We start from the raw sequence: 134,659 nt of genomic DNA, 5'->3' as shown, positions 1-134,659 counted from the left end.
ACAGGATAATTATTCACGAAATAGAGTCAGTTATGGTGTCAGTTTTTCAGAATGAAAATTGACATGGCTACTTTTTGCAGTCGCGTTCTAGATGAGGCGAGGCAGGTTGACATTTATCACCCTTAAATTATTGTCTTCAGATAGAGTAACACTTGTTTTTGCGATTGCAATTTTAAATCTATAGTTTTGGTATATCATGTAGGATTTGACCAGCTTAAAGCTGATCCCTCTGGTGGCATCTCATCAATGAATCCGTTGAGAATCGTTATTGTCAGGAATAGTGTATCTTCTTAAACTGCTTTATTTATAAGTCAAATTTATACTGCCAATGTTTTAAATAATATAGTCACCAAAAAATAACGAACTTATTCGATACTGATGTTTAAGGATGTTTTGCACAAAAACAAGGAAAAGAAAAACACTACTGTTTGGATCGCTGCCCAGAATTCAAGAAAATTTAATCATGTCACTACTTCAGACCAGAAAACTTTAACAGAGTAATCGCCCTGAATAATATTTTAGATATAGTTGCAAAATTCTTCCTCTCTGTGTCACAACTATCTGAGGTTTTGTTTGAAAAACATTTCAAGCAAAAATTATTTAAGTTAATTTTTCTCACCCTGACAATCTTATACCTAAGTTGCTTGTAAAATATGGACACACTCACCAATGATATGCAAACCATTTTATTTAATCCTCGTTGGAATTGTACCCGCTATTATGCAAATATAGCTATTTACCTTTTCTTCGTAATCAAAATACCTTAATTTACATTTCCAATTAAAATGTCATTACATTGATAATTCTTTATTAAGTATGCCAACACAAATCAAGTTAATTGGGTTGAGTTGATAAATAAAATACCCGCCCAATCATACAGCGAGGGGCATTTATACAAGACATTGGTTAATATATAGCCTTGCCTGTGTATTATCTTAGGCAACAATACAACACGGAGATACCACCAATTCATGTTTAACAGTTAAATTTGCGTGGGTTTGTTTACGTTCGTGTTGGGGAAGGTTTCTTTAGCTAGCTAGTCGAGGGAGTTTGGGAGATGAACTTGGATTCCCGTGCCTGGCTGGGAAAACAATAGATTTAAGATCGATCGTAGAAGGTTAAAGCTACATAGACGGCTCACAGACTACATCCATTCGGATTAATTATGTCATTTAACCCGCTTTACCGTGATTCACTTACAACATAATAAAACGTACCATGGTTTTAGGCGGGAATACTATACCATGCATTTTACGTTAGCAATAGAGAGGTTTAGCTGCACGTTGCGCGAGCAAAACCGTGAACGTCAAAAGAATGTGTAATTTCTAGGTGACGTCACAACTTTGGGCTTAAAATACGTATGACGTCTGCACGAACGTAACTGACGTTCACGGTCACGTATTTGCTCGCATAACGTGCAGCTAAACCTCCCTAATGTCGTGGCCTAAAAGGCGTAATCGGGTAAAAGGGTGTGTACGACATTCGTAAGATTGTTTATAAATAATGTTCACACTATTTTTTACATGACTTAAATGGTATATATAAAGATTGCCATGGTGGGAAACCTTTCTTGAAATAGTTTTGTTTAAAATGCCATAGTTGTTTGGAAATTTGGTAAAACAATTATTAGAGAGGTTTAGCTGCATGTTCCGCGTAAACGTGAGCGTCAACGTCAACAAAATCTCACTTTTTTTAGCATACATGAAGTTCCATTTGTTCACGTATGTACGTCGTGCGCGCAGACGTCATACGTTAGCATGCAATAAGCCCAAAGTGGCGACAACCCATTTTGGTTTCACGTTCGTTCACGGAGTTGCTCACGTAACGTGCAGCTGGACCTAGCTAATGTTCTTTACCGCACGCGTCTGGTCAAAACCCGATGTTTGAAACAGTGAAAACACTTTAACAGAGGTTTCACTGTTTCCTCATGATTCTGATGACTGATTGAACCTAAACTTTCACTAGTTTATTATTGCATGTATTAAATGTTAGGTCACATACATTGCAGATACTGGTCTCTAAACCATTACCAATGTAATGCATGCGTGCATTTATCGAAAAGAGAAGGGGTTCGCCCCGGTGTTCCTGTTTTGATTGGCAGCATATTGTGCCACAGCACCCCCAAGACAGTACACGGTGCCCTGTATAATTTAAAAAAAAAACGAAGTCCCATATACTCGAGTATTGATTAGGGGAAGCGTCTTGATCGCCACTGAGGGACGGATATGCGCGCTATAAGAAGCCTCTACAATATTAATAATACGTGAGCTATAGAAACCTATATTAAAGTCACCTGGAAGTGGTATTTTCTTTTTAAATAAAGCTTTTGTCACTAAAATATGTGTTTTTATGAGAGGAATGTGAATAAAAAGTTAACTAAGGTTTAAAAATATTAGTTTTGATTGTATTTACACATTTACGATTAGGCCCCGACCCGAGAGGGCGCTGTTCGTGACGTAATTCAAGGCGCGAGATTTGAAGAGAAAATTTGTAGTCAGGCCCCGTACATTACGTCTGGGAACATGGCACATCAAAACAAATTTAGACACGATTTTACACGCATACGTACATTGAAACTTGAACATGTTGAACGCCTAGTGGTTTGTGCAAAAGCTATTGCTGCTATTTTTATTTAACTATGCGACTTTTTAGTGACCAAATGGGTTGTAAGATGTGGGTCTGCCTACGTATTATTATAGAAATACGGCCACGGAGCAGACTGCACGCACGCACTACGGCTGCTGTATATAACGTGCGGACGGTCACATAGGACCTGCTCGCACGGTGAATCGCATGCGGTACCAATACCAAATCGTCCAAACTTACCCGAATTTTTTTCACGTTTAGCAAATGCTCCTCTGGGTTGGTCACGTCTTTCAGATACCTTCTTTGACTTCCCACTAGCTGGAAAAATTGTTGGGACGGCGTCGTGTTTAAGAATGGCTCTTCTCGTCATGTCAAATGAGTGGTGTATCCCGGATTCGAAGCACGACGGCGGCTCGAAATGTTCGCTGCATAGCGCTGAAAAAGACGTCGGACCGGACCACTTTGCTCTAGTTAATCTGACATTCGCAGCCCACAACCGCCTATACTTGGGATCTGCAGGAAACCGATGAAGACTGACCCCATCTTTAGTTGTTTTGCTGCATCCAGCAGCAATACACCTGGTCGGCATTGCCGGAAAAAATGCCAGAAAAAGAACCTTTTTCGCAGCGTACAAACTAACGTCTTAGAATTACATGTACTTTTGCACGTGTGTTTATCTACGCATCGAGGGGGGGTCTATGTTTGATCGAGGCAAAGTCTTCCTTTTCCTACGTCACAAAAGGGGTAGGCGGAGTCAACACCCCAAGCACTTAATTAATTTTTTTAACATATAAATCGTGACAAACAATTACTCAAAAAATTGTTTTATTATTAATAAACATATACTCTTATGTTTAAAAGAAAAAAAATCCTATTTTCACGTGCCTTTGTGTGCGTAGCTCCATTCAATTTTCAAACCACACCGTGGGTGTCAGGGACAATCAACCCATATCTCATTCATACAATGGGTGCGTTCATTTAGCTTCCCGGGGTCGACCCCGGTCTTCCCCGGTGCGTTCGAATAGCTTTGACGTCATTCTAGGGGCCCACCCGGGTCAGCCCCCAGTGCCCTGCTTGTGGAGTGGGTCAATTGGGGGCTGGCCCCCATGTGCATGACGTCACTACGAGGGCGGTGAGTGGTCGTTCGTTTAGCTCTTGTCGGGGGCTCACCGGAGTGAGCCCCGCATGGTAGACCCAGGGAAGCTATCTATGAAGGGCATGGGGACAATTATTGTAGACCAACTTTTTTTTTCTGTATCCAAGCAACAAATTGTTCATAAATATCGGCGCAGATGTTTAATATTTGCGTTTTGTTTGATGCTTTTAAAATCGTTTGTGTGCAACCTATGATTTTGATGAAAGAAAAACACTCTCAGACTTCCCATGTGATATTGTGTCCACGTTATCACAGCAAACCTCATACCTAGGAGATCATTGGCAAACAAACCTCGTCTGGTTTTAAAGTGGCATTTATTTCTAGACTCCACTCAAGTGTTTTGTCTGTCAACGGATCGTTTGCTACAACTACTCCGGAAATTAACACAATATCTGTGGTAATGTATGACAACATCTTTTACTTTTAATATTCAAAACAGTGGTTTTTGTTCCTTTTAGACTAAAATTTCAACAACAAAAAATAGTTAATGGCCTGACGTTTCAATCCTCCGCAGGTTCCTCTTGCCTATTTTCAATATCATACTATCCTTTCATGTTTTCCCGCATTGTGTTACCTTTTGCGTTTACCACTCTTATGGGACCAGCAATCCACCTATTCATATACTGACCATCCTTTGTCCTCACCACTTAACTCTTAGGCTATTAGTTCTTAACCACCCAATTGTTTATAAATCGGTAACTTTGATTGGCTATAATTTTCCCGCTTTTTCTGGATACCCTCCCTTAATCATTTGCTCCTTTTTTTCTATAAATGGATATGGGTAGTTTTTTCCGTACCTGCTTATTTCTTTGAAGAAGGTCCGGTTTGGATCGAAAGCTAAGGCAATTTCTAACCTATCTCATCTTATATAAAATAATAATTTGGTCATAATGAGCCACGTCTGTCAGAAAGACACTCCTGTCACATAAAAAACTCTGCTAATGACAATACTAAAAGCCAAGACTGACCATGTGAGTTTTTGGGTTCGATTTGAAGCTGGAGAGAGTGTCTACTTGTCTGAGGTTCAGTGGAAGAGCTTTCCAAAGAGATGGTTCAGCTTGTGAGAAAGAACGGTAGGCATATCCCCAAGTCTGTTTAGAACATGGGTTGTTGAAGAGCATCGTACTTAAAAAAAAACACTGGACACTATTGGTAATTGTCAAAGACCAGTCTTCTCACTTGGTGTATCTCAACATATGCATAAAATAACAAACCTGGGCAAATTTGAGATGAATTGGTCGTCGAAGATGCGAGATAACTATGAAAGAAAAAACACCCTTGTCACACGAAGTTGTGTGCTCTTAGATGGTTGATTTCGGGACCTCAAATTCTAAATCTGAGGTCTCGAATTCAAATTCGTGGAAATTATTCTTTCTCGAAAACTATATGTTACTTCAGAGGGAACCGTTTCTCACAATGTCCTATACTATCAACCTCTCCCATTACTCCACACCAAGTAAGGGTTTATGCTAATAATTATTTGGAGTATTTGCCAATAGTGTCCACTGCATTTAATATAAAGAAGAATAAAAAAAATTAATGTTCAGAACACGCTTAAATTTAAAATTAATCAGTATATTTTTTACAAAATTAAACAAAATCTTGATAATAACAGAAGGAGCAAAACGCCCTCAATATCAGCACAATCTTCTCACAGCACTCCACTGGTTATTATTTCAAATACGGCTAAACTAAAACAAGACCATCGTCTCAAATAAACATACACCGAGTAATGGAGCCAGTTTGGAGCCTCTGTCTGTCTACAACAAAACCCCTCTCACTGATTTATCGATGAGGTATACTCCATTTGTGTGTCATAATGGAGTAACAAATCGTTGGTAATGGTTGGGGATAACTGAGGGAGTGGGCAGGGACAGTCACTCCTGAGTTTGTTTCTGGTTAGAGGTTCCAATCTTTATTGGTGCACTCTAAAAGCTCCGGGCAGTATTGAACCAAATTATGTGTTCAGACCTTTATCACGGTGTGGCCATCTTGATTTTACTCCATTCCAACTCATTGTAACCAAACTGAGGCTGGACGAAATAATAGTATGGTGCCATATTTGCACAATGAATGTTAGCATGTATTACTGTTATTGCAAACAGGGAACATGACCAAGGTGGTGACAGCTTGAACCCTTTTACGAGTCAGGCTGACCTGGAAATTAAAATAAAAAGTTGAATTGAACTCGGATTTGGAGTCAGTTTGTAACGGTTTGTTGATAGACTGATTCGGTTTAATTCCTGAGTCATTTTTTGACACAGATTCCAGGGCCCAATTTCATAGAGCTGCTAAGCACAAAAATGTGCTTAGCATGAAATTTTTGTCTTGATAAAAACAACCAAATTTCCACGTGATTTCCAGAATAAGCAAACAACAGCTGAATACCAGTAACAAGCAATATGCAACAAATGGAAATTTGGTTGATCTTGTTTTTATCAAGGAATAATTTTTTGTTTCTCAGCAACTCTATGAAATTGGGCCCTGATCACACATAAATGAGCCCTGTCAGATGCAATTGTGTCCGCCGTGCAATACTGTCCGCTCCGGACACTTTTGCATATGCAATCGTGTCCGGGGATATGCAAAAACCGTCCGGTGGACATTTACATGACTGTACATGTATGTGCGCACGTAAGCGAGCGTGCATGCACTGAACCTACGTATATGCAGCATGAATATTCACGTATTTTATGATTGCAGCGAATACCCAACGGCCGATCATTTCCCATGTCATTCATGGCATGCACTTAGTTAGATTGTCAAAACTGCATGCGACACCGGCGTCACTTTGTAAACCCACTGTAAACCCACATGAAATGCTACATTTATAAATGGGTCTCAAAATTCATTACTTCGACCTATCTTTTTGAGAAAAAAATATGATTACAAGTATATTACGTGCTCTGTTTTATAAGACTTCGATGTTATTCTGATCCGTTTTTAAGAGTGTATCAAGAAATCTATCGACTAGTTTTCTCGTCAGAAACAGCTCGTCGTTCCAAAAAAAGTGCGTTCCTCACAGAAAGTACAGGGTTTTTCCAGCTGTTCGGTGTTTATTCTAAGCTTCAGGATGAACCATTAACATCCTCGGCTAAAAACGCATCCTTAGTAAATCTGTGATCTTTGTAGCATGATTGATGACGCAATTCCCTCTCTACAACACCCCGCCCCTCCAATCCGGGATTGGGGGGGGGGGTATTACCAGTTGTGGTCAAAATGCAGGTTTGCAGGAACATTCAAGGCAGTGGACACGTTTAGTAATATTGTCAAAGTACAGATTTGCACTTGGTATGTCCAAACATATTATTTTTGTATGCATAAAATAACAACTCCGTGAATATTTTCACTCAATTGGTCATCGAAGTTGCAAGGGAAGATTGAAAGACAAAAAATACCACTGTTGCACAATTTGGTGTGCTTTCAGATGGCAAAATCCTTAAACTGAAGTATTTTATTACTTGAGTGAGAAAATTACATCTCCTTAAAAACTACGTATACTTCAGAGGGAGCCGTTTCCCACAATATGTTATACTATCAAACAGCTCCCCATTACTCGTTATTATCAAGTAAGTTTGTTTGCTAACAATTATTTTGAGTAATAACCAACAGTGTCCAGTGACTTTAATAAAAATTAGATCGCCACAGTTCGAGACAGCAATCGATTTAGAAATGCAATAAGCTAAGAGCAACATTTATGCATTTGTTATTAAATACATGTGCATCACTCAGAAACTGATTGAATGTTTTTTTTTCTTTCTTCCCCCTCTCTGTTCCGGATTCTGACAACCTTGGTCTGGGGGTACTTAAAGGCACTGGACACTATTGGTAATTACTCAAAATAATTGTTAGCATAAAAAATTACCTGGTAAAAAGCATGGAGAGCTGTTGATAGTAACGTAGTTTTCGAGAAAGAAGTAATTTTCCACGAATTTGAGTTCAAGACCTCAGAATTAGATTTTGAGATCCCGAAATCAAGCATCTGAAAGCGCACACCTTCGTGTGACAAGGGTGATTTTTCTTCCATTATTATTTCGCAACTTCGACGACCAATTATTTTGTGCATATGTTGATAACACTGGTCTTTGAGAATTACCAAAAGTGTGTAGTGTCTTTAAGGGGGAGGGGAGAAGGGGGTGGAAGAAGGGGGGGGGGGGTCATCTTCCCAGTGACTCTGACTCAGACTCACTTAATAACAGCAGCTCAAATTCTCTAATCGATTTATTTTTCATCTTGATGTCTAGATAATGCTGTTTGGAATTTCAAATTTTGTTTTGATGGGTGGTCTTTCCTGGTTAAATGGTAACTGATACAACTCCAGAGCAAAATTACTGTTTGAGGTTTGAACACTTCGTGCAGTGAACTCACACTCGGTGATTTATTTTTTAGGAAACAATTGTTGGCCTATATAGATAATTATCACTGATGAGGAATTGATCCCGTTTGTCAAACAAAATTGCACTTTCAGATTAAAGGCACTGGACACTATTGGTAATTACTCAAAATAATTATTACCAGGCAAACTTACTTGAGAAAGAGATAGTTTCCCACTCAAATATTTGAATCCAATAAAAGACTTCGGGTCTGAAACCCCTTTTAGGCTGGGCATCTGAAAGAACATACAGTGTGCAACAATGGTGTTCTTTCTTTCATTGTTCCCTCGCAACTTTGATGACAAATTGAGTCCAATCGTTTTACAGATTTGCTATTTCATGCATTATGCTTGGATGCACCAAGTGAGAATACTCGTCTTTGACAATTACCAAAGGTGTCCGGTGCCTTTAAGAATACATGTCATATTGCCCCCTTTTAGGCCACCTTAAATACATAGCCTACACCGCAACCTTTAAGGGTCTATGTAACTTTTGTAGGACAAAAAACACAATGTCCACAGATATACACTAAACTTACACAGTTTGAAGATAACGGTAGTAGAAAGCTTCCCTGAAAATATTACGCGCTGAGGGGCTGTAGTTTTGGGGAAGTGAGTAAAACAATGTCATGAAAATAATTTTCGTCTCATGAGACGAAAACTATTTTAATCATTTACAAACGTATTTTCATGACATTGTTTTACTCATTTCTCAAAAACTACAGCACCTCAGTAAGTAATATTTGAAGGGAAGCTTTCCACTATCATTGTCTTCAAACCCTGTAAGTTTAATGTAAATCTATGGACATTTTGAAAAGGTACCCAAATCCTTTAAAGGAACACGTTGCCTTGGATCGGACAAGTTGCTCTATAAAAAGCGTCTGTAACCCTTTGTTATAAAATGCATATGATTGGAAAGATGTTTTAAAAGTAGAATAAATGGCCGATCGTGTATAGTCGACGAGGTAAAAGGAAAACCGTGCAATTTCGAGGCATATAGGTGTGGATAATTGTTTTCTACTTTTACATCTTGCTACCCATATGCATTTTATAACAAACGGTTACAAACGCTTTTCAAAGACCAACTCGACCGATCCAAGGCAACGTGTTCCTTAAAGTATATTCAATATTACAAGAAGGGTTCGCCAGACTTACGGACAAGATCCACTTACTTGTGTTGTATCAATATACATCCCCCAGCTTCTTACACTATTTCTAAAGTTCACTTTCATTTCCAGCTGTCTATATCAATTAATCATATAGAATGCCTTCAACATCGCACCTGTCTTCGGCAGCGTGTAACGCGCTTAAACTTGATGGGGGAAACACGCCCCGATCCCCCGGCTACGTCTTGACCGGAAAAGGAAGAATATTTTGGTCGCGTAAGAAAGCCGTTCTCTCGGGCATTATTTTGTGGCCACATCGGTCAGATTTTTGGTGTGGGAAGAAAGATGATCGTAAACTTGGGGGTGCTTAGAGAAGGGTGGATCGGGGTGAGAGTGGGGGCGTAGACAGGAACGGTTCATTGCGCCTCAATGTTTAATCCTCTTAAAATGACGTTTGGTTTACTGAACAATGACAAATTTCGTCTAAGGTCATAGGTGCTTGCAGTATGCTTTATTAAAAAAAGGTATGTTTTGGTTCTTTTTAATCATTCTAACAACAAAACATAGTTACACTGAATAAAGCGATTATTTTGTTTATTTGTAGCCCTCTTTGTATATATTTATTTAATTATTTGTTTTCTCTTGATTTATTTATCTATTTATTTGTTTATTTATAATTATTTTTCCCCAGGTTGTTTTCCCCCGACATAAGCTGAAAACAAGGTAAGCAGTTTGTTGTTTTACTCCCACACTATTTGGCTTTAAAAAGAAACTATAATGATAGGCCTCGTATCTAAAAAAAAAAAAAAAAAAATGTTCTCAATTTTTTTTTGAAAAGGAGCTTTTACGACTCTCTTAATTTCCATATCATTTTACCAAATTAATAGCTGGAATCTTGATTGAAATGTTGCGTTGAATACTCAATCATGATATTTTGAAGAACAAACCTTTTCTTTAAACTTCACCCAGTCCTTTCACTAATGAACAGACGGCTCACGTTCAAGGGCATGTGTTGATTAAATGCAGTAATAATGATGGCCGATTCCTGACCCGAACCGGGAAAAAGTATTAGATTAAAATAATGTAAAAAAAAAATAAACGCGAGTACAAATATATTCAATGGAATTAATTTCCTCTTGCTAAAAATATTCGTATAACACGTAGGCCTACCCGTATAAAATAAACAATCAAATCTAGATATCAAGCCGACAATTGTTATTCGTCATGCAAGCCTTAACGGACTATTTATACAAATCTCTCATTTCCAATCATATCAAATTCATCAGTTTGGACAGCTCTTCTTGTCTAACACACTTCATTTGACGTTCCAGAAAAGCCTTTAAAGCAATTATTTCTCCAAAGAGCCATCATAACCCGGAGCAGCTCCTTTGTTCCGGATGTAGTTTAAAATGTAATTGTCAAAGACTAGTCTTCTCAGTCTGTGTATCTCAACATATGCACACAAAACAGATCTGTGACAATAATATGAACTCAATTGGTCGTAATCACCCTTGTCACACGAAGTTGGTGTGCTTTCGGGACCTCAACATCGAATTCTGAAGTCTCAAATCGTATTTGTGGAAAATTGCTTCTTTCTAGAAAACTACGTTACTTCAGAGGGAGCTTTTTCTCACAATGTTTTATACTATCACCAGCTTTCCATTGCTCGTAATACCCATGGAGTTTTTTATTTTGAGAACTTACCAATAGTGTCCACTGCCTCTAAGGAGTTGGAAAGGGTGAGCGGCGGTACCAATCGGGTTCTTACTTAACTGCCATTGGAGGTGAGGAATGGACAACTATTACGTCACTGATGCGTAGCCATAACTACATTTTCAATAGATTTTGTTATAAAGTTTATGAAGTCTGCTATTATTAATCCCTCTGTGCGGTTTACTGTTTTAAATATAGAGTCCCGTTTTTCGGCGTTCAATTTTTTTCTTTCTTTTTTTCTTTTTAAGTACACATAAATTCTCCGTACGTGGACAATATAAATAATATGTATTGTATCGTATCGTACTGTTTTGTATTATTGCATTGTTTTGTACTATAGACTATTGGATTTTATCGTTATACAACGTTGGCGTGTTTTGTGATGTGTTGTAGTCAAGCGTCTTGTGCTGTAAACTATTTGTCTAGTAGGTAAGACACTGCTCTAGAAATGCAAAGGTCGTGGGTTCAAATCCCAACCGAGTAATATGCCTGTGATTTCTTTTTCAACAGAACTCGGGTATAAGTACTGAGTATACAGGGCATGTGTATATGGGTAAAAATAAAAAATTAATATAATTTGTATCAACTTCTGAAATTCTTGAGTGCAATTTATTCCGAAGCTGCGGCGATAGATAAGTAGAAATAATGCGGTACCGCTGCTTCATGGTAATTCAAGCTCTGGATCTAAGGATGCTCCACGGGCCGCTGCTCCCCATCCAATGGTTTGAAGATACAATCCATATCACCTCCTTAAGGATCAAAGCTCCCTGTTTGCAGATGGATGCAGATAAAACACCGCAACTGGATGAAACCTTAAAGGTACCGGATACTTTTTTTATGCAAGTCGCCAGACACACAAGGCCTGAAGGCCACTTCAAGGTGTGGGCTACATTTTGTCCAGAGGCAGTTGCCACCTACTCTTAGGGATAAAACAGGGTTACCCCTTTTACAGTCCAAACGGATGAGGCTTGGGTATCATCAGTCCGAAGCCTGGCCGGTAGAGCAGAAAGCACTACCTCCCCAATTTGGTCGAAGACCAGGGTTCTTACTTGGTGTATCCCATCTAATGCTTAAAATAACAAATCTGTGGAATTGTCGACTCAATTGGTCATCGAAGTTTCAGGAGAATAATGAAAGAAAAAAACACCCTTGTCGCACAAAAATGTGTGTGCTTTTAGATTCATCTTAATAAGTCTTTTAATATTTGAGTGAGAAATTACCTCTTTCTCAAAAAACTACGTTATTCACATCAGAGGGAGCCGTTTCTCACAATGTTGTATACTACCAATATCTCCCCACTGCTCGTTTCTCAGTAAGTTTTATGCTGAAATTTATTTTGAGTAATTATGTAAAGAGTCCAGTGTCTTTAAGGATCAAGCACCCTGTGTGTAGATGGATGCCGATAAAACACAACAACTGGACAAACTTTATAGACAGCGTGCGGGGATTTGTTACGTTGGACTAGTCCAAAGCTTATAGTCCCGAGTAATCGATGCTGCACCTCTTCGCTTTAAAGACATTATGACGAGTGTCAAACAAAATTCACTGAGAACTTTTAGCTAAGAAACCCGCACTGGTACGAAACCGTTATTAGGTTGTATATTGTTGTATTTTATTTTCAAATAAAGTTGAGCTTTACGAAAGTTTACTCATTAGTTATAAACATACACTATAATTTGATCCTTGGGGAAAAATAGTAAAACTTAATTGACTAAAAGGGCTGACCTAAACATGTCATATTGTGGATGCTTTAAAGACAGTCGACACTATTGGTGATTGTCAAAGCAAAGGCCACACTTGGTGTATCTCAACATATGCATACAAATAACAAACCTGTGAAAATTTGAGCTCACTTGGTCGTCAAAGTTGCGAGATAATAATGAGAGAAAAAACACCCTTATCACATAAAGTTGTGTGCTTTCAGATGCTTGATTTCGAGACCTCAATTTCTAAACGTGAGGTCTCGAAATCAAATTCGTGGAAAATTACTTCTTTCTCAAAAACTATGCCACTTCAGAGGGAGCTGTTTCACACAATGTTTTATACTATCAACTTCTCCCCATTACTCGTTACCAAATGAGGTTTTATGCCGATAATTATTATGATCGATTACCAATAGTGTCCATCACTGCCTTTAATAGAATTTTCAGGCTATTTTTTCCAGGGGATTTTCTTTTTTAAATCTTACTAAAGTAGGAGGAATATCGAGCTATGCAAAGTGTTAGACTAAGGGACATGACGGTTGTTTGATCCGTAGGACGTCTAGCTTATATTGCTCTTACATTGTAAAAGAGATATTGTAAACGAGACATCATAGTTTCCCAAAATCAGCACACTTCGCATCCTTTTTCAATTTGTCGTTGTAACCCTGGTTATGTGTAAACACCCACAGAGTAAAATGATCTTTAAGTTTCCTCAACTGCCTTGGGCAAGAGGGCGTCCCTCTAGAGATAAACGCGAAAAGGGCTCGGGTGATGTTTTATTGACCTAGTCAAAGGTACTCGAAGAGGTTCCGCGTTCGGGTAAAATATATCAATCCAATAATATGTAGAATATTTTGAAATTTTTGAAGGGTTTTGGTACATTTTGTAGTTCACGTTTTTGGCCATGAAATGAATCCTTACTAAACCGTGAAAGAAGATGTTTGTAATAATTAAAATTTACCTGTAGAAGTTTCAGCTTCAATAGTTGTCAAGTTTTTGAGAAACAAAAACTGAACATCACAAAGCAGCACCTCAGCAAGTAATATTTTCAGGCAAGCCTTTCCACAAACTGTGGAAATTTAATTTAAATCTGTGGACTTTTGTGTTTCACAAACACTTTCCAGAAATGCATTTCAAGGAGATCGAGGTGCATTTTATGGTTTTTAAAGTTTAGTGTTTGTTTTCAGAAAGATTCAGCTATGGTAAAAATAGATAGGCAATTACGACTCGTTTTACTTATACCACAAACTATTTTGGTCTGGTAACAAGCTTACAGAAGCTATTTATTGTATTCTTATTCCATTATCAAAGGCATTAAGACATCGGCTTCTCTGCACCGTTCCTTTATTCAAAATTTCTTGCAGCAGACTTTTCCTCTACTCTCCGTAATCTTCTGATCGGTTATAAATGTAATGACGGTTTCAATTTAAAAGGGACTGGGAGCGGGACATGTTTGAAGTGTTCTTGTGGTGAAATGTTGGTCTAAATGACAAATTCAAGTGTTACATACGGACTACTTTTCCCCCTCAAAAACATTAAAGGTAATATACAGGATTGGTTGAGTTGACAAAAAAGACAGTGTTCATGGTTTGTTTCGTTGTGCGAGTCAGAAGGGATAAAAGGTGAAAACAATGCACTATTTCCATCTTGTAAACACATTGTAAAAAAAACCAACGAAATTAGCTGTCTTGGGTTCTCGAAATACTTCATTAAAATGTAATGAAATTTTAAAACAAATAATTTGTTATCCACATCCTTGTCCTTTTCTAATAAAGGTAGAAGGGGGGAGTTCCACCTTGTATCCATGGCAACAAGAATCTACCAAATCTTGTAATATTTTTCTTGGAAGGTAATTTTCTTGCAATAACTTTCTGTACAGAATAAAGTTCAATTGTTATATACTTTTTTCACTCACTGTCTGTTTTGTCATTTCTAGAATAAATGTCACTCTGAATTGTCTTCGAGTATATTTTCTTAAGGATTTTACAAGAAAATGTCTCCAGAGAAATGATTGCAGATGGTTAACTTTTTTTCACAAAACAAATTGTAATCTTGAAAAGCTACACTTATACTAAATGATTTATAGATTCTAGCCGTTTCAACTTTAGGCCTTAACTGTCCAATTTCTTGAAAAATTCATCCCTCTTTATTCTATCAGTTTTAACTTCGGACATTTTGTCACAATATCTGAAAAATTTAACTGGTGAAGTTCCTCAAGGTGTTATAATGAGGCTGGTAGATAACTGAAACCATAGCTGGCTGGAACTATCAGGGCATTACTCCCAGAATCTGTTTGACGAACTCTGTTCTGTCTTTGTGTGTTTCTAGAGATGCCCACTCAGTGCAATGAACCTATCCAGAAAAGAAGAAAAAAAAACAGCAAAACAAAATGTCTGTGAATTCAATTCAATGTTTAGAATTTCCCCGAGGCTGAACTTAAAATGCCAATATCCTTCCCACATTATGAGAAAATTTGAATGTACAGATGTTCTTTTACACTTTCTTTGAAGAAAAAATAAAACCTTGCATTTTAAGGAGATTGCACTGTGCATTATTTCTTAACTTTTGTTGTATTTTGTGGGCAACTGCTAATGATTTTGCTTGCTTCTTGTCACCAGGCCTTTTTGTTGGTCAAGTGGTTAAGAATTCTGATCTAAAATGCAGGGTTCATGGTTTCGAATCCCACGCCCCAAGGACCCGGAAAAGCACTGACATATACTTGTATCCTTGGATACTTTTAAAGGCAGTGGACACTATTGGTAATTACTCAAAATAATTATTAGCATAAAACCTTTCTTGGTGATGAGAAATGGGGAGAGGTTGATGGTATAAAACATTGTGAGAAACGGCACCCTCTGAAGTGCCATAGTTTTCGAGAAATCAGTAATTTTCCACGAATTTGATTTCGAGACCTCAGATTTAGAACTTGAGGTCACGAAATCAACCATCTAAACGCACACACCTTCGTGTGACAAGAATGTTTTTTTCTTTCATTCATATCTCGCAAGTTCCATGACCGATTGAGCTCAAATTTTCACAGGTTTGTTATTTTATGCATATGTTGAGACCCACCAACTGTGAAGGCTAGTCTTGGACAATTACCAATAGTGTCCTCTGCCTTTAACTGTATTTTATGTGCAGTTTTTTCTCCTTTCTTCTCATAAACTGACATTTCAGGGAACAAGAAAATCTATGGGGGAATAAGAACAGAATTAGACTCCAACTCAAAGACAAATTCTGGAATCTGTGGGAATACATTCAAGGAGTAAGGTTGTCAAAGGCTACGTAAAAACTCTGATAGAAGTGTTGATTTCTGACAACTGGATTCGTAAACTGTGCTGATTACAATTTTTCTTACATCCCAAACATGCCTCAGGAAAAGAACACAGGAAGTATCAACTTTCCAATGAATTAAAGATTTCTTAAAAAGTGCACCTTTTAGATTGATTCAAGTCCAATGGATGAAAAACTGCCTGTTTAATCAGAGTTTGTTCTGATGCTCTCTTTTTTTACAGATGCATTGAGAAGTTCTCTTCAAATTTTTGTCCTCGTCATTCAGTTCCAAAGTACTCATTTTGCAGACAACTTTTAGGTAAGTTAGGATTTATTGGATTTGAGGCATTGCATGTAATGGTGAGGTATCAATGTATATGTATGTATATTATTTGGTTTGCGGTAACAACATGTCTGTATCTACTTGTTAGATTAGATTATGTTCTTTTTGAGAACATGACTTGCTTTATGCTCTGCCAACAGGGAGTCGATTTTTCAGAAATCGAGAGACTTCTCTACTACCGCAATGAAAGTTGTTGGGATTTTTCATAAGTATAATCGAAATGCAAAAGTTTGACATACAATCTCAGGGATGCGAGCAAAGATGGTTTTAAATGACCTTAACTTTGATTGGATAAGTTATTTGAACCTTGTTGATACAATAAATGGTCGCCCATTCTAGTACTGAACACAGACAATGGTGCTAAGAGGCACTGGACACCTTTGGTAATTGTCAAAGACCAGTATTCTCACTCGGTGTATCTTAACATATGCATAAGACAACAAATCTGTGAAAATTTGGACTCAAATGGTCATCGAAGTTGCAAGAGAATAATTAATGGAAAAACACACTTGTTGCACAATTTTGTGTGCTTTCAGATGCCTAAAAAGGCTTCAGGCCTGAAGTCTTTATATTTGAGTGAGAAATTACCTCTTTCTCAAAAACTTCATTACTTCAGAGGGAGCCGTTTCTCACAATGTTTTATACTATCAACAGCTCTCCGTTCCTCATTACCAAGTAAGTTTTTATGCCAACAATTATTTTGAGTAATTACCAATAGTGTCCAGTGCCCTTTAACTTAGCAACATTGCCTCTGTATTTCCCGAAGGGTAAACAGTATTTGATGTATCTAGATCGAACCAATACAAGTAGCATCCCAGGGCACAGCTAACTAGTTCACATCAAAGCTAAGATAATCCCACACAAAAAATTGCCCGTACAGTAGAGATATATTGTGTGCTATAACTATATAATGCACATCCCCTCTGGTCATGAAAATTATTTGATATTCATCTTGCCACCTCAAATTTTTTGTTTATGAGGTTTCTTCAAGCATATGAAGTTCACCATGAGTACTACCTGTTCATTAATAAATACTTGTTTAACATTTTCTACATGCTTGGAGGTTTTTCTCTTTCTCTGGAAAGGTTCAAACATCGAGCAGAACAAAACTCATGAATTTTAAGGGGTTGGACTTCAGGAAGTGTCATGGCCGAGCGGTTAGGAGCACCGAATTCAAACTCTGGTGTTTCTGATCAGCAGAGTGTGGGTTCGAATCCCCAGCCGTGGCACTTGTGTCCTTAAGCAAAACACTTAACCATTGCTCCGTCCTTCGGATGGGACGTAAAGCCGTTGGTCCCATGTGTTGTGTAACGCATGTAAAAGAACCCAGAGCACTTTTCGAAAAGAGAACGGTGTTCCTGGCTGTGGCTGCTGGATGCGCCGTAGCACCTTGTAAATCCTTATAAGGTGCAAAATAGTTGGGTCTCAGAATCCATCACTGCAATAACCTATCTTTCTGAAAGTTTGTATATACGCAGCGCCTTGAGTACCTTGTTTGGTAGATACATGCGCTATATAAGACTTTGATATTATATTATTATTATTATTATTATTATTGCTAGGAGCTTTAGGTGATTCGCTGGAAGGTAAGTAAACAATGTACACAAAATCTGATGATCTTTTTGGTGATTTTTTTGTTTGTTTTGATCAAAGGTTTCATACAATATGTGCAGCTGAATGTGTGGGGGTTTTACGATGATGTTCGGTGTTTAGCGGGATGACGTCATTACCATGTGAAAAGTGTAACCCAAGGCCTCCAGGTGTCGTTTCTTGATTATTTCTCTGCCGAGTGGTCGTTCTGGGAAGTTGGCACAATACTGTGCATGCCGAGTCAAGTCAATTGCTATCGTCTGCTCTTCTTGCTTCGTGGCTGTGATTAAAACATCTGGAAATGACAAGGAATTAAAAAGAAAAGTACTTTATAAGAGCCACATGAAAATGAACATCAATTCATTCAAAGAATTGTACAAAGAATGGGAGACTTTCTGGGACGATAGAGGGCAGCAGACTTACCGGGTAAATCCATTGTTCTCAGAATTATGCGCATGTTCAGAACTACGTAAACAATGGAAATTTACTCGGTATGTCTGCTGCCGCCTAGCGTTGGAAAGTCTCCTATTGTCTGCATCAAGATTACAAAATAATTCTAAGACATTTCAGGTTTACTCCTTTTGTGGTGCTTTGTTCTCAATATCAAATAAAAAATATTATTTTTCTCATGAAAATATTGTACCTCACAAACCTGATATCATTTTTTTAAGCCAAATGCAAATTATTGTTTTCCGTTGATCAAATAGTCATGGATAATTCAGTCAAGGTTTTCTGTACATCTCCTACTCTCTTTACCATTTGTGAAATTTAAAAGAAATATATTTATGAAACTAAGAAAAAGGTTTCGGTGCTATTATTAACCCTGAAACTTTTTACTTCTTCACTCCAACCCCCCACCCACTCGCTTACCTACTGTATATCCATGACCGACAGTTACATCGGTTGCCAGGCAACGTTGTGTATTCTGAGTCACATCTTTGAACACTTCTGCCAACGACACCTTCAATTTGCGGATCCCTTCAGCGTTTGCATCTTCACTCGCATGGTCGGCTGCTCCGAGTGGATGTGACAGATGTATGGGATGATCCCGATCACTAGGGGAATGTCCCCCGGGGGGTAGGAGCTCCGGTCTGTCCAGTTGGATCATGGTGCGGAGGAAGTGTAGATGGGAGGTGGCTTTACAATCAAAGATCAACAGGAGAGAGAAAGGGACAAAAATGAAACCAAAAAATTTTACCAAAAGAGTTCTTTTAATCAGGGTTGCATTGATCTAGTAAAAAAAGCTTTTAAAAAAGGGCTGACCCATTTTGTTTTAGACACAATATGTAATGTTGCTATTTTTAATTTGTTTTAAGGGGGTGGAGGGGTGGTTGAATCTCTATTGCTTGTGCTGTACAGTTGTGAGGGAGCAATTAGTCAGCCCTTGTGTATAATGCTGTACCTTATCTTGATTCAAAGACTGTGAGCATACCAGTGTACCTTACAACGTTACATATTGATTCAAAGCCAGTAAGCATGCAAGCTGCAGCAGCAGTAGTTTTCCCAACGTTAACAATGCTACTTAGTCTTGATTCAAAGCCAGTAAGCATGCGAGCAGCACCGTTTTCTAATACTAACAATGCTGTTAAATTTGTTTTGATTCAAAGCCAGTAAGCAAACACTTACAGTACACTGCTGTACCTTATATTGATTCAAAGCTAGTAAGTGTACGAGTGGTAACAGGCTTGCCAATGGTACCAAGACTGTACCTAATCTCCAGGGATACAATGCTTTCAGCAAGGAAGACGTTAACACCCGTATTCATTGCAAAAATTCTTGCTCAAGGATACCCTGAAGGGAATCGGATCTCGCTTGACAGAGTGCCTGATTCCCCTAAAACAGTGCAATATTCCACTAAGGGCAATTTAAGCATGGCTTTCAATGCATTTAGCTTTACCTCAGACTCGAGCTGCTTTTAAAATCTTCAAATCCGGTCTAGTATTCTAAATGCAAAGCTGTTTGCAATTGGACTTTCAAATGTCAAGCTAGTCCTATAAAAAGGAATTCCAGTTTGGTTAATTTGTATTTAAAGTCTATTTTACCTATTTAAATACACCATCGATTAATTACTAATGTCCTATCTTGTGAAAAACAGATCATCACAGCCGAGGTGTGAAACGTTTTCCTTCCAAAGCCATACATTTAAGTGTTTGGTTGAGGGTGTTTGATAGCCCTGGGTTATTTCCAATTTTCCAGTGAGCATGGCTTTCAATGCATACAAGACACGACCAAAATTATCATACAATTTATATTCATAGCTACATAAGCTTTAGGCTACATACGTGGTGAGAAAATTGCTTAAATTAGACTTGGTTTGTTTTCAGAATTGTAACAAACTAGACTTTGAGTTCAACTGGTGTTACATACAAGCTTCTCATAACAACAATTTGTAATTTTAAAGGCAGTGGACACTATTGGTAATTACTCAAAATAATTATTTGCATAAAACCTTACTTGGTAACGAGCAATGGGGAGCTGTTGATAGTATAAAACACTGTGAGAAACAGCTCCCTCTGAAGTAACGTAGTTTTTGAGAAAGAAGTCATTTTCCATGAATTTGATTTCGAGACCTCAGATTTAGAATTTGAGGTCTCGAAATCAAGCATATGAAAGCACACAACTTCGTGTGACAAGGGTATTTTTTCTTTCATTAATATCTCAAAACTTTGATGACCAGTTGAGCTCAAAAATTCACAGGGTAGCTATTTTATGTATATGTTGAGATACACAAAGTGAGAAGACTAGTCTTTGAAAAATTTACCAATAGTGTCCAGTGTCTTTAATGACATATTTATCAATGGTAATGTGAATGGTACATATTTGGCGCAATATCTCTTTGAAGGTGTACATTGTGATATACACGCCAAACTACAGAGACAATGGTGTCAATTGCCTCATTGCCCCCTGGTCACTGCCTTGGTGCCCCTTGAAATGTTCCAGTAGAAGTTGATATTTCCATTGGGAGGTGCCTTGCCCTTATACAAGAACCAAGTATCAAGAAATGGTTCAGGACATGCTTTGTTTTTGAAAGGCCAAAGGCACCAAGGCGTTTTCTTCGGTGTAAAGGGCACCTCAATACGGAAATGATCAATTTCTATTTCAACATTTCAAGGGGCACCAAGGCAATGAAAAGGGGCAACAGAGACAATTCTTTTTGTTCATGCTGTTGCATCCAGGAAATATCAGGCCTGAATAAGTAATACTTTAAGGCAGTGGACACTAATTGGTAATTACTCAAAATAATTATTAGCATAAAACCTTACTTGGTAACGAGTAATGGGGATAGGTCAATATAAAACATTGTGAGAAACAGCTCCCTCTGAAGTGCCATAATGTTCAAGCAAGAAGTAACTTTCCACGAATTTGATTTCGAAACCTCAGATTAAGTTGAGGTCTCGAAATCAAGCATCTGAAAGCACACAACTTCGTGTGACAAGGGTGTTTTTTCTTTCATAGTTATCTCGCAACCTTGAGGACTAATTGAGCTCAAAACTTTCACAGGTTTGTTATTTTATGCACATGTTGAGATACACCAAGTGAGAAGACTGGTCTTTGACAATTTTACCAACAGTGTCCACTGTCTTTAATTCTATGCAAATTTAGGAGTTTGATTTTTCTCTGCAAGTGTACAAATTCTCATTTTTTTTTATCCATAATTTGACTTGTTTTTTTCCCCTCTAAAATTCCATTTCAATCTCTATGCTGATGTATTCAGAATCCCATGAAACAGGGTCATTGCCAAAACAAATGGGTTTATTCATCGGTTGACTTCATCGATCAATACCATTTGCAATCTCCAATTCCAGTCATCCATATTTTTTAGCCAGTGTTTTCTTTTATTCAGTTTGAAGTCATCTAGAGTATGTCAGACGTATCCAAGGCCCACCCATCGCTTGCATTTAATGTAGGTCAATTGTTTATGAATGGAGTGGTTCGACACACAGTGACCCTGATCCCTTTTAATATCTGTATATTTGTAGAATTCATGTTTTATTGTGTTCTTATTTTGTATGGAATTTTATTGATAATTAATAAGCAGTTCTATCCCTCCATTTCTGGCGCTTGGGCTGTGAATGTGGTATGAAATATAGGCTATATCAATATGAATTTAAACTTACAATATTTTCATAATTGACTACATGTAAATAAATGTAGAAAAACAAAATTCAGGACTCCTTGAATCTGCAGGTGAACCTTTTGCCAGTGACATGTATCTCAGCGCATGTAGTGTCATGTAAAACATTTGGTGTAGGGACAAAACTGACATCCATTTAAAAACTCATTATTAATTCATACTTTGAGTTGTAAGTCTCCCAACTTCAGGTTATTTCCTTTAACACTGTTTAAGATTCAAAACATGTACTTAATTGAACAGGGTTCTTTTGTCAGTCTGCAAGGCATTATGTGGGGACAACGTACACTGTACGAGTAAGAAAATCTTTTGGGAGTTTTAAAGGCTTATTCTTGTTTAAAGGCAGTGGACACTATTCGTAATTACTCACAATAATTATTGGAATAAAACCTTATTTGGTTTGGTAACGAGCAATGGGGAGCTGTTGATAGTATAAAACATTGTGAGAAACAGCTCCCTCTGAAGTAACGTAGTTTTTGAGAAAGAAGTAATTTTCCATGAATTTGATTTCAAGACCTCAGATTAAAAATTTGAGGTCTCAAAATCAAGCATCTGAAAGCACACAACTTCGTGTGACAAGGATTATTTTTCTTTCATTATTATCTCGAAACTTTGATGACCGATTGAGCTCAAATTTTCACAGGTTTGTTATTTTTATGCATCTACACAAACTGTGAAGGCTAGTCTTTGACAATTACCAATAGTGTCCACTGCCTTTAATTCAGCGAGTTATGAATAATACATTATTTCCAATACACTGAATAAACACCTTCACTTCAAGTACTGTTATTTGTATAAAATAAACTACCAAAACAGTTTAGATTAACATTTTAAAAACCTATTTTTGTTGATTCAGGAAAGTTAAAAGTTTTTATTTTATTTTAAAAAGTACTGTGGGAAAAAATGGCCCAAAGGTAGGTGGTCGTAAATGAATTTAAAAATATATCGCAGTCCCCACATTATCTCATGTCCATTAACCATGTAAAAACAATGTGTACATATTTGTCATTGTTTGTAGGATACAGACATTTTGGGGTATGACTTCATTTTGAAAATGTTTTTTTATTTTGAAACATTTGATCAACGTGCGGCTCCCTTATTTTTATTTTTCCATTCTACTCAATGTCAACTAAGCAAAGAGTGGGCACAATTTCATAGAGCTGCTTTAAGAAGCATAAAAAGTACTCAGCATAACAAAATTATGCTTACCAGAATAATGTTACCAGCCAAACTACCATGTCACAAGAGCAATTTGTGACTGGTAACCTGCTGATTTCTGCTTAGCAGAAAAAAAAGGTGACCAATATTCTCTGCTTTAAAAGCAGCTGAACTGAGATATATGAAATTGGGCCCTTGAGGGAAAAAATATTCTGGTCCCATTTTGTCACTATGAGAATCAATACTGGTTTTATGTTACTGAACACAGGGAGCAAGAAAAGATGGTTGCAGTAAGAGGGATAAATACAAACCTTCCCCGGACTCAAAAGATCGTCTGCTGAGGGCTCTCGTCACCAGACTAGGAGGGAAAGATCCACACTGAGCCAGCAGTTCCGTCAATCTCACCAACTGTCTGTAGACAACACCAAGATCATCACGCTGGCTCTCCTCAAGCTCGCACTCCGCCGCATCCTCTACGAGATCAAAAACACCAATGTCCGTTGGAGTATGATGAAACTTTGCAAAGGGGGTGACCAGTTTGATAAGGGTACCAAACTTCACCCCTTCAAGAGACCTCTCACAAACTGATGTCGCAAGTTTGTTGAGGAGATTCTTGTGAAGGAACCTTTGGACGGAGTAGGAGGCAAGGATTTTTGAGAGGTCGTTGAAACTCCACTCATTGATGCTGTCCGCTATCAGATCCCCGGCTTTCTCCAGGAGGCGTGGACTGTAACACTGCCAGCTTGGCAGAGAGTCTAGTACTCGCCTCAGCATGTCCGGGGGTAGGTGCTCAATATACGCAGTGAGAATCTCACACGCCTCCCTCAGAAATTCTGGATTGTGGTATCCTATGGATTCCAATGCGAACATTGTATTGGTGGTGTCTCTGACGACTGCTTGTGGGTCTGTTTCTGCTTTAGCTTTCAAAATGGCGATGCTACGAATGGCCATCTGGGAGAGTGTGCGTTTATCGAGGTGTTGGCCGGTGGTGTAAAGGAGGGTGTTCAACGATGTGACATTGGCGCAGGTATCGATGCGTGTGGGTACCAGCAGAGCGATGGCCTGCAGCAATGCAGTCACACGCTGGTCATTTTGTTGCATTTTGTTCAGCTTGCTCGCTAACATCGCCAATTCATCGCAGTTCAAGGAGTTCAGTCGATGTTCTGCGTTCACCAGAAGAGTCTGGATCATCATACTACTCTGAGGTATCCCGAGATCCACCACAGCTTTCAAGACATTCACAAGAGAGTTTGAATCCAACGCCCTGGCATGCCGCAGAGTCAACTGGCACAACTTCACAAATTCCTTGTCTCGATGAACACTAAGTCGATTCTCTTCGGTCACTTTTACAAGTTGCGTAGAGTTTCCTTGATCGTCCTCCATGCTGGTCGCCATCTGATTTTGAATCTGAGATAGCTTGATGATAGCCTGAGCTGCATGAACTTCAGTTAAATCTCCACCAAGTTCTCTAACAGCCTGGAAGACGGCAGATGTAGAGAAGGCATCGTGTAACTCCTCAAGCACTCTCAAGCTTCTCCCGTCGACGATCTTTTCAATCGGAACAATCTCAGACGATCTGGGTTGTGCTTTTACCGTTCTTGGTGTGTGTGCTTTTCCTACCGGATGATGCCATGCTTGTGAGCCATAAGAACGCTCCAAAGTTTCAAATGAAATACCAGGGAATTCATTGGTACCAGAAGGTTTTGCTCTGCTGATTGCGAATGATGATGTCTCCCATTTCTTCAGCATGTGTCTTGCAGTGCGTGTGAGCATGATGCTGTTTTTGGTTGCAAACATGATTAGTTGAATGTAGTTTAAAAGTACCTTCTTTGATGACTAAATATCAGGTTCAATTCAAGTATAGGCCTTCTTGAAAATATCTGTAATAAAAAACAAATGTTTTTAAACTTTGTACTCCATCAAAACATGTCAAACGCTTTCTTCTGCACCCCCAGATTGGGCCAGAGCTGAAAGAAAGCAGAAGAGACAATTTAATTAAGTAAAAATACTGTGACAACCTGACCCAGTGATTATTGGTACTACAAACTAGAGTAGTGTGCGTCAAGTTGTGGATGTGTGCACATGTCTAGTTTATAATAAAGGCAAACTAAATTGATTTGTATAGTTCAATTGGGATAAAACCACTTTTTTTAAAATGTCCATAGGGGCCTACTGGCACAATCATTTGAAAACATCCTCAGGACAGGTGCCAAAAAAAAAAAAACGGCCGGAATTTGGGGGTTGTTCTAAAACCCCCTCGACCCACGACCCCCTCGACCACTCGACTTTATTGCGATTTGTTTTTTTTGTACACCGAAATTGCTACAGTTCACAACCTCAGCCAATCACGCACACATTTGTATGCTGACGTAGACTACACCATGCCTCGCACAACACAGCGTACGAGACAAACCATACACACGTTGTATGCACGAAGCAAACTGCGCGTGACTGGCTGCTGAGATCGGTCCTGTGGCAATTGTGATGTACAGAAAAAAAAACGCGGCATTTCCACGCGTATCTCTTTAATAAATCTAAAGTGTATTAAAAAAAAAATTATACAGAAAAACAATATAAACTAAAAGCAATCTCATTCAATACATTCAATCACAAACAATAATAAATGTTTAACCTGGTCGCAAAACAATGACTAAATGAATCAATAATTACTTGCGTTCATATTAATTAGTGTCCGCCATCTACAGGAAAAGCATGTGGGAGGATGTCTCAAGAAACAACACACACATGGGCGCCGCCATGTTGATTGTGATCTGTGATCGTTCTCAGCGCTAAGCAAGCGTACTCGCGTACTCTAACGAAATGTGGATACACGAGGTTGAAATTTATGTCTAGACTGGTACCGGTGAGTGATATCAATGGACAGGTGGCGATGACTAATCGATCACCGCACATTTTGACTACTGGGTCCCAGACAATTAGAAGAGTTTCAGTTTTGTCGCACGAAAAACCGGAAAATTCTAACAACCCGTCGACCATTCTTCACGCCGTCCTGCTTTCTTTATACCTTGCCAAAGTAAATATTCACTTTCAAAATGGCCCCACCTCCTAAAGATCGGTGTATAGCTGTCATGGGGTTCAGATCTGTTGGTAAGTTTTAAGTTTCTTTTTGTTTTTATAGAGAACTTGAAAAATTTGCTCGGTCTTCAGTTTTTGAGATCGATCAGCTCCCCCATGCATCCACGTCGTAAACATCGGAATTCACCCATTGTGACTGGTGAGGACTAGTTTACAACTCGACCTATTCATAACTAATTCATTCCAAATTTGACTATGAATCTGAATTAAAGCAAAGTTATATGGTCAGCAAAGCATCTTATTCTTATACAAATAGTGAACCATCTTTTTATTTAAATTAATACAAATTTTACAATGAAATTTTTAATGGATGAAGACAATAATTTAGTTAATAAAACTTATTACTTAAGTCTTGATTAAGTCAAAAAGTAAATAAACAAAATCAGGCCTACCAGTACACGTTTTCACTTTCAATGTATTTGAAAGTTTCATTCAGAAATTGAAAAATAAATAGGCCAAATATTTGCTAATTAAAAATAAATTAGGTATGTAGAAATCTGTAATGGTTTGACTTTAGTTTTAAAGCTTCATGTTTTATTACGACAAACAACTTCTGAAAAGTCAAATGTCTAAATTTTGTAAACATGTAATTGTAAACATGTAAAAGTTCAAAACAAATGTCAGTCATCTTGCCCCCGGCAAAGTTGCCCCAAACAAAGTCGGCCCCTGCAAAGTCGCCCCGGCAAGCTAGCCCCTCCAGGTACAAGAACTTTCTAACATAGGCATACAGTCTGGAATAAAAATGAAATTTTGTTTTATTAAAATGTCTTTATCTTGTCTCTTTCTTCAGGCAAATCATCGCTGACAATTCAATTTGTTGAGAACCAGTTTGTGGATGCCTACGACCCTACCATTGAAAACAGTAAGTGACTAAGTAATAATAGCTCACATTCCAGCCCTCATGTAATCCCATCATCAACAGCGATTTCAGGCCTGGAATGCGCCGTATTTTTCGCCGCGTGAGGGCGCACTAAAGAGTATGTTTATCACTTCCGGGGTAAACGCGATTTGTCCTGCACAGATAGTTTTAAGTTGCTTTAGAGGTGGATTATAACGGCTCCTTGAAATGTCTTATTAATAATAAGACATTTGTAAAGCGCCTAATGCAAAAGCCTCTAAGCGCATTAAAGAAACAATAAAATAAACAATTAGAGAAAGATACAAGATACAAATAGGCAAATTACAAAAAAGAAGCTTTAAACAAATGAGTTTTCAACAAGGACTTAAAACATTGTAAAGTATTAGCTTGGCGAATATGCACAGGAAGACGATTCTAAATAAACGGTGCGGCGTAAGAAAAAGATCTGTGGCCATAAAAAATGGAAGAAGCTCTAGTAGCAGAAAGCAATGACTGTTGAGATGATCGTAAAGTCCGAGTAGGGGAATAATGATGAACAAGTTCAGATAAATAAGCAGGAGATTGACTTGTTTGAGCCTTGAAAGTTAACAGAAGAATTTTGTAAACTGTTCGAAACTTAACTGGGAGCCAATGCAATTGCATTAGTACAGGTGTAATATGGTGAGAACGAGGCAGACAAGAAACGAGGCAAGCAGCAGTGTTCTGTACACGTTGAATTTTAGCAAGATCTTTATCTGGGAGTCCATACAGAAGTGAATTGCAGGAATCAAGTCTAGTAGTGACGAAGGCATGAACAAGACGAAGAGTAGTTGCTTCATCCAGGTAGCGGCGAATTTGTGATATTTTCCTAATAGCCATGAGAGCTCCTTTGCAAACATTATCACAATGTCTACTCATGCACAATGATGAATCCATAATAACACCGAGGTTACGGGCAAATCAGATGGTTCAATGACAGACTGGGCAATTTGTATTGTTGGCGGCGAAATATTTGTGTCCGTGATTGATTAGATGTCTGTGTTGTATGTGTTCCACTTCCAGTCTGTAATAACTGTTTTGGGTATGAATTAATATACCCCCGGAAGTGATTGAGAGCGCCCTCACGCGGTCAAAAATATGGCCCACCACGCAGGTCAGGAAAGCCATATAGCCTTTGTTGCCCCTGGTCTTGGCCTTGGTGCCCCTTCAAAAAGTCTCCCAATGACTTTTAGATTTCCCAATGGAAGTGCCCTACGTGTAGTTGCAAAATGAAAGCGGCCTTGCCCTTTCCAAGATGAACCTCCAGGCCTGCAATTTGATTGAGTGCTAACAGAATGTTATGGTCAATGGTGGCACAACTGTGAACAGAACCATCCTATTTACATATGTGTAACCATGGTAACTATGTAATGCATATCATAATATTTATAACACATTACACTGGCATACATTGTGTAATTGTAAATTGTGTATCATTCAAAACAACAATGGATGATATTGAATGGTCAGACAGTAAGAGAGTTGACTTTGAACTATGTAATCACCAAATGATATCTTATTGCAGGCTGGCATAGTGCATCTATCATATAAAACCACAGTTGATAAAATTGAATGGTCAGACAGTAGGAGGGTTGACTTTAAACTGTGTACATGCCTTCACATTGTACAACATTGCAGGCTGGTATAGATTATCTAATTTGTCAATAAAAACCACAGTGCATGACATGTAGTGGTCATAAATTGGGATGGATTGACTTTAAACTGTGTATACATTCACCACATGATACCTATTGCATGCTGGCATAGTTTATCTACTTATGTCATTTCAACCACAGTGGATGTTGATAATGATATGGAATGGTCATGAAGATTAACGGCTTTGTTTTGTTGTTTGTTTTTCCTAAAGCATTTGAAAAGATGTTAAGACTTGGAAATCAAGAGTTCAAGCTGAAGATAGTAGACACGGCTGGTCACGATGAGTATTCCATCTTCCCACAATCCCTCACTGTCACGATACATGGATATGTCCTGGTCTACACTGTGACGTCACAGAAAAGGTAATCGTTGAAGGAAAAGATGAAGCAAGGTCTGAATAAAAGGGTTTTGTAGATACATCTTTTTGGCCACACCCGAGGGCTTCTCAAAGCGCTTCCAACATTATAACCCTGATCACTGGGCCTTTTCATTCCTTAGACCATCTCAGCTCCCTGGGGAGTATACAGCCTGTGCTGCCAAATATGTAGCACACTAAGCTAAATCAATCACAAGAACCCAGCCCTGATACTTCGGCTTTTAAGGGGCACGGCAGTTTTGCCTTGACTTTTTGTAAAAATTTAGGGCACCAAGGCAATTTTCAAAAATTTGGAAGGGCATCACGGCAATCATAAAAAGTTGCGAAGGGCACGACGGCAGTTTGAAAAAAAACCTCCGAGAATGCCTGTAAAAAATAGTTCTTCCAATTGTTCCATTTTCTAACTGTTACCCAATGAAAAAAGAAAGCATTCATCTAATTCAACAAAATAAAGAACTACAACTACTTACAATACACAATAAATAATTTTTGTTCATACGTAATCCTACTATTGGTCATGCATGTTGTGTAGTTTTTCGTAGAGACGCTAAAATTCCCACGTAACTGCTCCATTTTGACACGATGTTGACAGAATAAATGCATGCGGTGCGCGACGCCTATGCTGTACATGATGGTACATCAATGTACCAAGCATGGGGAAAACCACTATCCCAGCATGCAAAGACACGTCGAGTCTTTTTATCAAGGCGTTTAGCGTTGGTTCGCGAATTTTACCACTAGAGGGCGTTTAATCTCACGCTATCGCTCTGTTCCGAAATGCCTCTAGCGTTCGATGTTTCAAGTATTTTTTTGTCGCACGCAAAGAACAACGACTAACGGGCCTGAAATCTGCTGTTGTGCCTTACGTGCGTGAAATTGGGGTCTATTTCGTTGCGTGAAACTTACACAGACAGCGGGACTTTTTGGCTTATTTTCGAACTTTGACAACGTTGAATATAATTTGTTTTCGGGAGGAAGGGTACGGCGGCAATGATGAGAAAAGGGCACGGCAATCATTGCCGTGAAAAATTGGGTTTTAGAAGGGCATTGCGGCAATCGGTAGGGGCAACGCCGTCTTTGCCGTCGTGAAGTATCAGGGCTGAGAACCATCTCTGCCCTCACCGGTACCCATTTACCTATAGATGGGTGGAGAGAAGCAATTATAGTTAAGTGTCTTGCTCAGGGACACAAGTGTCACGACCGGGATTCAAACCCACACTCTGTTGAACAGAAGCACCAGAGCTTGAGTTCGGTACTTATATCCACTCGGCCACGACACCCTACAATGATGAACAATAACAATATAGAAGTTCTGATAGCATTCATATTAACACAACATGGAGTTAAAAATTAAAAGTAAAGAGAAAAGTCCACACGGAAGATGAAGAAATATGGAGAGAGGATTTTCTATTTTAACTTAATGCTGAAAGATGTTATCGATACAAAAAGTATTTTCCTTTTTTTGAGTATTGAGTACAACATTAATGAACTTATTTTAAATAACTTTTTTCTTTTTTGCCCTAACAGTTTTGATGTTGTAAAAATCATATATGAGAAGTTACTCGACACAACCGGAAATGTAAAGTAAGTGAAGCTCCATATGTTGCCATGGATACATGTACACCCATTTTCATTGGTCGCCATCAGTGAAGTCAAACAATTGAATATTTTTAAATAATAATAAAAATATATTGTTACAGCGTTTAATACTTTGTTTCTAAGCGCATGGTGCTGGTGTCCTTGAAGACTATAGTAAACCAGGGCAACGTCACCAAAACACAAGGATACAAATGCGCACCTTGTGTACGCACCACGCACAAATCTATAAAAAAACAACAAGAAAACACTTGGGCAAACCCCTTCACCTTCTTGGCCATGCCACACTGGTGATATTGACAAATAAATAAACAAGGTTGTCACAGCAAGTACAGAAATGGGCCTTCCGTGTTTGAATGGTCAGGGATAATTAATCACACTGAAGAGGTTTTAGGTCTGGAAAGATCCCACGTGAAAGTGTATCCATAAAGTTCAATTACTAGATTGGTACGAGTGTCCTTTCGCACATGACGTCTTCTGAGTCGGGTGCTTTTGCCTGGAAGGTCAAAAGACAGTTTATTATTCATTGGCCAATCCTGTGCGATGCACGTACACTCATCAGTGCGTTTGCATTATTTCGTCATCGGTTTACCTCTAAGAAGGCGGCTTGTTGACGTCAAGGCAAAGTCGTTTAAAAGATATCATCATGGGTTGACATTTTGTTTTGAATAATTTGTCATTTTCTTCTCCACAGTGTTCCAGTGGTTCTAGTCGGAAACAAGAAAGATCTACATATGGAGAGGTTCGTTCTACTGATTTATTTATTTATTTATTTTTACAAAGATTTCTTTTAAAAAAAAAAGGGCAAGGAGGAGCCACTTTAGACACCCGCAATTCTCAAGAGATTTTGTTTATTTTTTTAAGGAAAAGTACTCTATCATCTATGATCTATCATCATTAATTTGGGCCGCATCCATCATCTAGGCGTCTAGTCACCCAGTCCCCCCTTAGCCACCCAGTCCAGACGATCAACACTTAGTCTCTTAGTTTGATGAAAATGTGTGTGGGTGTGGTTTCTTAGAGCTGGCCCATTAAGAAAATGACGTCTTTATTCCTGATTCACTAGTTTCGATTTCAACTATTGGTTTTAATAATACATGGGATTTGAGGCATTGCATGATGAGGTATCAATGTATAATGTTGCCGGTAACACCATGTGTGTATCTACCTGCTGGGTAGATTATGTTCTTTTGAGAACTTGTCTTGCTAAATATTCTACCACCGCAGAAAACATTTACGAAGAACAGAAAGAAGCCACAATTGTTGTTATTTCAATGATGTCAATTTTGGCTCTGCTATACTTCAAAGCCTTACTCAGTAATCAATTTTAAATTAGTCAGGTTCCCATCTTCAAAAGCGATAACGAATACTGATTGTCAAAACGCCAAAAAGGATCAGACTGTGTTCCTACCGACCTAGGTTGATCCAATTGTACTAGCTGGCTTAACTCTAAACCATGCTGCTGTCAAATGACATCTACAAATCTAGTCAAATGATGCGAGGTCAAACATGATTATGTACATGGGATAATAGCAGATCTCTGTAATTCACTAGCCTCAAAGTGTGATGTCAGATGTTTAGGCTCATTCGACTGCAGTCACCCACCAGAACTTGCTGGCCAGTGAAAAGAGTGCCCTCGCTTGACTTTTACAATGAAAAAAAGAAACAGATGAAAAATGAAGGAACAAAATTGTGATTTGCCTATTGATTTATAAGGACTGTAGGAGTCGGGGTAGGTGATTTGTACACTGACTTGTTGCACATCGGTGAAAGGGTAAAACACTAAATTTGTATAAATTACCCCCTGCTGTGATCAATTAATGTTGTATTTTGTTATTATTTTTTTCAGAGTTATTTCAACAGCGGAAGGGAAGGAGCTTGCACAGTCTTGGAACGCAGACTTTATAGAATCATCAGCTAAACAAAACGAGGTGAGACTCCGCAATGTTAGTGAAGTCAAGGCCTGATACTTCAAGGAGGCGACGAAGGGCGATTGCCTCCATGCCACCAGGTCATTGCCTTGGTGCCCTTGTTGTGTTCCAGTAGAAATTTACAATTTCCTCATAGGGTGCCCTTTACCAAGGAGAACATACCTTGGTGCCCTTGCCCATTCAAAAACGAAGGCTACAGGCCTGCGCTACAGTTCAAACTTGGTATCGGACACCAGGGATTTGTTTGTGTTTTCACCCATCCTGACAGAAAGAAGGCTGTCCTTATTGTTGTCAGTGCAAAAACGTATAATCTACATAAAATAATTCTTGGATTCCCTTTTGAGGCATTGTTTTTAACCAGTTAAAGGGTGTATGTACTTTTTTCAAAAAAAAAAACCACAATGTCCACAGATTGACATTAAACTTACACAATTTGAAGATAATGATAGTAGACTGCTTCCCTTAAAGGAACGTTACAGAATTGATAAGAAAACAAATTGTCAAGATCACAGATTTACTTCGGACTTGCACGGTCTAAGAATGATGATAGTAGAAAACATCCCTTGAAATATTTATGACTGAAATGTCATATTTGGTGAGAAATAAATAATCTAATTACGCGTTTGGGGTATATCGCTCAGTGAGCGTTTTTTTTTTTTTTTTTTTTTTTCGTCCATCGATTTCATGCAAAGTGTGTAATCGGTTTTTCACTATTTTCCCGTGACCCAGATGGCCGATCGATCTCAAACTTCTACAGGTTTGTCAGTTTTTGTATGTAATGGATTACATAGAGTGCTTACACTGCCAGCAACTGTTTTGTTAGCAAAACCAATTCTGTAAATCCTTTAAAATATTACTTACTGAGGTGCTGTAGTTTTTGAGAAATGAGTAAAACCATGTCACAAAAATAATTTTTGTCTCAGTTTTAGCATGTAAAAACGTATTAAACTTGTTTAACTCATTTCTCAAAAACTCTTGCACCTCAGTTAGTAATAATTGAAGAGAAGATTTCTACTATCATTATCTTCAAACCCTGTTAGTTTATCGTTAATCTGTGGACATTTCGAAAAAGTGATCGAAATCTACATTACTACAGAGGGATACGTTTCTCACAATGTTTTAAGTCATCAACAGCTCTCCATTGCTTGTTACCAAGTATTTTTGTATGCTTACAATTATTTTGAGTAATTACCATCAGTGTCCACTGCCTTTAACATCATTTTGTCTGTCTGTTTTGTAATCCATTTCAGAGCGTAGTGGATATCTTCAAGACTGTTCTCCAAATTATTGAGAAGAACGAAAGGGGAACGCAAAAGAAAGACGATAACTGCGTTCTACTGTGATTCCAAGCCTGTCTACATCATGTGTCACAGCAATAAAAGGTGCGCCTTTGTATTTTTAAAGCTTTTTTGTTATCGTGTTTTTTTTTTTTGTTTTTTTTTTTGTTTTTTTTAAAGGGAGGGGTTTTAGGGCTAGTCTTTGTAACCAATTATGTTTATTTCTTACTCTTTAGCTATTGGCGTCCATGTCGGGCTAGAATAAAAAAAAATATACAGCAAACAAATTTTGAGAATTTGTCTTTTTGTTTGTTTTCGTTTTTAGTATTAATATTTTTCATGGATAGTAATTGTTGGTTTAAAAACCTTTAAAAATCAAAATGTATTGCCCTTCCCCCCCCCCTTTCTCCCTCCTGTTTCTACATTGAAATGTTTTGTCACTCTTTTTCCCCGTTTTTATTTCATATTGTTTTTCCATGGTATAAGTTTTACTCTATTCTTGTAAAAAAAAAAGTGGAGGAAGTGAATGAAATGACACTCTCTTAACCAAAGTTATACCGTATTAAAAAAGAAAAAAAACTAATAAATTTGACACAAACCCAAATCTTGAGATATATAGGGTGCGTTCGATTAGCTTCCCTGTGTCGACCCTGCAGTGCTCACACGGGTGAGCCCCTGACAAGGGTTAATTGAACGATCACTCACCCTCTCGTGGTGACGTCACGCACTTGAGCCAGCCCCAAGGTGACCTGTTCCACAAGCAAGGCACCTAGGGCTGACCCGGGTGAGCCCCTGGAATAACGTCAAAGCCATTTCAATGTACGGGGCAGATTGAGGTCGACCCGGGAAGCTAATCAAACGCACCGATTGTGTCAGTCTCAGGGAGATTTCTTTAAGCTCTTTTAACAATAAGATGGAAAGGTTTTGATTGATTGTGGGGGTGTCGTGGCCAAGCAGATAGGAGCATCAGACTCGAGTTCTGGTGGTTCATTGGGATGTGGGTTCGAATCCTGGTGGTGACACTTTTAATCTTTATCACAAACAAAGTTGGCACCTAATAAGTGTTTTTGTGTGGTATTTTTCTTGACAATTTGAATTTACTGTACTCATCTCGAAACTGATGTTGTACCATCTTAAATTTACTACACCAATATGATAAAATTAAGACCGTAGCTGTAATGTTTTTGTAAGGGTTCAGTTCCAGAAGTGTATGTGTGTGCGGTTTTTCGTTTCTTCTAAAAAATAAACATGTACTCCTTAACGAAATAGGTTTAAAGAAAAGTATTTCTCACCTGCTTTGTATCCAGTAATTTTGATATTTCTTGATTGAAACCAAACTTAACCATCAAAAATTGCAAAGTACATGTACATATTTGTATGTCCTTTTGTTCAACATGTGTAGGCAAGTAAGAATACGCACAACAATTGGGTTCTGTGGTCTTTATAAAAGACCCAACCGCCAAATAAGACACATTTAAGGTTATTCAAGTATACTTCCTTCTTGCTATTTAATTCATGTAACCAGAGAGTTAAGCTGTATACCAAACGAATGAACAATCAAAAGTTTTGGAAAACTTTCCCTAGAGATTAGAATTCCCTTGTATCTAAGAGTAATGGTGTATATTTGGAAATTGTTTAAAGACACTGGACACTATTGGTAATTGTCAAAGACCAGTCTTCTCACTTTGTGAATCTCAGCATATGCATAAAAAAACAAACCTGTGAAAATTTAAACTCAATTGGTCATCGAAGTTGTGAGATAATAATGGAAGAAAAAACACCCTTGTCACACGAAGTTGTGTGCTTTCAGATGCTTTATTTCGGGACCTCATAATCTAATTCTGAGGTCTCAAAATCGAATTTGTGAAAAACTACTTCCTCTTTCTTAAAAACTACCTTACTTCAGAGGGAGCCGTTTCTCACAATGTTTTGTTCTATCAACAGCTTTCCATTGCTTGTTACCAAGCAAGTTTTTATGCTAACAATTATTTTGAGCAATTACCAATACGGTCCAGTGCCTTTAACCTTATTTGTAAAAATAACCTTTTTGTTTCATCAGTTACCATGGTGATGAACGGGTAAACATGTGGATTTGTAATTGACGGCGTTGATTCACTATGCACTCATTCGATGGTGCTTTTTAATTTATATTAATCTGCCTTTTTTTTTTAGTTTAACAGAGTTTCTTGACTGGTACCCCTGTACATTTCTAGTTCATACTACTCACAGTAAGTGGTTACCAGTGATCCCTTGTATAGATCTAGTGTGTTGTTGTCGTCCTTGGCCCAAGTTATAGCACTACTTACTGCAAGAATCTGCGCTTACATTATCAACCCTTAGAATTCCACACTTTCCAGGGAGTGGTAAGTGCAGAATTCGGTGGTAAGCAGCACCCGGGGCCAATTGCTGAGCTACTTTTAATGCAGCTCTATGAAATGTGTGTGTTTTTAACCTTGTGTAGAACCTGTCCAATCGTTGCATTCTGGACAGTATTTGCTTTGAGGGAAAAAAAGGCACGCTGCTGTTTGAGCTGTGTGCCAAATTTCAGCTTTCCCATTGGCTAAACTGGTTTTTTTTTTTCATACATGCATGTCACATGGTATTGATACTCTATGTCCACAGCTGACATAGAGGGCGTACACACCAGACATGGACAACTAAGCTCAGTACTTTCTGTGTTGTAGGCCCATTCATTGGTTTGGACAATGAGCACATGGACCTACTCTGAGTGGCTTGGGGTTTAGCGCCCTCTATAGTTGCATGTCACATGGTATTGATACTCTATGTCCACAGCTGACATAGAGGGCGTACACACCAGACATGGACAACTAAGCTCAGTACTTTCTGTGTTGTAGGCCCATTCATTGGTTTGGACAATGAGCACATGGACCTACTCTGAGTGGCTTGGGGTCTAGCGCCCTCTATAGTTGCTTGTCTTGAGTTCTACTACTCTGGTAATAATTGTCTCGGCTGGGCTTTGTTGACTAAAAGCAGAATCAGCAGAACCATTGCTTCGGACTTCATTACTTGCCCTAACTCGAGATATGATTAATCCTAGCGTGTGTGTGAAATTGGCTGCTGGCACACAACAATGTACACTATTAACGAAACTTGTAATCTATACAATACTTTGGTATTCTTCTTAGAATATTAGTGTCTTTTCCCAGACTTCTTTCTGCTTTTTCAAAAACTAGTATGCTTTATTCCACTATAGCATGTACATTGTAATATTATTCTGTATAAATATTTAATCTTTGATGAGTAAAGAAGTAGATAACTCTTTTTAACGATCCGACAAATAAGGCAAAATGATGCCATCAGAACTTCTTCAAGTGAATTTCATTTTCCATTCTTTATTATTTTTTTGGAGGCTGCCTTTATTAGTCGTGTATAAAGTCATTCAAAGTGGAAGAATAATAAATAAATAAACTAATATTACCAAGAAATCTTGATTCTTCAGATTGTTTGTAGGGTTTGAAAGAGTACAATATCACAATCACTTGATATGCTCTATGGCCTGTGGGACTGTAGTCTTGGTTTCAAGACCTTCGCATGGATCAAGTTCCAAGTTATATCAATAGAGCCTACTGCATCATTTTAGAAGATAAAATCGCATCTTGAAAATTGACAAAAATTTGAACAAAATGCTGAACTTGCCCCTTATGATTTTTTCAACTTTTGCAAATTTTTCAACTATCAATGTTTTTCAAAATAAAGCTTAAGTTATAGGCCAAGTTGTATAAAAAGGCATCAGTAAAGCTTACCGCATCATTTTACAATATAAAATCGCATCTTGAAAATTGACCAAAATTTGGAAAAAAATGCTGGACTTACCCCTTATGATTTTTTTTTTATTTTGCGCATATTTTTCAACAATCAATATTTGTCAAAATGAAACTTGAATTCTAGGCCAAGTTATATAATAAGGCATCAGTAAAGCTTACCACATCATTTTAGAACATAACAATGCATCTTGAAAATTTACCAAAATTTGATAAAAATGCTGGACTTACCCCTTATGATTTTTTCAATTTTTACCTACTTTTCAACTATCAATTTTTCTCAAAATAAAGCTTAAATTCTAGGCCAAGTTATATCAGTAGAGCCTACTGCATCATTTGAGAACATAAAATCGCATCTTGAAAATTGACCAAAATTTGATAAAAATGCTGGACTTGCCCCTTATAATTTTTTCAATTTTTGCTAATTTTTCAACTATCAATATTTCTCAAAATAAAGCTTGAATTCTAGGTCAAGTTATATAAAAAGGCATCGGTAGAGCCTACTGCATCATTTTAGAACATAAAATCGCATCTTGAAAATTTACAAAAATTTGATGAAAATGCTTGACTTACCCCTTGGAACATTTTTTCATTTTTTACCTACTTTTCAACTATCAATATTTCTCAAAATAAAGCTTGAATTCTAGGCCAAGTTATATAAAAAGGCGTCGGTAGAGCCTACTGCATCTTTTTAGAACATGAAATCGCATCTTGAAAATTGACCAAAATTTTGATAAAAATGCTTGACTTGGCTTACCCCTTATGATTTTTACAATTTTTTTTTCTGAATTTAAAGATTTGTTTTTACGCACTAAAATTACTTCAGATTCTATTTACACCAATTCTAATCACACAACACTTGTCTTAAAGGAACAATTTGTGCAGATAATTGTAAATTTGTTTTTGATTCTCAACCAAAATTCTACGATTCTATATTATGCTTTAAAATTGGATGCAGGAGACACTACCGATGCCATGTTCATCACTTGACCTATGACACTTGACCTATGACACTTGACCTATGACACTTGACCTATAACACTTGAACTATGACACCATAAAACAAATCAAGAAATAATCACCATATAGTTTGATTTCTTGTTCATCGTGTATAATCCTTTATTAAGTTACATTCTTCACTTTGCTTTATGATATCAAGCATGCACCATTTCAACAGGAAAGAAAACACATTATATTTATTCCAAATGATTTTCCTTTTTTTATAATAATAATTTACAAAGTCATGCCCATCGTACTTTCATTCATGCTACAGTATTCAATGTTGGAAGTTTGGAAGAGAAGACGTACGATACTGGCAGTCAAAGACAATGCCGAAGACCATATGGTTTGGTGGGGTTGACCTTAGCTACAAACCTTAAAGGCAGTGTACACTATTGGTAATTGTCAAAGACGAGCCTTCACAGTTGGTGTTTCTCAACATATACATAAAATAACAAACCTGTGAAAATTTGAGCTCAATCGGTCATCGAACTTGCGAGATAAGAATGAAAGAAAAAATACCCTTGTCGCACGAAGTTGTGTGCTTTCAGATGCTTGATTTCGAGACCTCAAATTCTAACTATGAGGTCTCAAAATAAATTTCGTGGAAAATTACTTCTTTCTCAAAAACTATGTCACTTCAGAGGGAGCCGTTTCTAACAATGTTTTATACTATCAACCTCTCCCAATTACTCTTTACCAATTAAGATTTTAGGCTCATAATTATTTTGAGTAATTACCAATAATGTCCACAGCCTTTAAAACAGATGTTCTGACCAAATTCATCATTTTGCAATCATTCAATTAAAAAAAGCAAACAAGTACAATATTTGTATTTTTGGTTGCTGCATACAACTTATTAGAAACCCAATAAATGGAATGAACAAATCTTTCTCAATCCAATACTGATTGTAACTTTCTTCAAAGATTACAAATTGTTGGAAATTACAAATGTAAATTAAATGAATAGTTCTGAGAAAGTTATTCTTGAAACCTTTAACTTGACACCGTTTATTTCATCAACTGATTGAAGTAGTTCCAAACGGAGTTTGTTTTTGCAAAAACTTGTTGGATCTTTTGCGATTTCTAAAGTTTTGGGAAAAGGTTCAGCATGGAGACTGCGCATGATGCTTAACGCACACGCAATTTCTTGCATTCATGTATAATATACATTGTTTATGAACAATAAGGTCGTCAGCTCTCCACGTTCATTACTAGACACACTTTTGATAAAATATATAACTTTACAATTCCACGTTCAAAATATTATCTGACCATGGAATAATTCCTTCAACAAATTTGATCGTTTAGACTAGAGCATAATGCTATATATAACTAGGAATATCCATAGTCCATATAAAGACCAGTGCATTGGATTACTTGTATACAAAAACAAAAAATCATTGCATATCACATTTTGGTCAACTTTAAATGGTTTCCTTCGTCCACTTGGTGGCTTATTGAAGACAATATTTTTAAGGAATTACTAATTGGGAATATATTCCCACAATGGCCGACAACACACACAAATGATTAATATCACTGCAAATACAAAACACTGTAGTTGAAAAGTATCAAAATAAAACGCAATCCAAACATCACCTACTTTTTGAGAGCTCAGTCCTGCTTGGAGGGTAAAAACCTAAGAGGAGTATTTCATTATTGTCCATGATCAAATACTGGAAAAGCTAGTCAGAGACGTTTTATCGGGAAAAATTATTCTTAAAGGCAGTGGACACTATTGGTAATTACTCAAAAAAATTATTAGCATAAAACCTTTCTTGGTGACAAGTAATGGGGAGAGGTTGATGGTTTAAAACATTGTTAGAAACGACTCCCTCTGAAGTGCCATAGTTTTCGAGAAAGAAGTAATTTTCCACGAATTTGATTTTGAGACCTCAGATTTAGAACTTGAGGTCTCGAAATCAACCATCTAAACACACACAACTTCTTGTGACAAGGGTTATTTTTCTTTCATTATTATCTCGCAACTTCGATGCCCGATTGAGCTCAAATTGTCACAGGTTTGTTATTTTAAGCATATGTTGAGATACACCAACTGTGAAGGCTAGTCTTTGATAATTACCAACAGTGTCCACTGCCGTTAAAGGAAGAAGAATTGCCACTATTTGTATCTTGCAATCAGGGAGATTTTGTACAACACTCCGGGAGACATGTTTTTACATCAAACATAACATACTAGTAGGGACACAGTTTCCCTAATCAGGGAGATTTTCAAATTTGTTTACCAGAACATGGACAGATTGGTCTATTTTCAGGGAACTTCCTGCAGAATCAAGGAGAGTTGGGAGCGCTGATGGAGAGTAATTACAGATTACACTATACGGACACTATAATTTACCACACATTAGTTTAATAATGATTGAATACTTTCTGAATAAGTAACCCAAAATAAACCCTTAGTAAATACTCTTGGGTACGTAGATATGCATAGTGTAGAAGGAAAAACAATGTTGACCATGGTAAAATAACACAAAGACAGCTATCCCCAAGGCCTAAACCCATGATTTTTATCTAAGCTTTTGCGCAGACATATTTTTTAAACACGCACAAAATAAAGTTAACTTAGAAAAATCATCTCGCCTGCAATTAATGACCAGTAAGTGTTCCAAATTTCTTTTCTTTGCTGCAAATATTTCCTTCTGAAGCGGACAGACAAAAATGCACATGAAAATATTAAAGTAAGTCTATTGCACAATAACAAAAATAGCACTAATATAAAAGCAAACATTGCCAGAAATGTTCTTAATAGCGAGTGAAAAAAAAAACCAAAAAACATAAAAGTTGCAAAAAAGAAGTACTTGTAACTGCTCTTTTACAATTTTATTAATGCTGCTGTTTGAGTCAAGTTCCTTGTATGTTTGTTCTCATTATACTAAAATGGGACCAGACTATTTTGTCAATTTTTTGGGGGGGTTGGTGCCTTTCAAAAATAATAATTAGTCTTGTAAGAAATATCTCTAGTCCAGTAAAATTGCAAGAGAAGAGCATTGCTGAGCCGGAAGAGAAGACCCCTGGTCCATCGGAGGTTTCTTTGAAATTTAAGCCTCGACTCTATTTTCAAAGTGAGTTAAGTAGTCCGCAGTTATCTGAAGGACTTTGCAAGCACTCTTGAGTCTTCCTCTTACTGTGTCTTACCATTTATTTCGCTGACCTGTGGGGCGTTTGCGCTAGTTTAAACAGAACACCATTCCATATACTAATTATTATTAAAATATCTGGCTTGAAATAATGAGTGGAATTTTTGTTTTATAATGCACCCTGTTTTCAGCTTTTAAATGCTTTGCGAATGCTTGGCTTTACGTAAGTAATTCAATGTTTAAATTAATCTGCTACATGTATGGGACACTTTTAAAGACACTGGACACTATTGTGGAAATATGTTGTGTCTCAACATATGCATAAAATAACAAACCTGTGAAAATTTGAGCTCGATTGGTTGTCGGAGTTGCGAGATGAAAGAAAAAAAAAACACCCTTGTCACAAGAATTTGTGTGCTTTCAGATGCTTGATTTCGAGACCTCAAAATCTAATTCTGAGGTCTCAAAATCAAATTTGGAGGAAAATTACTTATTTCTCAAAAACTACGTTACTCCAGAGGGAGCCGATTCTCACAATGTTTTATACTACCAACCTCTCCCCATTACTTGTTACCAATTGAGGTTTTATGCTAATAATTATTTTGAGTAATTACCAATAGTGTCCACTGCCTTTAAAAGGGGACCAGAGCCAAGACCAAGGCAACAGAGGCAACGGACTCCGTAATATTCCAGGCCCGTTAAGGAGTAGTGTACACTGTTTGGGGCGTTTTGTAAAAATTTGATATTGTAGTCGCATCATATATTTCAGACAATTTACGAGTCATCAAGAAAGTTTCTGGGACTTTATAAACATCAGACAAAACAGAAATTATTGATAATACATGCACACAAGTGACCCTTTAAAAAACAGTTCCCATAGTTGCTGTTGAAAACGCCTTAGCATTATTAACTGAATTTAGCAAAAATCACTACTTGTTTGCTTTGCAAGAATTGTAACGAAAGATTGCATTTAACCTTCATGGGAGTCACCTTCAAATCTCTTATTTAAAATGTTGTGTACAATTTTGAGGGTTAGAGAACCGTTTCTCTTGCACTCTCTAAACTCTTGGCCAGACATCCCTGAAGCAAGGCCTCATGTTTGGTCCCACTAGTTCCGATAAGATCTGCATCTGGACAGCTATGCTCAAACTTCGTCTCTGAACTCGGTAAGACGCCCTCCTCCATCCCGCTTTCCTCCACAAGCCTCAGTTTCAAAAGGTCCTTGGGGTTCAGCAGCGGACTCGGCGTTTGAGGCGAGTCTTTGTTTTCCGGAAGCTCAGGATCTTGTTTGCGCGTTGACGTCTCGCGGCTGAGTTTCTCTGCAGAGTTTGCCTTCTCGATGTATCCATCGATGATATTATGGCTCTGAAGAGCCTCAGTGAGGTACTGCTCATCGGTGGTGATCACATTCTGAATGTCTTCCAAGACTGTCTTAATTGCCGGCGACAGCCCGCTGATGGATTGTTTCAAGAAACGCGACACGAGGACACTGGTGTCCTGACTGAGTTCCACCATGGACTTGGGTCTGGCTTTGGGTTTAGGCACTGATGACAAAGGGTCCTGGGCTGTTGTGGAAGGCGTGGGTGCACTGACTGAACTTTGTATCTCGGGAGGCAGGTCGTCCATCGGCATCGGAATCCTTAGAGGTGATTCTCTGGACTTTCTCAGCGAATCCATAGACTGTTGAGTGGGTTGTGTTTGCTCCGGCATGCTCTGCACACCGACAGAGGTATACGTTCTCCCAGTGTCTCTGTGAATCCACGGATCACTCTCATCTATAAAAGTAACCGCGGTGGGATGACTGCGCCGTGATTGGATGGCGGGATGAGATTGCCTCAGGCGGAGATTGAGAGAATTTGGTCGTTTCTGGCGCAGGTTTATTTGTTCTCCCGTATCGGCCCATGATGTAATAGTCATTGAAGATTCAGGTTCATTGGCAATAGGAGGAGCTTGAGCTACCGCCATTGGTACATAATTTCTTGTCTGAGGTTCTGAACTATTCGCTCTTCTGCTGCTTGCTGATGTAGTCTTTTCCGTGTTTGACCTTTGGTGTTTAGGTCGACCCCTGGATGGGGTGTTACTCGAAGATCCAGAGTTTTTCCTGTGTTTTTGTTCACGATGACCCCCTATACTTGATCCATGAGCATTAGTAGGGTCCATCATTTCATGTTTTATTGCTCCGTTGGCCATCCTGGCAATCATTCGCCTCGGTGGGGGTGGGTGCCGATGATCCTCATCGCTATCGCTGGAAGAACTTGTGGAAATAAATCGATTCCGACCCCGTCGCCCGCGTCCAAAACTCCCACTGGTGCTGGATCGCGAGCTGCTTTCCGTTGGAGATGTACTACACGTTGTCGATGAGGAAACTCGTCGTCGTTCGGCGGCGTGGCGACTGTTTCGCCGTCGCTGTCGGCGACCGATTGCAGAGTCCCGACTCGTGTGGCTACTACTAGTACCAGTTAGGCGTTCGTTACTGCTGCTTGATTTGGTGTTAGAAGGCACACTGGTGGTGGTGGGTCCTGACACACTGCCAGACGAGGAACTCGCTTTCCTGTCCATTAAACCTGATTTAGATTTGACGGATACCCTACTGGGTTCATTATTGTTGGCGGGGCGACTGTTATCACAGCCCGCTCCTCGGATTTGATTCACGGCCCTACACAAATTGGCAACACATTGAGATGACACGACGGTGGAAACATTTTGCCTGACGGAGCAAGGAATATTCGGGATGAATCTATCTCCTACATTAATACTCTCTGCATTAGTAGCTGAGTTCACATTGGTAGCATTATTATCAGTCCCCTCGAGAGATGTCTGTGAAGCGGTCGACACGCGATTCCCCCGTGACGGTCTACTCCGGTGATGTCGCATAATCACCACCGGTAGACAACCTCCACTGTTTGAACGTAGCCGTGGCTCGGGACCAACTCCATCATTTACAATTAGTAAACCGTTGCTACTCTCACCCTGCTGGGGTATGATCTGGCGAGGTAACCTCCCCTCCTGCCGCTGTTGGTCGGCCCGTGGGGAGCCTCCCGACGATGTTGAGCGTGGCCGGGATTTACTTTTCACATGCCGTCTATTGTTGTTAATGATTTGTACAGGCGCTGGGGCATTGGCAATGTTGCTGTGGCGATGATGGTGGTGGTGCTGGTGAGGTTCAATGGAACTACAACCAGACTGTTCCATTCTGGGCATGGGGGCGACTCGTGTTACATGATGACTGTCCCATCGGAGTGGAGGGGTGGGTATCTGTTCGGTGTTGTTTCTTTGGTAGATGGTGATGATGGCACGGCCAGGATTGTAGGAATTGCTGATGGCAGTCTGAGAACCAAGGCGACGAGGTTCGATATGACGTATCTGTAGTAAAAAAAAAAGCAGGATGAAAAATGGAAAATTAAATACATCTTCTTAAAAGGATTTCATTCACAAAGAGACAATATTTTCTCAGATTGTAATAACGTAGAAAATCCTTAAAAAATGGGCGGCTGTTTTCCAGGGATGAAATTTGAAGAATGTGAACATTCCTGTTGCACTGCTGGCTGGACTGGGTTTCCCTTTATATTCTAAATCAGATGTTACAATTCAGGAGGTTTGTAGACTCTATGCATCATCAGAAAAACAAAGTACATATTAAACACAATGTCCCTTTGAAAGCAAAAAAAAAATTGTAAGAAAAATTCCTGATATAAAAAAAACCCATGAAAAATCACATGTTTTTTTTCCGTTGGCTTGGAGAAGAACTCAAGTTGTTCCCAATGTTTTCTCTTTTAACTGTGATTAAACAGAAAGGTCAAGTGAACCCTGACCTAAATTTCAACTGGAACAGCAGTATAAATCATGGTCAATGAAAAATGGAAATAACTGCCACTTATTAATCTGGCACTAGTTCCAAGCAACTATAGAATGATTATCAGGTGATCAGGGTACCATACTGACCACCCTGCATTCTTTTTTTAAAATTATTATTTTAGAAATATCCAATAAATGGGAGACATCCCTAGGGAAAAACAAAGGGTCTGAATTAAACTAGTCAATTACATGAACACTGGGGATGAGGATGTCGTCATGAACAACCTCTATTCCAAAAGTACAATGTTATCAAATTAACTACTGCCAAAGTTTGCATTCCCTGAACCTCGGAGACACAACTGAATTATGTTCCCACAGCAGACAGTAGGAAAGCACTTTAACAATGAGTCAAATATTTGCTTTGCTTTAAAGGAACATGTTGCCTTGGATCGGTCGAGTTGGTCTTTGAAAAGCGTTTGTAACCGTTTGTTATAAAATTGATATGGTTAGAAAGATGTTGTAAAAGTAGAATACAATGATCGTGCCTCGAAATTGCGTGGTTTTCGTTTTACCTCGTAGACTAACACGGTCGGCCATTTATGGGAGTCAAAAAGTTGACTACCATAAATGGCCGACCGTGTTAATTCGCGACGTTAAATGAAAACCGTGCAATTTTGAGTGATACTTGTGTGGATCATTATATTCTACTTTTAAAACATCTTTCCAACCATATACATTTCATAATAAATGGTTTGAAACGCTTTTGTATAGACCAACTCGTCCGATCCAAGGCAACGTGTTCCTTTAATGTGTATTCTGATTATTTGAGCATGGCGGTCATTCTACATTTTAGGAGTAAATGAACTTTGGGCGATGGCTGATTAGCCTCCAGTGATCCACAGGGAAAACCTTGTTTTTAGGTAAGGTTCATTTATTTGCAACCACATACGGTTAGATTCATTATTTAAAAAGAAAATAGATCTATTCTTGCCGTCGTCACCTTAACCATCTTACTAGATGAACCATCTTATACTAGCTGATCCATCAAGCCTACCACCAAATGAAGTAGTGTTCAAAAACATCTTCTACTTGATGTTCAAAATATTAAAAAGAAAGTCACAGCAAGGGAACATTTGATGGGCGTGGCTAAATCAAGTGGGCTTGGCCAAAAAAAGTGGGTGTGGCTGGGTTTGCATTATGGTGCACCCGAGTCAGTCTCCCATATTTCCACTCTGAGGCGGGCAACTGGTTCCATTTATTAGGCGAGGGAACATTTTGATGACCACATCTAATGGGCTGGGCAACATCTAATGGGCGCGGCCACGCTGGCCTAAACAACAATGCATTGGTTCTCAGTTAAAAAACTCCAGGGTCTCAAAAAAAGGTTATAATAAAAAAAAAGACAAAACAACATTCGTGAAGTGCCACTACAAATCAAAATTGATTTTGTGAACATGACATTAACAAGAAGAGATCCAACTGAAATGAACTTTGTGTTTTAGAATAGCGCCCATTGAATTACTTTACCAGAGACCTCCTGGACAAGCTACACAAAAAACCCTCACATAAACCCATTCTGACATTTCTGATACAGCCTGCAACTTCTTCCAACCCTCTCTTAATAAAGCAAGCAGGGCATGTATGATAACCCGTTTTCATATTTCACTCTCTCTCTTTCTTTCTTCATTGTCTCTCTCTCTCTTTCTTTCTTCATTGTCTCCGTTGGCGTAGAGATCACGAGTTGTGATAAGCTCCAACCTCCTAACCATCGAGACAGTTATTGGATATTGACTTTGATGCAATAACAGTGTCTCGGCCACTGCACTTGTTAAAAGATTACCTTGTGTGGCTTTTAGGTACACTGTAGCCTCCAGCAGACATAATCATCCTGTTTTCCCGATTATGAAGTCCAACTAAAACCATCCAGAAAAAAATTGATTGCAGATTTGTCTGCCTCTACGTACCAACATTTCAAGAGGGAAGCAGTCGGAATGAATACTCGGTATGGTTTTGGGAAGCTGGTAAGCCATTCCTGTTTAAAGTGAAAACGTTTCCGTGTTAAGCGGATTTGTATGCATGAGATTTGTATACTATAATGCCAAAATGATTTCAAGATAAGTTTCAGACTGCTTCATTTGGAGCTGCCATTTTGGTTAACTCCCATTCAAATCAACAACAGTAGTTCTGATTGCAAAATTTCTCTAGAGGATCAGTACTTGTGTAATTAAGTAACAATCATTGAGCTTTCAGATTCAAACTCCTCTTTTTTTTCAGCTACTTAGAAATCCCATACTGTGTCGTTAAAACTCCTGAATAAAACCTCACAGAAGAACAATTCTCTTGGATGTAACAGCGACCTTCATATAATCACCTCTAAATAAACCCAAACAAACCAGACAAAAAAAGGAACAGGCGATGCCCTATTGAGGTACCTGTTCTATTTGATCCTTTTCCGTTCTGCAACAACAGTTTGTTATTCTGCGCTCCCAGACAGTTCCAAAATGCCCCACAACAGTATACCCCGTTTGACAGGCCTTCATCTGGCACTGTGTTTACTCAAAACAATCTTTTTGAAAAAAAAAGCTCACAACATGAGGGCGACATTGGTTAACCTTGTGCGTATACAGCTATTGTGTCTGAAGAACGCGTATTGTACGGTCCTGGATGGGTGCTTTTGTATGCAAACAATGCACAAAGTACTGGACAAGGAAGTGTACACAAAACTGTTCAGAATACAAGATGAATATGCCATAAATTGAATTATTTTAATAGATGTTCATTTTGCATCAGGGATAACAAAAGATATTTGTTTTCCCCATATATACACTGATATCTTTTCAGCAATGTCTACTCAGTACTTTCCTGAGTTCTGTGAAAATATCTTAGTGTTCATCAAAAAAAAATGTGTGGAGAAAGAAAGGCTCTTTTCTGAGTTACCAACACAAGATATTCCCATTACATGAAGATACCAAAAACTCTGCAGATTGTCAGGAAGATCAGTGAACAATCCAAAACCATGACAAATCCCGAGACTGATAACCAAACTTCAACCATCTACACCTCAACATCTCAACTAATTACATTTATATTCCAGGGATGAGAGTAATTTCTCACAAAAAGGTCTGAAACTATGTAGGGATACAAATTCTGCTGATGTATGTTGAAATTATTGCTTTTCTACCTCTACAGTAACCCCTGGAGTTATAGATTCCACCAAGCGTTTAGGAACAGTGTTCTCAGCATTAGAGAAGTAGATCAAAGAGCAGGTTATATTATGGACAAAGTAACGGCTGATTTTCTTCACCAGGCTGACTTAAAAAGTCTGAATTCAGATCAAAGTCTGACAAATCTCATCCCTGATATTCATCCCCTCCATCAAAACCCATTTGGTTTTTCAGTCTCTGCATTCTAAGGTGGCATTATAACCCCATAATATGATGAAAATTGCTTGAAGGTGAAATAAATTTCGAACTTCCTCTCAGGAGCTCTATAGCCAACACGGTTACAAATGAAACTACTTACATTAGGGGGAAGGTCTATGCCAAGTTAAAGCCCTCAGCCACGTTCGTTGTTGTTAACATCAAACCAGGATTTGGAAGGTAGTTCTCCCTTGTCATGACAGCACAATTCCAACCATAATCACTCACTCCCCAAGTACACAATAATAAAATCTGGTCCCATCGACAGTAATGTAGAGTCGGCCACTGCTAACCTCAAAGCTATATTCCCCTGGAGCTGACAATGAACTGCTCACTCTCCGAGACTGACATTACAGGCACATTGTACGAAGAACAAGCACATTGTACGACGACCACGTTTGCTCAATCAAAATGTTCGGGTTTAATCATTAATATCATGAACATGGCGAACAAAGAGAGCAAGAAAAAAAACGTGAGAAAAAAATAGCCAGAGTTTATTATGAAGCCATCATGTTCTCAGCTTGGCACATAGCCAAATAGGCCAAATGAGTAATAATCGCCCAATCACAACTTAACAATGGTTGGTGCGAGGGCCCCAAGCACTTAAATTCCCAGCTTTAATCACCGACTTGCTTTGAACATTACCCGCTGGTGTCAAGGAGAGTTATTAAAAATGCTGGTAATGGTCTTGCACTGAGGTGGCACTTCTTATTTATTGTAAGGGTCAATTATCTGAGAATGATGACGGCCATTAGAGTCTGGAGGATGCGTCAAGTTTTTTTTTTTTAGACCAGCCTTATTAACAGACCGCCTACCAGGATATGATACTCCAGGGACAATTGACCCACCATCTTTATAGTCAGAATCCCCGTCTCCAATAACAATAATGAAACTACCTCTCATTAAATAAATAAGGGGACAGACTAATTTTCCTTCCAGCCTCAGTTTGGTTACATTGATTTGAATCGGAGAAAAGAAGAAAGAGAAAAAAAATGGCTGCTCAATGATGACGGTCTACACCATTCACAATCAAGACTCAGCTAATTAAAGAAACAGACATGTGTTTTTTGTTTGTTTTTTTGCAGCGTTACAGATTATCAGAATCAAGCAACAAAACATTATTGAATTTGGGGTCAAAAACAAACCACAGAGCAGGAATAAAACTGACCACTGAAAACTTTCTGAGAAAAACATTGTTAAATTACATGTACATGTACGCCAGCAGCATAGGGAATATCTTGACAAGAAAAAAGTTTCTTGACTATAAGGCGATTTTAAACCTGTGACATCCCTGGCACCTCCATATTTTTGGCAATATCTTTGTTCAGAGTGCCAGTAAGAAACCAATGGGAGACTTTCTGGGACGATAGAGGGCAGCAGACTTACCGGGTAAATCCATTGTTCTCAGAATTATGCGCATGTTCAGAACTACGTAAACAATGGAAATTTACCCGGTATGTCTGCTGCCACCTAGCGTTGGAAAGTCTCCTATTAGCCAGTTTTTTTTTTTCTTCTTGACAAGATTTTTTTTTATTTTTAACAAGAATTTTTTTCTCTCAAGAGTGGTTTAAAACTTCAGTTCTCACTCCCACGAGGAGTTCTACAAAAAGGAAGTCATGAAGAATAAAAGCCAAAAGGTAGAGTAGAGGATATAAATGGTGTAATGTTACAAGGTACATAAATTACAAGGTATGAAGTACATTGCCAAGGTACAAGAAATACAGACAATATGTACTATGTGACACTGTAAAGATGACACTGTAAACATGACTGCTTTTTAGTCAGAAAATTTGTCAGTGAACTGCAGATTTTAGATTAAAAACACAAATTTAGATAATTGTTAAAATTGTTAAACACTATTGGTAAATGTCAAAGACTAGCCTTCACAGTTGGTGTATCTTAACATATGCATAAAACAACTAACCTGTGAAAATTTGAGCTCAATCGGTCATCGAACTTGCGAGATATGAATGAAAGAAAAAAACACCCTTGTCACACGAAGGTGTGTGCGTTTAGATGGTTGATTTCGGGACCTCAAGTTCTAAATCTGAGGTCTTGAAATCAAATTTGAGGCAAATTACTTCTTTCTCGAAAACTACTCCACTTCAGAGGGAGCTGTTTCCCACAATGTTTTAAACCATCAACCTCTCCCCATTACTCGTAACCAAGTAAGGTTTTATGCTAATAATTATTTTGACTAATTACCAATTAGTGTCCACTGCCTTTAAAGTTAATCACAACATTAACATCAAACCTTCAACCACCAGAAGTATCACTATCAACACAGTTCCCAAAATGGCAATAACTATTTCAACACAAAAACAGTCTCAAATTTTATGGTTCATTCTTCTTACCTACAATACCTTTTAAAAGAGTGAAGATTTTACAAGCAGGAAACTTCCAACACTTCCATATCAAACAATTTCTGTCAAGTAGTCCAAATAAATTCCACGCTCATCTTCAAGTTACAAAGTCCAGTCTGCTGGTGAACACTTGTCAAAATCAAAGGCATGACTGGAAAAGAAAGTCACTTGTTGTGTGGAGTTGGGGTCCTTACTTTATGAAACCACCACGTGTGTGAGAGAGAATTTCACTACAGCAGAGCTTTAGGACCCAACACGGCTAATGTTTAAAAGAGGTCAACCATATCAAGTCACAATGTCAAAATCCTCAGAACGGGAATAACTGAAATACCTTTGTTGAATCCACCGTGTTTTACTTTCACAATGAACGAGACACCTATACCCATAAACCCACATCCTGTTTAAAAGAATTCCCTAATCCCTCCGTCAATAAATCATATCTATTCATCATTAATATATCATGATTGCTTTTGTTAAACAAACATTCACGGTACTTTGCAGTCAAATGGTCCCACTTCAAGCAGAAGACTAAGCAGTGATCATTGAAAGGCCAGCAGACAGAAGAGAAATGTTAACCTTCTGTAATGTCTCGTCGAGGCAATGGATACACCTGTATGACCATGAAGTATACTTTATTACAAAGGTTAGGCTTTGATTGTAAACGATAACCCTGTACTAAGCTGGGAGTAACTATTTTGGATACGCAATGAACATGTCAGGGAATTTGGACTTGCTGCCAATAATTTTCCGAAAAGCATGGCAATCTTTTTTATTTTATTTATATATGTTATTTAAACACTTAAAAAATGGCTTTCTCAGCAATTTTGAATACACTTTCAAACCAAGACTTCAAACAAGCGGACAGTCCCTGTAGAGCCAAAGCGTTAGCCATGAGCCTCAATAAACATCTCAGTCAGAGCCACAATAATCCTCTGGCTAACAATAACACTTAGACAAGTTGTTTTACGGCTCTCATGCGACTATACCCTCACCAAACTGCTGCTGATACAAGACTTTTGCTTTCCTTGCTACGACGCCAGGAGCCAGCAGTCTCGCAAGAACAGTTTAGTCGCATGAGAGTCGTTACCACAACAAACATTTCACGATTTGTCCACAAGTCTACCTAACACTGTGCATATGTAAATGTGCAGAATTTGTATGCCGGAAGACATAGCTTAACGGCTCTCACGCGACTATACACTCATTTTCTTGGAAGCCAAAGCCATATCTATAGCCACAGCCATATTTGTTTTGAAACACCCCCCTAAACACTTTACTTATCTCTGGGATCAAGCCCGCTCAATGATGCTATTTACATACATTCTGTCTACTGTTTATTATTGGACAAAGTTCCACATAGCTCCGAGGCCTTCCTCTTTGATACTCTGCTCTTATTGCACAATGCAAATAAAAACTGACCAAATGAAAAGCTATATTGTGGGTTGAGTTGATCAGTATCAGTAATACCTACAGCATGCTTTAGGGCGTAAAGCACCACCAAGTTCGGATACGTAAGACCAACGACCCTTATTCAATACATTGGATAAGAAAGAATCGAAATAATACTGGAGGTTTCTGCTGCGGTCAGAAATAAATTACTTTTGATGGGAATTCAATTGAAGTCCAGGCTAAAGATTGAAGCAAATATCCTACAAAAATGGGGCGTTTTGATTAGATTGAACGGAATGTTTGCCAATTCAGTCAGTTACAATGTAGCATGAAAAGGACTTCAACAGTAACAAATGGAACTTCCAAATACACAAATACTATAGTGTAAAGGAACCTTCCACTTATTCTAAGAAATTAGTTAATATTTCACAGCACCTCAGAGTAAGTTGTATAAATAAATAAAAACCTTTTGGGCGCCATATAAACACTAGCCTTTGTTGAATATTGGATGCACCCACGCCGTATTTTCAAGTATACCACTTCCTTTCTTGTAGAGTACCAGTCATTTATTTAGTTCATGTCCTAATAGACCGATCCAGTAGGCTCCGCCCACGACGCACGTGTGTAAAGAACACGTGGGGCTCTCCAATGCCTTTCTGCACAACTCTGCCGCGCGCGCCAAGCATACGCGCACGCATGTCGGACCTTAGTGTCGGACCTTCTTTGCGTTGGGATTGGTCAATACGCAATGGGCCGAGCTTAATAGATCGGTCTATTAGCAGCTTCAACTACGACCATCGACTAAGTCATCGTCATCAGGCATTGCAGTAAAGTGTCTTTAGCAACTCCTTTAGAAACAGTCAGTAGCCATAGCTGCAGTCACCAAGTTGGACATGGCCTTAATTATTCCATTTTCCAGAACAACAGATGGCTGTATAATCCCCAGGGAGCTGAGATGTTTAAGGAATGATTTAAGGCCCAGTGACCAGGGGTAATACCCAAATATGACTTTTGTTTCATTAATAAGACCTTTTCAATTTGAAACCGAAAAAATCCTGTCAGTGTTTATTTTGAAATAGCTGTTCAAAGTAATTCTTCTTAGTGGAATTTGGCTGTACCGTGATGACGACACATTTCATGAGTCAATTTCCGCATGGATACCATTCTGAAATCTCAAGTTGCATTTTGTATGGAGCCGATCAGTAGGGAGATGAAAGCGATATTAAAATAGAATTGGATTAAATAATTATAATGAAATGGCTGGGTAGTCAATGTCTTATGTCCTGACTGCAATGGCTTGCCATGAATAACTAAGTGTCTGATTCCCCTGCCCTTTCAAACGTAAAGTGGCGCCGAAAAACGCTGATTAGAAGCTAAATACACTTACTGGAAACTATTTTGTTTTATTGCATTGGGGGAAATCTTCCAAAACAACATCAAATTTTTGAGTTTGTCAGTGGGAAAAACTGTATTCATTTCTTTCGTCTATCCAATTTTTCAGAATTCAAACTATGCTATGACACACTATCACAGACCTGAAATGTCACGGAGGTCCATAAAAACTATTGGCTTGATGGTCCTTTTTCCCCAAAGAATTATCTTATTTTTCTTTTGAAGAACCCTTTTCCATTTTTCCAAAGAAGCTTTGCCCCTTCATCAATAAAATCACAGGTCTTGGACCCTTTGGCTTCATTATTTAATGACACAACTTACTGTAGACTTAAGTATGCCATGCTTTCAAAGTAATCAAAAACAAGCTGAAAAATATTCATTGAACTCTCAAGGAATGTTGCCCAAAACCACATCACAAAATGGTACCAAAAAACAAGCACTACAACAATTTTTAAAAAGTACTCAAAAGAAAAACAAAGTAACGTCTCCAATAACTAAATGGAAGACTTTGAACTAACATTCTAGCTGTCACTATGGATTCAAACTAAGAATTGACAAATCAGATGCAAGATCTGCGCCTCTAGGGTCGAGTACACCTAGGTGATGAACTACACAAATACACACAAGCCGACTTTAATGAAAAACAAACTAACGAACACGAAAACAACTTGACGTATTTTCACCGTAGATGCACACAGGCATTGGTAAAGCCCATACCGATGGAACCTGAAGTTATATTAACCGAGTAGACCGCACAAGTATTACAATTCTATGCCTCCAAACGATTCAGTTCTCATGGCGATGAATTTAAGAAACTCTTTTTCAATCGTGGCAACATTACTGTAGACATCCATACATATACCACAGGGCTCAACTTCATGGCTCTGCTAACCGTAAGCAAAGACTTTGTGTCTGCAGAAGCAGGGAATTCTGTGCTTATGTCAATTGTATTTCATAGGTTAGCGAGGAATTTTGGCTTGTGCGTGTGGGTATTCCACGTTACTAGGCATTCTACGCTTACACAGCTAGTGCAGAAATGTGGCGTTGCCCTTTAAGCTAAGAATGGTGATCGTAGATTCGTAAGCGAAGTAGTCAGTGGTAAGCAGAGCCATGAAAGTGGGCCCTGAAGTGTTGGTTGTGTACGTATGCCATGAAACCATGCTCCGATTATGCCATTAATGGTTTAGGGTATCCTCATATCGACAAGAATCTATTACGCATTCATCCGTCGGTAAGGATTATAAGGTTACCTCCAGAAAATTATAGTTATTAAATCATTTATGATGGAACAGAGCTCAGCAAACCGTTAGGGTATGGGACCCATACAGGTCAAATTTTTAACAAGCTGAAAAATTGCTCACCGAGTTGGTTGAACCAGTCACACTTCGTGAAAACGTGTTTATTGTATTACACAGAATTTACACTGGTAACCTGTTTCTGTCTGCACAGTTGTTTGCTTAATAGAGCAGCTTTGAGAAATGTTGCCATGATTTGTTGAAGGAAATCACAAGGAATGTCCATCGATTCTGTCTTGGTTCTAGACGACATTATAATTATAGCTAGCAAAGTGAATGTTCAAATTGAGACCATAATAATAGCTAGCAAAGTGAATGTTCAAATTGAGACCTTTTAATTATAGCTAGCTACGTGAATGTTCAATTGAGACCTTTTAATTATAGCTAGCAAAGTGAGTGTTCAAATTGAGACCATATAATTATAGTTAGCAAAGTGAATGTTCAAATTGAGACCTTATAATTATAGTTGGCAAAGTGAATGTTCAAATTTAGACCTTTTAATTATAGATAGCAAAGTGAATGTTCAAATTGAGACTAATAGAGAGTGGCATATTAACGACCTGAAAAGCTCACACTTGGCTGATTTTGCAGATAGCTGTCTCTCTAATCTATGGATTATAATCATGTGCTTCGCTGGTCTCACAGACTTATTGTTTTTAAAGGGTATTTCAAACACAAACTGTCAAAAAAGGTGGTATGTTTGGTCGGAATTGAAGAAAAAAGAGACATCTTTGAATTGTTTAATCTTTGAGAAAGACTCTGCTGGGGTCAAAACACCAGGTCATTAACTATATTTTGCAACTTTGAAATGCAAAACAGAAGCTATAACCTCCCATACCGAAGTCCATACGCTCGTACCTGTTCAATATGCAGAGATGCCAAGTCCAGAGGCCAGCTATGCGTGAGATTTTTCAAAGCTCACCACCATGTGTTTACTATAATCCGTAATTCTCGTTGTCGAAATATGTTAATTGTTTTAATGTTTTCTCAAAAAGTAAAGCATTTCATGGAATAATATTTCAAGAGAAGTCTTTCACCGTTACCTTCTGTAAACCTTGTAAGTTATTTGTAAATCTGTGAACTTTAAAAAAAAATTTCTGTACCAAAAGTGTCCAATGGCTTTAAGGGTTTTTTTCTCAAGCAAAATTTATTTAAAAAAAATGACCTTGCTAAGCAGTATTGCAGGCAAATTTACTGTGGTGGGGACACAATAGTTACCAAAAAATAAAGTTTATTCTAAAATGTTAACCAATAATCTTCTTTCCTTATATTATTTTTTTGCAAATAGGTACCCACATATTTACCCACATAACTGCTTTTTTTAACATGCAAACGAAACAGAACCACATGTTTTAAAAAGATCCAACATTTCTAATAGACACAAAAAGAGTTGTCATTGAGTGAATAACGCCAGAGACCGGCCTAAAAAAATTGCAAAACCAGAGTGTAGTTTGACCTCTGACCTCGGTCATTTCACATATAGATACACAGTCAAATTCTATTGCGGACTTGAGAGCAGTGACTATTTTGGCATCTATGTCACTGCACGTATCAAATGATATCATTGTATCCAATGGGAATCACTGGATCCAGCAGCAGGGACCTGTCTTTATCCTTGCGGATAAAGACAGGGGCCCAATCTAAGTGATAATTATCTCTTTCTCAAAAACTACAAATGTTACTTCAGAGGGAGCCATTTCTCACAATGTTTTTTACTATCAAAAGCTCTCCATTGCTTGTTACCATAAGCAAGATGTTATGCTAACAACTTTTTTGAGTAATTACCAATAGTGTCCAGTGCCCTTAACATCACCACCTGCTACATGTTAATACATGCCTGTGGTTTCAGTCTGATGAATATACTTTGTCTAAAATTGCCTGGGTGAGTAAAACTATGTCAGGGTAAACTTTGGTCAGTCACAGGTTTCAACTTCGGCAACTTTTTGATAGTATAAATATTTGCGCAGACCTACCTTACATGTTTGTACTTGTGCGTATTGACTGAGTACACATTCCAGGTGATAACAGAGTACACAATCCAAGTTTAACTTTCCTTTTAGTCAACGATATATATCCCTCAAAAAGCTAATCCGTCTTTCCGGCTACTACAAGTACATACAGTACACAACATACGTACACAAGCTACATGTAACCTATAAAAGCTCAATTATTCTCCTTAAAGCCATTGGACATTATTATCATTATTATCCAAGGCACACACTTTGTGTATCACAACTTATATATAAAATAACAAACCTGTGAAAATTTAGGCTCAATCGGTCATCAGAGTCGGGAGAAAATAACGGGAAAACCCAACCTTGTTTCCACACGTTTCGCCGTGTCAATGACATGTGTTTAAAATAAATCCGTAAATCTTGATATCGAGAATTGATATTGTTTTAATGTTATCTCAAAAAGTAAAGCATTTCATGGAATAATATTTCAAGACAAGTCTTTCACCATTACCTTCTGTAAACCCTGTAAGTTATTTGTAAATCTGTGAAGTTTTTTTTTTCCTGTTCCATAAGTGTCAAAAGACAATCAGGGCATACTGATGGTGGAAGTGTTGAGTCGTTAACCACTGGGTCTTTTCAGAACCAACACTACTCAAACGAGACGGTATCACCGCAAACCTCTCTTGTTTAGTTATACTTCTACCAGACAAAGTTTCAAAATCAGCCCAAGAAAACCAACAAAGTTCTCTTTATAAAAAATTAAAAAAAAAAAAAAAAAAAAAAAAAAATCCCCAATAATTCTACGAATTCTCATTACTAAAGGTCGCATTGAAGACTTGAGCGTCACTCACCCACAACTCACCCACAATGTCAAACCCCAACAAAAAGGGAATTAAGACATTCTGTGAAGGTTCTCCTCTGCTAAACTTCCTGAATTAGTCAGACAGGTTTTTTTTATTCTCTTCTCAAAATAGGTGGAGGTCATTAGCCGCTGATCCTTTTAAAGAATTAAATCCCACTTTGAGTGAACGTTAATTGTTCTTTTGTTGTTAGTGTTACTCCAGTGATTTCAGTATCTCGAGGGCTGTGGTACACTCATATGGACTAACAGAAAATGGACGGCATTTTACCTCAAATGCTGATGTTATTGACCTTGTACGACTTGGAACACAGCATCGTACAAAGGGCGTCCATCGTTTTTGCCTTCTGGGAATGTGCTTTGACTCCCAAAATGGTAGACAAGATAGATACAAAGAGCACTACAAAGTGTAAAATGGGCCACTATATCTATGATTGAAACAAATGAATAGTTTAAAAAAAAGGTTCAAAGTGTAAACAAGTTGAAAATCCTGAAAACTGGGGGGTCTTCTCTCCTTGAAGATTTTCATCGACCCAACAACTTCAAAGATATTACATTTTTGAGGATTCACAGACTCTCTGTATCAACACAAATGGAAAGATGTGGAAAAACGTTTTTCTTTTCATAGAATGTATGTTCTTGACTTCTTGTCTTTCAAGGGAAGTGGAACAACATGGTAGACAAATATTGACAAACCACCTCCAATCAACAACCACTAAACATGAACAAATGATCCTTCAATTTATGGCCAAAATAAAGCTGTAGTAAAAGTTTAGATTATCCTTAATACAAAAATACTATTACAAATCAGATCCTACGTTTCAGATCCTACGTTTTCACAGTTCCTGCATTTCCGGCAGCTCAGGCAATGCTGGCTTTCACAAATTGCCTACTCAAGTATTCCAAATCATCCAGATGAACTATTTTGAGTAATAGAGGAAAATTTACAAATTCATCAAAACAGCAAAACAGGAATCTCCCGCATAGTTCCACTTATATTACACTGCATAGCTTGATCCAGTTTACACTAACCACAAACAAAAAATCTTTGTTGGAATTCACAGAAACCAAGTCACTGAAAATCACAGGATTAAAACATCGCTGTCAAAACACAGAATACAACAGTGCGACCTGTGTGAAAAGGCATTCATTATGAATGGGGTCCAGACACGGAATGAACAATAGGCTCTGTTTTGGAGGAGACACGTTTCCAAGGCTATTTATTAAGACATACTTAGACTCCTTCGGACAAAGGTAGGCAGTCAAGCAGACCACCTTTTGATATTTTACTCCCCAAATAAATAATGCAATTACAAATGGCTGAATATTTGAAGCAAAAAATCTTATTGATCGGGTGTTAGTGGTTTGCACCTTGCAGTGTAAACTACAGGTACTGATGAGGTCTAGTAGTGATTATTGTTATTTGATACAGAACAGACAACAAGTTTCCTTTAAGGTAGTGGATACTATTGGTAATTACTCAAAATAATTATCATCATAAAACCTTACTTGATTACGAGTAATGGGGAGAGGTTGATGGTCTCCCTCTGAAGTGACGAAGTTTTCGAGAAAGAAGTAATTTTCCACGAATTTGATTTCGAGACCTCAAGTTTAGAATTTGAGGTCTCGAAATCAAGCATCAGAAAGCACACAACTTCGTGACACAAGGTTTTTTTACTTCTTTCATTATTATCTCGCAAATTCGACGACCGATTGAGCTCAAATTTTCACAGGTTTGTTATTTTATGCACATGTTGAGATACACCAACTGTGAACACTAGTCTTTGACAATTACCAATAATGTCCACTGTCTTTAACTTACTGAGACACTCAGATAACTCTACAAATAGCCTTTGGGTCCAGGAAAAAGCCTTGCCAGAAATGATGTTGGTGGCAATTTCTTAAAAGATGTATTCAGTGAAAATGGTGCTTTAACAATGTTCTGCTCAGCAACAATTAGCAGGAACTACTACGCAGTATTTTGGCTGCAGGTAAACTGTTTCCGCTAAGCAGATGTCTTCTATGCTAAGCAGCTCTTTAATTATGAAATTGTGCTGAGGTTGTGGCCAGAATGTTAAAATGAAGTTATTTTAGTTTGCCCTTTTACCATACTGGAAAAGAGTGGCATGCAGAATCATTCACTAGAGAACATTTAAACTTGCCAATTCCGCCACACCCTAATTTTCTCCGATATCTCAGATGCCAAACTATTCCAGTTACAGAGTCACGACTTATAAAGTAACAATAAAGTTCACCATTTCTGAAGAATACCAGACCTCCAAACCGAAGTAATTCCAGTCTCTTCTTAGTTTTGGTTTCTACCAAAAACCCCAAGAGATTAGATGAACTATGACAATCCAAGCTGAAACTTTATAAGTAAAAGGTTTTTTTATGCGTTTTTCGTGTAAACATTGTAAAAATCCACCTCACCACTCACATAAAAGTGCATTCAAAACCACCAATTATAAAGCCACAAGTGTCTCGGAATAAAGTTGCGAAAGTCCCACTTGCGCAAATTCAGAGACCACTTGGTTTTGTGTGTCAATTGGTTGTGTTTCTGAATGTGTATGAACAGTAATGTTACCAGGGGTCGATTTCACAAAGAGTTAAGACTCGTCTTACCTTGAGTTAGACCGAGTAACATTTCCTAACTTAGGATTAATCTTGAGGTCTGCATGCTACAGTGCAGGGTTGGGACTCGTCCTAAGTCCTAAGATAAGTCTTAAGTTAGGAAGAGTTTTGTGAAATCGACGGCAGCAAATTTCTTTGCATCTCAATTACAGTACTATCTTATCTTCACTGCCTGCATGTTGGTGTAATCTTTCTGGTTGAATAGAAAACATTGACATAAAACAAAGACTCTCTTGTGAAGATGATCAAAGCAAGCTGATAAAAAAAAAGGGTTTGAATAGAGAGTTTTATTTACACAGTGTGACTTCTAAAGTGTTCTCACGCCACGGAAAGTTTCAACTCCAATGTTATTACTTTGCTTTAGTTTACATACCTACTGCATTAATACATGCATTGCATCATATGCATTGCATCATATATATATATAACATCAAATAATAAACCACAAGGGAAACTGACTGTGGGTCCTGTAGAGGGTAAAGTTACACCAATAGTCAAACTTGAGGGGAAAGGGGTCCAAGCAGACTTGGTCAAGTCTACCTTGAGTCTACCAACAACTGCACAGCCTGCCCCATATTAATGTCCAGACAAGAATAGTTCTCTGTGATCAATGGGAAACCAACCAGTCTCCAGACACAACACAACCCCCCCCCCCCCTACATATCAGTACTTCACCTCCCTCAGTGCCCAACATCCTAACATCAAGTTCCCTGTCCCAACTCAAGGTCACGCAGGGTCGCCGCCGAGGGCTGCACTTCTCAGACAATTAAGGCAAAAACACAAGGGAGTTGTTTGAGGATTGTGATTCAGTTCAAAGAGGGTTCCTGGTTTGATTGGCTGCATGTTGCGCCACAGCACCTTGTATCGAAGACCATTAGGGCTAGGGCCTACATGGTACTATATATTTTTTATTTTTTTTTATATTTTTATATAAGGAGCAAATGTGAACAATAGCCCAACAGACATTGACATGGTCAATGAACAGAATGAAATTTGAATCAGACTGAAGGATCTCAAAAGAAGAACTCTGAAGGGCTAATCAAATGGTTCACTGCAGCTCAGATTTACCAGAAAAGAATAACAGAAAAACAAAGATATATAGTACCAAGGTAACACTGAATTATGTAAGAAGGAGTAGGTCTCATACTTCAGGGAATGATTTCATCAAGCAATTTCGCAAACCAAAATCATTTCGACTAAACATGTTTTGTGCATACTCAATGCTAACATTGAGTAGCAAATTATGATTTTTTTTTAGTAGAAACTGACACATTTTGCATAGCATGTGGCTCTGCTATACAAGGGAAATCGTTCACTGTACTTCAAACGAAGTCCCACATACCTTGCAGGAAAATACTGAATGTGGAAGCGCCTTGCGCGACACTGAGTGATATAAGCGCATATAAGAAGCCATTATTATTATTAAAAGGGAAGACTGAATGAAAGCAATTGGTTCCAGGTGTTTTCAAACAGGGGTAGCTAGGAAACAGTAACTCAGCAATGGTCCTCTCATCAAGGGCTTTGTAAAGTTTTCAAATAGCAACGATAAATATAATTCTAAACTGACTAACTTTGTGTGGTGTTTTCAGGCAAAGTGCAACATTTTTGATGATACAAAGTTGGTATGATGGGGAAAAAGCACATTTAACAATCACTCAGCAAAATTGCATTTCAATTCAAGAAATCGGCTTTCTGCACGTCACAAGGCATTCTGGGAAGGTTAAATTCTGCATATGAATGGAAAAAACACATCAGTGAGGGGGCAATGAAATCAAAATGAAACAGTAATGAATTATTCTTTTGTCCAGAGCTCAAACGTAAGCACCATATACAAGTGTCAGACGCTCATTCTGTGACACCAAACAAATTCCTGAATAAGCCTTAGATTTACGTAACTTCAACACTTACCTTACTCCTTGAAAGCCAAGATATTTAGAAAAATAAATACAGCCATCCAGCAATCAATCACCAATCTCCCCATACAGAGTTACATTCTATAGGCCCAGTGGCGCTGCTTATTAGGCAAACATTAAATGCATACATAAAAACACCTGTCATTTGTTAACCCTTAGACAAGCACATTAAGTGATTGTTACCTCTTTGCAGGGTCACACATAGCCAAGCCAACATGTTTTGCCCATCTGGGCACCCCCCCCCCCTCCCACAGGGAGGTCACTACCCTAGAGAGATTATTAGCATTTATGTTCACATTTGCAACTCAATCAAGAGTCATAACATCAACCCTATTATGATTAGCCAGTTGGTTGAATGTTGCAATAACAAAAAGCCATTCTAACTCTTAACCAACAGAAACAACACCCTGAACAGTTTTCAGAATTTTAAAGGCACACACTATTGGTAATTACTCAAAATAATTGTTAACATAAACACTTACTTGGTAATGAGCAATGGAGAGCTTTTGATAACATAAAACATTGTGTAAAACAGCTCCCTCTGAAGTAACATAGTTTTTGAGAAAGAGGTAATTTCAAACTCAAATATTTGAATCTGACATTAGACTTCAGGCTGGAGGTCTTTCTCAGGCCTCTGATGAAAACACACAAATTTGCGCAACAAGGGTGTTTTTTCTTTCATTATTCTCTTGCAACTTTGATGACCAATTGAGTTCAAATTTTCACAAGTTTGTTATTTTATGCATATGTTGGGATACACCAAGTGCGAATACTGGGCTTTGACAAATACCAAAGGTATCCAGTGCCTTTTATTAAGAGTCAAATTGCAAAACTCCTGACAAGATTGTTACAATACAATTATCTTGAACGGTCAAATCAGAAGTCTTGGTTTTTCTTTACTGGAAACTGTCTATTCCAATGTAATTTCCACTAAATTTACTGCCAATACATTCTCTCTCTACATTGCTTTCCCAGGTGTTCTATTATTTCATTTTAGTCAATAATATGAACAATTTAATTTAATTTCCACTTACCACTGCTATGACTGGAAAAACAAGTTATAGATTTCAAAATCTAAAAGATTGACATTTCCAAAGTTGATATAGTGCACGAAAGCCGGAGAATAAACCCTCTTCCATGTTACTTAATAGTCTGATACTAATTTCATAGGGCTGCTTAACGGTTATCAAATTTCCATGCTAACTATAGCAGAAAAAAGTTGCTTAAAGACCTGGACATCTTTGGTAATTGTCAAAGACCAGTCTTCTCACTTGGTGTATCTCAACATATGCATAAAATGACAAACCTGTGAAAATTTTAGCTCAATCGGTCGTCGAATAATAAGGAAAGAAAAAAACACCCTTGTCACAAGAACTTGTGTGCTTTCACATGCTTGATTTCGAAATCAAAATCATGGAAAATTACTTCTTTCTCGAAACTACACTACTTCAGAGGGAGCCGTTTTTGTCATAATGTTTTATACTATCAATCTCTCCCCATTACTCGTTACCAAGAAAGGTGTTATGCTTATTTTGAGTAATTACCAATAGTGTCCACTGCCTTTAAGCGTAAAGAGTATTTCACAGGTTATATCAAGACAATTTCATGTTATCATAGTTCACATCCTCATTGTTGGGTACCTTGATTTTCCCGCTGTATTTTTTTGTTTCCTGGCTAAAAAAAATGAAATGAAATGCCTTATGCACCAACAGGAATCACAGGTACTGGTAGAAGACTTCAGATGGCGAACTCATAAACAAGGCCCCTGGAGGTAGCTTTTTTACCCTGGGTATAATGTGTTTGCCAGACTGACCAGAAAAGGCCCTGGTGAAGTTGAATGAATCCCTCTTGTTGTGGACACACTGAGAAGATCTTTCTTTCATCCATGGCTTTTCTCTCATTAGTTGGGTCCACACAGTAAACACAATTGCAGGGAGTGATCATTCATGGGGGCCATGAGAGATGACCCAGGCAGGGTGTGCTGGAAGTTAACTGAGGCATGGGACAGCCTAGTTGGAATGTAACAGTTCATTGGGGGCATGAGAGATTGGTGTCTCCCTTGCTACTTGACAGGGTGTGTTGTACACTAGTTATAATGAGAGATGACCCATGGTGTGTTGTAAGTTAACTGAGGCATGGGACAGCCTAGTTATAATGTAACAGTTAATTGGTGGTATGAGAGATTGGTGTCTCCCATAAGATGCTTCAGCACTTACAAGAATCTTGCTACTTGACAGGGTGTGCTGTACATGTAACATGGAGCAAAGTAAGTTGCATCCTCAACAACCTAGTTATAATGAGAGATGACCCATGGTGTGTTGTATGTTAACTGAGGCATGGGACAGCCTAGTTATAATGTAACCATTTCTTTCATGGGGCCATGAGAGATGGGTGTCTCCTGGCAGAGAGTATAGATGCTTCAACACTCGCAACAGTCCTGCTACTTGACTGGTTTTGTTGTACATGTACATACATTACATTATCAACAACACAATTATAACGAGAGATGACCCAGGGTGTGGTGTAAGTTAACTGAGGCATGGGACGACCCAGGCTAATTGGTGTAAGTTAACTGAGGTACCAGCAACCTGTAAGTGTATTGAACAGTTCTTTGGGCCATGAAAGACAATCCAGAGTTTGGGGTGCCCTTTCTTGAGTAACTTTTCATTGCCTTCTTCTACTTCTCAGCACAACAAATTCCAGACAGACAACATTGTGGCGTAGCTAACTGGTTAGTCACTGAAAAGGTTACTTTTTGTGTAAAAAAAAACTACACCACCTCAGCAAGTAATATTTTCAGGGAAGCATTCTACCATCGTTATTTTCAAACGGTGTAAGTTTAATGTAAATCTCTGTGGACATTGTGTTTTTTGTCCTACTGAATCCATCCAACCCTTTGATGGATTGTGAAATATTTTGGGATGGTTTTAAGGTTCTTATAAGAGCAAGACAGTGTCTTCTTATTTCCTTCCTTCATCAGGTACATACTTCCTCCTACCCATGCTTCCTTCAAGAACGTGTATTTATAGACTTGTGGACAAGTCGTTAATGGTCCCACGCGGTGAGATAGTCGAGTTGTCACTGCTCTCGCGCGAACTGCTGTTGCCGACTTCTACTCCCCATGGAGAGTAGAAGTCGGGCAGCGCGCAGTAGTCGCGCAACCAGCAGTTCGCGCAGAGGCTGAGCACCGCTGCAACTTGACTATCTCACCACGTGGGACCATAAACGACTTGTCCACAAGTCTAGTGTATTTACTGTCTGGGATCTATCTAATGAGGCATAAGATTGCTCCCTATAGACTAAGTCAAAACACCTCCATACAAAAAAATCACATTGATTATTCAACCTCCATGCATTGATCCAGCCTCAGGATTGACATGGATGAAGACAACAGCATAATTCAGACAGACAGGATTAGCTTCAGAAAAAAAAAAAAAAAAAAACTATCTGCAACCCTGAAGTTGTTCCACTGCTTTTTCAAATGCATTTTCTTTTTTTTCTTTTTTTTTTTCGTGCTGAACAGGCGTAAAATTTCACCTATGAGCAAGGCCATTTTCATTTTGGAAAGGATACTTCCATTGGAAAATCTTAAAGTCTATGGAAAACATTCAAAGGGGCACCAAGGTCAACACCTGAGGGCATGCATGGCCTGGTGTAATTCCAGCCCTGGCTGATGTAGAAAAGGTTAAAAAATGCAAATGTCTCTGCAGATTCTACACAATCAAGCCCAAATTTGAATTCAATTTAAAAACATTGAAACTAAAGTTTGACAGCATTAAAAAAACTGTCTCCAGCTTCTCTTTTTGTCTGATTCCACAACCACCTTAAGTCTTGTTCAACACAGATAGTCAGGACAACGACTACAAGGCAAGTCAAAATCAAACCATACCCGTAACTGTCACTTTACTCCAAGACGCGTCAACAGCAATCACATACAGCCACTTACAATAGCAAACATGGTGTCCCATGTTTGGTTGACGCAGCTCCAGTTACCCTAGTATTGAGCAAATACGAAGATTGTACCCTTTTTTTTTAGCCAGCGTGTTGTATGAGTGACAAGCCATAACCTCAAGGGAAGAACCTGACATAAAATCAAGGGAAGAACCTGACATAACCTCAAGGGAAGAACCTGACATAAGATTCCTTAGCAGTGTACACATGTGACCAGGATATGACAGCCTGATCCAGACTGCATCTATTTTCACCTAACCCCCTTGAATTTAAATCAACAATGAGGCAAAAAAAAACGTGTTTAGCCTCCCAACCTGCTTCCTTTTTAGAAGCCAGTACCCAACTCTTTTTTCTTCTTTTTTTTCTCTTTTTTTTTTGTGAAACAAAAATGAAATTAATAAACACAGTTTAACAAACTGAGAAGCCCAGCCGTGTGTCTTTAAAAAAATGTGTCCGCCAGCCATATGAAAAAAAAGATCCCTCCTCCTTTCTTTATTCAAAAAGACAGTACGCTAAACATGTTTTTTTCTTCATTTGGCCTATAACCAGCATCTGACTTGTGAAGCCAAACCCTCGAGGATATAAAGCTATTTAATTTGAAAATCACTGACTTCAGCTAAATTGATAAAAATGATAAAGTAGCTGATTCATTCCAAATGACAAAATAAGTTTTAGAAAAATGACTTCTTTGCTCTTTTCAAATTTGATTCCATGATATATTGTGTTAATTCTGAATGGTAAAACTGATTTTAGTTACAACAAACGATCTATTCAATACAGGCCTCAGGGCTAAATTGTTGAACAATATTCACAAACTTGTTGCCATGCTTGTTTAATTTTTACTCAACCGTTCTCTTCAACTCTGCATGGTATAGGCCTTGAATAGTTCATTCAATGGTTTATTGTGACAGTCGTGACATTTAAGTTTGCCCAACATCTAAGGGTCAATGCTGGGACAGATCTTATGCCAAATTCATTTATGAGTGATGCTAGTTCTCAAAAACTAAAGTTGGTCAGCAGAATCACTGGTTATCAATCACAGTTCCATTTAAAGGACATTCGATAATGGTAACTGGTTTCACGCTAAGTGTGGATGATAAACATCAAACCATTATCACACTGTGATAGTCTTGCTCCCTGTGTGTAATAGCCATTACTAAATATCAATTATAACATTCTCCTTGAAAGGTACCAGACTATTTTACCCCTCCAGCCTCGGTTTGGTTTACATGGTTTTGATTGGTAAGAAAAACAAGATGGCTGCTTAAGGTGCTCTCACCTCAGTCGCCCTATTATTTTGGGCCCTGGGATGTACTGTGTCTATACTTGGGATGAATTGAATGTCCCATTTACTACTGTACTGTAAATCCATGCATGCCAACACCGCCAAAAAAACTAGTTTCATAACACTCCAGTCCACACCAGACATAGTGGGCTTATATATCCTCAATACCTCAAAACAAATACTCAGCCAATCCGGATTAAAAACTTAACCTAACACGCTACAATGCATGAAGTGTAGCAGCATTTACAACAACAACAAAACAGACAGAAGGAGCAGACACTACAAACTCACCCTCTCATCAGCATTGCACGTATCCAGTCCTACGTATCCAACTGTACTACTATAACCACACACAGAACGAGTATGACAACCAATCCATCTGCACAAATTCCGTCATCCCGTCCAAATGGTTCCAGCTATTTTCCCTCGATCACCTCACAATTTCCCCAATGCTGTTCTGGCAATAACACAACTGAGGTAGCAAGTGCCCTGCGGCTAACACCAAAGTGGGTTTTGTTCAGCACTCCAGTTTATGAAGGGGTCTGACAAACACCCTGTGCTATTGTACTTACCCATGTACCGGTAAGCGTGATCCCTTAGCGTGTTGGGCAAAGAAAGCCCAGTGGGGGGAAAGTAGTTTTTTTATCAGGGGACTCGATTTCCCAACATCGGTGGCATTTAAAAACTGCTGAATGGCGACTGTGAAAACTTGTTAATAGATTTCTGCAGTTTCCTTGTGCCCGACTTGACAATGGCTGGGAAGGAAATAGTACCAGCTACTAATTATGTCTCCCACTCTGAGTCCTTGCCAATGAAGGAGAGTCTGAATAAAACCGATTGTGATCGCTGAAAATAGAATATCTGCGAAGTCTTAATGTAGACAGTTCCCATGTATATGGTTGAAGCTCCTGGACTAATGTGTGACAGGTTTGATAATTGGGTGGTCATTATATAAGGGATAGGTGGCTGAGGATGAGATAAAAATTATAATGGGTCCGAGGGGGCCTTGACTACGAGCTGATGGAGAGAGGAGAGAGACAAATCAAGATGTGGTCCAGTAAAAACTCAGTCATTAAAGGCACTGGACACCTTTTGTAATTTGTCAAAGACAAGTATTCTCACTTGGTGTATTCCACCATACTGTAAGCATAAAATAAAAAATCTGTGCAAATTTGAACTCATTTGTTTATCGAAGTTGTAAGAGGATAGTAAAAGAAAAAAACACCCTTGTTGCACAAATTTGTGTGCTTTGAGATGCCATAAAAAAAGTATTAAAAGACTTCAGGCCTTAAGCTTTGTAATACTACCGAGTGAGAAATTACCTCTTTCTCAAAAACCATGTAACCAGAGCATCAGAGAGAGCCATTTCTCGCAATGTTTTATACTACCACGGCTCTCCATTGCTCGTTACCAAGTAAGTTTTTATGCCTACAAATTATTTTGAGCAATTACCAATAGTGTTCAGTGGCTTTAAACGCCTCGTACTGCATTCATCACTGCGAGAAATTACTGTGTAAACACTACCCGATCAACGGGAGGGCAATGAGAATAGTATTTATGTCATTATACAAGCTGTAGTCTTGACTTCATTTGTTTTGGTTGCCACGACGGACGCAAACAGAAATATCCAATTACGAGAAATGAAAGGGTATGATTTTGTTTATTGAGATGACGTGAGAAAAGATATCTGTCTAAAGAGTGGAATTGTAAATGGCAGTTGGTCAAATGGAATATTTTTTAAGTTTTTGCAGGATTTGATCACTCCAAATATTATAATATGGTGTGAAAATACATAATCTCTATTTTTACTTTTCCTTAAAAATGGAAACTTGATAAGTATCAGATCAAAACATTCTAAAGTAAAAGAAACTTTTTTACCGCTTGTTTCTTTCATCCCAAATGTCTCCATCTTGCGACCATTTTTGGCTGATTTCAAAATCAAATGAAATATTTGATCTATTTATTGGCCTTAAATGTCCTTGACATTTCAAGAAAATTCCTACCACAAATTACTTAATAAAGTGAGCAACCATTAAACATCAGCTTTCTACCACATGTAGTTTCCGAACTTCACAAGAGCTGGCTTAGAATTTTATATTTGAGAGGGCAAGGCTATTTTCATAAGCACCAAGGCGATTGCCTCCGTGTAACTCTCCAGTGGAAATTTACAATTTCTTCATAGGGTGCCCTTTACCAAGGAGAAAATGCCTTGGTGCCCTTGCCCTTTCAAAAACGAAGCATATATGACTGGAGAGGCCAAGACCAGGGGCCATGGCCTTCATGTTATTCCAGGCCTACAAGAGTGATGTTCACAACAAATTCCTAGTCGAAATTTATTTTTTTTTTTTTTAAATCTTACCTCGCTTGGTTCGACTTGATACTCTTGAGCCACGGAACACTCGATCGTCGTCCCGCCAGGAGACAGGTCAAGGGTCGAGTACGGCGGCGGCATATCCATCGGACCAATCACAGGCGTCGGAGTGGACATGTCATCCATGAACTCATTGGACTCTACCAGCACCCTGTCGTTGGAGATTGCTGTGTACTCCGGTGGGGAGTAAGGAGGAGGGGGTGCGATGGGCGGGGTGAAGATGGAGTCAGTCGGCATGATGATGTCGCTGAAGAAGGAATCTCTCGCTAGGTTGCTGCACTGTGAACGACGGACGACCATCTGTAGGGAAATACAAGAAACATCTTCAATCATTGACTAAATTATTCAGGAGAGATAGGAATATATCATCCATGAAGGAAACCATGAATAAGTTAGCAGTGGATACCCAGATAGATACTTCAAATATGATCCTGTATCTTTACAAACCTTTATTAAAGTATACAAATCTTTGCCTATGAGCAAACAGCAATAATGAATACAGATTCAAATACATCGAATTGGGATCAGACTATTTGTTCCCTTCCAGTTCTGGCCTGTATGCTTTGTTTTTGAAAGGACGAGGGCACCAAGGCATTTTCTACTCGAATCCAGTAAGCAGTGGTTACTGCACACTATTAATATTATGGACTACTCTTGCATCTATCAGGGATAAAGAACAATGGCTTACGCAAAACAGTGGGGACAACTCAGGCTCAACAAGAAGACAAACAATTGGACAAAGAAAGCAACAAAAAAAGACTTTCTACCAGGCACTAAAATAGTATGTTTTATCTGTGTACAGTTTTGGGCAAATCAACCCACTGCCCTCCTTCAACCAAAACGTCTCCATGTGCCCCAAGAACAATAACTTGTTTTTACAATTTTACAGTAATTCCATTTCTCATCCCCAATGCAATTACTTCATCTATAGAACAGTTCACTGTACCTTACCTTTACAAATTCAACCAGCCGGAACTGAAGTTAAAGTTATCCCTATTTAATAATACTGCAACATCAATGATCAGCTCTCTAGTCTCAACAAAACTCTTCCACAAAGTGATTATAAATACAGCCCTCCAGGCAGCTCCGTCAGTGTTTAAACTCGGAGGGTTTTCATCACCACTGGCTAGATTACTAAATCAAGCATTGATGTATTGACAGAATACTTAGCGAACAACTCATAATGAGAGACTTAAGGACTTAATCGGAAACACAATCAGCAGAGGAGAGTCTTCCATTAAACTCTGCTGACCCCCAAGAAGGTGTGACCCTGTTACCTACATGGTAATCATCGCTTGAACATACAATGTCTTTAAGTTTGATTACGGTTTACATCATTAGTTTTTCAAAGAGTGAAATCAATTCAATAAGCACAATCTGCAACCAATCTGCTGATCCCAAGCTCCAAGAAGGTGTGACCCTGTTGTGTGGTTATCATCACCTTGAACATACATTGTCTTCAAGAAGGTTCTGATTGCACCATATTTTTTTTCTCCTAAGGGTGAAAACATTTCAGCAAGCACACCCTCAAACAATCTGAGAAAACTTCAGCAAACTATGTGGTCATGTTTTAGTAAAATCATAGAAAAACAGTTAAGTGATTTTGTATTTGTGTTTTACCCATTGACACAAATGTGTCAAAAGCACTGTTGCTTAGTACTTTTCCCAAATCCTGTAAACAAAACCCACAGGCATATTATTACTCCGATGGGATTCGAACCCACAATATTTACCATGCTAGAGCTAGAGTACAGTCCTTGTCACGCAACGGTGCATGGGCAAAACACAAATAGTATTCTTCAACCCTACTGCGAATTCAACAGGCGTACTCCTTGCAACAACTATCACCAGTAATGGTGATTTTGTAGAGGTGTTCAAATGTTATTCTTTCAAATTTGACAGACAATCAGAAGAATGTTTTTTATTGGAGGAATGCCACTGATATGAACTTTATTATCAGTAACCTTTTGGATTGTCTGATTATAGTGTTCCTTGGAAACTAAATGCCGGGAATAAATTTACTCTCTCCCCAAAAACTAATTAACACTTTAATGTAAAGAGCTTAACATAACATTTCCACCGGATTCAGGTGATGTAGGCTACAGGCATTAGGCATTATTAGTAACTTATAAATATCTGTGGGCACTGTACTTAACGAGTGCCATGTTTGCCAACGGGGTTTGGCCTGTCACTTTGTCACTTTGCTTGGAAGGATGACTAGATTAATTGATGATGGAACTGACCAGGGTGTGAAGCAAGGGAGCAAAGATTAAAACTGCATTTGCAGCGAATCACTCTCATCTTAAAACTTGTCCATGAAACAGAAAGCTTTGGGAAAAAATGATGACCATAATTTAATTGTTGCAAGGAATAGTTATTTTAAAGTGTGCCCTCAAAAAGGGGTTTAAAATAATTTATTAGGCATCGAAAACTGCAGCTTAAAGGCAGTGGACACTGGTAGTTACTCAAAATAATTTTATTAAGCTCTTGACATTAAAGTGTCGTTGTCGGTTTTAAGGACTTCTCTTGTGTACATTTTACCTTGTATATAAATATTGCTGGGCATAATTTTTAATCCATGCTAGATTCCTTTTTTTTTCTACCTGATATTCTTAATTAATTAATATTTTTATCGATCTGTTTGTTGTTAAATAATTTTAAGCGTTTTTGTCTGTACTGTTTGAATCATGGCCAGTTTAAATTTCCCCAGTGTGGGATAATAAAGTTCTTATCTAATTATTCTCATAAAACCTTTCTTGATACCGAGTAATGGGGAGACATTGATAGTATAAAACATTGTGATAAACAGCTCCCTTTAAAGTGACGTAGTTTTCGAGAAAGAAGTAATTTTCCACTCGATTGATCCAAGCCAACGTATTCCTTTAATACTGCACCAGGAAACAAAAAAAACAATTTGATGATTTTATTTTGGTCAGGGGTTTTGAGAAGATTTTTATGTTCAAATGTGCAAAACAGAAAAATATTTTGGTTATCCTTCTTTAAAGTTTATGCAAAGGGTATAAGGCAGCATGCCTCGCAACACTGCGAGGTTAATGACATCAAATTACAGAGCTCATTTGCAGGGTATCTGTTGCCGACAGCCAAAAGAAAAATGCGTTGTTTGCACTGATCAACATGTTTTTACATCTTCTTTAAAGACACTGGACACTATTGGTAATTGTCAAAGACCAGTCTTCTCACTTGCTGTATCTCTACATATACATTAAACAACCAACCTGTGAAAAAATTAGCTTAATTGATCGTCAAAGTTGCGAGATAATAATGAAAGAAAAAAAAAACCCTTGTCAAACGACGTTGTGTGCTTTTAGATGGTTGATTTTGAGACCTCAAATTTTTAATCTGAGGTCTCAAAATCAAATTCGTGGAAAAATACTTCTTTCTCGAAAACTTTGTCACTTCAGAGGGAGCCCTTTCTGACAATATTTTATACCATCAACCTCTCCCCATATTCGTCACCAAGTAAAGTTTTATGCTAATAATTATTTTGAGTAATTACCAATAGTGTCCATCTTCTTTAAGCTATTTTGTCTTCTGAGGCTCTGCATATAAAAATCATTCTTCATCTTCAATATTGCATCTCATAAGGCTGTTTTTTTTTTTCTTTTTTTTTTTTTTTTTTTCAGTATAAACCCTAGGGGCTTAAAAACAGAGGCATTGGTATCAAGTGTTCACACAGCTCAACAAATTTTCTTAGATGATTGAAAATGTTCCCCGTTAACTTTAAAAAGAAAAAAGAAAAAAAATATTGGAATACAAAATTTGAGTTATGAACTTATTAGTGTTTCTGTGGGGCCAGCTTGGATATGGTGCTGATAAGCAGGGATAAAACAAATAATTGCCATACAAAAAATAAAAAATAAAAACAGCAATCAAAGACGTAAAAGTAAAAAACATAAATATTCAGCGAAAATCCGTTTACATCAGACAACCCCTTTCACAGAAAAGATTATTTGTGATTGTTCAACGACAAATAAATGAGTCACAGGAAAAACAACAACTCAGTTGAGAAAGCTCAACAACCAAACTGCAAACAACATGTAACCGATCACACATGATCAGATTACCACACAATGACAGAACAGTCAGCAATGCATTAACACTGTGTCATTGAGCTACTATGTACACATGTTATAGAGAGGGTACATGTAAATTAATCCCTAACCAGTGACATACATCAGAACCTACTTGGCTGATGGCGACAGGCAACCATTATCAGTTGTAACGATTCAATCATTTTACAATTACACAGCAAACTGGTTTGTACAACGAGTAGGCAGGTATCCAAGCTTTCAAGAGGTGTACAGACTTCACATACTGTGTACATTCCCCGTTACAAACTTGTTACTCGCCTCCATGGTTGTGTACTCAACACTTAAAATAAATCCGTAATTCTCGATATCGGGAATTGATATTGTTTTAATGTTTCTCAAAAAGTAAAGCATTTCATGGAATAATATTTCAAGACAAGTCTTTCACCATTACCTTTTGTAAACCCTGTAAGTTGTTCGTAAATCTGTGAACTTTTATTTTTTTTTTCTGTTCCGAAAGTGTCTAATGGCTTTAAAAGGGACTCATCCTAAACTACACAGACCTAAAGAGCAAAACATGAAAAAGTACAAGTACACACAAACAAAGTACAATGAAAGTAAACTAGACTCAATCAACACATACACTCCTATGCATCTAAATTCCAAATTTAAATTAGATTGACATAAGACCCAAGACGATCAGAGCATACTGATCGAAACGTCGAGTTGAAACCACTGTTCTTTTCAGAACCACCCCAACTCTTTAGAGATAGTCATTACATGGTGTTACCGCAAACCTTTCCATATCAGATTTCCACCATCCAAAGTTTCAAATCCTAATTAGATTGACCTAAACAAAACACTTTCTAAACAAACTTACTGCAAGCATCTATGAACGAACTGAAGACAATTCTTCCTCTGTGATGCGATCAAACTCAAAGCTGTTTCTTCTCAAATCAATGAGGTGTTTATACTCTAGGTAGATCTTTAGTTGAAGTCTCTATATCCCATGATGTAAACAGTATATCTACAGACTGACATCTCCCAGCAGGTCAACCCTGGATAAACTAGGGCAATCTCTTCTTAATGAGCTAACCAGTGATAACTTGACCTTGTCCTTCTTCAACCCACCATCCCCCAGTCCTATACCCTCTAATTCCCTTCCGGATCAATTACATGTATCAAAAACATTACAATTACATTACAAAAACTGTCACAAATAACTGCCATTCGATCTGCAGCACACTCCTGTTACAGACAATGGACACTATTGGTAAATTGTCAAAGACCAGTCTTCTCACTGAGTGTATCTCAACATATGCATAAAATAACAACCTTGTGAAAATTTGGGCTCAATTGGTCGTCGGAGTTGCGAAATAACTATGAAAGAAAATACAACCTTGTCATATGAAGTTGTGTGCTTTCAGATGCTTGATTTCGAGACCTCAAATTCTAAACTTCAGGTCTCGAAATCAAATTCGTGATAAATTACTTCTTTCTCGAAAACTATGTCACTTCAGAGGGAGCCGTTTCTCACAATGTTTTATACTATCAACCTCTCCCTATTACTCGTTACCAAGTGAGGTTTTATGGTGATAATTATTTTGAGTAATTACCAATAGTGTCCACTGCCTTTAAGCTTCAAGTGATTCTAGTGCAGCTAGACTACTGCCATGGTGGATCTATTCCCCTCTCCTGTAGCTCCAACTTCAAGCGATTCTAACAATTACAAAACGGCCTTCGTTAAAAATTGTACACAATCATTTTAAATTAGTTGAGCCTTACCTCCATGGTCCAGCAAAATATTGGGTATAAATTCCTTGATATGGTAATGTTGCCTTTGCAAGCTGTAGAAAAAGTCTTGTCATGTAAATGTTAAACGAAAGAAGACTGCCTCATCCTAGGCGCTGCATTTGAGAACTGTTTGGTAGTCTTACGAAATTGTTCTGGGAGTATGTACATGTACCAAGATGGCCCACCCTCAGGCACATTATCAGACATTTGGAAACAGTATCCTCTAAATAAACAGTTCTATCAGACCCAAACATGGCCCATCAGTCAGGATCGTCCTCTTTGTTTATTGCTGAGAAATGATGACCATTTATGGTCATTTTTTTTTATAGAAATGCTTGATGTACTTGGATATTGGGGGGGGGGTGTAATTTCACACCCTTGTGAGTGGTTTATCAACCAAATCACTCCCTATGGTCACTAGCAGACTATCTTGTCTTACTTTGTTGTTGGTTTAAGTCTTACTTTTTCTTCCAATCCTTCACAGTGAATGTTCTCTCACAACAAACATTAACAATAAAATGACGATTTTGAGGAACCTTGAAAAGTCACATGTATTTTTATTTATTTAGGAATCTTCGGCGAGTGAGGAATTTTCCTTAATTTACTGAAGCTAAATTTACCCAAACCAACCATAAATGAGTGAGAACCCATAAGTTATGTTATTGTACAAAACAAATTAAACATCCCATGTGTTTCTTACATCAATCTTGAGGAAGAGGTTGCAGTTCCTTAGACATCTTCCTATTTCTTTAGCCTCAGCTGTGAAGCGACTTACATGTATACTCAGAAATCAAAACAGCAAGGTGAGATTATTAATCTCTCTAACAAATTATTGTAAGTGCAAAGAAATTAACAAAGAAGGTATTGAAAGTCGCCTCATTTCTCAAATCCAAATTGGAAACAATTTCATAAAAGAAAAACAAGCAGTTGAAGCGATCTCCAAAGGTCACTTTTTTTCTAGCGACAACAATTAGGGCAATCCTTTGGAATGACCTTATCTATTCAAGATGTTTTTTTTTTCTTTCGTTTTTTTTCTTCTGGAGAATAAATTACGAGATCTTCTCTCAGGGGAAATCTATTTATGAGTGTTGGGAGGTTTTATTTATTTCAAATATCTGGTATTATTTGTCAGCAGTTAATGGCATCTGCCTGGTTACCGAACAGCTGCTATTTTACTTCAAAAAAAGTTAAAACAGCCTGAAGACTTGGCGGGACTCAAAATAGGATGGAAACATTTTTGACATAATATAGTTACGGGGGAGGGTGCCTAGGGTTTATAAAGAAATGCTCAAGTTTTGAGGAGAATTTATTAACATTGTTAAGTTTTATCTAGACTTCAAAAAGTTCAAAATGCTGCTGCTAAGCTTGTCTGTTGGAAACCAAGATAGTTTGTGTAACTCTTCCTTTCTCAAACAGTTGATTGGATACTTCGTGTCGGTAAAATTATCAAGAACCAGGCCTCGTTGGGATTAAACCACTAGTTGAAAACCTCTTCACCACACATTGATTCCCTTATATTCAAGGACCTTCCATGACAAAGTACCATGCCTGTGATGTTTTGCATATTAAAGACCATTCCAACTTTTCTTTATATTCAAATCGTTTAACCCAAGATTTTAGAGAACTGGCAAACTTCTGCTTGAAGTGGCACCAATATTGTTAATGATATTTAAATATGATTTATTTTTTAAAACGGGATACCAGTAAAATAATTCTCTTACAAATACACAAATACTATTCGTCTTTTGTTTGTTTCTGTTACCATACCGAATATCCTCTCTTAAAAACCAGCAACTTTTTATTACCCCTTTACAAATATATTCCAATGGGCATCTGACAGATCAATGATTGGTTAAAAACTCCATCTGCAATCCTTACACAGATATATATCTGTCAGTGTACACCATAAATGTTACCAGTGGCACAGCAGGGGACCAGTGTCGCCCTCATTGACTGACATGAATGCAATTCATCTGTCAAGTGCTCTTCACATTTTGAAATGTCTTGAGCATTACGTCTTCATCAGAGGAAAGTGATCTCATTAATAGTGGAGGAGGCTTGAGAAGTACAAGATATCTTGTCTCAGAAAAACAGATGTTGCAAAATGCATTTAAAGGGTCTATGTAACTTTTGTAGGACAAAAAAACCCAATGTCCACAGATTTACACTAAACTTACACAGTTTGAAGATAATGATAGTAGAAAGCTTCCCCGAAAATATTACGTGTTGAGGTGCTGTAGTTTTTGGGAAATGAGTAAAACGATGTCATGAAAATAATTTTCGTCTCATGAGACGGAAATTATTTTAATCATTTACAAACGTATTTTCATGACATTGTTTTACTAATGTCTCAAAAACTACAGCACCTCAGTAAGTAATATTTGAAGGGAAGTTTTCCACTATCATTATCTTCAAACCCTGTAAGTTTAATGTAAATCTATGGACATTTTGAAAAAGTTAACCAAATCCTTTAAAGCCATTGGACACTTTCGGAACAGAAAAAAAATTAAATGTTCACAGATTTACAAATAACTTACAGGGTTTACAGAAGGTAATGTCGAAAGACTTCTCTTGAAATATTATTCCATGAAACACTTTACTTTTTGAAAAAACATTAAAATATCAATTCTCGATATCGAGAATTACGAATTTATTTTAAACACATGTCATGACATGGCGAAACGTGCGGAAACAAGGGTGGGTTTTCCCGTTATTTTCTCCTGACTCCGATGTCCGATTGAGCCTAAATTTTCACAGGTTTGTTATTTTATATATAAGTTGTGATACACAAAGTGTGGGCCTTGGACAATACTGTTTACCGAAAGTGTGTATGGCTTTAAAGGTATTATACAGGATTAAAAATAAGGATAGAAAATATAATTGTTTAATTTGGGACTGAAAGCTCACTGATTATGAAGTTCATACTAAAAACAAAACAAAAATCTTTTAAATATTCCCCTCTGAAATGATGTCATATTCTAATTTGGTTTTTCCAACTAAAATTAAGGACAATGTGTTTCAGGCATGGTTTTTCATCATTTTCTCCTGACTCACACAAAAGATTTAAAGGCAGCGGACACTATTGGTAATTACTCAAAACAATTATTACCATAAAACCTTACTTGGTAACGAGTAATGGGAAGCTATTGATAGTATAAAACATTTTGAGAAACGGCTCCCTCTGAAATTGACATAGTTTTCGAGAAAGAGGTTATTTTCCACGAATTTGATTTTCAGACCTCAGATTTAGAATTTGAGGTGACAAGGTGTTTTTTTTTTTTTTTTTTTCAATATTATCTTGCAACTCCTACGACCAATTGAGCTAAAAATACACAGGTTTTTTTATTTTATGCACGTTGAGATACAGCAAGTGAGAAGACTGGTCTTTGACAATTACCAATAGTGTCCAGTGCCTTAAATGTATGGTTGATCACACAGAAACATGAACATTATCTATTTCAGCTCTGCCAATCCCGGATAAAACCTTTCAAGGTGCTGAGTTTTAAAATTAATTTCATAGATCAAAGAAGTTCTTCCAGAGGATCCAGAGGAAAGGAGAATTCCAATCGAACTAATGACAACTTTAGATCCTGGCATGAAACAATAACCATGGCCTCACAAGAGGAAATTCCTTCACTCAGACCAAAGAGCTGTGCTCAGTCAGACGTAGTTCAGAAAATCTCCAACTTCTTGTTGATGCTTGGGTTTTTATTAAGGATTTTTTTTCCCCATTGATATGGCAGATCAAATTTATTTATTTTGATCTGCTCTTAAAAGATAACTAGCTTCTCACTCTACCGTGTTTACATAACGAAGAGGTTCACATGTGGCATAAGCGAACATTGACTTTAACATCAAAATGCCACGAGCAGATTAAAGGTATCAATTTGACGCAACAAATCGTGTAAGATGTAAGATTCAAAGGAAAGTTTTTTCACTACCCCAAACTCCTAAAACTTTAACCAAAAAAAATTGTCTTTGAAAATACAGAAAATATCCAGTGTACCCTACATGTAATATACATGTAGGCCTACACTTCACTGACCATAAAGTGAATATCTCACTTGAAAGGAACATGTTGCCTTGGATCGGACGAGTTGGTCTACAAAAAGCGTTTGAAACCGTTTGTTATAAAATGTATATGGTTAGAAAGATGTTTTAAAAGTAAAATATAATGATCCACACAAGTATCACTCAAAATTGCACGGTTTTCCTTTTACGTCGCGAACTAACACGGTCAGCCATTTATGGGAGTCAAAAATTTGACTCCCATAAATGGCCGACCGTGTTAGTCGACGAGGTAAAAAGAATACCACACAATTTCGAGGCATATTTGTGTAAATCATTGTATTCTACTTTTAAAACATCTTTCTACCCATATGCATTTTATAACAACAGGTTACAGAACGCTTTTCAAAGACCAACTCGTCCGATCCAAGGCAACGTGTTCCTTTAAAAACAATGTAATACCCAACTGTTCTAAAATTACTGTTCAACGTTTCTCTTTAACTTATAAAAAACAAGAACTGCCTCAATTCTATCCATGAAACATAGCTACATGTAATTTACCTTTGACACCATCACATGAAGTACATTCTGAAAACCTCAGAGTATTAAATTCACACTCCTGGATCCCCGTAAACACCAACTGCTTCAAACCTTTTAGGCAAAACTCTTGGAGTTATTTCCCCCGCCCGCTGTGTCAGGACAGATCTTACCTGTGCCTGGTCGACATCTGGCTCCAAATTTAGCATCAGTTTCCATCTACCTGGAGAGCCAACAACTATCGGATTTTGGCGTGTCTCTCTCTCTCTCAGGGAAGGTCTCACACTAAGAAGGTCTCTAGAACTTAAGGTCTTCTAGAAGTTCCGAAACTACATACTTAACTCTAACGCATCAGGCAGATTGACTCATAACACACCAAGGACTCATACAGATTGAGTAACCTTTACCATTTGATGGATGTTTTTCTTGACCCCTTCACCTTGGGGTTGGGTTTTGTGAAAAATATTCTACCCATATGAAATTACTCGAAATTATCAGGACCAGACATTTATTTTTTAATTAATTAGTATGATTTGATGATTGCTGTTCCTAGTTATAAATAATAAAACAAAAACAATAAAAAAGAGATTTTCTAGAACATTACATTATAAAAAATTATGAAAAGTACTTTTCTGGGGAGAGCAAGTCATTAAATATCTTTCCGTTGCCAAGAATTTCATCTTTGAGAGGGCAAGGCCACTTTCCTTAAGCAAAGGACACTTCAAATTAAATAAATAGATTAGCTGCTTTGTATCCAACAAATTCAACACTAATTTTGAATAGTTGTATGACATTGTTGCAATCTGTGGCCATCTGTGTTTTTTCATTTATGGCTTTCCATAGTTTTCCAATCTCAGTTGGCAAAAACTTGGGCTGGTACATTGTGATAGAAAGGTCTAAAGAGCAAGTGCCTACAGATGGTAAAATACAACTCCACCTAAGTTAACAAATCTCTCAGTCAAACCAAAAGTGGCCTGTTGCTTTAAATCTAAATTTAGCATGTTATGAGTCATCAGGCATGTAGTGTAAGAAGTTGTGAAACTATTGTTACAGGTCCCCTGCTAGTTCCAATGTTCAATCACGCACCCTGGGGTTTATTTGTGTTTCGAATCATCAACAAAGAATGCCATTATTCAATGAGCCAATTGGGGGAAAACTGAATCCTGTCAAACACAATTGAAATCCAAGATTTTACAAGTGAACAAATAAATGATAACAACTACCTAAACAATTTGAAACAAATAAATAACTTGTCCATGTTTTTTTTAAAACTCTCTGTTCGTAAAGAAATTTGGAAAAAGCTCCTTATATTTATAATCATATGCTAATCAGAAGCCCTTTCTGTCACTTACAGAAGGAAAAACAAAATGATGACATTCTTAACACAATCTTAAACGATACAGCCCTCAGTTTGGACACCAGGTAATTGCTTCTTGTACCTTACAACACGTACAGTCACAACAATACCCAAACAGGCAAACACACTCATAAGTAAACAAACAACTCAAAAGTAAACACCATATTACTTTATAATCATTGACCACAAACCCCAGACAGCTTCTGGGAAGAAAAAAACCCAGACAGGGAGCAGGAAGGTGTTACTGTCAGATTGACAGAACCATGCACCATTAAACTCGATCACGTAAAACTGAACAAATACAAAAACCTAGAGCTCCAAGCAGGGGTTCAGCACCTCTCCCACCAACCACAGATTTAGTTGCAAAATATCACATGAATAGCCGTCTGAATCAGAGGATTGTCTGAGAATTGTTGCAGGTAGAGAGGTTTTTTTTCTTCAGTATTATTGCTGGATAAAGAAAGATTTAATCATGCTTTGACGGGTCAGCATTGTTATCTTAAGTTGAAGAAAAGATCAAACACACACTTTTGAAAATAAGTTGCGTGAGGAGCAGACTGAATGAACTTTGGAATTGTTTTTGTTTTTTTAATCCAAAGGAACATCTCATTGTGGTTAAGTTACATATCTATACAGTGAACCATTTATTTTGGTAAAATAATGGCTATAATAATAATGACATTTTTTAAAGCGCTGGTATCCGCCACAAACGGCGCTCATGGTGCTGCTGTACAAAAAAACAACTAACAAGCAAATTAAAGTAGCATCACATAATGGAGTTAACAAGTTTTTAAACTGTTCTTGAATACGCCAAGTGAGTTTGAAAGCTAAAAAGTTGAAATTAATCCAGTCAAACTTAACACATCCCAGCACTAAAGGACTGGGGAAGAGCTGTTGAAAAAACTTTGCTTTGTGAAAACCAAAAAATTGTTCCAGATGCAAAGTGTTCCATCTGTTAATTTTGTTTTGCAGTACCTGCTGCTAATTACAGGATTCGAACCAGCAACCTGTCACTGAATACGCCCAGTGATCTAGCGGCTAAGATATCTGCTCTAAAATATTTGGGTCGTGGGTTCAAATCCTACCAAAGTAAAATGCTTCTGTTTCCGAAAGACTTGAACAGCACTGAGTGAAAGCCACACATCAATGGAAAACAAAAGTTTATTAATGCTTTAAAAAAAAACTCCTGTAATTACACAGTGTAGCAGCAGGTACATCAAACACTAGATTATACTAGGCAGCACTTTTAACTTGATAATATTGTTCATTTTTATAACCAATGTGTTTATTACCACTGTATACGTCAGTGAACTCCAGGCTTGATGGAAGGTTTTCAAGAAGACTTCAGAAAAGTTGAACTTTGCAGTGCTTGTAATGCATTATAAGTTTGGACTGGATGAAATACATCAAGAGAGGGCGGTATACAACAAACTGGTTTGGAACAACAGAAATGTTGAGTTGCCAGTATAAGAGGCTTCCTATCACTTTTAACATTTCCAAACCACAGCAGGGCCTGGTTTCTTAAGCAGAAATGTTTTCTGCTAAAGCAGAAGAAAAGTCTGCGTAGCAAATTTAAAGACAGTGGACACTATTGGTAATTGTCAAAGACCAGTCTTCTCTGTGTATCTCAACATTATGCAAAAATCAACAAACCTGTGAAAATTTGAGCTCAATTGGTCGTCGAAGTTGCGAGATAACAATGAAAGAAAAACACCCTTGTCACACAAAGTTGCGTGCTTTCATATGCATGATTTCAAGACCTCAAATTTAGAATTTGAGGTCTCAAAATCAAATTCGTTAAAAATTACTTCTTTCTCGAAAACTATTTCACTTCAGAGGGAGCCGTTTCTCACAATGTTTTGTACAATCAACCTCTCCCCATAACTCGTTACCAAGTAAGGTTTTATGCTAATTAATATTTCGAGTAATTACCAATAGTGTCCACTGCCTTTAAATGCTAAGCAAAACAATGTAAACTTTATGGACTTTTGGCTGGTAACCAGTTTCTGCTAAGCAATATCTTTCTGTGCCCAGCAAGTTTTTGTGCATACAGGCATCATAAAATTTGGCCCTGGGCATGATATTAAATGGTCAGACAGTAAGAGGGTTGACTGTGTACGCAGTAAATGTAGCAACTTCATTTTCATGTCACTGGCTGGTCTAAAAATGATCAGACGAGAGGGCACAAATTCATGGAGCTGCTTTTAAGCAGTAAATATTGCTTAGCAATTTTCTGCTTAGCAGAAGTGAGCAGGATACAGTCACAATTTGTACATACACTTCGGCTGGTCACTCTGTTCAGGTAAGCAAAATTATGTTGCACTTAGCTACTTGTTGTGCTTATGCAACTCTATAAAGTTGGGCCCAGGGTCAAAATCCACAAGCAAAAACAAACTACCAACTTCATTCAGGAAAACAACTCTTGATGAAATCTATCATCTTAAAGGCAGTGGACACTATTGGTAATTACTCAAAATAATGATTAGCTTAAAACCTTACTTGGTGACGAGTAATGGGTAGAGGTTGATAATGATAGTATAAAACATTGTGAAAAACGGCTCCCTCTGAAGTGCCATAGTTTTCGAGGAAGAAGTAATTTTCCAAGAATTTGATTTCAAGACCTCACGATTTAGAACTTGAGGTCTCGAAATCAACCAACTTTGTGTGACAAGGGTGTTTTCTTCTTTCATAATTATCTCGCAACTTTGATGACCGATTGAGCTCAAATTTTCACAGGTTAGTTATTCTATGCATATGTTGAGATACACCAACTGTGAAGGCTAGTCTTTGACAATTACCAACAGTGTCCACTGCCTTTAAAGAGGTGCTAAGAGTGGACTCTGTATTGTTCTAAAATAACATCTTCCAGAAACTATCCCCCATTTCATCTTGACCTCTCTGTCCAATTAAGACATTCTTGGTTAAGCCCTGAGAGGCTCATAAAAACTCTTCAGCTGATTTCTGGCGTCCCTCATAATTGACCAACTGAGAGAAAAGTCTAGAATTTTCACAGCTTAGGATTTTCTCTTGATGTGATGATGGAAGTTTTCAATGGTTGAAGCTACAACATTTCAAACCTATTTTGATGACCTCTCGTATTATATGATATCACAAGTCCACTGTAAACAGCACCCTCAACGGGGTCAAAGGAAGACAAATCAATTAGCTGAGAGTTGTATGCGTGTTGGACTCAACACCGTTATTATTTTGGTTTTTGTCTCACCAAAGTGCTATTCACACAACAGCAATTTAACTGGGGTTCCTTGCTTAATTTTAGCATGGTTGTCAAAAGTAGAAACGTTTGACAAGATTTTGACAAGAAAACTTGGACATTAGAAACAAATTGTTGTCCTTTCACACAAGGTACAATTTGTGAAATTTCACAACCATGAATTTAGCAAGGGACCCTTGCTAAAGTGCTCTCGTGTGAAAGGGGCTCAAGTCTCAGTCTCCAATGTTGGTCTCGGTCTGAAGACGTTCCTCCCACACATACAACCAGAACGGTTTGATTGATCGGTTAAATGACACGGTAATATCAAATTCGCCAAACCCCAGCTGTCTTCAGAATTACCTTTCGTAAATCCCCAACAACCTTTTACAAGTTGACGACCCATTCTCCACCCACGCGGGCTACAAATAACCACTGTTTGATACCGCAGTGTTGCAATCAACACTCCAACCCATGTACCAATCCGCTAATAATATCATTAACAAGAACATTATTAATTTGGGTTTTTTACCCATACACCGATGCGTGTTAGCACTGTATACTCAGTGCTTACCCGAGTCCTGTGAACAAAATCACAGGCATGTTACTCGGGTGGGAATCAAACCCATGACCCTTGCCACTCTTGAGCAGTGTCTTACCAACTAGACCACCGAGAGTGCCTGATGGCTAGAGGCAGTTCAAGTCCTGTGTTTTGTAAGTGAGGAATATACAGTGCTAACACACATCGGTGTATACGGGTAAAACCCAAATGAATACTCTTTGTCCCAATGCTAATTTAACATCTAATATTATCAAAAATGATAGATTCAAGCTTACCCGTCTCGTTGTATGCCTCTTGACGATGTATGCGCAGCCAATAATGGTTGACGCTATGCAGATTACACATGCAACTATATTAGTTACGCATACTGAGTACATGAGTTCCTTCAAGGTGGTAGTGATCATGGAGCAGTCATCCACACCCTCGAAAGATATCATGTCCTCCCATCTCATACACCCGGAATGAGACTCGCAGCAAAGGCACGACCTTGGGCGGCTACTCTCCTTGCAGTTGACCAGGGTCTGGAAGTCGGCACCACTGAGGCCGGAGAGCGCCGTAGCTACCAGGTGGAGGACCACGCAGACGGCCGATAGGAAAGTGAAGAAACTCAACTGAAGGAAACAAAACAGAATAACGAGAAAATAAGCCACACTTTCATTTATATAAGAGAATAAAAAACAAATACTTTACAGACCTGATACTCCGTGGAGGCAACAAAGGCGATTGCCTCCATGCCCCCTGGTCATTGCCTTGGTGCCCTTGAAATGCTCCAGTAGAAATTTCCTCACTATTACCAACTATATCTCCATTAGTTGCATATTGCATGTTCCTGGTATTCAGGTGTAGTTTGCTTATCCTGAAAATCACATGGAAATTTGGTTGGTTACCCTGTTTTTATCAAGGAAGAAATTTCATGCTAAGCAAATGTTTGTGCTTAGCAGCTCTATGAAATTGGGCCCTGGTCTTGACCTTGGTGTCCCTTCAAATGGAAGTGCCCTTTACAAAATGAAAATGGCCTTGCCCTCTCAATGATGAAACTCCGGGCCTGAAGGAGTAAAGACCTAAGCTATACTTCTGTGTACCCTAACAAGACATTAAACACAAATAGAAAAGTCTGTCCCAAACCAATATAGCTCATCAGGCCGGTGTTGATATCAGGTTAGCTTAGCATTAAACGACAGAATGTTTTGAAATCCCCTAGAAAGGATGCTAGTCTGTCACAGGTCACACCCCGGCGGCCGGTACCCAATGGTACTCCTGGGTGGAGAGAAGCAATTATGACTTCCTGACCAGGAAAAGAAAAGACCATTGCCTTAAAGCTTTAGTAGGGATCCCTCTGCAGTGTCACATTTACTTAATTATTTCTGGCAGTAGCTGCTGACTGTGCTGTAGCACTTTGTAAACCTCTACAAGGTGTTACATAAATGGGTCTCATAATTCAAAAAACTTCAATAACCTGTCTGGAAACAAATGATCATAAGTGCTTTGAGACACCGGTTGATTTAAGCCCTATATAAAAACTAGTAACTACACTATTATATTTATTATGCAACGAACATGTTGACACTGATCAACCGTGGCTTCAGCACTTTTCTGGAATTCCCTGAAGGATCAAGACGGAAATTGCACTTAATTAAAAATGTACCCCTTCAGCCACGAACACTGGAAATAAATTATTATCTTCATCAAGTGATCATTCTGTGTGAAAAAAGAGTCATTTACCTATAGCTTTCAAATATGTTTTTTTTTTTATCTAAAAACAGGTCGCTATCATTTGGACTTTCTGAGCACCAGTTGTTAAGCCCTGTCCGTACTTTCTGTGATTGAAAATGCTATAAAAATGTTCACGTCACAAATTTGCAACAAATAATTCGCAACAGTCGAACTGTGTTCAACTACAGTGAAACATTCGCTGCGAAAACAGCAGCCATGTGACGTCACATTTTGCTTTGCATTCGCAGGAAGTATGAACCCGGTATAACACGTCATCCACATTAGCATTGCATTGATGCCTACATAACATTTAGACATCTCTGAGATTTTCATTTTGCCGGGATGATTTGATGCGAAGGCGATACCCACGAAGGATTCATTACAACCACCCTGTCCGTCTCGGTCTACCAAGTCTTCCCTCTTCGCTATAAATCATCAAGGGGCGCCTCTCTCAAATGAAGCCCCCGAGAGCAATTTGATTTTTTTGCAATTACATGGTCCCGCTGATCATTGGCAGTGTATAGGTTGGTTATAAAAAATGGTGTCTGGGTTCCCTTTTAAATTAACCAGCACGCAATTAATAGGCCTAATTTGTGGATGTGGATAATGCACTTTACGTGGAGACAGGAGCAACCTCTATCAACCAGAACTCCAGTTAACACCAGACAAACAGTTTCTTTATAGTTATTATAAGAAAAGCAAACCAATACGTGTATATTTCTTAAAGGATTTTGATACCTTTTGTAGATCAAGTTATTGGCCGTGACATTAATCCCTACTTACGATGAATGAAGATAGAAATAATATAGATTACCTGTAAACATTTCAGCCTCATTAGATATAAATTTTTTTAGAAAAAAAAGTGAAAATCACAAACAATGATTTCAGGAGAGTCGCATAAATCCCCTGTACATGTTAAAATACTTTAAAATACTTTTTGTCTCACTGATACAAAAATGATTTGCATGAAATTGTTTTACTCGTTTCTCAAACACTACAGTACATTTTTTATTACAAATTGTTAAACAAAAATGTTTAACATTTCTTGTATAAATTCTCGTTTTAAACTCTACCAATTACACGTAACCAAAAGCATAAAACCCCTTTAATGCCTTTGATCAGTTAATCTAAAGTTGTCAGGGACAGTAACAATTTTATTAGTTATTTCAGAAACTACCACCTTGGGTACTACATAAAATCCTTAATAAAGTCTCCTCTTTAATTCATCACAAGATTGTAATATCCACACAGAGAAATCCTCCAGTGGTGCCAGTGGTTGCTTTCAATTAACAGGTAAGTGGCGACAATTAAACGGGCTCCACGCTTTATTAGTTCTCCTCCCCCTTTTAAGCTCTCTGTCACGTTCGCAACACGCCATATTTTTGTAACACATAGTTCAATCAAAAAGGAAGTAATTAACACAAGTCTTAGTATGTAGGGTGTGAAAAATGTTGGAGAAATGTGAATAGGAAATTGGCCAAGTGACTTTTTAGTATTCACAGCATTATGTGTATGGGGGAAAAAAAGTACAAAATAGAGCCTCTGCTAGAGTCAAAACGTCTGGCCATTTTTTTTTTTTTTTTTTAAATAGAAGAATTGCAGACAAAAAAATGTTCTTGTTATATTCTAATTGGTGTTGGGTGATCAGAATTGAACATAACAGAGATGTTAAATTTGCATCGGGGATAAAGAAAATGAATTTTGGTTTTTACCCATACACCGATGTGTGTTAGCACTGTATACTCAGTACTTTCACTAGTCCTGTGAAAACAAATATCACAGGCATGTTACTCGGGTGGGATTCGAACCCACGACCCTTGCAATTCTAGAGCAAATTGAACATAGCGATGCTCCAATCCAACCATGCTGAAACCAGGCCTTTCCTGCCAAAACCTTTAAAAATGTTTCTCAAAATGCATTTTGCTATCTCCAAAGCTGATGTACTTCTTACCACAAGTTTTTACTGCCATTAATTTTCAGAGTAATTACTAGACTTGATTCAAGTCTTAGATCGGGGTTATTCTTCTGCATCTCAGCCACGAAAACGCCCCCACATTATTAGCTATCACGCGCCCTAACTCGCAATATAAATGACCAAGAAAGATCGCAAGAGGGCGCTGTTTGCAGCGGCTATCCCGACGACTAAAAAGCCACGATTGATGACTTGGAACCAAGCGAGACCCTTCAAGTATGGGTCCCATCCACCCCCTACTGTTTTTACACATAAAAAAAAAATGATAATATAAACAGTAGGTAGACAGGCTTACTCCACCCCAAGACCTCATCCAAGAGACACGTATGCCCCAAGCAACCCTATCCACCAGTGGGGGTAGGTTTTATATGATTTATACGTCTGGTTTTTTAAGTTTCTGAATTGGATTTCAATAATTTAGCGCTCTAGTTTCAGAAGATAAAAGACTTGCTTTGTAGGCAATATATTACCAGGCAATATATTACCAGGCAATATATTACCAGGCAATATTTAATTGTCTGTGGTTGGTTTCATTGTCTCTGGTTGATTCCCTTGGCCCAAGTTTTAGAAAGCTGTTAAGCAGAAAATACTGAAATTTCTATGCTAAGCAAAAAATTTGAAAACTTCTCTGGAAACCAGTTTCTGCTAAGCAATATTTGTCCATGCTAAGCAAGTTTTTGTGCTAACAGGCTTCATGGAAATTGGGCCCAGTTCATACAGTCCCCAATTCCTGATCATAACACATTGAGGACTCAACAAAATCAAAAACACCAACAGAGGGCGCTATAACACCTCCCATTAAAATCCCCGTTGATTTATGACCAAATTGTCCGCATCACCTTGCTAGTCAACCTTCATCATGCAACGAAGGCCCTGGGGCATCTAGCTTCCATCTAGCATGGCATAACCCTGTATTTCTCTCAGATAGGAACTGGCAGGTGGAAATATACACTGGGAAAATATTGCGGGCAAACATAAAAGTGTGCCAGTAGTATTTCTTATACGCCAATCTATCCACTTTAATAATGGTGTACTTGGTTGACAGAGGCCAGCCAGGCCCGGGATAGCGATGGCAGTCTGCACACGAACATTGAGAGTTGTCAAGAGACATTATTATGTTCACTAATTAAACAAAGAGATGTGGTGGGTCCTCTTTCATTCTGCCACATACATGTATTCTTGTTCCCTGTTTTACCAACTATTTTGGCTTTCTAGCATGTATAGTGTTGGTTTTATTTCGTTGTTGACATTTATTTCAATGGGAAAAAAAAAAAAAAAAAAAAAATGAAATACAAAATTACAGGCTTACACACTAATGTATATGTTTCCATCTGAAATGCCATTAGAAAACTAAATGTTTGGACCTGAACTTCAAAGACACGAGGAATGTGTTAGTGTTTTATTTAGTTTTTCTGACTAGACGATTTGAAAAAGGTATAAAAAAGTGTTCAAAAGATTCTAATAAAGGCAAACAGTTTTATTATCGTATATTTCTTTGTTAATGACAGTTTGACAGTTTGAAGATATTTGATCCTACCCCTGCTGAGATTCATGAGTCATGGTATGTCTTACAAGAAAACAAACCGGTGTAGAGTTACACCAGAAACACGCTTCACGCTGGGCGCATATCCTGGTACTGCGATATAACAAGCTCTTACAACATGGGCGACTCGGAAAATTTACCCAAAGAACTTCAACGGAGATTTAATCTTTGACAATTGAGTAAATAAAGATCAAGTTTTTTATTAAAATGGGTAAAAAGAAACAGCCCAACAACTTTATCGGAAACAAGATAAGATAAAATAAATATATGCAAGCCATTTGCAACCTTTTGCAATTTAAGTATAATCTATAGATATTTTTAACAAGATCTCATCAAATGTGCACACCAAAATGTTTGAATTTGAATGAGAATTTTATAATCAACAATAATAAATAATAATAATTGTGGCTTCTTATAAAGCGCACATGTCCTTCACTCAGTGACGCTCCTGGCACTGTAACATACAGTATTTCCTGCCAGATTGTGGGACTACGTTTGAATTATGAGACCTAATTCTGATAGCACCATGTAATGCTTTACAAGATGCTGTGGTGCAATGGGCCATATTTTTGACCGCGTGAGGGCGCTCTCAATCACTTCCGGGGGTATATTCATTCATACGCAAAACAGTTTTTAAAGATTGGAACACATTATAACCACAGACATCTAATCCATCACAGACAATAAGACTTTAAAAGGAGCCGTTATAATCCACCTCTAAAGCAAATTGAAACTACGGCGCAACAAAAGTGACAGAACGCCTATTAATTTGTGCAGGGCGAATCGCGTGTACCCCTGGAAGTGATCAAAATACTATTTATAGCGCCCCCGCGCGGTCAAAAATAAGGGGCATTTGCTGTCGATCGGACCAGGAACACCGGGGGGAAACCCTTCTCTTTTTGATAAAGTGCACTGGGTTCTTTTACATGCGTTACATAACACATGGGACCAACGGCTTAATGTCCCATCCGAAGGACGAAGCAATGGTTAAGTGTCTTGCTTAAGGACACAAGTGTCACGGCTGGGGATTCGAACCCACACTCTGCTGATCAGAAACACCAGAGTTTGAATTCGGTGCTCTTAACCGCTCGGCCAAGAACCAAGACACTTCCACAATCATTATAAAGCAGTAGGAATAGTTGAGACAGAATTTTTCAAGAAACATCTAAGAGCAGTTCACAAGACCAAGCCTTAATTAAGAGTGTATCAAGTTCACGTGGCCCCCCAGGGTCCATCATTTCAATGTCTTATAATTAATCGTCTTCAAATCACACCTCTATACAAACAAGACAAAGGTCCATCTTCCCTCATCATTAATCCTTAAAGACACTGGACACACTGATGGTAATTGTCAAAGACCAGTCTTCTCACTTGGTGTATCTCAACATAAGCATAAAAATAACAAACCTGTGAAAATTTGAACTCAATTGGTCATCAAAGTTGCGAGAGAACAAAAATGGAAAAAAAAAAACCTTCGTCGCACAAGTTTTTTTCTTTCAGCTGCTCTAATTCGAGACCTCAGCTGAGGTCTCGAAATCAATTCAAATATTTTCGTGAGAAATTATTTCTTTCTCAAAAACTAACATTACTTAAGATGGAGCGGTTTCTCACACTGGTAACTCTACTACACTGTTGACAGCTCTCCATTGCTCAATACCAAGTAATTTTTTATGCTAACAATTATTTTGAGTAATTACCAATTAATATCCAGTGTTTTTAAAACAGTGCTCCTTATTAGTTGCAGACCATCTTGTACGACGAGGCAGTTTACCCTCCACATGATATACGAGGACAGTAATAATTGCTGTGATGACCCCACCCCACCAATTAACCAAACCATTCAAGTGATGTAATCTGAGACCATCTTCGGTTAGCGGTTACCCCCCTGGAGATACCACCCTCCTTCCCCTCTCTCAACTCCGTCCTAAAGCCTGCATCCACAACAGTCTCATCTCGCTCCGTAGACTCTTTAAACAAATTCATGTTTTTGCCATTTGAAATGGAAATAATCCATTTAGCATTCCATGTCATCTGTCTTATCTCTAGGCGGCAGGGGCTTTTTGGTCACAAGTGCCGGAGCGAGACTCTTGTCCATAAGGTGGAGAGACGACGTAATATCATCCCTTAAAGACAGCTTGGTTTTATGCTAAGTATTCAAATCTACATTTGTTCACATAAATTCAACGTATGTTCTATTAGTACCCCCATGTATGCCATGTACAGACAATAATTATGTGGACAAATTGACCACTGCAGCCTCAATGCAATTTTGGTTAATCAAGAGGGCGCATGAACCTTTAGTTTGGACTACATACTGTACTACAGCTTGGTTTTATGCAAACTCAAATCTACATTTGATCACATAATCTCAACGTATCTTCTGTTAAATGTACTATACCCCGTGTATAGACAATGTGTTGACAAATTGACAGCCTCAATGCAATTTTGATTAATCAAGAGGGAGCGGAAACCTTTAGTTTAGACTACATACTGTACTAACTATAGCTTAGTTTGATGCTAAGTATTCAAATCTACACTTGTTCACATCACATAATGTTAGTTGTATTACACCCCATGTACAGACATTGTGTAGTCAAATTGACCACTTGCACTCCAGCCTCAATGCAATTTCAATTACTCCAAAGGGAGCAGAAACTGTTACATGTAGCTAGACATAGGCCTACCAACTAATTCATTTTTAGCTATGTATAAGAGGTAAATTTGACCATTACATCATAACCATTATAATTGGTGAAACATTAAGCAATCGCCCCCCAAAAATATTGGTACAAACCTAATGAATTTCACTTTATTTCTCTATTTCTGATGTTATCCTAGAATTTGACACCAACCACACTATTTGTGTACAAATCATCATCGTTCAGTTAACATCATCTATGGCGCTATGAGCAGTGACTGTTTTGATTGATATCATTTTATTTTATGTAACAAGAGATAGTTGACATTCAGTTATCACTAATGGAAATTCAAAACATGTCTCTTAATTGTCAAGGAATTGGATTCAAATTATGCCAACGGAATACATTACTGATATCAATCCTAAACTCAGCACCCCCAAAAAACCAATAATTGCTTTTTGGTTGCTGGATTTACTCCAAATATGAGCATAGTAATTTTTCTTTAAGTGCGTCTGAATGCGATCCATCCATCATAAAGCATACACATATAATGCTCATATCAAAGGCTCCACTCTGTCAAGTTACCCTCAGGCATTTAGAGGTCACAACCATCTCAATAAATCTTAAGAGGAAAGTAATGACCACAAATCCCGCTATATCGTTCCTTTTTTTTATGATGAACTTGAAGTGCAATTTAGCCACAGTCCCCTGGAATCCATCATTCTAAATGACCCATGGCTTGGACAGTGAATATATATAACTAGTGGACACAAGTAAGTGTGATGGAGCTTATGTCTCCCTTTAAAGGTACTGGGGTGGATTTCACAAAAAGTTAAGACTAGACTTATCTTGAGTTAGGACGAGTTACTCGAGTTACTCATCCCAACTTAGGACTAGCCACATGTTTTCTATATCCCCTAGAACTAGTCCCAAGTTAGGACTGAGTCCGAACTCTTTGTAAAATCGCCCCAGGACACGTTTGGTAATTCCCCAAAACTAGTATTCCCAATTTGTAAACATATGCATAAACAACAAACACAATTTGGGCTCAATTGGTCATCGAAGTTAGAAGAGAAAAATTAGGGCAAAAAACACCCTAGCTGCATGACTTTGTGTGCTTTCAGACACATAATAAAATACTTCATCTGAAGTCTTTTATTATTTGACTGGAGTGAGAAATTACCCCTTTCTCAAAAACTACATTACTTCAGAGGGAGCCGTTTCTCACAATGTGTTATACCATCAACCTCTCCCCATTGCTCGGTATCAAGTAAAAAACATTTCTAAAAAATTTTGGGGGGTAATTACCGAAGGTGTCCAGTGCCTTTAACCCTACCCCCCCCCCCCCCCCTCCAATCCCAACAAGCTCAGTCAGCTTGCTGTCTCAGCTTACTCTCAGCCTTTAAACTCCTAGATCCAATTAGTTACGTCTAAATAAACTTTCCAGTGTGAGAGTTGTGTGGACAGATTTGTTAGAGTCCATGGTTAGAGTAGAGTAACTATTTTATTAAGTACAAGGCGCCCACAAAGCCAATAAGGAGAGAGAAAGAAACTGCTATGAACAAACAACTCCCCCCCCCCACCTCCAACCCTAAAAATGTTTTGTATATTTTTGAGTCCATATTTACTGGTTCCTTAAACAATTATTGCTCAGCATAGTTTAAACCGCAGGGGAAACTGACTTGGTAATAATTTTGCTACTAGCAAAGAAAAATTTACTGGAGCAAAACTTACACCTGCGACCTCAGGATTGCCGCAGTTTCAAATTCTTAAGGCCCCCCCCCTATAGAATTTGTTTTTGTTCGACCCAAAGTTAAAGCCCTTTAAACCCAAGAGATTACATGTTGATTCTGTACCTAGATCAAAGAGGACAACTCTAAGAAGTCATAACATCTATTTTTTAAGCCAACATTATCTGCCCTTAGCAAAATGTGTGTCCAAATTACTGTTCAGGAGCTTTTCCGAAATGAAGTTCAGCTCGCTACATGTAGGTCTGTCTCCCTATAGACCAATCTGTTTCCGATTGTTTTCATCATGCCCTGAACCAGTGTCTTCAGCCAGTATCATGGACGCATTTAAGCTCACATACACGAAGCAGGTTTTAACTGCATCATGCTTGCATTTTGTATAGTTGCAGCAACACCATTGGTTGAAGACGCCCGATATATAATTGAAGTGGGATGCAGCATATGAAATAGTTCAGGCCCAGTCATTGGGACACATGATTTATGCTTTGATTTCACCTAATTATATTGTCCAATTTGATCCAATTTAGCTGACATCATCCTCAAAAAAACAACTTTGTAGTGCTATTTTGGGAGTCAATGCTCTTATGGCATGGTTGGCATGGTTGGCTTGTGCGTAAAGCGCTCGCCTCTCACCAAGGTGACCCCGGTTCGATTCCCGGCCAGGGCTATATGTGAGTTGAGTTGTGCGTTGGTTCTCTGCTGTGCCACGAGGGTTTTCCAGACCATTGGTTTCCGGTTCGAAAAATCAAACACTTTCGATCTTGGCTGTGCTCCGTATTCATAATGGGTTGATGTGGCTGGCAGCCAGAGGTGCCCTTGCATGCCTGCTTCTCGAACACGTTGTAGCCGCGTCCTTCGCAATTCAGCTCTTAGCTGCGAGTAAGGATGATTAGCCCTCCAAATTATATTATTAAATTATATTATGTGTTCAATTTTGTATTGCACATTTTACAAGCCTACCTTAGTCTTTGTGTGTGCAATTTGTTTTGCAAATGGCGAGTGTTTCAGACTGGTATAGGTTTCAGGATGATTTCTTCTCCTCAGAAGGTGCCCTAGTCTTGTTTCAAGACGCTCAATGCGTTCTTTATTTCATAGCGGCTTGGGTGTGAGAGCGATGTGTGTGTGTAATAGCGCCCTCTGTTTTGGGTTGGTTCGCCCACATTGGATTGAATGATTGGAGAGAAAGAGTGAAACACAACAAGATGATGATTGCACAAACTGGAATCAAAATCAAACATCATAATGAACCAACAAACAACAAGACAATTCTAAGAACCAATGTCGTTCAACATGTTCATAAAAGTACTGTATAGTTGTAACTCATCATCACTCTGTGATTTGCTCAAGTCCATTCCTTTGGGAATCCTTACAATTATAACCTAACGACATGCATACATCATTAAAGCCGAACCACGGTCTGCTGCACCCAACAATGTAGCTCCATCACTCCCATTTACAAGCAATTAACATAATCTCGTCGCAAATCACCATATCCCAAAATACACATCTCTAGACTCAGAGGCCAGATAACATCCAGTTGTGAAAGGTTAATCGAGCTGAGGGGTGGATGGGGAAGGGGGAAGGAAAGGTCAAAGGGTAACCATTAATGGCCCAGAACAACCTCGAAGAGTCCAAGCTTCGGAAGAGTGAAATCTGGGAACTAATATTTCCCTTTCTACGGTAAACATGGTAAACTAATCAGCAATACAGTGATTACTTTACAACTCCCTGGTCCCCTGATTTTTTTCGGGGTGTGATTATCATTCAGTCACTTCCAGGCACCCTCTTCGATAACTGAAGCTGACATCAAGCCTGGTTTGTAATCCACATGCAAGGAGGGGGAAATGTAAAGTAACTAATGAACAACGACATCTAGCTTTCCATAAAAAGTAACAATGAAAATCAGAGACCTTATTCCAAAGTAAGTGCTTAAACAGTAAGAGAGTTTTGAAAGGTAAAACTGTAAAAGAACTGAATGTTAAAGGAACTCGTTGCCTTGGATCAGACAAGTTGGTCTATAAAAAGCGTTTGTAAACCGTTTGTTATGTTAGTCGACGAGGTAAAAGGAAAACCGTGCAATTTCGAGGCATGTTTGTGTGGATCATTGTATTCTACTTTAACAACATCTTTCTATCCATATGCATTTTATAACAAACGGTTTACAAACGCTTTTTATAGACCAACTCGCTCGTCCGATCCAAGGCAACGACTTTAATATTTTTAGCTCCGGCAAACCAGATAAGGATTTGGATATATATGAAGAATATTTTGATTGCTGGAAGACACAAATCAACCTGGGCCAATTTCACAAAGAGCTAAGATTGATCTTATTAATTGCAATCGTAGTTGCTAAAAGTAAAGTGTGATGTCACAATACAAATCAATTCATGGTAACACTGAGAAAATCTTTTGCGATGAATTCAGAAGTATTCAGTTTAGTTTACCAAATTACATTGGAAGGAAAATATCAATCCCAGATTTCACTATTCCAAATCTTTGACTCGGGAGGTTGTTGTTGTCATTTTATTACAGGGGCTCATGTCCGATATAGAAAAACATGTATGAGAAAATTGGCTGCCACACGTGGTAAAAAGTCTATTTTAAGGAAAACCACAGCGTTTTTCCTTTTCATATTTCCACTGTCCTTGCCCCGGTGAGCTGTCCGTGCCGCACAATGCTTGATTATACCGCAGCAGCGATTTACAACGTTCATTCATCTAAGCAGCTGTTCTTGTTCCAACAAGATTACAACAGATCACGGACAGACACGATATGAAATATCCGGGTTGAGTACACAGACCTGAGCTATTCTCAGAGAGACGCATCGAGGGATCAAGGCGAAAAAATCACTAACAGGTACGCAGAAACTCACACAGATCTCTTACCTCTCTAAGTTTTGTTTCTTTCCTCCTTGAGGGGGTAGTCAATGTTTTTTTTTAAGGGAAAGGGAACAACTGGTAAATTGATTCCTTCCTTGATATCTTGGGAACAGATTTTTCTTTTAAAAAAAATCACTAACAGGAACGCAGAAACTCAGAAGAAGAAAAAAAACGAAGAAATTCACACAGATTTCTAACCTTTCTAAGTTTTGTTTCTTCCTTTCTTGAGGGGGGTAGACAGGTTTTTTTTTTTTTTCCTTTGAGGTATCTTGGGAAAAGAGGGCAGGGTTTGTTGAGACCTGGGGGATCTGCTCTGGATTGATTCTTTGTTGGGGAACGGTGATTTCTCCAAATAATAAAGTTCACCTGAACTTTCTATTTTTGCAAAGTGGTGAGGTTATACGAAGATATATTGGACGGGGCGAGTGCAAATGCTGAAATTAATCTACAATTTGATAGATCATGAACCTCTGTGTTAAAAATGAGTGACCGTGTACATTCCAGGGTGTTTGTGGCAGGCAAGATACTGCACTGATCATAAGGAAAACTGTCACATTTTGTGTCATAAATTCCTCATATAAAGAGTTATAAAAGTAACAGCTGAACAAGTTTTATACAAACCAAAAATCAGACAGAACAATCTCCATAAAAAATAAAATCATGTGTTCTTCCATATTGAGCTGTAAACAAGTCATGCCTGCAGAAAGTCCAGACTAAAGCCCGGTTCATACGTCCTGCGAATGCAAATGCGATACGAATGTTGACGTCACAAATTCGCAACGAAATTTGCAATGAGTTGAGTTCAGCTCAACTCACTTGCGAATATCGCTGCGAAAGGAGGGTTGTGACGTCAAATTCACATCAAATTCGCTTCGCGTTCGCATTCGCAGGAAGTATGAACCGGGCTCTATGTATAAGCTCTCTGTTATTGATGCCATAGGTCACATGGTAAATAAGTACAACTGTACATATAGTCTTTCATCACAACAAGAAGGAAGACACATTAAGCTTGGGCGATATCACGATATTATCGAATATCGCGATATTAATTTGGATATATCGCAATATCGATTAAATATCGCAATGTATTTGCTAGCTGAGACATCTTGCACCCCATAGGTTTAGAGTAAAACCAAAAGAATAGGTCATTAGAACACCTCTCTTAAGCTGTCTCTTCTACAACTTTCACTTGGAGTTTGAAAACTGATGATGTCAAATTTCATTAATCGCGATTATATCGAATATCCCGATATATTGTCGGCGATATATCGTGAATAAAATAAATTTGATATCGCCCAAACTTAAGACACATACTGGAAGACCTTTAAAAACCTTGTAGGAATTAACAGAAATGAATGTCTGGACTTGTGCGATGAAATCACCCCAAGCAGAGATTACAAAACCAAGGCCGGTCACTGTCAGATTTAACAAAATTGCAATAACCCTGATATCGTTGACATTAAAAGGGAGGTACACTAATTGGGTACAGATCCACAATTTCTCACGAAGGTAGGGGCTGGCGGGGGAGGGGCCTGAGAAAAGAGGGGAGTTGCTAAATGGATGACTGAAGACCACCATGTAAACAAATTGAGAATAGTGTACCTACACCACACATACATATAATCTGTCACTGAAATATAAGTGGATTCTCTATTTTAGAAAACACAATTAGTAATCTCGCCTGCAGGTTTTACACAAACAGCGCCCTCTTGTGGTTCAGTGTACGTCTGTTCTAACCACAGATTATAGAACACTGAAGGCACAAGATGAACAACTCAGGGTGAATGTTATGCACTGGACTCCATTCCAGTAAGCAACTCTTTTAATGCAACAATAGAGTGCAGACAACATTGCTACCAATGCAACAAAAATGGCGCCTATGCTTTTTTGGGGTTCCAACAGTAGATAAAGATCCAGTTGCCCATCTCGCACCTTCGGTGTTCTATAATCTTTGGTCCTAACGTAGTTGAATGCATGAAGTAAAACATGTCGGAGGTACATGCACTTTAATCCGAGTAGACAGAGCTCTATGGGGACCGAACTCTACAGAGACCCGTCTAGATACAATTATTGCAGCTACAGCGTAGTCACAATGCAGCTTTTATTGCATCTGTGACCACATTTAGGTTGGCAAAACATCTTGTAACGGACGATGGATCAACAAACCATTTTGCGGGGATGGGGGATTGTTGGGTTTGGAGGGGGCTAGGAGGGCATGAAGGACTATGGTATCATTCTAGAAGGAAACAGTGCAGACTTTTCATTGAGGAGACTCTAGAGGATAAGGAGCTTGGAACAATCTTGCAGCGCAATCACTTCTGCTTGGTCAGCAGACAACTGGTGTTCAATACAAAGTGAATGTGCATTTCATCAATGAAAATCTTATCTTTATAACGTGACAAATAAAAACTACTCTAATTGTAAATCATTCTATTATTGATCTGCAACTCCTTGCAACAACATGAATATGTCACAAATTGACTTGAGTATTTCCTCAATTTGAAAGAAATATTTGTGTGAATCTCATTGGAAGAGTACATGTATGCTCAATCATGTGGCACCACCGCAACACTAAGGGGATTGGGCCATAGGACTACATTAATCAATATTGGGACACAACCAACAAAGGATGACATTGACAAGGAATATTTGGGAAAGACAAGAAGGAAACAAATATGGGCAGGACAAATGGTGACAAATTGTCACACGGCTGTTTGCTGAGCAAAGACAAAGCTAAGCTACAATTCCTTATACAATACCTGGCATACTAAGAAGTATTTAACTTCTGCTTAACAGAAAATCAGATCATGCATATAACAGCTTTGATATGTGACCCTCGGAAACTAGGTCAATTTTATTCAAGAGGCACTGGATATCATCATGCCTGTGGCTGTATATATATATATATATATGAACTGTAACCACATTATTGCACATGTGCGCCCTCCCTGTCTCATATGGAAGGAGCGCGCACAACCAGAGTTTGAGAGTTCTTAATTCCATGTACAGCCACAGACCTGCCTTGATCATGATGGCATAATTCCACCTTTTTGTGACCCTTGGAGTTATAGATTTTAAGGAGTTCTCAGACACGCAGTAGGCCTATCCTCTGAACTAGATAATAAGGTAATCACACAAGCGCGAGTGGAATACAGAAAGACATTTTCCTTATTTCCACGAGCGCGCGTGTGATAACGTATTTATCTTCAAGCAAACTTGGCGGGTGACCATAGAACACACAAGACGCAAGGTAGTGATATTAGCGGTGCAATATAGGTTTTTATCACCACTCCATTCTGCGAATCATTAGCGCGTACTTGAAGATAAATGTACATGTACATCAAAGAGCTAGCCCTGGTAGCACGTCATCAGTGTTGTGTATGCAACTAAGGAGTCAAACCTGTGCTAATCAACTTGATGCAAAATAGACAAACAGAATAACCTGGCAATCTTGTGAACCTCTTTACCGCAGAATTCTGCGCTTACGATCACCATTCTCTGCCAAATTTCTTCCCTAGCTGTTGTAAGCGCAGAATGCCTAGTCACGTGAAGTATGCTTGCGCAAAAGCCAAAATTCCCACTAACCTGTGAAATACGCTTGATGTAAGAACAGAATTCCCTGCTTCCGCAAGCGCCAATTTTTTGGCTCACGGTAAGCAGAGCCATGAAATTGGGCCCAGATACACAAGTAGATCTAAAACGTCCCATCCTTGATTAAGTTACAAGCAATAATATTGATGACCGAGACTGGTCTTGTTATAGTTTCTAGAAGAGACTGTGATACAATCCACAGACATTCCGTGATGATGAGGAGCACAAATCAAATTAAGAAAAGTTCAAGGTAGCAAAGGATTCTGACATGGGAGGTATGATTCGATTAAAGAAATAAAAACACTAAAAGCTTTGGAGGAATTCTCCGTGATTTGTTGGAGAGCTTGGGGCTAACTCTTAACCCCACCACCTGCACTTTTTTTCCTCTCTTCTTTTAATTTTGTTTTCTATTTTAACTATTTGTGTTTATTGTTTCAAAGCAACCATTCTTTTCTTAATCAATATCAGTTTGATGAGTATTTAATTTCCCATTAAAGGGTCTATGTAACTTTTGTAGGGCAAAAAACACAATGTTCACAGATTTACACTAAACTTACACAGTTTGAAGATAATGATAGTAGAAAGCTTCCCTGAAAATATTACGCCCTGAGGTGCTGTAGTTTTTGGGAAATGACTAAAACAATGTCATGAAAATAATTTTGAGACGAATATTATTTTAATCATTTACAAACGTATTTTCATGACATTGTTTTACTCATTTCTCAAAAACTACAGCACCTCAGTAAATAATATTTGAAGGGAAGCTTTCCACTATCATTATCTTCAAACTGTGTAAGTTTAGTGTAAATCTGTGGACATTGTGTTTTTTGTCCCACAAAAAGTACATACACCCTTTAAACCAATTTTTACCTCATTGAATAACTATTTTGTTCTGCGCGTTTTGTACAATTTATTTAATTTGATTTGGGGTTGAGTAAAACCAAATTTACTCGAGAATGATTTGAACCAACAACATCAGGATTAAAACATCCTCATGCTCTACCAACTGAGCTTTCTTATTCTAGCCCTATGATGGGCGGTCTCCCTATTTCGCCAATATCCTTGTTCCGTGGTTTACTATTTAATATTAATTTGGTAAACTTCCATTCAACAATTTGCGTCTACATTTATTACTTCTATTTCCCTATTTTGTTAAATAAATTTACCATTTCTGCTTGTAAAAATGTAAACCATTTATCGATTTATTTCGCTCTAATTTAATTAAATTTGACTACTGTTTATTCATACATTTTACTTTTTTATTCATTTTTGTAGATACATTTTACCTTCATGGGGGGGGGGGGTAAGAAGAGACGGAAAAAAAGGGCTTAAAATATTTCCCATCCTCTCTGGAGCTTCTCAGCCTCCATACAGTCCCGTGAGTCAAGAGCTCATCTACAACTGTCTACAAAAAAAACACTAAGATTATTCAGAATATATCCACGTTCGGCTCCCAGCCCCATCAGAAGAAGCCGGCCCGCCGCATCCCGACTCATGACATCCTCCTCAGACCTCCTACATGAGTCATACGTTTCCAATACACCATACACACCAAGCTTATTTAGATTACAGTGTGAATCCTTCATTTACACACGTCGCGTTACACACCAACCCCCTTGTATGCTTCAGTAAGACTCCACTAAATTCATAATTTAGCCGCGTTTTCTAACGGGATGGTAGTAGCGAGAGAAGACAATCTCGTGGCTTTGAGATATTGCTGTCTTATCATCTCCAACGCACGAGAAGTGCAGTGGATGACCCACGTTATTAAACCAACGCATATTGACAGAGTAACCGTGTAGGGATTGCTGATTCACTGCAATTTTATATCACAAGATGTTTTTTAACTATGTATTTGTGATGAGTAGATGTTTGATTTATCTGATATCATTTACACTATACTCCCCCCTGTGTTGGAACACGGTATTGGTCTTCGGAGGTACACAACTCTATTGACTCAGCTTATAAATGATGCACGACACTGTATTAAACACAAGAATGAGCATCAGCAGCCTGTTCAAATAAATGCCATCTCTATACCTTTGAATACAAAAAAAACAATGTCCAAGTATTTGAACAGAGAAGCCGTATTAAAATTTTAATGCAATTATACACATCTGCGTGCACAATAATGTTGATTTTAACCTAATTTATAAATTAGACAAATCTCTTGACAGAAATGTTGCAACCTACTGGATGACAGTTAATAAGTTCTCGGTGTGTTTATTTATGGTGCAGCTGATTGTAATTATATAATGTAAACATGTGTTGGTGTCCTGTTAAAATAAAGACAATGACAGCCAGGAGAAAGAAAAAAACTGTTTGAGAATTGTCTTTTCAAGAAAATGAAATTCTAATTCATTGTAATTAAACAAGGAATCCGGTTTCATGGAACTGCTCAGGCAGAAAAGCTTGCTTATAATTTTCTGCTAAAAAATAAATTCACGAGAAATCTCTTGTGATACCAGTCACAGATGGTACAACAGACATCAAGTTTGGCTGGTAACCTCATTCTGGTAAGCAATATGTTGCTCTGCTTAAAAGGAACATGTTGCCTTGGATCAGTCAAGTTGGTCTTTGAAAAGCGTTTGTAACTGTTTGTTATAAAATGCATTACATGGGTAGAAAGATGTTGTAAAAGTAGAGGCAAGTTGTTCCTTTAACTGCTTTTCATTCTAAAAGCATTCCTATACAGGCCGCGGAGAAATTTGGCGCAAATCTATGAACTTGGCTTTGTTGTGTGTTGATGGACTGCAGAATAAAATTGTAGTGCAAGGCAATTTAAATTTGAAGCATGCATTTTATTCATCGTGTTGTCATATCTCGAGCATGTGTGCCGTAGGCATGACTTCGCTCCCGAAGTCACTCAGAAGCTAAAATCTGTATTGTCCAGTTCAATTTTATAATAAATTTCTTATTTAACTCTGACAAACAAAAAGGTAAAATAATATGATAAAAGTATAATGGATGAATTTTGACAATGCAAGGGGGTGGAAGCAAACTTTCTTCTTGAAAATGTGCGCATGCTCAGAGTTCCATACACAATGACATTGACACTCTGCCATGTAGAGTCATTAAGTCTCATATTGGTTGCATATAAACGAGTACAGCTACAACTATGGGTACAACTTTTCTTTAAATAACAAGAAAAGTTTATGACTCTTTGCAGATATTGTTTCGACAAGTTTGAGCAAGTTTCAATCTTTCCTGATGATGAGCTCAATGATTGTAGTAAACAAATATAAAAGAAACATGAATTGTTTTAATTCTTTGTTTCAAAATTAAAAGGAGGTACGCAGAACAGGTGTGACAACTTAATGACCCAACATATTGTTCAAGACGTATCAGAGGAACATGGGTAGAGATCTCTTTATAAGGCGGGTACAAGATGGTCACTTTATCAAGTCAGATGGCCAATATAGGCAGACAATGAATTTCATCTTTGTGAGGGCTACACAAATGTAGGCAAAATGGCACTTCCATTGGAACCTCCTGAGCTTTGTTAACAACTGCTGAAGGGGCACCAAGGCCCGGAGACCATGGGCAACAGAGGGCAGGGTTTCAACCCAGGCCTGATAGTTAATGGGAAAGGTAACGTAAGTTGAGAATCAATGAAACAAATACGACAGCGCCTCCAGAGTCAACGTCTCTGAACGAACATCTTCCGATTTGGAATTCTGCTGGGAACATTCTGGGTGTCATTAATAGCTAACCCCATCCTACGACCACAATAGTAGTACGTTGCGACTTGATGGAGACTAATTAAAGTTACGTTCATGTTGAGCGTATTCGATTACCTACGGCTGGTCAGAGCAATTAAAAATGTCTCTAACGACGACACGGCGTGAGCCGGTACTTACTGCTGTTTTTGAAATCAATTCATCGAGGCTAATCACAATAATTGTGCGAGGTGTGATTGACTGTTGATTGCAATTAGCGAGTAAAAGACAGGACTCGTATTGTTACTCAAAAAAACAAGATCTTAGATTGGCAGATTGTGGCAAGTAAAACGCCGAGATTACAAACACTATAATCAACTGTCATCAAGCAATCAACCTGAGACAGCCGGACGACAAATAGCCCGGGGTCAACAAACACCTCAAGGTTGCACAGAATGTACAATTCATTATGTGTCCATTAAACAGAAAATCTCTGAGAATCAGAACGATCTCATTAGGTAATCAGAGTACATCGCTTCAGATGTATAAAAAAAAATACGAAAATAAAAAAAAATTCTTGATGAAAATGAATGTCTTCGTCTCCTTTACATCAGATTCATCAAGAACAAAAATAAACAACTGTAAAAGAAAAAGTAAAAGTAAAAGTAAAAGAAAAAAAAAACATGTTTTTCTACCAATGGTAAAAAATCTCAAAGTGAAAGCCAGTTTTCCTTTCTCTTTGGCAAGTCCTATCCCAGAGAGCCATAATGATACCATCAGCAGAAAAAGACAGCCATCAGCACACCACTCTCCTAAATTATTTTCTCCATTCATAATAATAAAAAAAATCGCAAAGAAACCATATCTCCGTATCTTTAAAGAACAACCGCTAGACTAAAAAGCTCAGAGATCCGTAATATTGCACATGCTCACCGCGTCTATGCCAGCATCAAGGAATCAATATGAGATGCTCTTCTATGCCGGTGGCACAGAGGCAGTACGCTTGAGTGGTCGCATTGAATACCAAAATGCATCATAATTTGTGCGATTGGCCGACTAACCCCGGAGTTGAAAGCGAGTCAATCGGCAACAGTCTCTCCGCTCCGCTCAGGGACGAGACCACTCTCCGCTACGCGACCCTAACACCAGGTGTTCCACACTGCATCTGTTTGTGTTCCTCCGCGTAGTGTGTCACCCTTTTTTTTTTCCTCGGAGATTAGATGAAGCAAGGAGGGGGTGTGAATTGAGATGTTCAGTGGAGAGCAATATAAACATCACGCCCCATTGAGAGTGAAACCCTCCAACTTGTACATGTGTTATTCAATTCAATTCAACTCAAGTCAACATATTTTGTATACTACTCTTCTCCCCATGCAATGCCTCAAATCCTATACTCGTCTCAAAATACAAAATATTACATAGACAAGCAACATAATAAGCACACTGGGAAGGGGTGAAAATAGCTAAATTTTGGAGTGATCCCTGACCCCCCCCCCCCCCTCCAAAAAAAAAAAAAAGGGCAGCTAATGATAGTTGAAAGCTTACCTTAAACAAAAGGTATTTGTATATACTACTTTAATAAGGGAATAATAATAATAATCATAATTAGACTTGTAATGCACCCTTATCCACCATGCTGGGTGTTCAAGGCGCAGTAAAACCAAAAACTTGGAAGGGAAGCTTTTTACCATCCTTATCTTCAAACTGTGTAAGTTTAATGTAAATCTATAGACATTGTGTTTTGTGTTAACCAAAGCCTGGCTTCTGACTGGCACCTTCGGAAAAAAAAATTGACAAAATAGGGAAACAGCCAATAAAGGAATACAGTAAATAGCTCACAGGTTGAGCATCTGCACATTAATCCGAAGATCGTTGGTTCAAATCACGCTAGATATTTCTTTGTTCAACCCCAAATCATTACAAATTTACCACGTCCCTGGTGGTTCATTATTTTGATTAAAAATACAAAAGGTTACAGTGCCGAGGGATTCACATCAGACTACAACCCCCTACCCCTCCCCTCTCCTCTCGAAATTGTTGAAAAGTACACTCTTGCCACTCACTTCAAACTGCCCAATTAGTATAAATTGCTTTTCCAATGATCAACAAGCCCTTCACACAGTTTCTGTGCCAAGGATAAAAGCCAATCTACTAAAAAACCAACTTCATTCAACCATCCCCCTCCCACAATGAAACCTATTGAGAAGGTCCCACACCCCGTAATGCAGCGGTTGTATCTCCACACAATTAATCCACTCTCGGCATAGCGGGTCTATCGATCAATTAGACCGGTGTGAAGTGGGGTTTAGCGTTCGGCCATCAAAAAAGAACACAGAGCTTTTGTTACAGATACGTCAATAAGAAAACCTCACCGTCATAATTTGAGTGATGTCGGGGTTTTTTTTTTCTTTCTTTTTTCTGTGTCTGTCTCTCTCTCCACTCCGTGCCTACCATCTGGCATGTCACGTATCTGAATACCTGTGTTTGATTAACCCATTTGTAGCTGACACGTACGTCGCACACGAACACGAAGTCTTTGACTCAATAACGGATATTGTTATTGACCCGTAAATAAAATTCACATTTCGCTGGGCCTTTATGTTATCTACATGGAGGGAGTTTTTTGTTGATCCTGTTTATCAAATTTCTGAAAAGTAAAGTATTTCTAATGACTATTAAAATGAGCAAAACTTGTCATGGGCTTTTGTGTACAGTAGAAAGCTTTCCAATCAGAATTTCAAGTGTTTTCCCAATTTTCAAAGTTTCTACTGTACCCCCACTGTTTTACATTTTAAGCCTCCAGAAGACTAACAAAAAGTTAAACAAACAATTAAAATTATTTTGGGAAATATCCACATGGAAGGACGCATGATGATAACAACTAATTAACTGCGCTTACTGTCATTATTCTTGACTTTATTCATGTACTTAGAAAAAGGTTATCGTCAAATTTCAGCAGACATCTAGCACCGTGTGTAAATTTCTTTAGAGTAAGGTTGGTTCTGAGAAGAACTGGTGGTTGACAAGTACGCTTGGGTCTTTGGCCTGATACCTTGATCATTCAAAAACGAAGCATACATGGCTTGCCTGGATCGTCTTCTTGATCGCCTCCCTACAGAGTTGTCAACCACCAAATCTTTTCAGAACCAACCACCAAGTTACTCAAATTAGATTTACAATGCTTCTGCAAACCTAACCTGAAAAAAAAAAAAAAAAAAAAAAATCAAACACTTTCGATCTTGGCTGTGCTCCGTGGTCATAATGGGTTGATGTGGCTGGCAGCTGAATGCGCCCTTGCATGCCTGCTTCTCGAACACGTTGTAGCCGCGTCCTTCGCAATTCAGCTCTTAGCTGCGAGTAAGGATGATTAGCCCCCCCAAATTATTATTATTATACTCCCACCATGCAAACTTTCAAATCCTACTTGCTATAAAGTGAACAGTATTTCATGCGCAGTAACACACAGGGAACATGACAAGAAACCTTTGGTTAGTGTACCCATGGAGGTTTGAATGATTCTTCTTCCATGGTATACCACAATAATCTTGAAAACAAATAGACTGAAAAAAAGTTTTCCAAAACCCAAAGGAAGAAACTTGTTGGTGGTATTTCCACAAAGTGTCTCTGAGAAGAGGGTACTTCTCTGTTAGCAAAGGAGCAATAAGAAGACCATGACTAAGATGTCCACCTCATCCATCCATCCTCCACGGCATCTTGAACAAGTCAAGACCTAAGATAGTATCAAATATCTCCCAAGTGTTTGAAGTGCTCCTGTGTACTTTATCTGAGTCTATTTAAACTAAAATTTCGGGATGAATTTGAGGGCCGTTGTTTGCATCCCGTGAAATATGGTTTGCTCTCCGGATGATGATTGCCCGTTGAGTTCACGTCAAAAACCACAAAAGTGTAAAGACCTGATGAGTTTTGCAGGGCTATTTATTTCAAAGACACTAAATGACTCACGGGACGTTAGCAAAAGACATTAATAAAGTCTGTCCCAAGCCAATATGGCTCATCGGGCCGGTGTTTTTACCTGGTTTCATTGGCTTTGAAAAACAGAGATGCATTGCATTTCTAATTCCACTGGACAGGATGCCAGTCCAAAACAGGTTATTCTAAGCTCTTGCAGATACCCATTTGTTCTCCTGGGTGGAGAGAAGCACTTATGATAAAGTGTCTTGATTAAGAACATAAGTGTCACATCTGAGTCAGGCCAGGATTCAAACCTACGTTCTGTAAATTACAGAACTTGAGCCCACAAGCTCTCGCCCATTTGTACTCCTGGGTGGGGAGAAGCAACTATGATAGTGCCTTGCTCAAAGACACAAGTATTTTAACTGACCAGGCCGAGATTCTAACCCACAATCTGTAGATCACAGTACTTACCTTTAAGTCCACTGCCCTTAATCGATCAGTCATAACACCCCACTATCACACACGACTTTGATAGGGACGTTATCTGTAATTTCTATATTTCTTTCTTTTTTTCCCCACATAATTTCAGTAAATTTTTCAACCTGAATTAAAGTTTGAAATCAGATTTCATTTAAGCAACAGCTAGCCTTGGGGTTTGAAACCTCAAAACTGCTTATTCATCTAACACGTATACGAAATTGCCCCAATTCCACAAATGCTCGCTTCTGAAAGGAAACAAGGTTGTTTCTTTATGAACAACCCAAGTTAACTTTCATAGGTTATGTCAAAACCATCATGCAACTAGTCACAACTGTGAAGTAAAATACTTTGAAGTTTCATTTAGGACTGTCGCTCAGTAACTACCTGTAATTTGACAGTCGTCTTTCGACGTCAAATTGCAGAGCAAGAAACTTACTCCGGCACACGTAGATATTGTCAATAGCGTTGGAAAAGCAAACTCAAACATTTGCTTGAGTTTCATCTGAAGTGCAGGGTAGCGGACGTCTCATTGTGGCCGGACAACTGGCACAGAGTTTTCAGCTGTCGTCGTTCAAGTAATACGAGATAGACCAAGGGTGTACCATTCACAACCCTAATCAATAATTATCAACGGAATCAGTCAAATTACGACCCCCCGCAATGAAATGCCTTGTTTTACTTCAAGGACGAGAAGCACTATTTCTAAAGATTCAAGATCTACTCCTTTTTTGTATGCTTTATTTAATTCAACCTTGTTTTTTGGGAAGGTTGACTTGTAATAGTATATGGTCTACTCCGAATGTACTTCACTATTAAATTTCGTTTTGAAATGGTTATTGATTTGCAGATAAACAGTAGGAGTGTTTGATGGCAAACATTTGAAATACAGTCGACTCGGAGTTTGACAGAAAACTAATCGAAATGATATCGTCAAATGAGGAGTGTGGGTTGAGAATTGCTTCCTATTTTTAGACATTAATTTAAAAAAGTTCCTTTCTTAGAAAGACAAACTCTTTGAAATTTAAGAAGAATGGAAAAATAGTTGCCCTAAGCCATTTAAAAACATAACTCAAATTACTGCTATTGTGTCTGTCATGCCTGGAGTTTTTTTGAGATTTTTGAGATGCCAGGGTCCCTTTTTCATTTTGCAGAGGACACTTGTTATCAGAAAATCTTACAGTCTATTGGAAACTTTTGCAGGGGCACCAATGCCAAGACCAGGGCAACAGAGACCATGATCTCCTAGTAATTAAAGACTTGGTGTGTACCGATGCTTTTCTAGAATGAAAGAGACATAGGCTACATGATATGCGGCTTGATCTGAGCATAAAATGTACATTGTATACATGTAAAGAAGAATTTCTTCTTGTTTGTCAGCCCCCCCCCCCCCCCCGCACCCAGCGGCATATTTAAGAAATTGATTTGTATTTTTTCCTCACCACTAGATGTGGAAATTAGAACGAAGAACATTTGGCTTGTTTATTTATCCAAGAGGAATTCCCAGCAGAGGCAATCTACAGCAGAGTGTCATTCAAACATTCGCAGAAAACTGTTTTCAGTTAATTTCCCGGAGACGGCGCGATGATATTGTCACTGTTCACACGTCTAATAAGACGAACATTTACACCGGGTCCCCGGTATGGTTAAATAAACAGTCCCCTGGTGTAATGAGGAAACTGAGCAACGTGACGACTGGGAAGTTGGCACGGAATTCCAAATCTAACTGAGGCATTTACGTATGACAGCAACTCCACGGGGAGACTGCATTCAAGTCAGGAATTATAGAACACCTTGGCTTATTGGTGTCTTGCCCTTCTGCTTCTCATTTCTTGAGACCCTGTTCGAATCCTACCTCAGACCACACCCTCTTGTGTGGGCATTGTGTCTTCAGTTCTTACATGATTACAAAGATTTCCTACAAGAGATCTATAATTTACAGCATTCAAGTCAGGAATGATAGAACACCTTGGCTTATCGGTGTCTTACCCTTCTGTAGTTTCACTTCTTTAAACCCCGGTTCGAATCCTCACCTGGACGGACCACAACCTCTTGTGTAGACAGTGTCTTCAGTTCTTATACGGTTACAAAGATTTCCTACAAGAGGTCTATAATTTACAGCATTCAAGTCAGGAATTACAGAACACCTTGATTTTAGCGGTGTCTTACCTACTGCCTTTCACTTCTGTAGGCTAGGGTTCAAATCCTAACTCAGACCACAGCCTCTTGTGTGGACAGTGTCTTCAATTCTTACACGGTTACAAAGATTTCCTACAAGAGGTCTATAATTTACAGCATTCAAGTCAGGAATTACAGAACACCTTGATTTTAGCGGTGTCTTACCTACTGCCTTTCACTTCTGTAGGCCCCGGTTTGAATCCTAACTTGGACCACACCCTCTTTTGTGGACTGTGTCTTCAAAACACGATTACAAAAATTTCCTCCCAGTATCTTCAATTCAATATTCCTGTATCGCTGTTCTCTATTATACATGCGTACAGATCTTCAGGGGCGTAAAGGTAACAATGCTACATGTAAATGTAGCAAGCAGTAATTTCATGGTGACGATAAACAGAGACATGAAATTGGTCTCAGAATTTGTTGACCCGATAGACAATTCAATATCACCTCAATTAAACTTGAACAATTCTTGAAAACCATGTAGGAAAATTCGCCCCCCCCCCCCAAAAAAAAAAAAAAACAACCAAAACAACAACAACAACACAATACCAGTCCCATAGAAACGGGATCCATAAAGAGACTGTATAACATCGCATTACGTCTTTATTCCAAATTAAACCAATAACCAGCCATCTTGCACAAGGGCAACTTCACCTGCAAGCCTGGATTAATTTGTTTCCACGCCGTGATCACGAAACCCTCTCTCTACATTAATCTTCATCCGGACACATATTTCATTAAATTCCGCACCTAATATTCCCTTCCAGAAAAAAAAAAAAGAAAAAAGAAAACACAAGTCCCTGTAAGGTTGAGTAGGAGGCGACAAGGTCACAAAATTTCAAAGAGCCAAGTGAGGCGCGCATAGTAATGAATAGATATACATGTTGGAAGGGTGTTGGTCTAAAAGAAGCATGGGAGAGTGGTTCCACAATACACATGTGCCGGGAAAGATGACCTTGATTTGACCTTAAAGAAAAACCCTCCGGAGTTTTTCAAATTCCCAAACAACTCAAAGGAATTCTTCAGTAAGATACACATTTGCAAATACGTCAAGGCGTTATTACACAGCGTTGGCACTGATACATGTGTGCTCATAAGTTTTTATCAAATTAGTTTAACAACAATATTAAATTAAGATTTATATTGCGTACATAAAACTTATCAAAAGCATCTAACACTTCTTAAAATGCACAGAATGTAAGAAAAAGATGAAGAAATAAGACTGGTGACCAGGCCAGTACCCAAACCACAGTATGAGGGTACATCTGTTCCACCAACAGAAAACATTCAAACTTTTCTCTCTAAAACATAAGAACCTTCAGGAATGTAACACAGAAAGTGTAAAACAAATTCTTCTTAATGTCGGAAACGTGATTTTAATCAAAAGAAGAAGAGGTGTATATATGGCATCTTTCATGTCTGTGGTGACCCATTCTCTCCATTATTGTTTCTTTAACGACCAAAAAACCCTACAAACTCCTTCTGTCCGTAGACTGAAAAACTCGACAACTCCGGATGGTATATATTTGAAGAACAGTTCTGTGTCCTCGGGCGCAGCGTAAACTTTATTCTGCAAATCTCAGAGCGCCATCTGACGAGAGAGAGCACTCGTTGAACCGACAGAGGCACGGCGTGCCACGAATACTGATCGTTTGAGGGAAGGGTTTGGGGAGAACGACGACGTGGGGCTTTGAAATAAGAGCATGGATGTACATGTACGTATAGGAGGAGACAGTCATGATGATATTAAATGGCTTGCACTTTTAATGAAGGCTGCCGGCCAATACTTCCCAGATGACTTGAGGCTGGATTCAAGGAATATCGTGCGTTTCGTTATGATTTATAGATGTGTTGTTACATTACTTTCATCCTCTTTGTACATTTATCAAGACCAACGCTCCTTTTAATGGCAGTGGACACTATTGGTAATTACTCGAAATAATCATAAGCATAAAACCTTCCTTGGTGACGAGTAATGGGGAGAGGTTGATGGTATAAAACATTGTGAGAAACGGCTCCCTCTGAAGTGCCGTAGTTTTCGAGAAAGAAGTAATTTCCCATGAATTTGATTTCGAGACCTCAGATTTAGAACTTGAGGTCTCGAAATCAACCATCTGAACGCACACAACTTCATGTGACAATATTGTTTTTTTCTTTCATTACTTTATCGCAAGTTCGATGACCGATTGAGCTGAAATGTTCACAGGTTTGTTATTTTAGGCATTATGTTGAGATACACCAACTGTGAAGGCTAGTCTTTGACAATTACCAATAGTGTCCACTGCCTTTAAGACATCTTTCTTATTTACACACACCGCAGTTTTAGTTTTCTACGTAATTCACCACTCCATGAGAAAGAGTGCACCAAAATCAGAGACAAAAAAAGAATTATTTGAGTTTCGTCCATCACCATTACCAATATGGTAAAAAAAAAAAAAAAAAAATTGAGTTTTTTCAAACCTCAATATTTCCCAGGCAAAAGTATTTTTTGTTGAGCTGGACTTTTCGGATAGAAAGTATTTTGCCTGTTGAAGAATGTATTATTGAAGGGCGAAACATTAAACAATTTGCTTACAAGTAGAACAAAAGCTCACTCAGAGGAAGAATAAAGACAATAATAATGTTAAGAAGAGATTAAAGGACCCTATACATAAGACAAAAGATAAGACTGGAGTAAGCAAGTTTTTGTGTTTTCATTCCAAGACAGGCCTGGAATTCCACGGAGGCAGTGGCCTCCGTTGCCCTTGTCTTGGCCTTGGTGCCCTTTCGAAAATTCCCATAAACTTTAAGATTTTCCAATGGAAGTGCCCTTTGGAAAATGAAAATGGCCTTGCCCTCTCAAGGACGAAATTCCAAGCCTGCCAAGAAGATCATCTACACTTGCCACCAAGAACAAAACCTCACTGTGATTTTAAAAACCAAACAAAAACCTCAGCAAATTACATCTGACAGTTCTTGCATTGTGCGGGTCAAAACAAAATTTAATCCCAGTTATTTAAAGTTACTCAAAGACAATTAAAAAATTCCATTGTGTGGCAAGGAGGAAAAGCTTAACGACTCAACCAGGATCAACAATCATTCGGACATTATGTAACTCATTTCCTCAAGACAAACACACACCTAGCAAGGCTACACATAATTCATAACTTGGTAATTCCACATAACAATGGCCAGAGGGGTAGATGTAGCTTCAAGACTCAACCCTATTTTATGATGTAATGTAACTTGTTTTCTCGCCACTCAAGAAATTGTCTCATTGTCAAATCACTGCAGGAGGAAAGCCTCTTAATCGACTCTCCACTCCTCCCTACCCTCTGTTACTCCCTTTCATGTATAATGCAGCTGAATTCCTCAATATTCTCCTTCCTTGAAAAATTCCAGTCCTGAAATTACACAGAGGCAATGGAGCCAATAGCCTCTGTTGCACCTGTTCATTGCCTTGGTGCCTCTTAAAATGTTGCAATAGAAATTTACAATTTCCTCATAGAGGTGCATAGTCTTGGTTCCAAGGCGCTCCAGTTGTGTAGTCACGAACCATGTAGTCACGAAAACCTAACTGCTCTCCAAACTGCTCTCACCGCCCCACAAACAACTTGCCAATAGAGGGCGCTATCATTCCCGTAACTGCTATCACCACGAACTGCTCTCACAGGAGTGCGGTTCGTGGTGTGATAGCAGTTACGGAAATGAGAGCGCCCTCTAGTGGCAAGTGGTTATTGGGGTGATAGCGGTTTAGATAGCTGTTAGGTTTTCGTGACTCAACTGGAGCGTCTTGGAACCAAGACTAAGAGGTGCATATCTGCACGCAATTCGCACGGCCCAATTAACAACCTTGTGCATGGGGAAAACCCTGCTACTAACAACAAAACACAAAGACTATGCATTTTAAGTCGCTTTTACGAAATAGTTTTGGAAACTTGGGCTCTGAGGTTATAATAAGTCTATTTGTGCCCCCCTTGAAGTAATTGCAAATTGCAAGTTGCATCTTGTATTATATTGAAACCCTTTTTCACCAACAGTATTTTTCTGTGACTAAGGATCAATTACAGTTGTAAATGTACATGAAAAACAGGCTGTTTTTTAGGCGTTTGGGTCTTTGAGTGGCAGACACTAAGCGGGAAGGGGAAATGGGTGGGAAGGGTGAATCTGAGAGGGGAAGTGCTAAGCGGATGGACTATATTATCATTATGCTACCACTATTACATGTATGTGTAGAATGTGCACAACGTTATGTAAGTATCCTGTTTTGTGTCTACACTCTACATAAAAAAATGTATGGGTTTTGTGTGTTGTGTACTGCACATCAAATGCCACAGTTACACTATCACCACAGAGAAAGGGCCCCTCTCCCCTAATGTTTCTGGGAGTGGCTGCCGGATGCGCTAAAGCACCTTTTAAGCCCTTATGAGGTAATGCATAAATGGTTCAAATATTCAAAACTTTTTTTAACCAGTCTTTAAAAAAAAAAGAGGATATTAATTTCTTTTTTAAGCGCTTTGAGATGCCAGGACTTATTTAAAGACCTAGATAACAAAACTAGCTGTTTGTTATCATGACTCTTATTATGCCATCTTGACTTTTTCCTCATCACAAGTCAATGTTACCAAACCGAGGCAGGAATGAAAATAGTCTGGTACATCAATGTAGACAAAAATTGCTGCAACATTATAAAAAGCTGCTATGGCCATGTTCGCAACGGCGAATTCGGCTACAGCTACGGCTAGAACGCACTGCTGCCTATTTTATCTACACTGGCTGGCGCTGTAGCCAAAGCCGCCGTTTCGGAAACGGCCTATTACAATCATTGCATCTTATCAAACACTGACAAAACAGATCAAGGGCATTCCTTACATTGGGAAACAAAATCGGAATGAAATTGCTCGACTGAACGAACGACGGAAAGAAAGGAAAGAAATGAAGATGGATGCCAACTGCATCTTTAGGAAACAGGTCGACTCGAAATGACTCATACACAGGTGAGTAAACTCTGGCACCCAATCCACTTTGTGTCTTGGTCGCTCTACTCAAGGATCCGAGTAGATGCTTAGGTGATCAGTCTTCTTGAAGACACTCAACCTGTTCCTTAATAAGAGATTAAGACTACCGGCTGTCTATTGTTCAAGTCATGTCTGGAAGGGGCATTAAATCTGGACAGTCGGACCATTGTTTGACCATGGTTGGTGTGTGATGATCCTTCTTATTGGGCGATAGTCATAGAGCTAACAAGCTGTCCTTTTTATAAAGACTGGAGTTGTTTCCGATAATAAAACACTTCACACTTTTCTGCTCCAGTTGTGTCATGGTTTTTACATAGATTGATGATGATGTCAGACCACTAAATCGGCTTGTCATTCGAACAAGCTTCCTCGTGAGTTGAGCTGATACAAAGGTTTGTACCATGGGGATACATGGGGGAAGGAAAGTCTGAAGGCTTGCTCAACACGCCCATTTTAAATGTACACGTACATGTAACTGTACTGCACATTATATTGTACGATGTATACAAAGTACATGTATTTTATGTATTAATTCCATTTTTATAAAGACAAATTTGCATCTAGTTTCACAGCAGATGATGTGTGTACCCGGGTGTCATACTGCTATTGCCCCTGTTGTCAAATGTGATTGTCTGTTTTGCCTGAACGCACCTTTTTTCTAATTTCTTAAGGGCGGGGTATTTGTTCCTTTAACAAGTACATGTACATGTTGTAAACTATGTTAATGACCTCATGTTCGGACCCTAACCGAGTTTGCATCGGTTACGTAAAACAAGAAATGAACTGTGCTAATGACATTACATGAAAATGACAACCGCCCCCCTCTTCTCTCAAAGAAGATGGCTGACAAAACGGCTGCCCTCATTATGGTCATGAGTAACAAGTCGAACAAAGAAGACCTCACACTTTTACAGTAGAGTCTTTCTCAATGACTCAAACAAGTAGTTCGTCTAAACAGTATCAGCCACACGAGTATTTGCCTATCCCTACTTACACATCAAAATGTACCAAAGCCACAAGTAAGTGTCTAAAAGGGAACCCCTGGAATATAACCCCCCCCCCCCGCCACAATTCACCCTCCCCCTTCCTGTATCTTCCTCCCCTAATAATTGTCAGTTGCTTCTTATTCAGCATCACACTTCCTGCATATTTCGAGTCACAAAGTCAATTTGAACAAGACGCAACAACAACGCCAAGTCAGCACAAAGCAACATAAATTGAGGGCGCCAGATATGGGGTCCCTCAAAAATGTTGCAGTTGGTGAAGAGGAAGGGCAGGGGGCAAAGCAGGGGGGGGGTTGGGGGGGGGGGCAACATGGTGAGTCAGCATCCAACCACTTTACATATCCTAAGATGTGTACTTACATGTATAGTCATGTTCAATTGTACCAGTATGGATTTTTCTCGGAGTAGGAAGCTGTTTAAGGGTGAAATCTCAAGTGCATCTACGTGGTGGAGTAGCGCAAGGGCTTGCTACTTGGTTGAAAGTCTTGCACTCGTATGCCATGCATGCTCCGATTACAACTACGCAATTCAACCATGTCCAATCAAATGAAAAAAAAAAAAAAAAAATTTACATTGGATTTATCTGGACAAGGAAAGTTAATAGGGGGACATCTTCAGCATGTTTAACTGTTATTGTTTATGTTTTGTCTTTGGTTTTTTTTTTTGGGGGGGGGCGACTTCTCTACTTTTTGTTTCTCTTTAAAAAAAAAGTCACACTACAATCAAGGAAAAGACCTTTGTTTGACCAAAGAGCTGTATTAGCTCTATGGTTCATCAAATGAGAGATACTTCATACAGAGGCAATTCCCCTGTTGCCCCGTGATATATTCCGGCAAAAAAGTTTTGTCACAGAGCTGTGGCGTCAAATTCGCTTCGCAGCAAGCATTCGCTAGAAATATGAACCGGGCTTTAGAGTCTCCTGCTACCGGGCAGCCCAAGACTCTCCTACTCTTAATCTGATATTGGTCAGTGGACATCTTTATTCCAAAATAGACAAACTGGTCTTTCTAAATCTGATTATTCCCTCACCCAAATCTGCTCCATCCTCCATTCCATAAAATCAATTGTAAACCAAGGAGCTTACACTAACTCAACAATTCATCTATTTCTTTGTACTGAATTAACAAACACGCCTTTTAAAATAGGACAAGAAAAACAACTTCTCTGCCCCAGTCCCTTCCTCCTCCACGCCTGATAATTCACGTAGGCAAAGAAAGCGATTGCCTGATCCATGCCTTCATGTCTTTCAAATGCTCCATTAGAACTTAATTTTAAAAAAAATTCTCAAAAGACGCCCCTTTACCAAGAAGAAAATGCCTTGGTGCCCCTGCCCTTTCAAAAAACGAAGCATACAGGCCAGCTCCTTTAATCTACCGCCTCCTTCATCCAATAAAATAAATATCAGTCAGTCAGCTTTAGACTGACCTCCCTTTACAGCTCTACAGTATTACCTACAGCCTGCTCCAATCCACTCAACACCAAGGCACAAAGGATTAAAAAAAAAACTACAAAATTAAATCAACCCATGACGTGGTCGTCCCGAAGTACATCCAACCCCCCATGCCTCCACGGAGCAAAAACTTGCATTAGGGTTTCTTTCTTTGCGCTCAAATCTGGTCCACAGGATACACCAAACTGAACATTTTTTATTTTATAATAGGAGGAGTCTAGGATGGAAAGTGCAGGGAGCTGAGATAAGCTGACCGAAGGTCATGATGGAGGGCGATGCTTCTAGGGAGGAAGTGATGTTGGAGGTTACAGAAGATGTCTTATTGTTTGTAAAGACTCACAAGGAAGTGATGTTGGAGGTATAGAGAAGACGTTGTATTGTTTGCAAAGACTGATGATATCACGCCACAATGGGCCCAATTTCATCAAGCTGTTAAGCAGACATTTTTGGTTTCCAAATTTCTTTGCTAAGAAAGAAACCGAATGGGGCACCAGTTGTAATGATGTAAAATAAATGGAATTTTTGATGATTACTTTCTGTTAAGCAAGTTTGTGTCTGTGCTTATTGGCTTAATAAAAAAAAAATGCAAGTTGCCAGACACACAAGGCCTAAAGGCCACTTCAAGGTGTGGGCTACAATTATTTGTTTCCAGAGGCCGTTGCCACCTACTCCTAGGGCTGAAACAGGGTTACCTCTTTTACAGTCCATACGGATGTAGGCTTGGGTAAAGCATGTACATGTATGTGCCTCCCCTGGTTGTACACTTTGCTCTGCAATTTCCACATAATCAACATAAAAATGCTACAAAGATTAATACATATAGGAAATCAACTTCCAGGACTTTGTTGGGCTGTAGATTTACTGAATCAATTACCGGTAAGTGTATTGCCTGATGTCACCTAGTTTCAAGAGTAACAAGTGTAGCGTACACCATTTCTTCGCCGCAAAAAGCCACTAATTTCACCATATTTTATTTTCCATTTTTTTCCCATAGGGTCAGTAACTTTACCACATGTCAACTAATAACTGGCCAATAATATCAAATCTGCATCCTGCAACAATAAAACCCAATATTTTATTTGGACCATGTGTTTTTCTGATCATTCCTAAAAATTAAAAAACATACGTACACACAAGGCATGTAAGGTAGAGTAGTGCTGGTGTCTGCCACCTGTTCTACTAGGATTCATGCATTTGTAAACCCCTCCCCCCATTTATCACCTCCTCGAACTACCACATTCACAATTGTTATTCCACTTACGGCCCAATTTCATAGAACTGCTTTTAAGCAGACAAAGATAGCGCTTGCAGCACAACAGTCTTCAATCTTCAATGGTGAAATCCTTATTCAGCTATATACATCTATAGCTATACTAGGATTGCTTACATATCAGAATACGGTTACCAGCCCCAAAAAATGTCACATGTAGAATTTCTGACTGGTATCCTCCTCCTGTATGCTTAGCAGAACATTTTTAAGCACAATTATTTTGCTTAAGCAGCTCTATGAAATTGGGCCCAACCTTCGATTTCACCAAACTCTTCCTAACTTAGGATCAATCTTAGGACTTAGGACGGGTTCAGTTCCGTATCCAAATACGTAGGACGCATTGAACCCATCCGAAGTTAGGACGGGTTACTCGTCCTAACTCGAGTTAGGATTAATCCTAGCGTTTCGTGAAATCGGCTGCAGGTCTCATTCATCAAGACCCAGTGACTCGATACAAGGCATCACATATATAAACCCCTCCTAAGTTACCCAACTCAAATTATACAAAATGTTGTTTTATATTGTCACTGGAATGGTTTACTTGAAGTTGCTCATTCAAAATGTTTTTTTTTTTTTTTAATTAGCACAGTTCACAATCATTGCCACAGAACACATGGAACTCACATGATGTGTACAATGAGTGCATGATTAACTGACAATAACTTTCTCTCAAAGTCAAGGTATTGGCGACGGATGATTAAACGTTCCTATTCAATATCTTTCCCTGGACGAGTCTCCCCCCCCCCCTTCCCTACCCCCTTAGGCCAAATTTCTATCAACTCTCTATTAGCACCTGCAACCTGCACCGCCATGCCTCACTAGGGATATTGTCCCCTCAGCAATAAAATCACCTGAGCATTTATAATTACCCTTCTCCTCATTGCACTGAAACCTCCGCAGCCAAGCCATAGCTCTTTTTTTTTCTGAAGCACCGATGACTAGTTAATTCATCATCTTTGGTCGTATTTCATGCCAAAGTCACGCGCATCACAAAAAACCTTGAGGTGTGCACGGCTCTGGGATGACGGAGACAGCAAGGGGGGGTGGGGGAGAAGTGCAACTTTCCAGTGCACTGCACGTCCGAACTTGTGTGCAGAGGGGGTTTGGGGTGATTTCAACTCCCCCACAGCAACAGGTTTGTACGACGCAAACACCACCACAAGACCCGGCGAGGAAGAATGTGAGAATAATAAAGACGGAATTCATATTACATTTCTTGCAGTCGGAATAATTGCGCTTCCTTTTACCTGCAATTAGGTTAAAGCATGGTAAATGGGTAATCTGAGCGGAGAGACGAGCACAGAGAATTAACCCTTCAGGGGGTCAATACTCCAATTCAATTCAGCATCATTTCTGCGGAATTAAGCAATTTCGCAAGAAGAGGTTACTGAGCATTTTCTAAATTTAAGAACAAGAGTTTCTCTCATGTTACTGGAGGGTTAACTTTTGTTTCCAAGATGCACCCAGCCACCCCCCCCCCTCCCTCTTTTTGATCTCATGGTTACAGGATACTGGTGAAGGGCGCCTCCCCTCCCCCAAAGGAAAACAAACGGGGGAACAAACAAAAAACACTCGTCCCGAAATGAGAACAAGATGGGACTTGAAACGGGGAATTAAAAAAAAAGAGCCTGAAGGATCGAGTAATTCAAAACGAACAAAACTGATTCCGCATGAAATTAGGTCACCTCATTTATGTAAAACTGACTTCTAATAATTATGCCCAAGACCAAAAAAAGAGGAAATTGGAAATGTCTTGTAAGATGAACAGGTGTGCCCTGGCAACTCTGCGAACGACCGAATGAGATTTAGAGAAAAATGAGAAGACTAAAAAAAAAAAAAGCCTCCTGCTGAGAATGACAGCACAGGCTGGATTATCCGCTAAACAAACATTGGCAAAGTGTAATGCTTAAAGTGATTGCTGCTCATACCATGAACGTACAATATGAAGTAACTTGGGGCTATACACTTCTCATAATATATCAGCGTTTGATGCAGCATCGTAATCAAATGCAGAGCTCAAAATTGAAATCTTGAGGGCAGTTTGTCTACAACCCGTTCACTAATATGACTAATACACAGTGAGTAGTACTCTCATATAGCAAAGATCAAACACTGAACATGTATTATACTTCATTAAAGAGGGGCTCCAAGGTCAGGTTCAGTTTTGTAATCCATTTTTTTTCCATTAAATAGAGTCTTTACCATTTTTACCATTTTATGAAAACAACATTACAAGTCTCTACCCTGGCGATTAAGCAAAAAGTGCCATAGTTTTTGAGAAAGAAGTAATTTTCCACGAATTTGATTTCAAGACCTCAGATTTAGAACTTGAGGTCTCAAAATCAACCATCTAAACGCACACAACTTCGTGTGACAAGGGTGTTTTTTTCTTTCGTTATTATCTCGCAAGTTCGATGACCGATTGAGCTCAAATTTTCACAGGTTTGTTATTTTATACATATGTTGAGATACACAAACTGTGAAGACTAGTCTTTGACAATTACCAATAGTGTCCACTGCCTTTAATGTAGGGTTAGAGACACACCCTTGTAATTTTCCCCCCACTTTCTATTGGAAAATTAGTGCACAACTGAATGACCTCAGAGCCATTCTTTAGGGCCCACTGATGTTTGATCCTTGGCAAAAAAAAAAACAGGATTATTTTATGATTTTACTGATTTTCTGTTGGGAAAGAGACATTGAAAGTCAGGACTTTGACATTATTTTCAATGAACACAGTTGTCTCTGGAGGATTTGCACTGGTGTCACCTTAATACTCAAAGAATTTTCAGACTGAAACTGTTTTCCAACTACAATTATTCAAGTGCTATTCTTTTGACTTTGTAATTATTTTCAATGAGCACAGCTGTCTTTGAAGGATTTGCAATGGTGTCACCTTTATAGACGATGTGACCTGTGACATCACACATTTTACAAAAGAGCCACAGAGCCTGGACTTCCTGCAGGCATGATTTGTACACAGCCCAATGGTAGAAAACATAAAATCTTACACTTATGGAGAATGCACTGTCTAATTCTTATCAACTTTTGATATGATGAAAGGGGGCACATCTCAAAACTTGTCCAGCTTTTTCTTTCATAACTCTTGGATTGAGGTGGAAATTATGACACAATATATCAACTTTCCCATATGGTCAGTGCAGTATCCTGCCTGCAAGACCCAGACTAGCTGGGGAATGCACAAGGTCACAGTTCATAATATGGTCTATAAGCAGTGAACTTTCAGACTCAAACTACCCCCCTCCCCCCCCCCCCCCCTCCCCACGTACTTTCATCTGTAAGTTTGGGAGCTAAATAGGCAGGTTGTGACAACGTGAGATTTAGAATCACTTGTTTCCCACCTGGTCGTGAATCATTTTCAAGAAAACAGGAAATTTATTACAAGAGATACTGAGTATACAGTGCTTAAATTCACATCAGTGAAAGGGCAAAAATATCATGGCTCAACAAGCTTGGCACCTCGCTAGTTAAAAACAAACAAGTTTGAAAAAGGCTTTAGGGTCAATTTCACAAAGAGTTATAATGATGCCATTTGATTCTCTAAGATATAGATCAGTTTAAAACAATAACACAGACCTTTTTAATTGCAGGAATGAGTTTGGCCTATGTAGGCCTAAATAAAACATTCCTGAAAAAAGACTCATGGGTCTGGGTTCCCCTTTATTCTAGACTCGGAACCTCCAGGATGTTACGATTCCGAAGGTTTACAATGTTTATGGACTTTGTGAATCAACATAATTACAAAACTACAGGTTTGGACAAACTGTGGACTTTTTTTTCTCCCTTATTTGATGATTGCTTTACCCTTCTTTCATGAAAATTTGAAGGCTCATGGAGATTTCGAAAACATAATGACATCAAGAAAAATTCTGAGAAATCACTGGCCTTTTTTTCAGCTTCCTGAAAAATCTGGAAGGTGCCAGGCTTAAACCTTGCACTAGTTGACAAGGAACAATCATCCAACCCCACCTTAAAACAGTGGAGGTTTATTCCTTACAGTTTGGTTGATCATTCAACATCATTCAAACAGTCCAGCATTTGTATGGTAGGCAAAAAGTATGTAAGGCAAAAAAAACCTTTTAGTAATTTGCTCCAGCAATTTGTATGACTAATCACCAAACCACCACGAACATTCAAGTACACATAAGTATTACCACTTGACCTCTGTAGACCAGGATATTAAAAATAAAAAACAGGTAGAGGGGAGATGTTTTTAAAAAAAATGTAAAAGCATTGTCATTTTACTCCGCGACTCCAGAGTAGATCGAGAAACCAATTCCCTGCTCCATGAATATCTTCAACTCTGTGGTAACCATATCTGGCTCAGGAGTACCTAGAGTGACCCAAGGTGTGTAACAAGACGACCGCAAGATGACAACCAAGACGTTCATACACACGAAATGAAGACTTCCCCGCACAATCATCACTCAAGCTAAATTGCCGTGGAGGCAATTTCCTAAAATGACCCAATTTACACACTTTTCACCCTCACTAGTTATATTGACAGAAGACCGAGTCACGAGGGAAAAAGGGGCTAATAGAGACGCTACGTTTGTTTGGGTTTTTTTTCTCTTTTGCTGGGACACGTTTAAAGTTTTCTTTGTTGAGATTTGAATGTGGAAGTGGGTTACACCTTGCAGGTTTGTATGATAAGAATGACGAATTGGAGGAATGAAGAGATTGGTGAAATGAAGAAATTGGAATCTGAGAAGGATCAACAAAGAGTGGGGAAGAGTAACGTTTTGATGTTTAAATGGTAAAGTAACAGATGTAGAGCAAGCCAGTCACAAATCCTTTTCTGCCTTCAAAGGTACCCATTTACCCCTAGGTGAAGAGAAGCAACTATAGTTAATGTCTTGCTCAAGGACACAAGTGTCATAACAGGGATTTGAACCCACATCCCAATGACTTAAGAACCAGAAGTTTAGTCCAATGAGTGAACCGCTTGGCCACAACAGCCAAAGAAAACGATATGTCTCTACATTTTGAAATGTCCTAAACGTCCTTCTTGAAGTGGACAGGAAACTTCACCCCATGTATCCGTTCTGCCAATTCTGGACACTCCAAATTGGGGGGGGGGGTGGCAGGTTTGTAATGGGTTTTAGGGGTTGGGTTTGTTACCAGTCTGTCAGTGTTATAGCCATGGTGGGCGGTGCTGGGCGATTCTGCCCAGAACTAACAAATTTCGCCCAGCGCTCTGAGCAAAATACACTGTGCTGCCCAGCACAGATTTCCCCCAGATTGCACTTCAGCTATGATGGCCCCTATATCTAAACATGAATAATTTTGGTTGAACCACTCGCCCTTGATGGACTAAATTGGATTTCGAGCCCACTAATAAAATTGGTCCCGCTACAACACTGAATTAATTAATTATAATCATAGTTACTGTGTATGACCCTGTAAGCTGGTTGACAAAATACAGATGATTCAATCTTGAGATTCTTCCAATTTGAAAATGGAAATGGTGCTCTTGATAACCTCCCGGAAATGTCTTGAAGTACTGCGGCTGAAGACAAACAAAATCTTGAACTTGCATCTTGATTTAACAGTCTCAAACATGACATTCAAAATGGACCTTCATTAAGGGACTAGACACTATTGGTTATTACTCAAAATAGTTGTTATTAGCATACAAACTTATTGGTATTGAGCAATGGAGAGCTGTTGATAGTATAAAACATGGTGAGAAACGGCTTCCCCTGAAGGAACATAGTTTTTGAGAAGGGGGTAATTTCTCACTAAAATATTAAAAGATTTCCACAAAGCTTTTTATTTATTTCTATCTGAAAACACTCAAATTTGTGAAACAAGGGTTGCTTTTTCTTTCATTATTCTCTTGCAACTTCGACGACCAATTGAGTCCAAACTTTCACAGATTTTATTTTAAGCATTATGTTGGAAATACACCAAGTGAGAATACCGGTCTTTGACAATTTCCAAAGGTATCCAGTGCCTTTAAGAGAATCCGCATATATCAAGTGCAGGTGCGAGTTGTTTAAATGATTGAGCCTAGCTGCAGAGATGTATACATTAACTGATTGATTTACATGTTTTTTTCCGTCACAGCTCCGAGCTAGAATGGCTCCTAAATGGCCTCTTGCCACAGACAATAAAGATAACTGTGAACATTATTTACCCCAACCCACTCTCTTCAGGCGAGATGAGTGGCTTTGAGAGAAAACCGCTCTGTGTTTTGTTTACATTTGATGAGGGAAGAAGGTGGGGGCACTGATTGGTCATAGGGGAAAAGAAGAGGTACATTTGACGCAATTTTATCTCAAATGACTCTCTTATCAGTCATGATATTTGGTCCTTTGCAAACAGCGGAATCATTTTATCATGTACAAAGCCTCACATGTACTCTTGTATACATGGTGTAGCCTGTAATTTTTCTTTTTTCAAAAGGGGGTTGATATTGAAGGGGGAAATAAGAGGAAGGACAAAGTTTAGCTATAGGTATGCGTAGTACTGTCATAATTTTCTATCCTACATGTTTTTGTGGACATCCAAATGCTTATTAGTTTGACACTGCAGGCACATGATGTATGGCATCTATATGGTGTTTCATGGCCGTGGCCGTGCGGTCACTGGACTCAAGCTCTGGTACATGTATTTCTGATCAGCAGAATGAGGGCTAGAGTCCGGGTCTTGACATGTGTGTCCATAAGCACAAAAGTTATAAGTTAATTGCTTTGTCCTTCAGTAAGAACGTAAAGCTGTATGTCATGTGTGATTTGCACAATAAGTAAAAGAACCCAGAATACTTCAAGTATACCGTAGTTAGCTTCAGACTGCGCAACAGCACCTTGTAATCCGTTACAAGGTGCTACACAGTGTCTTGTAAACTGTTACATGGTGCTACAATGTATGTACAAAATTGTGTCTTATAATTCAAGCATAGCTCCCCGCATACCTTGTAGAAAAAATAAGGAGCGCTTTGAAAGGAACTGCGAATTATTTTAATATGAATGTATTCTTTGAAAGAATTTGTGGATCTTAATTTGTGGAGCTGACAGTATTGAATGAGATTCAGTATCTATATTGTCTTCTATTGAAACTTTTTGCAAAACTAATTTTTCATTTTGTGAAAATTTAATGTTCACAGGACAAGTTGGAGTGTACACTATGTAGGCCTTTGTATGGCAGGCTTGAATCTTATAGCAGACTGACAGCTACACGACCATAGAGCAATGAAAGGGACATCCATCAAATAAAGTCTCGTTCACCAGATTACAAGATCAAATTCAGAGGGGCTTTGTGCCGATATCTCAAAAAATCACCGATGGGATATAAAAATCCCACCATCTCGCTCCCAGCTGGCATTCTCAAGATTCCACTAGAAGAAACCGTCAAGGCAAGAAAACATCGGCCAAGATCTCAAGGGGTTGGAACCCTGGCTAACTTCTGAACCAAGAATGCCCTGAATTCTCCCTCATGAGATGTTTTCATGTTCTTCCGGACCTCGACATAAACAATGCCTGGCATCTTCAAAGTCCCAAGTCTCTCATCAGTCTAGCATTGGTGTCAGAAGAGGGAGGTATGGAAAACAGATTCCTGAGAAGGTTGGAAGTCTGGAATCTTCCTTTTCCCCCCACGAGTGTACGGACCTGTTATTCTTAACGGCCAGAAGTGCCAGGGTTGAAACAGACCTCACAACGAAGAGGTAAAATACTGAGATGAACAGCTGTTAAGTTCCTTTTTTTTCTTCTTTTTAATAAGACATTCACATCCAGCTTAAGATACAAAGAATAGATCTATGCCATGCTGCAAGAATATTTGTTTAGTTACTTGTGTTCTTGATGTTTATATTTGGTTTGAAAAGTTTAAATTTGTTCATTCTTGTGATCTTTAAAATAGAAATGATTGGGAATTTTTATTTTATTTTCATGTTATTAGTTTATAGTTATTTTTTGTGCATATTTGTCTGATACACTAGCTTGCGCATGGGAAGAACTCTTATAAAATATACCTTTTCTTGATTTGTTTAAACAACTTCTTCAATACACATATGTACACAGTGAAACAGAAACAGCACCACAACAATATCAAAAAAAGGTTCAATAAAATTACCCAAATACTCGTAACTTTCTAGCCTTTTTTCCACCACAGCTGATCTGATTGACTAGAGCCTTCACCTGGCAGGTACTCTACAGATTACACGACTCTTAAAGTGCTTCATATCGAACCGATCTTCATCCTAAACCATGAAGGAAGGAGTAAACTCAGCCAAGACATGTTGATGTCCTTAGCCCAGGGAGAGTGGGAGCTTGAAGCATCACTGTCCAATGTGATGGGGCCTCCAAGGCTTCTTGCTCGTCCCCGCTAGTTTGCCATCTTGAAGAACAGCATCAAGAACAGTAGCGTACACCATGCGTATCATGCATGATGTATTGTGACATACTCCGGCAACAGGACAACCAGGCAAAACAAAACATTTGAACACAGTTTGAGTCTGAGGCCACAGCAATGTACCTCAAAGAAATATTCATCGACTCTTAAGCCACCCTTAGAATGACCAGGTTCGTTGCTTGTCCCCGCTGTGAGCCTTTATAGTTTGCCATCTTGAAACACAGCATCAAGTACTAGTGTATAGTATGTATACATGGCGACATACTCAAGCAAAAGGACGACTGAGCAAAACAAAACATTTGAACGCAATTTAAGACTGAGGCCAGCATCATCCTGAAAAGACAGTCGCCGACCAGTGTTTTTTAGGTCATCGCAAGGTTGACTTGAGGGTGTGGTTTTTAACAAACCAAGAACTTAGTCTTTGAGCGAAGCCATTTTCATTTGTAAACTGGCAAAGGGGAAATTTAAACGAATAATCAGTGAGTCTATTTAAAGGGAACCAAGACAAGGGGTAGAGAGAGGTCATGACCTTTGCATAATCCAACATTTCCTCTTCTGAAACAAAACTCTGTAGCTTACCACAAATTACTTCTAAGCAAAAACTACGGGGCATGGGAAACTTTTAATTTACCTAATTAACCTAATGCGCTTAGGCTAGGGCTTCTGGCTTTGTCAGTTATGTTGAAAACGTGCAATTTCTTTACAGGGATTTAAGTAGATAGACTGAGTCCAAGCTACAGCACAAGCGTAAGCTGTGGTTTCAAGAAGGGTGTAGGTTCCCACGTACATCACTCTTAAGTACGGAGAAGAACAAAATCACAACCTAACAGGTTCAAAAGTTCTCACGAAAATCGCACACCTCTTTTTACAGGTACACGTATTTCAACCAAACTGACAGTTACTGTAGTTGTATGAACAATGGCCTGGTCATTCACATGTAAGTAAGTGACGGAGTTGTACAAAAAGTGCATGTGTTCATGTACTGTTGTACACATTCATTTCTAGGTTAATAACTTCGTTAGAAAGTGTCACAACAGTTCATAAGAAACCTGCCCTCCCAACATGCATCTTTAAAATTGACAGCTTCTCAAGATGCAATATGTTCTCATTAAGTCTTGTATCCTATTCTCACAGCGCTGATCAAAAGCCCATCCATGCACCAATGTGAATTAAATCCCACCCTTGATGATCAGAAGCAGATTTGCTGAGGTCTGTTTTCCCAATCAGTCCGTGAGGGAGAGACGCTATCATCATCAGCCTCTATCATCGCACGTTTAGTAGAGAGGTTTCACTAGCCACTGATTCCACTCTACGCCTCGCTCGGCAATGGACGCAGTTGGTTTCCTTCACCAAGTGGGGTTAGAAAACATATTGATTAGAGGGGAGGGAGGAGGGAAGGAGGGTGGTGTACTTACAGCTAGCGATGAAGGTTGCTTCCATGCTATCAGACCAACTCCACCAGTCAGTAGAACCTGTATGGCAAGAAATGAGAAACAAAAGTAGACATTGTTATACAGTGTACGTACAATTCACTGATAAAAGCTTTGAGGAGATCTTAGGTGGTAGTTGTTTTGTTTTCTACAAGTCATATCAGTTAACCCAAACTGAGGCAGGAGGGAAATTTAGTAAGGCGCCTTCTTTCTTAAATGTGAGGATTTAATTATTATAGGATGGTACTAGACAAGAGTTAAGGGGACAGGCCTGGAATTTCATCTTTGACTGGGGCAAGGCCATTTTCATTTTGGAAAGGGCACTTCCATTGGAAAACTTTTGTTAAAGTCAATGGGAAAATTTTGAAGGGGCACAAAGGCCAAGACCAGGGCAATGGAGGCTTGGAGTGATAGATGGTGGCCATTTTTCTGATCCAATTTGTAGGGAAATTAGCCTGGCGCCTTCTTGGTAAAATGAGAGGATTCAATCTTCATAGAGGTCGAGGTCAAAATTCAAGGGAGAAGTATAATTTCCTCAAATTGGGGTCGATCCCTGAGAACTCATGACAGCCAGACCACAGTCAGTCATGTTTAGTCTGCCTAAATCGTGCCCCATATCTACTAACCATTAACAATTTCCCGCAAAAACAACCCCTTTCCTGTTCCCTGCAAGATCAGCCTACAAGATCAAAAACCAGCAAGCCAAAGTTTTCGAGCAAGTTTTACCCCTTAATCCCACTAAACACTCTATGTCAAAAACACCACAAAATCCAACCAAATTAAAAGATTCCGACAGAGCTTATTAAAATTCTGACAAAAAAAAGTGTCTTCAACCCCAATGGTTTATGACGATTCCTAAATTTGCCCCATCCGTCCCTATTTCACACTCTCTACCCCCGTCACCCTGTAGGCATGGTAGGGGTGCACTATCAGTCATATCCTATATATTTAGTATCATAAGCCGGTCCCTGCTATATTACAGAGCTTAACGATCGACATCCTTTCTGGAGAACCTAGCTAAACCATGCCTAACCCAACCGTCAAAACAAAACATTTAGATCCTGTTTAAAGGCACTGGACTGGTTTGGTAATTGTCAAAGACCAGTCTTCTCAATTGGTGTATCTCAACATATGCATAAAATAACAAACCTGTGAAAATTTGAACTCAATTGGTCGTCAAAGTTGCGAGATAATAATAAAAGAAAAAACACCCTTGTCACACAAAGTCGTGTGCTTTCAGATGCTTGAATTCGAGACCTCAGCTAAGGTCTCGAATTCAATTCAAATATTTCAAGTGAGAAACTACTGTACTATGTTACTTCAGAGGGAGCCGTTTCCCACAACGTTTTATACTATCAACAGCTCCCCATTGCTTGGTACAAGGAAGTTGTTACGGTATGCTAACAATTAATTTGAGTAATAACCAATAGGATCCAGTGCCTTTAATGGACGAGGGAAGCTTCACTGTGCAGAAGTAATGGGGCCACTACTATGACATGAATATTACTAATAATGTACTGGAGGATTCAATAACAAAGTACACCTAGATTTGGTTTCATTGGCTGAAGGGGCCATTGTAGTATCATCGAGTGTTTTGTAGGTTTGTTTTTCATCCGATGTAATTTACTTCAATTGGAAAGGATGGTGACATATTGTTTTACCCCTGGAATACGACCAATCCAATTCAGGCATTGAACTGCAAGTGAAGTTCCACAATTCCGCGGGGCTTGGAAGTAACAAATATTCACCAGACTAAAATTCATTTTACAACTGACTAGAATTTATTGAGGAGAGAGAATGTACAAATGCACTAGCCTCGAGGCAGTGGTACTGCTTTTGTTTCAAAGGAGCTATTAAGACTAGAAGCACTGGAATAGTAACATCACAACCATCTAGTTATATATAAGAGCTAGAGGGCACACTGGCATAAATACGCGACCCGGCATGCGCGCAGGCAGCCATTTTCTAAGTTGACAAAACAGTGTGTTTGTGTGGCCATTTTGTAAGTTGACAAAACAGCATCGCGTCAGCGTTCAATAAACACAAATTCCAAAGTGTACTTCACATTCAATGTGCGTACAGAATTGCGCGCGTCGGTCCTGTCGCGTTTGTGCAAAAAGCATCACCAATGCGCCCTCAAGTTCTTATAGACAACTCTATGATCACAACCAAAGGTTATTCCGCACTGAGGAACTCGGGCTGAAAAAAAACTGAAATATGCACGGCTAGCCACTCTTTCGAGGCCACAATAGATCAGTGCCGAACATCTTACCATTGCTATCAATGAATAACGAAACATTTCTTTTCTAAAACGGCGCCCAAATGAGATGAGCTCCTGCCACTGTAACTTATCTTGCACCTTTGTGGCTCTATAGTCTTGGATCACCGGATGGAACAAACCCTCGCTCTACTATTATTCAAAATACCATTTCTCAGATTTACTCATTATCTACTTTTAGCTTTACAAGCTTTTTCCTTCAGCAAATATCACAAGAGCGAAACAAATTTAGGTCTTGTAAAAATATTTACTGTCCGGTAAGATTTCTGAGCTGCAAGACATATAGTCTAGTAGAGGAGATTGTCTTGAAATTTGAGCCTGGGATGTGTACGTAAGACCTGTATACACATGTATTAGAAACAGTGTACAAGGCAAAATGTTACTCTTCCGTACAAAAATCAGACGTCAGAAACGACATGGCTCGGCAGACTTGCAAGACTCGTGACTCATGACTTTGACTTCAGAGTTTCTCTTTAATCAACTTTTTCTTTGTCCGCTCCTAAAAATAGGCAAAATGATGAGACATCTTGGGAAGCTTCACTTTGTAACTTATTAAAACTGACATCATACTAGAGTTCAGAAGGACACTGTATCCCCAAAAAGTAACAGCGTTCATATGACCGTATTACATACACAGAGCATTCAGGTTGTGCTCAGTGGTTTATTCCCCTGCCTTTCACCTCTGTGGACCCCGGTTCGAATCCTACCTCAAACCGGAGCCTTTAGGTTGGCTCAGTGGTTTCTTTCCCTGCCTTTCACCTCTGTGGACCCCGGTCCGAATCCTACCTCAAACCGGAGCCTTTAGGTTGGCTCAGTGGTTTCTTTCCCTGCCTTTCACCTCTGTGGACCCCGGTTCGAATCCTACCTCAAACCGGAGCCTTTAGGTTGGCTCAGTGGTTTCTTTCCCTGCCTTTCACCTCTGTGGACCCGGTTCGAATCCTACCTCAAACCGGAGCCTTTAGGTTGGCTCAGTGGTTTCTTTCCTTGCCTTTCACCTCTGTGGACCCCGGTTCGAATCCTGGACCGGAGCCTTTAGGTTGGCTCAGTGGTTTCTTTCCCTGCCTTTCACCTCTGTGGACCCGGTTCGAATCCTGGACCGGAGCCTTAGGTTGGCTCAGTGGTTTCTTTCCCTGCCTTTCACCTCTGTGGACCCGGTTCCGAATCCTACCTCAACCGGAGCCTTTAGGTTGGCTCAGTGGTTTCTTTCCCTGCCTTTCACCTCTGTGGACCCGGTTCGAATCCTACCTCAAACCGGAGCCTTTAGGTTGGCTCAGTGGTTTCTTTCCCTGCCTTTCACCTCTGTGGACCCGGTTCGAATCCCTGGAACCGGAGCCTTTAGGTTGGCTCAGTGGTTTCTTTCCCTGCCTTTCACCTCTGTGGACCCGGTTCGAATCCTACGCAACCGGAGCCTTTAGGTTGGCTCAGTGGTTTCTTTCCCTGCCTTTCACCTCTGTGGACCCGGTTCGAATCCTACCTCAAACCGGAGCCTTTAGGTTGGCTCAGTGGTTTCTTTCCCTGCCTTTCACCTCTGTGGACCCCGGTTCGAATCCTACCTCAAACCGGAGCCTTTAGGTTGGCTCAGTG

General features: G+C 38.7%; 3 protein-coding genes across 3 annotated transcripts; 1 reads left to right on the top strand and 2 right to left on the bottom strand.

Moving 5' to 3' along the window:
* Nucleotides 1–13,005: 13,005 nt before the first annotated feature.
* LOC117288534 (FAST kinase domain-containing protein 2, mitochondrial-like) lies at nt 13,006–25,831 on the bottom strand. The gene is made up of 5 exons (XM_033769430.1): nt 25,803–25,831; nt 23,444–25,012; nt 18,713–18,979; nt 17,983–18,137; nt 13,006–14,988 (listed from the first exon to the last, which is right to left on the bottom strand). The coding sequence occupies exons 2-5, from the start codon at nt 24,927–24,929 to the stop codon at nt 14,905–14,907; spliced, it is 1,992 nt and encodes a 663-aa protein (XP_033625321.1). The 5' UTR covers nt 24,930–25,012; nt 25,803–25,831; the 3' UTR covers nt 13,006–14,904.
* Nucleotides 25,832–26,058: 227 nt separating this feature from the next.
* Nucleotides 26,059–34,505, top strand: LOC117288564 (GTP-binding protein Rheb-like). The gene is made up of 7 exons (XM_033769471.1): nt 26,059–26,240; nt 27,019–27,090; nt 28,973–29,123; nt 30,665–30,721; nt 31,428–31,475; nt 32,583–32,664; nt 33,915–34,505. Exons 1-7 carry the CDS (start codon nt 26,186–26,188, stop codon nt 34,005–34,007), a joined length of 558 nt encoding a protein of 185 aa, XP_033625362.1. The 5' UTR covers nt 26,059–26,185; the 3' UTR covers nt 34,008–34,505.
* A 7,884-nt stretch (nt 34,506–42,389) lies between these two features.
* On the bottom strand, nt 42,390–93,167 carry LOC117288477 (serine/arginine repetitive matrix protein 2-like). The gene is made up of 5 exons (XM_033769354.1): nt 93,066–93,167; nt 88,919–88,948; nt 86,232–86,567; nt 70,430–70,741; nt 42,390–45,186 (listed from the first exon to the last, which is right to left on the bottom strand). Exons 1-5 carry the CDS (start codon nt 93,165–93,167, stop codon nt 42,856–42,858), a joined length of 3,111 nt encoding a protein of 1,036 aa, XP_033625245.1. The 3' UTR covers nt 42,390–42,855.
* Nucleotides 93,168–134,659: the final 41,492 nt, after the last annotated feature.

This window comes from Asterias rubens, chromosome 3 (assembly GCF_902459465.1).
Source record: "Asterias rubens chromosome 3, eAstRub1.3, whole genome shotgun sequence".
In the NCBI taxonomy this organism is placed as follows: Eukaryota; Metazoa; Echinodermata; class Asteroidea; order Forcipulatida; family Asteriidae; genus Asterias; species Asterias rubens.
This window is presented reverse-complemented; position numbering and strand designations above follow the sequence as displayed.

Bases quoted from the DNA above. Each gene is read 5' to 3' on its own strand.
- LOC117288534 (XM_033769430.1), bottom strand. From the start codon at position 24,929: ATGTTTGCAACCAAAAACAGCATCATGCTCACACGCACTGCAAGACAC. The intron at 18,980-23,443 runs GTTTGTATTTAT...TTGATTGTAAAG, and splicing joins ATCTTTTGAGTCCGGGGAAG to CCACCTCCCATCTACACTTC. The intron at 18,138-18,712 runs GTAAGCGAGTGG...TGTCATTTCCAG, and splicing joins CGGTCATGGATATACAGTAG to ATGTTTTAATCACAGCCACG.
- LOC117288564 (XM_033769471.1), top strand. From the start codon at position 26,186: ATGGCCCCACCTCCTAAAGATCGGTGTATAGCTGTCATGGGGTTCAGA. The intron at 27,091-28,972 runs GTAAGTGACTAA...TTTTTCCTAAAG, and splicing joins CGACCCTACCATTGAAAACA to CATTTGAAAAGATGTTAAGA. The intron at 29,124-30,664 runs GTAATCGTTGAA...TTGCCCTAACAG, and splicing joins ACTGTGACGTCACAGAAAAG to TTTTGATGTTGTAAAAATCA.
- LOC117288477 (XM_033769354.1), bottom strand. From the start codon at position 93,167: ATGAATTTGTTTAAAGAGTCTACGGAGCGAGATGAGACTGTTGTGGAT. The intron at 86,568-88,918 runs GTGTGGATATTA...TGTTTCCTTCAG, and splicing joins CACCACTGGAGGATTTCTCT to TTGAGTTTCTTCACTTTCCT. The intron at 45,187-70,429 runs GTAAGATTTAAA...TTTTTACTACAG, and splicing joins ATCAAGTCGAACCAAGCGAG to ATACGTCATATCGAACCTCG.